Below are 144179 nucleotides of genomic sequence, written 5' to 3' on the forward strand. Positions count from 1 at the left end.
CTGTGATTTTTTTGGTTCAGAGATCTCACAGCGCCAACTCATCTGCAACTTAAAAGTCTTAGAGAGTTGTCTGAGACATTGAAAGGTAAAGGGACTTGCCTAGGGTCATATGACTATTGTGTGTCTGAGATAGAACTGGAATCTAGGTCTTCCTGACTCCAAAACTGGCCCTCTGGCTATTACCTCATGCCTGTTCTCAGGAGGCAGACAGCATCTAGTAGGGTTGAAAGATCCACAAAATCTCTATTCTGAATCTCCTTCTCTTTTTTGCTCAGTTGGTGATCTTATCAGTTTCCCCAGATTCAATTATCATTTCTATGCTTGTTGTTGTATTTGTCCTTCGTTTTTGAAGACCGTGACATCAGAAAAATGATGACATGACTTGCACTTGATTTTGTTTTGAGTGAGGGAGGGCTGTGCAGGTCACCAGCCTCACTTCTCCTCCAGAGCCATCTGAATCCAGCGACCAGATATTCATCAGGATGACTGGAGACAACCCAGGATGCAATGGGAGACCTTAATCTTTTTCAGCTAAGTCCTATTCAGGGACTCACTTAGAGTGAGGTAACACTCATTCAGTGGCCTCTTTAAGAAGTAGTCAGGGAATGGACTCTTTAATTAGCAAAAGAAAAAAATATAACTAATTCAAGCTTGGAGGGAAAGAGCAACAGTTACTATTAATAATCAGTCTTAAGCCAGGAGGGTCCAGAAAACAGCCATTAAGTGGAGTTTGGGCAGAAACCTATTGTTGTGCAATGTATGAGCTTCAGAGTACGCTGGGTTTAAGGTTTTGGCAAAGACCAGAAAGAAAGAAAGAAAGGAAGGAAGGAAGGAAGGAAGGAAGGAAGGAAGGAAGGAAGGAAGGAAGAAAGAAATCTAGCCAGTAAACCCCAAGTTAATTGGGCATCCTCTGGCCATCCAAATTTACCTTCCTTTGGAGAGGAGAAGGAAGGGGAGGGGGAGACAAGGGAGAGGATGAGCTGAGTTACCCAGCTAGCTGGGTCCCCATTCAGGCAGCTCACATACAACTCACAGGTTGTGTTCATCGTTCGTTTTTGAAGAAGACCGTACCATCAGAAAAATGATGATATGAGTTGCACTTTGTTTTGAGTGAGAGAGGGCTGTGCAAGGTCACCAGCCTCATCATTTCTATGCAGATGATTGTCAGATCTATGTATTCAGCCATCTCCCCTAGTTTCCAGTCCCATATCAACAACCATGTTATGGACATGTCTGTCCATAACGTATGTCTGATAAGCATCTCAAATATGTTCAAAATAGAACGCATTTTTTCCCCCAAAATATTTCCTAGTTCTTAATTTTCATATTACTGTTGAGGGAATCACCCTCCTAATCTCTCCAGCTAGCAACTTTGGTATCCTACTTGACTCATCTCCAATCTGTTGCCAAACCTTCATAACATCTCTTGCATATATCTTCTTCTCTCGGCTCCTATGGATATAATGCTTGTTCAGGCCCTCATTAGTTCTCACTTGGACTATAGCAATAGCCTCCTGATTGTAGTACCTGCTTCAAGTCTCTCCTCAACCAATCTATTCTTCATCGTCAAGGGGAGTTTTCTAAAGTGCAGATCTGATCATGTTATACTCCCTCAGCCCTGTAAGTTCTAGTAACTTCATGATCCCATTTGGGGTTTTCTTGGCAAAGATATTGGAATGGTCCAGTTCATTTTACAGATGAGGAAACTGAGGCAAACAAGGTTGAGTGACTTGACTCACACAGCTAGTAAGTTTCTGAGGCTGGATTTGAACTCATGAAGATGAGTTTTTCTGATTCAAATCCCAACACTCTATCTACTATGTCACCTAGCTGCCCCATGATCCACTTAACACTAGACTATTTGAAGTTCCTCAGATGTGGCATTCTTTCTCCTATCTCTGTGTCCCTCAAGCCTAAAATGAAGGATTTGCCTCCTCAGTTGCTTGTTTTCATTTTCCTAGCTTCTACCAAGACTTGGCTCAAATTTGCCCATCTGCAGGCCTTTCTTGGTTCTCTCTGCCCCTCTGTTAGTTCCTTCCCTTTCCATTTTGCCTTCTGCCTACTTTATGTATCATATATACCTAAGCATTTCTATTTTGTCTCCCCCATTAGAATGTCTTCTCCCTGAGGGCCAGGACTATTTTTGCCTTTGTATAGCCAGAGTTTAGCACAGTGCCTGACATATAATACATGCTTACTAAATGACTGTTGATGTAGTAACTGAAAAAATTCAGGTTAAAAAAAAAAACCACAACAACCCCACACACTTGAAAAAGGAGATACAGTTGACAAACCTTTAAAACTTAGCTAGAAACAAGCCAAATAACATTTCTTTGTTTGTGCACATTTACTTTTGAACACGATGCACAGAAAATTAAAAAAAAGAAACACAAAATTATTATTTATTTATTTTTGACATTCTTCAAAAAAATTTTTTGGGTTCCAAATTCTTTCCCTCTCTCCAGTCTTCCTCTTCAGTCCTGAAGGCAAGCAATATGATATCAACTATACATATGAAATCCATATAAAAATTTCAAATGATTTCTATGGTACGTAAAAGTTGAAAGGAGGAGAAGCATATTCTTTGAACCCTGGAGAGTGATTACCATAAACCAAATTTATAGCTAGGTTCTCTGCGTCCTGCTTTGGTAGATTTAATAGAATTCCAATCCTCAGTGGTATGCATTTCTGGAAAACCAAATCCCAAATGCAGAAATACAAATCTGATGTATTCCAACTAGGAGAATTTCTGACATGAAAGAAAAAAGCACATACTGTTATACTACTTTTTCCTATGACAGATGGCCAGGAAGTAATAGTGTCATTTGAGGAAAGCAACATATGATTTTTGATTGGCAAAGCAAAAAACTCCAAATTGTGGGAGTATAGAATCAGAAATGGAAGGGACCTCAGACACCATCTAGTCCAATCCCTTCATGGCTGAAGAAACTGAGGCAGGTCATGATAGGGTATATACCTCTAATCCCTACTAACAGGGAAGATGAGGCTGGTCAATCACTTGAGATTGGAAATTCTGAGTTACAGTAGGTCTAAGCTGATTGACTATCTGATCTAAGTCAGGTACCCATATGGTGAGCCCTTAGGAATTAAGAGAGGGCCAGGCTGCCTAATGGATAAACTGGCCCAGGTCAGAAATGGAACAAGTCAAACCTTCCATGCTGAACAATAGTAGGATTGGGCCTATCAGTGACTGACGGCACAGATCAACTGTGGCAGAGAAGCTAAGGGAGGGAAGAGAGTGTAGGTGATGCTTCAGGTCATGTAGGTAAGTATTGGAGGTAGGATTTATCCCCATCTGACTCTTTCCATTATACCATCCTACCTCCTAGTGCCATGAGTACTTGAAAATTTTCTCAAACTGCAAAGAGAGAAGAATATTCAGATCTTCTATGGTACAGGAGAAAGGAAGTTGAATATGCTATGAGAGAACTTTGGATCAAATACTGATTCTATCACTGTAGAACTGCAGGCAAGTCACCTTTTCTTGTTTGGCCTTAGTTTCCTTACCTGTAAAAAGGGCTTGTACTACATAACCTCTGAGATCCTTTCCTGCACTAAACACATGAGACTTGCAATATTTGTGTCTGGCAAATAGTAGGTGCTTTATAAATGTTGGTTGATTTTTTTTTTCTTTATTTGGTCTTTTTTCAAATTACAAGGATTTATAAAATGATTTGCCCCTCCCACTATTACTCACCCCTCATGAGGAAAATTTAAAAAGTCCTTCAGTGCACATCACCTCATTTTCATATCACTCTTACTGCCTCCTAGCTGGTCTCTGATTCCAGGCCTTTCCCTGTCTAATCAAGATTGATTTATACTTACGTAAATCATAAAATTTCCTTTGTGTTTCATACTTAGGATGTGCCAGAATTAAAACAACAATGTATTTTATTGTCATTGTAGGAAAGCGTACTTTCTTTTATAAAGTGGTAAGTGGCTAATATCAACTATTCTGTGGACTCATTAAAATAATTATTGACACAGAAAAAGCCTACTATTTAGTAGTTCTCAGTAATATTTAGAGTTAGTCATGTAGCAACATTTGTTTAATATACACTATGTGCTTAGCATTGTACAAAAAATTGTCAGTGATCAGGGAAATAGATGATAGTTCCTAAAATCAAGGGGCTTACAATCTAATCTGGATGGGAAGAAAATGCATGAAAAAGGCCCAAAATTTGCAAAGTAAAAGTAAAAAAATTATGTAAGTAAATAATATAGAAATTAATATAATAAATATATTACTTGATATAAATATAAAAAATAATATTAATAAAATATAAAAAATGAAGCTTCAGTAGTTTAGTTAGGCCTTCTTTCAAGTTAATCTGAATGATAAAGAAATTAAATAGCATTAAACCATCACTGGCAAGCAGAGGTCCTTGGGGGTTGGCTTTAATGAATACAGATAATCAACAGAGTATTTTGCCTGGATCCCTTCTTTGCCCAACCCATATTCTAAGTTGTAGAATTTAGTGTATACTCTTCTCTCAAACCACATTCTATCTGTCTTGTAGAATGCAATGTACCCTTTACCTCACTGAATATATAAATGTGTACATATCTGTATACATATATTCCTTTCAGTAGGATACAGGTTAAAGAGGACCTGGACTGTGCCATTTTCATCTTTTCATTTCTAGTGAACAAAGTACCCTGAAAATATTAGACTGGTTCTTGATAAATATTGAATAGAACATTTATGCAATATTTGTATGGAAAAGTTTTAAAAATACTATGGTAAGTAAGTTCAATAAATTTCTTCTCCTCTATGGACTCTGGTTACACTGTTTACTTATTTAATAAATTCTTTTGTTGTACAGTGGAAAAAAATGCCAGATATGGAGTCAGACAACTTGGATTCTCTAAGACTCAGTTTCCTCATTTGCAAAATTAGTAAGATGAACGAGGTGATCTCAGAGGTCCATTTCTGCTCTAAATCTTTGGAATGATGCAGCTTTTAATTAGTCCTGACAAGATCCCAGATGAAAAGTGGCTGATCCGAGTTGAGTAGAGGTAATAATGAAATCCTTAGGGAAAATTATGGTCTTCTGAAGGAGGAAAGAAAAGGAGATTTACAGAGAAAAGGAAGCAGGATATTCTATGGTCATGCATGACAGCAAACATCTTTTTAAATGTAGTGCAGGCTCTGGGTTCACTCCCTCAACCCCTATTTATGCTGGAAGATTGGGTCTCTAGAAGGTGGCTGGCTACTTTCTCCCTCAGTATCCTAGGAGTAACTCTAAGGGTCTTGATTTTTTCCTAATATTATCAGTTATAAACTCCCATCCAGTGTGCCCAATGCTATTTGACCAGTTAACATCTCCCCAATTTATCTTAATTTAACCTCACTTAGCTTTTATAAAGACATATTTATAGGAAAAGGTATAGTAAGAACAGTAACAGCTCCCCCCAAATCTAGGATGTACTCTTTCACAAGTATATATAGAGTCCCTGAGAAAACAGGCTTAAGCTTTGGTAAAAGAGATAACTCACAGGTCTTTGTTGGATAGAAATCCTGTTCTCTTTGGACGGAGTCCTGGGGAATGCGTAGTCCTCTGCTGGACACTAAGGGTAGGGGCCTTTACAGAGTCCTGAAGCTGTCTTTCAGGCATGGATTTGGCCTGTCCTTGGCATCCTCCCGAGGCTGATGCTTTTGTTAGTAACTGGGGAGAATCTTAGAACTTGATTATTGCCAGTGTCAAGTCCAAGTCATCTGGACCTTCCAAAGTCTGCAAGTCAAGGAGGGGGAGGGGAGGAAATAGAGATGACTTTCTCCCCTCAAATTATTCTTTCTCAAGCGCTTGTTTGGAAGTGCTCCACAATTGGTCTGGTCTACTACGAAATCCCGATTCCAAACTGGCTTGTGTTTTTATCCAAGCCCCGCAGGATGTGACTGACTCTCTCAAATAACCATAAGGTATTTCCCACCTGATATAATTTGTGTTTATCCAGTGGCTCAAACATATTTAATTCCTTTAGTTGATTTTTCACATGTAGTTTATGCCATTGATTGATGGATCCAGTAGAGATGCTTAAGCCTTTTTTTTTGTACCTGGCTCATACTTCTAATAGAGGCAGCTAGATGTTGCTTTGGATAGAGTAGCAGACCTGGAGTTAGGGAAATCTCAGACACTTACTAGCTGCATGACCCTGGGCAAATCACTTAACCTCTATTTGCCTGAGTTTCTCATCTACAAAGTGGGAACACATTGGAGAAGGAAATGGCAAACCACTCTAGTATCTTTGTCAACAAAATCCCCTGAGACAAAGTCCTTGGGATCACATAGAGTCTGATACAACTGAACAACAACATACCTTTCATTGATTAACTCAATTCCAAAGTTCTATAATTATTGAGGTAGAGGTATATAACACTCTTTTTACTCAAGCCTTAATAAGAAAACAGCTTGCTGCCTTAAAAAAAACAGCTTTGTCAATGAAGTCATTTATTAAATTTACAAATATGCTAGCTTATCTGGCAGGATGAAAACAGGAACAGAATGTCATAATTTGCATATATAACAAATCTCTGTCCTTTATTTATGGGAGCCTAGGAAGAGTACGTTTCAAGCTTTTCCTTGTTATAGTCTACTGCTGTGGAAGCCCACAGAGGACAAAGGAGCTCAAAGTCTATCCTCTGAGTAAAATTAGGAACCATTTTGGCAAACCAGGATAAAGATGAGAAGTGTGGGAGAGTAATAATTCTCCTGAGGTTTCTTTAAAGTACAGCTTTCTATTAGAAACAGAGGGAAAAAAGAATAGGATTCACAGATGGTATTGGAGTAACAGAGTTCCATGTAGTGAATAAAGTACTTTCTGGGTAGGAAGACCTGTGTTCAAGTCTTGCCATTAATACATACTGGCTATGCAATTCTGGGCAAGTCTAGGTGCTCTAGGCAACTCTGACTCCAGGCTATAGAGAAGGTGCCAACCTGCTTTGATAGTGAGAGTTTCCTCACTAGAGAGTTCTCTCTATAAGTAAAATCAGAGGTTCAGTTCTTATCCTTATTGGAGCAGAAGACACTGATGTACTAAGGAATCCAGGTAGATAAACTTGGGAGAAAAAGGAAAACAGGCAACTGGAATGAGGGAATAAGTTTCAAGTCATGAGAAAAAAGGCAGTGCTCCTACTGAAGAGGGTGTGTCATATGCTAGTGGGGAGAATGGAGGAGATGGGCTGTTGTGAATTCTTGCCAGACTGGGTGGGAAGTGTGGAGATATCTCCTGACTCATTGGCAGGATGCTGAATCTCTTTGAGATCTATCTTGTGGGAACAAAATGTCAGTAGCAAGTACAGTTTGACAAGGGCAAAATCAGCTTTCTGGAGCAGCTTGAGAAAAACCCGACTCAGTTGGTGTCTGAATGATGGAGAGAGCAGGGCAGGGCAAGATCAAGAAACAGCACGGGATTCAAAAAGAACAGATCAAAGTCCCCTCAGCTCATGTAACCAATGACAAGGATAATCCCCTAGTCCTTTTCTGGAGGCCACAGGGGGACGAGTATTAGGTGGCACAAAGTATTCACCATTAATTCAATAAATATTTGTTGGGTGCTAGCATGAGTAAGATACTGTGTATGTGGATATAGAGATGATTAGTGAGGGGACATGTGCATTTATAAGTCTAACAGCACAACAGATTTGGCCTGGTATTTATTTTTGAATATACTTACTTCGGTATATATTATCTCTGCTGATAGAATGTGCCTTGAAGGCAGTGACTGTTTCATTTCTGACTTTGTTTCCCTAACACCTAGCATAATGCCTACTAGAGTAGAAGTATAAATCTATCACTTCATTGGTAGAGGGAATTCCTGATGAGGAAATTCTTTCTATGAATGTAGATCAATAATTATTCTGCAATTAATCGACACTGAGAGTATGAGTGAATTACCCTGTGCCACACATCCAATATGTTTTAGAGGCTGATCTTGAACTCTGTCTTCCTAACTCAGCCTATCTGTCAATCTTCCATGTCACATTTGCCGCTTACACCTGGCACATAGTAGGTACTTCATACATTCTCGATAATTGATTGATTATACATTTAAACAAAGGGCTACAGGAGTTAGAAGGAGGAGTATTTACCTCTATCTGGGTATGTGGGAATCAGAAAAGCTTCAAGGAGGAGCTAACCTTTGGGTCTTGAAGGATTTTAACAGATAGAGGAGGCTGTGCAGATTTGAAAAATCCTCTTAATATTCCTGCAGGTGTTGTTTTATGTGTCTCTGGCCACTGTACCTTTGGGGACTTCAGTCAGTCAGGTACTTGTGTTTCTCAGTATTCATTTTTCCCTGAAGGTGATTCAGGGGTAAGTCCTGGACTGTTTAGAAAACAAGACACAAACTACATACATCTTCTTCCCATCGCTGACCTGAACTCCATCCTTTAGTTCCTTAGGTCCTGATAGATGAGATTTTGTCTTATTTTGTCAGGGGCCTGAAATTCTGTTCTGGCCAGAAACTTGGAAGTTCTCCCCCTTGCAGACTAATATTTTGTGGCAGTAAATTAGACTATCTTTTGTCTTAATTCTTGTCTAGCCCTTAGTCATTGAATGGGCATTGCCTCAGACAAGCTGAGGCCTGAAAAAGGCCTTAATTTAGAAGCATCATGGTCATCCAGTGTATCCTGGGCCATAGCCAGTCATCTTGACTCTTGTCTTGCCACTGGACTTCAATGACTGTGCAGGAGAGAGTGAGACTGATGACTTTGCACATGCACAAGTCAAGGCATCCCTTTATGATATTTTTGGTTCTCTTTAAGGACAAAGGACAAGCAACAACAACAGTGATGGGTGGCTACATGAAACATACCAAGGATCCAGCCTCTACATTCTCTAGTTTATTTTCTTTTTTTCCCATATAAATTTTTGTATAAATTATAAATTTTATGTAAATTATGAATTTTTTCACATAAATTTATTTATTTTCAGTTTTCAACATTTACTTCCACAAAATTTTGAATTTCAAATTTTCTCCCCATCTCCCCCCTACTCCCACCCCAGGACAGTGTATATTCTCATTACCCTTTTCTCCAATCTTCCCTCTCTTCTATCAACCCCTTCCCACCTTATCCCCTTCCCTTCTATTTTTCTGTAGGTTAAGATAGATTTCTATACCTCATTGTCTATACATCTTATTTCCTAGTTACAAGTGAAAACAACCTCTAACATTCATTTTTAAAGCTGTGAGTTCCACATTCTGTCCCTTTACCCCACCCACCCTCATTGATAAGGCAAGCAATTCGATAAAGGTTATACATGTGTGGTCATGCAAAACACCTCTATAACAATGATGTTGTGAAAGACTAACTATATTTTCCTCTATTCTGTCCCACTCTCCATTTATTCAGTTCCCTTCTTTGACCTGTCCCTCTACCAAAGTGTTTGCTTTCAATTATCCCTTTCCCCAATGTGCTGCCCCTTTTATTATCCCCTCTCTCTTATTCTCATCCCTCTGTTTTTCTGTAGGGTAAGATAAACTTCCATACGCAATTGAGTGTGTATGTTATACTCTTCTGAAGCCAAATCTGATGAAAGCTTGAAGGCTCACTTATTCCCTCTCACTTTTCCCTTCTTCCCCTTCATTGTAACAACTTTTTCTTGACTCTTTTATGTGAGATGATTTACTATGTTCTATCTTTACTTTTGTCTTTCTCCTAGTACATTCCTCTCAGCTCTTAATTTTCTTTTTCAGACATCATCCCTTCACATTCAGCTCACCCAATACCCCCCCCCCATATACCCTCCAACTATCCTAATGAGAAAAGTCTCATTACTTGCAAATATCATCTTTCCATGTAGGAATGTAAACAGTTCAACTTTAATAAGTCCCTTATGGTTTCTTGTTCCTGTTTATCTTTTGATGCTTCTCTTGATTATTGTTTTTGAAAGTCAAATTTTCTATTCAGCTCTGGTCTTTTCAACAGAATGCTTAGAAGTCCTCTATTTTATTGAAGTTCCATTTTTTTTCCCACTGAAATATTACACTCAATTTTCCTGAGTAGGTGATTCTTGGTTTTAATCCAATCTCCTTTGACCCTTGGAATAGCATATTCCAAGCCCTCCAAGCCCTTAGTGTAGAAGCTGCTAAATCCTGTGTTATCCTGATTTTGTTTCCACAGTACTTGAATTGTTTCTTTCTGGCTTCTTATAATATTTTCTCCTTGACCTGGGAACTCTGGAATTAGGCTACAATATTGCTAGGAGTTTTCCTTTTGAGATCTCTTTCAGGATGTGATTGGTGAATTCTTTCCATTTCTATTTTACCCTATGATTCTACTATATTAGGGCAGTTTTCCTTGATAATTTCTTGAAAGATGATATCTAGGCTCTTTTTTTTGATTATAGCTTTCAGGTAGCCCAATAATTTTACAATTATTTCTCCTGGATTTATTTTCCAGGTCAATTGTTTTTCCAATGAGGTATTTCACATTGTCTTCTATTTTTTCATTCTTTTGGTTTTGTTTTATAATTTCTTGATATCTCATAAAGTCATTGGCTTCCATTTGCTCTGTTCAAAATGTTAAAGAATTATTTTCTTCAGTGAGCTTTTGGACCATTTTTTTTCCATTTGGCCTATTCTGCTTTTTAAAACAGTCTTCTCCTCATTGGCTTTTTGGACCTCTTTTGCCATTTGGGTTAGTCTAATTTTAAAGCTGTTATTTTCTTCAGCATTTATTTTGGGTTTCCTTTAGCAGGCTGTTGACTCATTTTTCATGATTTTCCTGCATCACTCTCATTTCTCTTCCCAATTTTTCCTCTACTTCTCTTACTTGATTTTTGAAATCTTTTTTGAGCTCTTCCATGGTCTGAAACCAATTCATATTTTTCTTAGAGACTTTGCATGCAGAAGCTTTGGCTTTATTGTATTCCGGCTGTATGTTTTGATCTTCCTCTTCACCAATGATGTAAGAAAATACCTCTTCATCAAGAAAGTAAGAATTTAGAGTCTATTTTTTCCCATTTGCTCATTTTCCCAGCCCCTTACTTGACTTTTGAGCTTTGTTAAGTGAAGGGTAGCAGTCTCTGCTTCAGCAGTGGCTGCAGCTGCCCTAGGGCCAGACCAGGGCTGGGGCCCACACTCCCCTTTCAACCAGGTGAGAGTTCCTTCTCACTGACCTTTGAAGCTGTCTTTAGCATTTATGGGTTGAGAAATCCACAGCAGCCACCTGTGATTCAGTCCCTTAAGGTATGCTCCCACCAGTGTGGCCCACACAGAACTGTGCTTGGCTCCCAGCCTGGTGTGATAGAACCTTCCCATTAACCTTCCAGATTGTTTTGGCCTGGAAATTTGCCTCAGTCTGTCATTTGCGACTTTTGCTGCTCTAGAATTTGTTTATAGTCATTTTTTTACTGGTTTTTTTGAGGAGTTTGGGGGAAGAGCTGTAGCAGGTCTCTGCTTCTACTCCACCATCTTGGCTCCACCCCACCCCTTCCCCCCCATTTCATTTTTTTTGAAATGTTTTCATACCAGTTTTCTTGTAAAATTCTTCAACCTTAACCAAAAATTTCAATCATAGTTTACATGAAATCCCTTGGTTATAATTGAATGGTACCTCCCTCAACCCAGTAAAATTCAGATAGCAAACATGTGTCATTGCCATCCTTCTGGGTCTTTCAGAGGAGTAGGACTGGGTAATTTTTTATCTTGTCACAGCTGAGCATCTACACAGAATAATGTTAGCCTTTGTCTAATGACAGTTTTTCAAGATTTAAAAAAAGTTTATCCCTTCTCTGCTTCATCTGTAACTTTCCAAGTCCTACCACTATTTATCAGTCAATCAACAAATACTTATGGAATGACCCCTAGAGGTACTGTATGCTGTCAGTCATCTTTACATGACTTCAGGGTCTATGTAACAGATCCTTTACCACAAGGCAAAATGAATTTTGCTGTCGTACCAAACTTTTCTGCCCTTTTCTTTTTTAAATTAGAAAAATTTATTTTTAATTATGGGATAAAGCATTTCCATAACATAATACAATAAAAAGATGATTGTACATGAAACTGCAAATCTACAATACACAATTTGCTACTCCTTTTAATTGTGCAACAAAATTATCATGCAATTTTTTTTCTTTTTCCCCCTACCCTAGAGGTAGCTACCATTAAACACAAATAGGTACACACGTACACACATATTTATGTAAAATTATTTTATGCATACTTCTATGCATCAGTTCTTTCTCTGGATATAGGCAGCATCTTTCTTCACATGTTCTTTATAGTTAATTTGGGTGTTTATAGTAGACGAAATAGGTTATTTTGTTTTCAATATAATATTGCTATTACTGTACACAATGTTCTCTTGGTTCCGCTCATTTCATTCTGCATTATTTTGTGCAAATCTTTCCATGTTTTTCTAAAATCACTGAACTCTTCATTTTTTATAGCACAGTAGTATTCCATCACAATTGTATACCACAATTTTTTCAGCCATTCCCCAACTGATTGACATCTCTGCAATTTCCAGTTCTTTGCCACCACTAAGAGAGCTGCTATAAACGCTTTCCTTTTCTGCTAATCAATCATCTTTGGAAATAGACTTAGTAGTGGTATTGCTAGATCAAAGGGTATAGGAGTTTAATAATTCTTTGGATGTAATTCCAGATTGCTCTTCAAAATGGTTAAATCAAGAAGAAATTATCTCAGATAGGCTATTTTGATTATTTGTAAAAAAAATCACCTCAGATATTGTCTTTAGAAAGTGGGCCATGTATTTTGCTTAGCAGGTTTTCAAATACCAATGACAATAATGAACTATTTTCAACAAGAAATGTACTTAATAAATGTTTGATAAATGTACATGTTAAGTTTGAACTGCCAGTGAGATATATATGATGAAATATGTGGGAGGTAGCTGGAGTTACAGAAATGAAGTTTGAGGGGAGAGGGCTGGGCATGAAACCATAGCTCAGCAAATAGGCTAGACCTGATTCAGTCTAGTTTTTCAGATTCAGTTAACACAATAGTTGACAGTTAATTTAGTCATGGTTCAGGTAGACATAGTCCTCCTTGACTCTTTACCAGAATGTTTTTAGTCAGCTGGTGTTTTAGGTTGGTTGTGTATGGTAACTCATATGGCATTAGGACATCTACCTAATCTGTGGGGCACTGACTCTTTTTGGACTGACCCTATTATGCTTTAGGTGACCAGGAACTTCTGGACCAATAAAATCTCAGGATAAGGTCAGTGCCTTTTGGTGGGTGGGAGGAAAAGTAACCTAGCTTATGTGGCATGAACTTAGGGAGAAAACAGCTAGGATACGTGGTAGGGCTTTAATAGATGTTGCTCCTCCCACACAGCCATTTATAAAAAAGATGATGGCTACAGTAATTTGATTACACAAGAAGAAATTGGAAATATAAGGAGAGAAAAAGAGAGAACCAAGACTATGATCTTAGAGAATGCTTGCATTTGGCATCACAACGAAGAGCAACCCCCAAAGAGTCAGAGGAGAAAGAATCAGAGAGTAGGAAAAATAAGAGAATATAGTATCATGAAAGTCATATATCCAAGAAGTAAAAGATGCCCCAAAATACCAAGCACAATCATAAGGTCAAGGATAAGAAGACTGAGAAAAAGCTTTGATTGGATTTGGCCAATAGAAAACCATTGCTGACCTTTGAGAGAGCAATATTAGTAAAGTAGTGTCCAGATTATGAGGTAAAGAGAAAATGGATGGTGGTGAGGAAATGGGAACAGTGAGAAGTTTGAAGAACTTCTGAAGAAAAACTGAGAAGTTTGTTATTGAAAGGAAGGAAAGAGATGATATGGAAATTTTATGGGTACCAGGACTGGGACAATGGGTACCAGGCAATGGGATGATAAAATTAAAGAGACAGCTACAAGAACTGCTGAACAATCGTGTAGGCTCATTTGATCTCAGGTAGTATGAAAATTATTGGGGACTCACTCAGCAGGGTTTTGTATCTTTCTTCAGAAACAATGAAAGCTAGAGGGAAGGAAGTATATGATTCCAGTAACCATTGTAATAGGTAAAACCAGAGGTCAAGAAGGAAAGGGATTCTGAGATAGTAGTTAGGGTGTCATTAAAGTATTTGATTTTAGAGCCCGGGCTGGATAGGGAGGCAAATGAAACCAGAGGAAGACTGGTATAGATAGACTGGTTCAGAGTCTTGAAGTCACACAGAAGGTTAAAAGCAATCTTAGTAGAACCAAGATAGTAGGAAAGGTTGTGCTTAGAGGTAGAAGATAATTTAAGATGTTGAAATCTTGGCAGTGGATGTCCAAAGGATGTTTGTACTCATGTATTACCAAAGTGCAGTGGAAGTGAAGATTTTTGGAGTTGAGAAGGTCAGGGAACCTTGAGGCCAAAGGCATTAGATGGGTCTTCATTGTGGATATTGAAGTAACTAAGGATTATGGTAGGGGATGATATCAAGAGGACAGCCATGAATTATTTGTTAAAGTTATTGAAGAAAGTGGGATTGTGTCCTGGAGGTTGGTAAATGAAAATGAAGGTGTAAAGAGTGTACTATATAAGGATATATTTAACCTGGATTTAGAAAGAAGATGAGTTCCATTTGGGGCATAATGGGGGAAAGGAAAAGGAGGGAATAATCATTTATTAATTGTCTGTCACGTGCCAGGCATTGTGTTAAGTGCTTTACAAATAGTATTTAATTTGATCCTCAAAATGACCCTATGAAATAATATTTTTCCCATTTTACAACTGAGGAAACTAAGGCAGACAGAGATTAAGTTACTTGTCCAGGGCCACATAGCTAGCAAGTATCTGAGACTGAATTTGAACTCAGGTCTTCCTGACTTCAATCCCAGTGTTTTATCCATTGAGCCACCTCATTGGCCAATGGCTAATAGGTAAGCAGGAAAGAGTGGAATGAGTGTGGAGGGAGGTAGAATTAAGCCAATAAACTGTTTCAGTGGTCATATAGGCTCAAAGGTTCATAGATTTAGTGCTGAAACTAATCTTAAAGGTCATCTAATCCAATCTCTCATTTTATAGATGGAGAAGCTGAGGCCCGGACACAAGTGGTAAGTGGCAGAGTGGGGATTGGAACTCAGAGCCTCTGACTTCAAATTCAGTACTCTTTCCATTGCTCCATACTGCCTCTAGTCTTTATTAATCATTAATTAGTGTGTGGACAGCTTTCATTTTTGAGGAAGAATGAACTCAGAGTTTTGCACAAAGTTTATAGGCTAATCTAGATTTAGTCATGAAAAATCTACTACCCAGCCTCAATGCAATAGTTTATTCTTTTTAATAGCTCCTTCTTTTTCCTCTGTTCACCTCCCTTAACACACACATACACACAGATATATATACATACATATGTACACATGCTCACATACATTGACATACAGGCATTTTTTGACTACTAAGAAAACACGGCTAAAACTAAGTATATCTTCCATGCAGTGATGCAGGTGTGATTGTTCATGATGAACAGTTAGGATGCTGGGCACAAAAATCCTTTAGTCTATCACAGTTTACTCCTTTTCTAGAAAAAGAGCACCTTTCCTTTTCATAGATTTTACCTTTCTTGATTATCAAAAGCAGTTCCAATTCTCTTACCTTTAGCTGCAAATTCTCCCCCCATCCCTGCCCTCCCCATACACACATTGGATGTTAAAAGAAAGAACACATTCTTTTTGAGTCCTTTTGACTGTTTCTTGAGACAGAGAACATTTGTCATACTGTGAATTCCTCCCCTCTACTTCTCTATTGGATATCAAAAGAAAGAACACACTCTTTTTGAGTTCTCTTGAGTGTTTCTTGAGATAGGGAACATTTCTTATAAAAAAAAGTCAAATAGTATTTCTGTTACAAATCTGGTGAAACAGACCCCACAAGTGTCTGTTCCCACTAAAACATGTAATACAGACTGACATTGATAAAGGGATTATAAGCACACAGAGCCTGAGGCTACAGGGAGCCAACAGGGACAAACTACAGGGAGAACAAACCCATATGGTGCCATATGGAAACTCAACACTGGAATCTCTGATCAGTGCTCTTCTTTGGCTCAGCACAGAATAAGCTGGATAGAAGACAGATCAAAGGTGGTGTCACAGTGGTAGCTCAGGGGCACCAAAGGAAACCTCCAGTTGGTCCATGGGCAATAAAAAAATCAGGGCCCATATAAGCTTCTTTCAGACACAGGTGATGGAAAGGAAGGAGAGATAAAGGAGAAAGGAAAAAACAACCAAATGGGAGGAATGTTTTAAGCAAGAATTGATCATTTTCCTTTCTGTATCTCGGTTTCATTCTCTGTAAAATGAAGATGTTGTCCTAGATAATCACCAAGGTCTCTTCCTGCCCTGTAATTCTCCTGTTCTAAGTGTCCCAACTGGGAGACTAGGGAACCTTACAAACAGTAACATAAATCTCACCAAGGAGAAGGAACCAAGGACAGTTACTGCTGGAGACCTGGGGCATTGTACAATAGAAACAAGAATTTATTAAGCACCACTGTGTTCATAATACTTTGTCAGAACCTGAGGGAGATGCAAAGTTTAGGTAAGACATCTCACCTTCAAGAGGTTACAATCATTCTAGTAGGGGTAAGACATGAACATAGCTATAATGTACAATATTGGTACTATGTGAAACCTGGAGATGAAGTGGGTGCAGTAGTAGGGAAAGGGTTAACTTAGTGGAAAAATATTGGAAAAAATAAACAAGACTTAAAAACCTAGAGGGCAGTGTTCCAGATGCACTAGGGTATATCCATCCTGAAGAGGATGAGGAGGTTTAGGAAACAAGCTGTCATGGAACAGCTAGTAATTTAATAGAACAATAAATACCTCACAGACAAATTTGAAACATGTATGATCTACTAAAGTGTCTGTGGCTAGGTGGCTCAGTGCGTTGAGCACCATGCATGGAGTTAGGAAGTCCTGAGTTCAAATCTGGCCTTAGACACTTACTAGCCACGTGACCCTGGGCAAGTCACCTCTGTTTTTTGGGGGCATCTAGGTGGCACAGTAAATACAGTGCTGTGCCTGAAGTCAGGAAGACTCATTTTCTTGAGTTAAAATCACATACTTATTAGCTGTGTGACCCTGGGCAAGTCACAAACCCTGTTTGTCTCAGTCCTTCATCTGTAAAATGAGCTGGAGAAAGAAATGGCAAACCACTGCAGTGCCATTGCCAAGAAAACCTCAAATGCAATCCAGAGTCAAACATGACTGAAATGACTGAACAACTATGATCTACTATTCTTAGCTAATTGGCAGGTTTCTTCCTTTGTTTTTGGAACTTTCATAGCTTGTCTATGCATGGATGAGACATGGTTCTTGCTAGATGTCTTGATCTGTGCAAAATGCATTGGTGAATAGTCATCCATACACTTTAGGATCAGAACATTCCCAGGGTAACCTTCTGTCTCTGTCTCTCTATTTCCCATATGCTCTCTCTCTCTTTCTCTCTTTGTTTCTCTGTCTCTCTGTCTCTCTGCCTCTCCCATCCCAAGCCCCCTCAATCTTGCTCTGTCACCTCCCCCAAATGTGGTGTAGTGGATAGAGAATTGACTTTAGAGTCAGGAAGCTCTGGGTTTAAATCTTCATTCTGACACATGTTGGTTGTGTGGCCCCCAGGGCAAGTCTCAGTCAAGTACTCCAGGAATCTCTCTAAGATTATCCTTTAATAAAACCTAGACTCCAACTGAAATCATGAATATTCCTTCATTTTTAGACCCGTACTGAGTGCCCAGCTATGGACTTCTTGGTGAGTTATATAGAACATTCTCAGTATACTCTGCCTCTTGCCAATCCTGAATGTGGGACTGGTCTTCTGGCCACGAATGATTGCAAACCTGGTATTGTGGTAAGGAAGAGTTTTCTAATTGGCTGAAGCAGGATTTGAGAGGGCATATAGAAGGTTAAAGTGGGTGACCTCATGCTGTTCTCTTCTCTGGAAGCTTTTGCTCCAGAAAGGATTGGCTAGCATTTGTCTATGAATACAGTGTCTTTGCTTCTGTTTTGTCTTCTATTTCCTGATCTTAGGTGATTCTTAGGTCACACTCAGGCCACTAGTGAGACCTGGAAACTTATCACAACCATCTGAAGTCCCACTGACAACTGGAGTCCTGGAGTCTCTGGCAGCAAAAGCCAAAAATGGTGGAGAGCCAGCTTAGCTAATAAAATGACCTGGCGCAGCAGTAGATTTAACCCATTAACCAAAACGCTATTCTGAAAGGAACTAGTCAGATCATTCCTAGAAGGAAACTTTGTGAGGATATCTAGAATGGAGAAGAGGATTCCCTGGGTCAAGTTGTACCTCTAGGCCATATGCATCATCTACATAAGTGACTCACTCACTACTTTGTGTTTTAGGTTTGAACTTACTCTCTCCAAGGACTAAATAGGTGAAGAGAGAAGAGTGTGCTTCTAGATTTTTTTGGGGGGCATATTTGTATAACTTTTGTCCTTGCTCTACTTTCTCAGTGAATATCCTTTTGTAAAAGTTGTAGCACAGAGTAAAAAGTACGAGAAGTAGTAAAAATATAGCAACTGGTGAATCAGTATTGAGGGGAGCACAGCATGTGGGAGCTCATTTTTAATAATGATCGAAGCCATAACCCCTCAGTTTTTATAGCCCAAAAATCCTGAGGGAAAGAGTAGTTAGCAATGATACAGTAGTAACTGGGGAGGGAGTGATGCATGAGGCAGAGGAACTCTTCTCTCAGCTTCTCCCAACTTCCTGCCATGCCCAGGGGAAATGCATGTAGCTCCCCATAAACTTTTGCCATAATGTTCTTGGGGGAGGGAAGAATTCCTCTCTTTGCATCATGCTACCTTTTAAAGGAAGGCCCTTGGGAAAAGCTGAAAAAGGGGAGGGACAGAAGAATAAAAGAATACAGGACTTATGGGCCACAGCATGGTCTTCCAATAAGAGTCTGATCCTCTGAGTCCCAACAAAAAATTGTCTGTCCTCTAATCAGGGTTCCAGGTGACTTGCCCCACAGATGCCTTCAAACAAATGGAGATCCCCTGTATCAGAATGATTGGGGAGCTAACTCATCAAATTGATCAGTTATTCCCTTGACCAACCCCTCTTTTACAGGCCATGACTATGCCTTTCCATGCCATTGCATTGCTTTATTAATGACACTAACAGACAATTGACAAGCCAAGTTGTTCAGCGTAGACAACCTTTTCAATAATTTAATTGAAGATGAAACAGTGATTAGGTGGATAAAAGAATTAGGGGAAATTTTTTCTCTAGAACTGAGGAAGTCTGAGCAAGTTTTTAAGCAGGCATGAGGAGTCAGAGATTGAATCTGAATAAGAAACAGGGAATGACTATTGGAGTAAGGTCCTAGAGAAGATAGGAGGATATGAGGTTACAAGCACAAGTAGGATTAGCCTTAAAAGAGTCAATAAAGTTAGAGTAGAAAGATTGTCCAGCAGTAGCAAGGCCAAGCTGAACTTCTGAAGGATGAAGAACATGAGTTCCCTGATGGCAAAGACCTTTTCATTTTTGTCAGAAAATGCAGCTGTACATATCTAATTCACAAAAAAATAAGTTACATCTCTGCAATAAATTAGAAAACACACCAGTGTTCTTTTCCTTCTTAGGGAAGAGTGAAAAAGCAACTTAGCAGTAGGTGTTTTAGAATCTGGACATTTCTCCATTGGAAGGTTTATTTCTTTAGGTTATATTAAAATATACATTTAAAAGGCAGAGGGATATAGAGGATAGAGTGCCTGCCTTAAAGTAAGGAAGACTCCATTTCAAAATCTGCCACTGTCATTAGTTGTGTAACTCTATGCAAGGCATTTAATCTCTGGTTTTCTCAGGCAACTCCATAGGATTTATCAAGTCATAGACAGGCTTCAATCTGATAGAGGGAATTCCTGTCATTGAGGAAATCACGGATCTATATAAAACTCCATTTTCATTCTTCCTATGACTGGCTCTGGCAAAACTATGAATGAGGTAGTTTATCCTTAATGTCCTTCAAACCCACCCCCACTCTTTTCAAGTTCTCATCTTTCCATCACTATCTCTCTGTCTCGGTCTCTATGTATGTCTCTCTGTCTCTGTTTCTGTGTCTGTGTCTCTGTTTCTCTCTCTCTGGCACTCCTATTTATTTTCTTTATTTAACAGGCCAATGACATCTTGCTTTTCTCCTCTGTCCGCTATCTGCCACAGTAGGTAGAGGAGTGTGATGGAAAGTACATTACATTTGTAGTCAAAGGAGCTGAATTAGAATTTCTTTCTGCCATTTATTAGCTGTGAAACTTTGAGTAAATTACTCCATTTCTTTGGCTTCAGCCTATTTAACTGATTAATAATGGGGTCGATCTCTAAGATAGGTCTTTACTTCCCTCTAAATCCTATCATCCTAGCAGCCTATAGGTTATACTAAAGCTGCCATCTATCTCATGCTCCGGACTTTATCCCTCTATGTCTTCCCTTCAAAACTGCATCTTGTTCCCTCAGGGATTTGACATATGCTAAATCATGCTTGCTGATAATATTTCATAGTTGTTAATGATAGGCCTTGGGATGGGGAGGTGGGGTAAGAAGAGGAATGCTTGTTTTGAAATGCATTAAAGGAACTCCTTTCTTGAATACACTCCTGAATCCAGGAGAATTAGAAGTGATGTTTTGCAATTTACAATTATGAGACAAAAGAAATAAAACACAGTGGATTCTTAGAATTTGTTTTACCATATGAAAAAAATTTAATTGAACTATAAACTGTTACGTGGGGGACCAAAAGTAAAACCTAAGCTTCCTCAGCATCTCACCTATAGGAGAGGTCATAATGTTTTTCTTGAAGTTGTCTCATCCCAAAGTAGTTCAATTTTTTAGTTGATGTAACATAATTCTGAGTTCTTTTGACATCTGAAAGCCAGAAGGTGTGAGGTTTAGCTCCTAAGAAAAATCTCTTGAGAGAATGGATCATAGTAGTCTAAATTTAGAACTGAAAAAAGATTTCAGAAGCCATCTACTCCAACCCCTTCATTTTACATATGAGGAGACTGAACCAAAGAGAGTCTGAGTGACTTGTTCAAGGTCACATAGGGAACTGCAAAAGAAATGGGATTTGGACCCATAGTTTCTGTCTCCAAATGCAGTGCTTTGTTATATCATACTGCCTTAAAAGCCATGCTAACTTTTTGCACAAAACAATGATTAGAACTGGTTTATCAGTTCTAGATAGAAAGCTTTGCCATTGCTGGTAATTGAGAAAGATGCTGTGAGCATCTTGTAACTGGTGCCACAGACAAACAGAAAACTGAACAAGTATTAGAAGATGTTGTATTGTGTGGAAGCCCTTTAACCTCTTGTCTCTGCTGCCTATCCCACAGGGTGCAAAGGATCATATATCTCGAGTTGGAAGGGACCTTAGAGGTCATTTAGTTCAACCTCTTCATTTTACAGATGGAAGAACTGAGGCTCAAAGAAATGAAGTGACTTGCCCATAGTTACAAAGGGAATGTCAAAGTGTCAGAGGGAGTGTTAAGGGAGGATTAGCACCTTTGGTGTGAGGGTTTGCTGAACCCTTTTCAAGGCTGCTCATCAACCTTTGGTGTACAACCATTCACTCAACTCTGACTTGTAGCTCTGTCATGCCCATGGAATATTCAAAATGCCTACAGCGGCCAGGGATATCCTGGTACAATTATGAATCATGAAATACAACAGATTCTCCCCATGGAATACAGCACCAAAACATTTATTCAGACACCAGAAAGCCAAATCCATCATAGCAACAAAAATCTATATACAATAACAGTGCAGAGAGCACCACCATCCCCAAGCCTTCCCCCTGCTAGGGTTCCCACAAGCCAGCTCCCTTAAACAAATCACAAGCAGGCTCTCTTAAACTAAGTCACAAACAAACTCTTACTCACACTAACCAGCTGCCTGCTTGCCTGCATCCTTCCTAGCTCTGACTAGATTCTGATCAATTTCCTCTCAGTACCACCTCTTCCTGTTCCATCCTTCCTGCTCCACCCTTTCAGCAAACTCCTCCCATCATAGGCTTCATGTGACTGGAACTCAGGTGACTTAGGCTTCCATGTGACTTAAGCAGGTCCCATGGGCCTATTAATAAATGGGAAAGATCTTCCCATTTAAATTACCATTACAGGCTCCAAGAAACTGTAGCATGTACAGTGGCAGAAGGGGATAAACAAGGTTGAGGGTAGCTGACAGGCCTCAAACACATCAGTTAGCTAGGGTAATATATACCCCAAGCATGTGAAAACTTCCAATGCAATGGGTGGATGAGAATAATTTGTTCCAATAGCCATGAAGGCAGTGGAAGAAGATGCTATGGAGCACTTGGAGCTTGAGCAGCCATTGAAGACTGCAAGGTCATCCACTGCATCCTGGGCCATTGTTAATTGTCTTGACTTTTGTCTTGCCACTGAATTTCAATTACTCAGGAAGACAGAGTGAGGCTGATGTCTTTGTGCAACTCTGCCTCTCTTAAATCCAGTTCACAGAGAGGTCAAGATATCACCCATGATTTCACTGGTCCTCTTCGAAAACAAAGGACAAACAACAACAATGACAAAGGGTCAAAGGATTTGAAGACAAATTTTATAACTCTGGAGCCAGTTCACTTTCCACTTTGGTTGTTATGAAACAAGTGATTTGTAAACTTCGAAGTGTATAAACATGTCATTAGATACAGTTTTTGTTAACAAAGTATAAATTATATAGTTGGAATTAAAAAGTTACATATATACATACACATACATATGTGTATATATGTACATATATAACACTATATAGTTACATATATACACATACATATGTGTATATATGTACATATATAACACTATATAGTTACATATATACACATACATATGTGTATATATGTACATATATAACACTATATAGTTACATATATACACATACATATGTGTATATATGTACATATATAACACTATATAGTTACATATATACACATACATATGTGTATATATGTACATATATAACACTATATAGTTACATACAAACTCTATAGCTATATAGTTTCCCCTGTCTGATAGGTAGGTAGGTAGGCAGGAGATGGGATTCTCTCAGATATATAGCTCACATGCTACAGTTCTAGATTAGGGCCTCCTTGCCAAAGTTACTTAATTTTCTTCTATTCCTCACAAAAGCATTGTAGGATCTTGTTGATTTCAAATTTCAAGAAAGATCTTGTCACCAGTTCCAAGTTGCAATACGGTTACTGCAAAACTTGCAAAAATTTCTTCCCAAACTACCTTGTATTTAACTACAATGTATCTCTCTCTGCGTGTAGATATATAGTTATTAACTTTATAGTTAGGTTTCTGTATATATATATATACATATATAATTTATATATTTATGTGTATTTATCTCTCCCATTAGAATACAAACTCATTGGAAGTTGTGATTATTTCATTCTTTGCATTTAGATATCTAGCCCTTAAGACCGTGCCTGAACCATACTAGGCACTTAAATACTTTTTATTTGATTTCTTCTCTGACAAATAGGAGTACTGTCTTCTTGTTCTGTTTTCATTTTATTTCTGTTTTTGAGGAAATGTATAAGAAGTATGAATTGCAGGGCTAGTGAAACAGTATGGCAGAAAGGATCACAAAGTTAGGTTGAAATGGGGAGCCAGGACCAGAGGACTATGTTGAGAGATGCTGGAGGACTGAGTTTCAGGAAAAGGGAACCAGAAGAATCATGGAGGGAAGAAGTGATAGAGAGGAACATCTCTCAGCATCCTTTGCTAGAGTTCTACCCAGAGCAACACAATAAATGACTGAAAATACAGGAGTCTGTAGGATAAATACTCACCACTCTGGATTCTGCTCTAATGTGAGTGCTATTGGCTTCCCTTCACCTGAAAATAAACCTATCTGTACTTTGAGTTTATAAGTCTGTGTACCTATAATGGAAGTTGGTTACAACCATAGAGAGCTGTTAGGAACTGAAGTTCTCAGATAACCTGGGTGGGGTCAATAACCTAGAGAATTGAGAAGTCCCTCAAAATGTACTTAGACCCTTCATTTCAGATGGGATGCTCTATTACAAGGTTTTAACATAGATGTGATAGACACTCTGAAGGGCTAAGGTTTACAAGATTCTGACCTAAGACTGGAGAAAACCTGGGGTGGTATGTTAGTTCCTATGTGCATAGCTGAAATAGTTTCAATCAGGTTTCATCTCTTACTAAGGTCTAGTCAACAAACATTTATTAAGTATGTACTACGTGCAGACACTGTGTCATTAATCTCATCTATGCCTTTATAAATGGCTTTGTCATAGTGAAATCCCATTATAAGTCACCACTGCAGGAAGCTTCTTGGGAGACTGTAAAGGACTTTTCCTAATTTATCAAGCTTACACTGTCAGATCTGGAAACCTCAGATTTTATGAGCTTTGAGTTTCTCAGAAGAACTTGTTAAAATTTCAGCTTTAACATCTTTAAATTTATTTTTAAATGGAGAGAAAAGAACAAGAAGACCAGATAAACAGGACAGCCTTTGAAGTTATAGGTTGATATTACTGTATACTTAAGAAGAAAGGTAAGCTATACATAATAGATTTGCAGTTTTATGTACAATCTTTTCTCCCTTCTACTATGGATATGCAGATATCAATTCTATTTGGTGTCTGTTGAGTTCAGAATAGATATGAAAATTTAAAAAAAGCTTCAGCTTAGGATGTTGCATTTGCTTAAGGAAACATATTGGGCTTAGACCGTGGCAGAGTAGGACATTCACAACCTTTCTGTGCATATTTTTCTTCATTTATAAAATGTATTAATACTTGCTCAACCCACTTCATAGTATTGTCAAGATAATGGATGTAAATGCATTTTGATATGCCTTAAGCAGTATATGGTATTAAGATTATTTATTAAAACTTTAAATAACTTATAATTAATTTCAGACCATAAATATCCTTATTGATTATCGTGTGGATATTGTTTATGTCCATGATACACAGCAGTGCTATTCTTTTTTATTTAAAAAACTATTACTATTTTTTTGACACAACTAATACCTTCCTAAAACCTCCATTCCTTATTTTCCTAGAAAATGGATATCAATTGTTAACATACCTCCGTCTGATATGGAATAATGCACACTGAAGGATAAAGTTCTGCTGGCTGGAACAGAATTCTTTGGCTAGTCAGTGTCCCCAGACTGAAGAGGTACTGAATGAGTTTAAAGGGAAAGCATTGTATTTTTCCCCTGGCTCTGGAAAAGAACATAACGTGAAACAGAACAGAGAGGTGAGGATACAGGGTTCCTCATTAACATTTGAATTTGAGCGGGCAATGAGAAGGGAGAAGAAAGCAGGCGGCTCTAGTCATCAAGGCTGATGTTAGAGCCACCCAGACAGAATGTGAAGACATTGAGTAACGGAAAGTCACACCCTCTGGAAACAACTGAAAGGAAAAGTTAGGAAAGAATGGCTTCACTCACAGTGGGGTGCTAGCTAAGAGGGACACAAGAAATGCACCCTTTAACTCTGACAGCGTGATGCTGATCCTTAAATGTATTTTAGTGCCTCCCTCTGTTGACTTTACATCATTGCAGTCTTTGTGTATGTTATTCTTTTGGTTCTGCCTTCTTCGCTCTGAATCTCTTTACAGACAAAATTCCCCAAGTTTCTCTGCATCCTTTATGATCATCATTAATTCACAGAGCAGTGCTGTGCCATTTACATGCCTCTTCCAGTATTTATTCACACCCTTTCCAATTGTTAAATGTGTTGTCCATAACATTTATTTGTGTTTCCAGTACTGTGGTTTCTCTTCTCAGTTGTCTTTCTCTTTTTAAATTTATTTTTATTTTCGTTATTTTTTCCTACTCAGGATTACATTTTAATTGTTTTTCTTTTTTATTTTCATTTATATTTTTTGTTTTTATATCATCTACATTTCCCAGTGTCTTCCTCTGTCTTCCAAGACAGCCATCTCTTATAACAAAAAATTAAAAAAGGAAAAAAATCAGGTCAACGAAACCATCCAATACATCAAAAAAGTCTAAGGTTATATGTAATATCCCATGCTTATTGCCTTCCACCTCTGCAAAGAAGCAGGAGAAGAAACTTTTTCATAACTCTTCCTCCCGGTCATTTGGTTACTATAATTGTCAGTCATTATGATTTGCTCTTTCCATTTACATTGCTCTGTTTATTGTATGTATTGTTTTTCTGTTTCTGCTTACTTCACTTGGAATTAGTTCATATAAGTCTTTGAATGTTCATATCCTATTTATCATTTCTTAGACACAGTAGTATTCCATTTCATAATTTACTCATTCCACAATTGTTGAGGGTGTTGTCCTTTTACATTTGTATTTATACTACTATAGTGTCTTTCCCCCCTGTTTTCTCTTTTATCCCTTTGACTTCATTCTTTTTTCTCTTCTAACTCAAGCTAGTATATTATGATATATTTTCATTGTTATTCTCACTCTGTTTTAGGTAGAAGAGGCAAAAAAACTATTTTTGTTTGAAATATATTATTTTTCTGAGCTTTTATTTTTATTTTTTTGTTGCTGCATATAGTACTCCAGATCTCAACAAAATCTTGGTATTTACTATTTCTGATGGTTGTGTATTTTTTCACATTCATTAAAAGCCATGGGTTATTAAACCATATATCTTAGGGCGACACTATTCTTTATTCTTGGGGGAGTGTAATAGCACATTCTACTGTTAATACCATTCTTGATATAATTTATTTCCTTTTTTGAGACTCCCTTGTGTGTGGGGGCCTCTAGGATCAGAGGAAGTCCCCACAAGGGCCCCTGAACCACCCATCACAGCTCTGGAAGACATTTGGGACAATTTTGCACACTTGAGCGTGACCTTCTGGTGCTAGCTTATAACCTGAAACTTTCAACTTCTCTTCTTGGATCTGTATCTTGGCTTTGTCAGTTTGGACTCTCTTTCCTTTGGTGTGATTGAGTTTTCAGTTACAGATTCCAGGATTCTGTATTTGCCTGAGCTCCACTTCCACATCTGATAACCAGTTCCTGCTGCTCCAAAATCCTAAAAGGTTGAAGAACTATCAATAAACCATGTCTTACCAACCTCATACTTCATTATCTTTGATATTGTCAATTTCCTGCCAGTTTTTTTGACTCTAGTAGCCTCTCAGGTCCCAGGTTCATTTAAATCTGATTCAATTCAATTGAACTCAATCCATCAAACTTTTATTAAGTACCTCATATTCTTAAGCCACATAGTAGTTTAGTGCAGTGGATAGAGAACCGACCTTGAAGTCTGCAGAACCTGGGTTCAAATTCTGCCTCTGACATGTACTAGCTATGTCGCCATTGCCAAATTATGTAACCTTCAGTCCTCCGATTGCAACTTCTGCTGCCTCAGACAACTTCTAAGACTCTAAGTTGCAACTGAAGTTGCACCTCTAAGTTGCATCAATGGAAGTGTTACATTAGTCTTCTTATACTGAAGGAAATGAGATGTCCTATGGACATTATGTGTGGGGGCCAAAAGAAATGTCCACATAAACTCTGAAGCACCCTCATTCCAACTCACTCTGATGAGTTTCTGTTTATTTTCAAATTTTATTATTGTTTTTATTTATTGTTATAAAATAGACTATTAACCTTGCATACATATCCTTTCAGCAACAGATTTTGTTACTCTGCATTTTTTAGCAGATGATACTTTTCAGACATAAAAATGTCGTTCATTCCCCCCATTTTTATATGGTTCTTTGTTACTCAAAGAGTGGTGATTAATATTTGTTATTAATTTGTTAATAGTTTGGCATCCTTGTTCTGTTGTAATTATATTATCTATCCTATTTGTTCTTTTCATTAAGAAGCCCTGCTTTTTCCTTTTGTTGTTAGATTTTTATCTTTGTATAGCCTAATAAATGAATAATATTGTGTGATATTTCTTGTATGTGGTAATATTATACAAATTTATCACTTTTAAATAACTGGATCAAAGTTGTTATAGTCTTCTAATAAATATCTATTATTGGCTTAGAATTGATTTTGAGCCCTTTTATCCACTTATAGATTTTGTTATTAAGTTATAATATATATATATACATGCATTGGAAGGTAGGTGGCACAGCAGATAGCGTGCCAGGCCCAGAGTCAGGAAGACTAATTTTCCTGAGTTCAAATATGGCATCAGACACATATTAGCTGCGTGACCCTGGGCAAGTCACTTAGTCCTCTTTGATTCAGTTTCCTCATCTATAAAATGAGCTGGAGAAGGAAATGGCAAACCACTCGAGTAGCTTTGCCAAGAAAACTCCAAATGGGGTCATGAAGAGTCATACGTGACTGAAATGACTGAACAACAACAAAATGTACATGCACATACGTATATCTGCATATATACAGATACACACACACACACACACACACTGTTCTCAAAGTCATGGTACAAATTTTAAGCTTTTAATAACAGAAAACCACAGTAAGACTTTTGGTACATTATCAATATATTTTATCCAGACTAGCAATTTAATCCTCTCTGTAGGTCCATTGATACAGAGCAGGAACTCAAACTTAAAAGTCTTAAGGAGTTTCCTTGAGCACTGAGAAGTTAATTGGCTTACTCATGGTAATATGGCTTGCATGTGTAAGTGAAAGGATTAGAATTGAGATGTTTTTGAACCTGAGGTCAGCTCTATCTGTTAAGACATATTACCTCTCATTTCAGTAAATAATAGATGTCAAATACTCAGATACAACATGAGGAATACTTTTATTTTAGTTTTTAACGATTTCACAGACATTGAATCTACACTATCCATTGAGAAACATTTTTTTTTTTTAACAAATGTCTTGATTTGGGAGGGATATAAACAGTTACCTAGTCCATTCTATCTGAATACATTCAATGAAGAGAATCCACTATCTCTGCATTCTGCTTTTGAAAAGCTTTAATTATTAGGAATTTTATTTTTCTGACAACACCCAAGTTTTCTTTTTAGTTTTCACCCTTTGTTCTTGGTTCTTCATTTGTAGCTGAAAAGAACAAATCTAATCCTTTCCTCATGACACACTTATAAATACTTGAACATAGTTTATCATATTTTCTCTATTTTTCCAGGCTGAACATCCAACAGTTCCATCCACCCATCTTCATATGATATAGATCGAAGTTTGCTTTCTGCTACACATTGCCCAGTTTACATCTTAAATTCTGGTATCCAGAACTGAACACAATACTCCAGATGTGGTCCAACCAGGGAAGATCACATAAGGATGATGGCCACCTTAGTCCGTATGGCTGTGCTGCTCTCAGTTCAGTCCTAGGTTGTATTTTTCACTGCCATGTCACTGTGTTGCTTCCTACTGAGTTTTCAGTCCTCTAAAACCCTCAGCTCTCTTTGTAGACAAACTATTCTCTACCCATGTATCCTCTATTTTGTATTTAAAAGTGTCAGATTTTTTAAACCCAAATTTGTTCCTACTTACTTTTATTTTGATAGAACTAACCCAATGTTCTATTTGGCTTATCAAGCTCTTTTTGGATTCTGTCTCTCTCATCTGTGAATCTGACAGGCATGCCACTTATGCCTTTTTCCAAGTCACTGATAAAAATGTTAAATAGCACAGAGCCAGGCATAGATCCCAGAGGTACTCCCCTGGAAACTTGCCACTCAACCAGTTCCACACCCATATAATTGGGTTATTAGCTAGTCCACAATTCTATCTTTTCCACAAGAATAGTTTGATAAACTTCATCAAATGATTTGATAAAATCAAGTATATGTTATCTACATCTAGAGGTGTCAAACTCAGGCTGCAAAACTCCTAAGAGATTACTAAGTGTTGGCTAGAGACTGGAGAGCATAGGGGCAGAGGCACATTGTTGCTCATGTCTCAGAGATGGAAGGGACTTCAGCCACCAACTGGTCAAATCCACACCTTAAAAAGAATCCCATCTACAATTAACCTGACAGAACATCATCCAACCTTTGCTTGAAATTCCCTAGTGAGTGGGAAAGTAGGATCATTCAAGACAACCCATTCCACTTTTCAACAGCTATAATTGTTAGGAAGATTTCTTCTTACATTGATGCAACAGATAGAATATTGGACTTGAAGTCAGGAAGACCCGAATTAAATTTCTCTCTCAGACAATTACTAGGTGTATGAACCTGGGGCTGTGTGACCCTGGGCAAGCCACTTGACCTTGGTCTGCCTCAGTTTGAGGATCTATAAAATGGGAATACTATTACCTACCTTTCAGGGTGCTTGTGAGGATGGAATGAGATAATACATATAAAATTGTGTACAACCTTTAAAGGGCTATATAAATACTAGTTATTATTAAGCCTAATCTTTTCCTGCAACAGGCATTTGTCAGAATTCACATGCCAAGATCGCCCCTCTCTTTACCCTCCTCATCTTTTAAACAAAACTATTTGGAGATACTTTGTTTTCCAAAGCTAATACCCAAAAAGCAAGCTGTGTCCTGAGCTTGGCATAACAACAATCCTTTGTACTCACCCTCTGGGTGAACTGTACTGGAACTAAATCATAGAACTGATGGTTCCTGAGCTTGGGCAAGCACCCACAAGCTCAGACATAAAGCCCTTGCTATATTTGAATGGACTTTTTATCACTGAGCAACCTTGCCTCACAGTTGCTATTATGCCTCACCATTGTTGCTATACCACACTGTTTGATTCTTTGTCTAGTCACAACTATATATAATAATATATAATATAATATAACAATAATAAATAAAAATAATAATCAAGGTTTAGCTTCACTGCATTGGCTCTCCTCCTAAAGGAGGCCCCTGCACTTGTGTCTAATTTCTCTCCTCCAATGGAGTAAGGAATGCTTTTGCTTATCACCACTGTTACCTGTTTGGTTTTATTTTATTTTATTTTGGTTTTCAGATGTTGTTTGACAGTTGGGGTGTTCCCTCTGTGAACTCTTTGATATTTTTCAGAGTTAATAGCAGTTGCTTAACCTCTATGACTCTTTGGTCATTTATTTTCAGGTCATAATGCATTTAGAAAGTGAGCTTCTTGAAGGGAAGGAAGTTTCAGTTTTGTCTTTGTAATCTTACTTCTAAGCTCAATTCCAGGAATATCATATATGCTTTAAAAAATTCTTGCTGAGTAAATGAGTGAATGAATGAACAGATCAATGAACTGCTCCTAATTTTTCTCCCTGAGATCAATCAGAATAAAGAGGGAGAAGAGAAAAAAACAAAACAGAATAATGGATATATTGAAATGAAAATACATGTAATGTGAACTTCCCACCTCTATAAAGGAGTGGGATGGGTGTCTCCTCATAGCTCTCCTTTGGAGACATGTTTGTTTTTTGCAGTCTCTCAATATTTGCTTTTGTTTTGTGGTTGTTGTTTCTGTTTACATTGTTATAGTCATCGTCGTTATCATGGTTCTGCTTACTTTACGCTGCTTAAGTTCATATAAATCTTTCCATGTTTTTCTGTATTCATCGTATCCCTAATTTCTTATAGTTCAGTAATATTCTATTATATTTACACAGCACAATTTGTTTTAGCCATTTCCCAATTGATGGGTATCTATTTTGCTTCCAATGCTTTGCTTTCACAAAAAGTGCTGCTATAAATAATTTGATATCTATGGGGACTTTTTTGGAGCATAAGTCATGGACTCAATAACCTCACTATTCTCTTCCTCCAGTATTAATCAGTTTTTTAAAAAAAATTATCCAGATACCTCTCCAGTCTCTAGTTTCTCTTCTTGGGCCAACAACATGTTATCTTATTTTAATCTAGAGGCAGCCCATCACCTGATATATTCTCCCTTTTCTCTAGGTTTATGCATAGTTACAACCTGGACATTCTCACTGAAGAGTCATTAAGGGCTGGTCACAGTACACTCAATTGAATTGAGACTTTGCTGTTCAGAGTTCATTGACCAAGGTGTTAGTCTAGGTGTAACTACAATGTATTATTGATACATTGGATAGGGCTGTATGTGTGTCTGTATGCATAAGCATGTGGGGTATATGGCAGTGTTTCCCTCTGCTGTAAGACTTGCCAAACCCTTTTCAGGACTGTTTATCTACCTTTGGTGTCCACCTCTCACCCAATTCTCACTTGTAGCTCCAAGCTTCTATATAGCATGTTCAATAGCCACAGGCTGGTAAACCATCTTGGCAGATCTGACAAACCAGGTTGAAGGCAACTGACAGGTCTCAAATGTGTTGGTGAACGAGGGGGTTATCTACCCCAAATATGTGAAGAATGGTGGAATGGGTAGATAAGAACAATTTGTTCCAGTGGCCATGAAGGCAGCTGAAGGAATTGTGGAGCACTTAGAATTCTGTCAGATGTGGAGGACTCCAACGTCATCTACTACATTTCTGATATCAACAGTCATCTTGGGTTTTGTCCTTCCACTGTACTTCGGATGGCTCTGGAAGAGATGGTAAGGCTGCTGATTTTGTGCAACTCTGCCTCACTTAAATCCAGTTCACCCATGAGTCAAGACATCACCTGTAAAAATAAGGGGCAAACAACATGTGTGCATTTATGTATGCATGCATGTGTATGTGTCTTGAAGTTTTGCCTCTGTATCCTTAACTGGTAAATGAGAGGACTGGATTAGAGGACTTTGGAGGTCCCTTATAACTTTTAATCTATAATTCCATGACTAGAGGGAATCTGAGGTCCCTTTTGGCCATAAATCTGTGATCCTGAGCTCAGACTGGAGATTAGGATCCTACTCAAAGTCATACAACTATTAAGTGACAGGATTAGGATTTGAGTTAAGCTACCTGAGACCAAGCTTGACTTATACATTATTTAGGGTGACTAATAACAGTTATTAAACAACATACTAAAAAAAAAAATCCAAAGAATGTCTTGTAAGGAAAAAGAAACATATTCTAGAGAAGATAGGCCTTAAGTAAGCCAAGCCTTGGTAGGAGCCTTTTAGAATTTCAAGAAAATAAGAAGATCCAGTCAAGCAGGCTAAATTTGAAAGAGCCATGTCTCCAAAAGTTACTTTTATAGAAATAGCATTTGCTTTAGTAATGATTTGCTTTGCAACATTTTTGTTACAGATCAGACATTTTAAATGGCAGCTAATAATTGGGCTAATCATTTGGAGCCTCTGCTTTGATTTGTTATCTTTCATATCCTTAATTAGTGATGCTTCAGAAAAGAAGGTACTTGTAGCCAGATGGCTAAGACAGAAGCTTTAAAATACAAACCTGCTTGGAGATCTTGTCAGACTACCACAACATGGTGAGAAGAAAAAATAAAACAACAAACAAACCCCAAGTATCACTTCTCACTTTTAGTTTGAATCCCACAGTAGTTTTGACTGATTCATCTGTCAGCCTGGAAAATTTCTGGATTGTTTTAATCTCTTTAATCTCTTGTGGTATACCTGGATACCAAACTCTTTCCAAGATTCCTGAGTTATATGAGAGAAGGTATACCCCATGGTAATTCCTGATGTTTTAATAGTGAATCTTTCCAATGGACAACTTCTGCTTTCAAAAGAAGAGAGGCCTAGTAGTCAACATTTTTTCCTATGACTATTGATAGCTTTGATTTCTTTTTATTATGAAAACTGTCTTAGAGATCATCTTGTTTAACTTCTTTGCTTTATCAATGAGTAAACTGACTTCCAGAAAAGTATAGTGATTTGCTGAAGGCAAGTATCAGAGCTATAATTCAAACTCAGGGTTTCCCCAGGACAAATCCTGTCCTCTTTCCATTATAGCAGGCTGCCTGAGGTCTCTATTGTATACTTGGACTATGGTTTGGACGATAGGATAGTGCCTTCAGGGGTTCTACAGTGAGGGTCTAGGTTTTTACCATAGGATCCTAGGAGCTGGTGGGCCACAATATAGCTAAAAACAGAATTTTCTTCCTGGGCCTTAATAAATTGATGTAGTGAGATAAGTAAGGAGAATGAAGTCAAACTAATAGCAGAATACTATCAGTGTTCTAATGAGGTTGGAGAGAAGTCCCTTGGTAATGGCTAAAAGGAAAGTTTCAAGGGCTTGACCATTAGAGCTTTAGAAATGAGAACAGAAGTCTCAGATCTAGTCCTTTGAAATAAGTTCCTAATAGAGTGATCTCCATTTTAACCACAGCTCTGGATAATAAAGCTATCTCCATATCTCGGCAGAGAGATTCAAGAACTAAGGCTTTGCTTTTCTTTCTAGAGAACGGTCCAATACAACCTATACTTTCTGCAGCCTCTGTCCACACAACAATTTTTTGTAGTGAAAAAAAAAAAAACCCAAAACAAAACAAAACCAGATTCTGTGCTATTTGTGGGCACTTTTCAACTGTAAATTCACTTGAAAGTTAAACTGCAGGAGGCCACTGAGCTTTGCAACATTTTTATTTGACTTTCAATAATTCCTTCCATTTTTCCTTACTCCTCCCCCTTCAGACACTCAAACACTTGACAGAGAAAAAAAAAAACCCAAAAAACACTACTACTAGATTCTCAAACCACCCACAAAGTCAAAATAACACCATACACTTCAAAAAACCTAGGAGCTTAGAGGAGGAAAAGAGACAAGTTGATGGTTTTTCAGAAATCCTTTTTATTTCACCTATTTTTGTTTTTTTCACCTGTGTGAGTGATAAAGTTGGGTATATTTTCTGTTTATTTCCTAACCCCTGAAGATTAGAATGTTATTTTAAAAAATCTGTGTACTCACTGAGGTGCAGGATGGGAAAGATGTGGCTAGATTGCAGTTTTCATGAAAATTACTAATGGATTTTAGTTGATTGCAACTTCAAAATGACTCAACAATGTTTCCTAAGGAGTTAATATGATTTAGGCTGCTGTAACAGAAACAATTACCAGGTGGCACTAGAGAGCAAGGCAGGCTAAGAATCAGTTACTCTCTGCAGCAAAGGAAAAACATAAAAACATAAAAAAGGCTGGATGACTACTTCTGAGGGATGTTGTAGGAAGAGATTTATGCAACAAGTAGGAGTGGGACTAAATGGTCTTATAGGACCTTTCCAACTCTGAGGCTCAACTCTAGATTTCAACAAACAGAAAAAATGAGTCTGAGCTTCTTAAAATTTGGCCCATGTATCATTCAATGATTCAAAATTAAAGTTAAGAAGTGGGTAAGTAGTCACATGAAGAAGGTTATCTTTAGCTCAAAAAGTAAGATTACAAGATTGGACTAATCAAAAGAAAGTGCAGCTATTCAAATTGGAGAGAAGGTATATGTAGAGAAGTCAGGGTTTTTAATTTCTCTCTGGGTCTTAGTTCCTGCAGTTAGCTGCATTTAGGGGACATGGTTGCTATATAATGAGACTGAAAGTCAGCCCCCAATGGGAGCAATGTATACTTTTCTTTAGATGCATATACGAGGTTTGATTTGGGGACTCAGTTTTAGGCTGCCTTTCTAAAGGGAGTATTCCTTTAACAGTCCTAGCTTAGGGGGTTGCTTATATTTGCATCTGTATACCCTTCGTTCAGTTATATATTTGCCATTCCCAGAATGTCAGCTGGGGTGCTTTGGGTAGATTTGTCCATTTTCCCCAATTTTGGATAATTTGCTGTTGATTTTGAGGATGCTCAAGCATTGTCTTTTAAAGTGCCTCCCCAGTATCTTATACTAAAGAGTTTTCTTGGAATCCATATGACACAATCCTGTAGCAATCTAGAAATGAAGTCTTTCCTGAGGATCCAGTCTACCATTCCTGCTGGATCTAAAGATTTCACTCATTCTCAAAATCATGGTTGTAGATTTTAGCAAACAAATATTTTACACAATTTTCATGTTATCACATGTCTTAGTTTATGTAAAGGACTGCCTCAACCCAAAAGAAAATTTGAAAATGAAAAACGTGAGAATGGTAAAAAATAAAAAAAGAGAAAATTAGTGAGCTTCTGCTTTTTATCCTAAATAAGTTGCTGGAACATAAGGGGATGTCCTAAAAGGAATTAGGGGCCAGGAACCAACTGTAGTTATATCCTGACTCTTACATAAGAAACCCCTGTAATATACAGGATTCACAACCTTTTGTTTGTGTGTGTGTGTGTGTGTGCCATAAACTCTTTTGACAATTTGGTGAATTCCTTCAATCATGCTTTTGATTGCATAAAATCAGATAAATAGGATATTGAAATACAACCATCAAAATATTTTAAAAATAGTTCTTGGATCACAAGTTAAGAATACTTGCTCTAATGGGTACTTGGAATAATAGAGAACCCTCTTTTCCTCCCCTGATGGATCCTTAAAACACATAGGGCATTCTAACTGGAGTTTTGGACAAAAATTTTAATGAGTCCCTGAAACACAAAATTCATCTGATGAACTCCTGAATCACATGGAACATTTGACCCTTGCTGGGTCAAATAAGCTATCTAATAAAGTTATTCAGCTCAGAAAAACTCCCAAAGAGGGTGGGGGCTCCCTAAAAGTGTATGCCTTTGGAGTTAATTACTCAAGAGTTTCCAGGTCCTTAGGAAAACTTTATCTTATGGTTCAGTTGTTTTCAGTCATGTCAAACTCTGTGATTCCATTTAGATTTTTCTTGGCAAAGATACTGGAGTGGTTCTGCATTTCCTTCTCCAGCTCATTTTATAGATGAGGACCTGAGGCCAAAAGGATTAAGTGACTTGCCCAGGCTCACACAATTATCTGAAGCCAGATTTGAACCCATGATATTAAATTCAATGAGAACTGTTGGATCCCAGTCTTCTTATTTACAAAAACACTAAGCCAGGAACAATATATCCTTGTTATTATCTAATTAGAGAAGTCATAGTGATAGATAGAAGAGAGGTTCTTGCTTTTTTTCTTTGTTTAGTATATCCAGTCGTGCTAGATTATATTGTATCAACCTAAATTGTTTGTCACAAAGTTTCTTGTAATGCTTGTCATTTTCTTTTTTAAAAATTAATTTTTTTCTTCTTTTTTCTATTATATAACTAATTTATTTTCAGTTTTCAACATTCACTTCCACAAGATTTTGAATTCCAAATTTTCTCCCCATCTCCCCCCCACACTCCAGGACAGTGTGCACCCCAACCACTCCTTCCCTCAGTCTCCCCTCCCTTTTATTAACCGCCTTCTCCCATTCTCCTCCCCTCTGTTTTCCTGTAGGGCAAGATAGATTTCTATATCCCTTGTCTGTACATCTTATTTCTCATTTGCATGCCAAAACAATTTTTAACATTCATTTTTAAATCTTTGAGTTCCACATTCTCTCCCTTCCTCCCTCTCCACCCATCCTCATTGAGAAAATGAGCAATTTCATATAGGACATACATGTGCAGCCATGCAAAACACTTCCATAACAGTCATGTTCTGAAAGACTAACCACATATCCCTCTATTCTGTCCTGCCCTCCATTTATTCCATTCTCTCCCTTGACCTGTCCCCCCACAGTAGTGTTTGCTTTTGATTACCCCTTCCTCTTTGCCTTCCTGCAGGGTAAGACAGATTTTTTATGAGGAAATGACGTTGTAAATTTCTATATGAATATAATTTATGATTAATATTGTTATTGTCATGGAATATATAGTCAAAAACAGTTAACGCTAGTTTAAGGCAGTAAAATTGGTTTGAACTAGTGGTAAGAAATATAAACCAGTTAAGAACTAGGAAAAAAATTTCAAGTCACTTCAAGTTAATTAAGACTAGTTCGCTAAATGGCAAATCTTGGTAAAACAGTAAAATCTTGTCCAGGCCAGGTATTCAAATGCTCAAATGAATCAGCAAGCTCATTAATGTGGCCGTGTTCTCCAATAATGCCAGTGTCTGCTGAACCATGCTGCCTATTGTCTATGAGTCTTGTCAATTTCTTTCTACAAATTAGGCACAGGGGGTCCACCCAATGTACTAGGTGTCTTTTCATTTTCTCTAGACATAATTTTTTTTTACTTCATTAATTTATTTTTACTTTTCAGCATTCACTTCCTCAAAATTTTGAGTTCCAAATTTTCTTTCCATCTCTCCCCTTCCCAACCCCAAGACAGTGTGCATTCTGATTACCTCTTCCTCCAATCTTCCCTCCCTTCTATCACCTCACCCCACACCTTCTCTTATTCCCTTCCCTTCTATTTTCCTGTTTCTCTTGACATTATAATAATACTAGAAGAACACACAGGTATTCTACGGTTATCTCTCATTCTCTTAACATGGCCAGTTTACCTTCACTCCTACCATTAAGAAAACAAGAAAAACAAAATTCATTATATAGATAGTCTAGAAAAACAAATTCCCACTTTAGCCATGTTCAAAAAAATGCTTTAATCTGTACTGTGAGTTCTTATCTTTATATATGGAAGTGAATAGCACTGTGGGTACTCTTACACTGCCACCACGTAATAATGTTAGTTGATTGCTGTTTGACTGATTGACACCCTTGATTGAAAGCTATGGGATAATACAAGATTCCGTTGGGTTTATTGTTTTTCATCATAAAAATAGTCTCTTGATATGGAGGAGCAAAATGTTGCCTTAAAGATCCCTTCTAACAAAGTGTCTAGTATGCATACATGAAAATTATGCAAGATTCCTTAAACTCTAGAAACAACAGAGATACACTTGTTTAGTCAATTCCAAATCTATATAACTGTATTATCATTTAGTCTTCATCTCCCCAGATTCTTTAGGAACCCTGTCAAAAAAAGGAAATAAGATTTCTCATAGGATTGTATATTTAGAGAAGCAAGGGATAGACCATGGGGGCCTTCTAGTTTAACCACTTCCTTTGACAGATGAGGAAGATTAAATGACTTGCCCAAGGTCATAGAGGTAGTAAGCATAAGTGGCAGAATTTGAACCCAGCTCTTTTGACCCCAAAGCCATCATTCTTTCCAAGGTCTCATGCCATTGTTTGGCTTTGAATCATGGAATGTTGATGGAATCTCTGAAAAGTTAAAGATGAGTATCATCTATAGGGCAAAGGGAAAGCATGTAGTGGGTGTGAACAGGCTGTAACATATATAAACAAGGACTTACGAAGGAGAACCAGAGTAAAGGATGTCATCAGAGGAATGTATGAATCAAGAAGAAGGGATTGGCTCTATGGCAAGAGTGAGGGGTAATAATGAATATCCTGTTTGTCCACTGGCATCCTTTTACAATCAAAAGAATCCACGGAAGACCCTGAACACCTTGGATAGATCCCTTGTACTGAATTTATGGAAGAACATGGATCAGAGTTATCTAGGTTGGACAGGCATGGCTGTGATCTGCATCATTGCCGGGAATGCTCTTGTTGATTCATTCAAATATGTGAGTCCATGCCAGAACACAAACAAATTCCCTTCTGGGAGAGGGATGGGAAATGACAATTTCATCCCTGTTTTAATAAATCCTAAAATATCAAGTTAAGCCTTTATTCAAATAAGTTTGCCTTATAGGCAAAAACACATTCAAATATAACCCCTTTAAGATATACTCCTCATCAATAAATAACATTAACGCTCTTTAGCAATGCAAATGAGTTTTGACATTAGTGGAAACAGTTTCAATGTGTTGATAAACTGCAACTTAATTAACAAGCTGCTATAACCAAGTCATAATTCATGAAAAAAAATAATGGCAATATCTATTTACATCATTCCAATTTATACATCAGATCAAAATGTACTTGCCTAGACTTTTCTATGAAAGTGTTGCAGTTATATAAAACTTGTTGATGGCATCCTCCTTATGGAAATAAAAATATTCTAAATGGATAGTTGGAAATTCTAATTCTAAAAAGTGAGGCAATCTTGCTAAATTTGGAATATTTAAATGTCAACATGTTGTAAATCCTCTTATAATATCTCCTCCACCTCACTTTCTTTGCCTATTGACATTTTAGTCATCCTTCAAGGCCTAGTTCAAATACTTATTAAACTTCCTTCTCTTTTCTTCCAAACAAAAAAGGATCTTTGTTTCTCTCTCATGATAGTTAGTGTATGCTTTTCTTATGGTACTTATATTCTGCCTTGTATTAAAGTCATTGAAGTACATGAAACATTCTCTGCTAGCCTTCAAAGTCTTTGAGGACAGAGACCATGTGTTTATTCATCTGTGTTCCTCCCTTAACACCTAGCACAGTGTCTCCACCATAATAGCTGACAGATTTGTTGAATGAATGTAATTGAAAGAAATATAAATTTTTAAAAATATTTTATAAGCTCAGTTGAGATATACCCTCTTTCTCCAAATTATCTCATATTTACTTTACATTTATTCTATATGCATGAGTATGTGTGTGTATGTGTGTGTATGTGTGTGTGTGTGTGTGTGTGTACATGTGTAGTCTATATTGATTATGTTTTCCTGGTGGCTACCCAAAGTGATATTCCCAAGTTCTCAAGTTTTGAAAGGCAGGTCAATGATTTAGATTGAGGACAGTTTTGTTCTCACACAGAATCACTCAGACTCTCAAAGGGCCCTCAGGGGTCATCTGGTTCAATTTTTACCTGAAATTTGTCTCTATATCCTTCTGAAAAGATTTGTGTTAGAGGAGATCTGCAAGGTCATATGGTCCTGAAAGATGAAAACCTCAAAACATGAATCCCCTCTACAATATCTTCCATAATTGTGAAGTTAGCATTTGTTTTGAGCATTTTCATCAACTTAGAACTCTCTTTCACTAGACCTGAGTTCTCACTCTGGCTCTGGCATTCACTTGCTGTGTGACCATTTGCCAGTAATGGACTCTGCGTTTCAGGCCCCTTACTTGTAAGTTGAGGATAATGACATTTGTACGAGGTTTCTGAGAAGGAATATAATGTCTGGCACATAGTAAGAACTCAATAACTGCTATTGCTATCTATCTATCTGTCTTTCTATTATCTATTTCTCTCTAGCTCTATCTTAAGTGCAATATAAATGTAAGAGGTAGTAGAAGGCATTATTATTATAAAGCAGTAGCTAGGTGGTACAGGGGAAACAGAGCTGGACCTGGAGTCAGGAAAATCTGAATTCACATCCAGCCTGTCACTTCCTTGCTATGTGATCATGGGTAATTCACTAAATTTTGTTTGTCCTAGTTCTCATATCTATAAAATGGGGAAATAGTGACATCTATCTCTTAGGGTTGTTGTGAGGATAAAATATTTGTAGAGCTCTTTGTGAACAATGAAGTGCTATATAAATGTTAGCTGTCATCATTATCATCACAATTATTGTTTGGTTTGGACTGTTATTTCTTTGGTGTGGGGGCTCCACGTAGGGAAACTTCTTCCCTTGATGATGTCAATATTGCCTGTAGCTTATAGCCTATGAGAATTCACATGGACACAGATAGGTTATGTGACTTAACTCATGGTCACACTGCTAGTGTGTGTCAGAGACATACTTGGACTTGGGCCCAGGTCCTTCTGCCTCCAATGCGGACCCTTTATTTATTATGGCATCTTACCTCTCAAGTAGCTATTATTACTATTTTTATGAAGAAGACCAATTCTTACATTTCCTGAACCTGTAATTGGCTTCCCTGTTAGAATTCACCCCTTGGTTCATATTCTATATATCTTGTTTACCAAATTATTTCAGAAAAAATATTATTTACAAATAAATGTAGGGAAATAAAGAAGTTTGGAAAACCACTCTGTCATCTTCTTTCAATGCCCCCATAAACTTCCTTTCCCCAGGGCTCTGCTAAGCACTGACAAATCCAATAAACGCGTTTTTTCCTTCCCCCTTTCTCTGTTTTTCAGTTTCTAAAAATACCCATACTGTAGTAGCTGCAGCAATCATAAATAAAAACACAATAACAAGTCAGCTGATGCTCAGAACAAAAGAATTCTTGCCCAATACTTGAATCTTTGTTAACCCTGGCATTGTTTTTATGTTGTCAGATCAGGTGGTGGGGTGGGAGGCTCTGAGGAGATAGGAAAGTTTCAATAAGATGTTATGTTTCCTATTCAGTTCATGTTCTCCCCATGAGCCACCTTTGTTATTAAAGAACTTGATTTCTAATCCTATCTCTCAGTTCTAATCTCTATTTTACCTACATGTGTGACTAACTGCAAATCATTTAATTTCTCTGGGTCCCATTTCCCTCTTCTATAAGAGAGGGTCAGACGAGACGGTTTTAAAAGTCTCATCTGCCTCTTGATGTATGTGCAATATAGTTTGCTTTATTTTCTTTTCCATAAAATGAGACTGGGGCAGGTAGGCCTTAGATCCTTGCCAACTGTGTGACCCTGGGTAAGTCACTTAACTCTGTCTTCCTCAATTCCACATTGGTAAAATGAGCTGGAGAAGAAATGGCAAATCTCCCCAGTATCTTTGCCAAGAAACCCCCAAATGGGATCACAAAGAGTAAGGCACAACTGGAATGACTAAACAACAGCAAAATATGACTAATAACAGTACCGACCTCTTAGGGTTGTTGTGAACATCAAATGAAAATATATTTAAAGTCTTTACAAATTTTAAAGTGCTATATGAATGTTAGTTATGATGATAATGAGGAAGAGAAAAAGGAAGAGGAGGATAGTTTGGTGGGTCTCTCCTTAGGATATGTGCTGTAGACTACTTGTTCTTATTCCCTACTGGCAATCTGTCAGGCCAAAAAATTGGAGGATAGGGTTTTTTTTCACCTTACTCTAAAGGTTATCAAGATGAAAGATGCTATGTAATTGATACAAATGTGAAGTCATATACTTATGGTTTAAAAGATAAAAAGAAAATAAAACTCAAGCAGAGAATGGAAGAGATCTGGCTGAACAGAAGACTTGGGGTTTTGGGTCAGCATCATAGCTCAGCAAGTACAAAAGCCAACACCATCTGATTTCCATTAATGAAAACAGAGTGTTCTGAACAAGGGTAGTAGTAGCCCTTACTCAGGCTTCTCTCTCTTGGTCAGACTACACCTGGATCATTGAGTTCAGTTCCAAGTGCCATATCTGAAGAGGGAAATTGACAATCTGGAGTATGTTCAGAGGAAGGCACTAGAAATCATACAATTTGAGGAACAGATGGATGAACCAGGAATGTTTTCCTGGAGAGTAGGGATAGTTTCATTGTTTTTGTCTTTGTGCCTCTAGCATTAAAACAGTGACTAGTATATAGATAGTGCCAGCACAATGCTTATTGATTTATCTGACAGAAGAAAAGTTTTAGTAGGGAAGAGGAAGGCATATTGTTATAGAAGAAAGAGCATTGGATTTAGAATCCAAAGACCACAGTTCAAGTTCCAGCTTTGTTATTGACTCACTACATGACTTTGAGCATCTAGTCAAAGGGAATCAGTTAAGCACAAGGGAAAACTTCTTTTTCTCTGAGTTGGCCATGGTGGTTCACTGATCAGAATTTGCTCCTACTGCCTTTTTACTTAGGCTACCAGGAAGCTAACTTAGTGTTTAGAGCCTTAATCTCCTTGGCCAATGAAATCTTTTCCAAAATCAGTGATGAAGGCTGGAAGAGGGGTGGGGTACAGGAACTCCAAGACTGGAATTCCCTGCATGGGCCAGCTGGAGAAGAATTCTTAGACTCAAGCATTGTTGAGGTCAAGGTAAAGATTTAATATGCTTTTCAGCGGGCAAGAGTTGTTAGGGTACCTGCAACCTTAGAGGGGTACAGGTTAAGTTTATATAGGCTATTCTATAGGAGACATGTGCCAAATATACTAACTAGGTGTTTTGGGGTGGGATTAGGGAGTGTTTAGTTCTTAAAGGAACATGCACTTTTGGTATCTATTGTGCAGGTATTTTACCCAGAGTTCATCATGAAACAGCCCAAAGTGGGGCTACGTGAAGGTTTGATTTTAGGCCTGAAACGTCACTAAGTCAACTAGCAGTCAGAACTAACTCAGGAATAACAGACTGCTCTCATCAATGTCTTGTTAGACAAGATAAATTTAAAGGAGTATACATGTGTCTAAGACTAGGATACATATGATTGGTCAATGAGCAGTAAATGTCATTATGACCCAGTGCACAGCCAGTTCAGCCAATACACAGCTGGTTCAGACTAATAAGTTCTATAGGTGCAGCTGGCTACTGTATCAGGAAAGGAGATAACGATTGTTGCTGGGGCAGACTGTGTCCTTGGACTGGGGAGAAACTTTTGAGAGTATGGAGAAATGTGATTTTTAAAGAGAAATGTGATTTTAGAACTGGGGTCAAAGCACATGCACCCAAGCACCCATCACTAGGAGTCTTTGAACACAAGGAGAATAAAACTGTCACTGCTTATCTTTTGGGGCTATTGACAGGATTAAATGAGACAATGCATATATTATGAGAATTATACCCTAAACTATGCATAGTATATGCCCTTTTCATGCCCCCTAACTCTAGGTATTGTTCAGTGGAGTCCAACTCTTTGTGAACACATTTGGGATTTTCTTGGCAGAGATATGAGTCGTTTGCTATTTCCTTCTCCAGCTCATTTTATAGAGGAGGAACTGAGGCAAACATAGTTAAGTGACTTGCTTAGAGTCACACAGCTAGCAAGTGTCTGAGGCCAGATTTGAACTCAGGAAGATGAGTCTTTCTAACTCCAGGCCTGACACTCTAACCATTGTGCCACCTCCCTACCCAACTCTAGGTATATGATACTATAAAGTTTTGTCCTGGAGCTTCTGCTATTCTTTTGTCATACTCTCTCAGTGACTGCATTGGCTCCTATGTATTATTTGTAATCTCCTTGCTGAATACTCTGAAATCTGTATTTCTATTGTTAGTTTCTCTCCTGAACTACATAGTCATATCACCAACTACTTATGAGACATTTTGAACATAATGTACCATAGACATGACAAACTTAATATAACTAAAATTGAACTCACTTATTTTTCCAACTCTAAGCACACTCTTCTGGCAAACATTTCCATGACCACCAAGGGCACCACCATTTTTGGCCATCCAGATTCACAAACTTGGTGTTATCAATGACTCCTCATTCTTATTAATTTCATTTCTTTTGTCCACTCAGTTGCTCAGTTATTATATACTATACTTTTACAATATTCCCTCTTTCATCTTCTCCTTTCCACTTACACAGCCACTACTGGTAGTTCAGGCCCCCATCATCTCTCACCATAACTATTGTAACAATCTCTTAATTGGAAACCCTGTCACAAGTCTGTACCTACTCTAATCCATTATTTTCAAAAATTATAAAGTATAATAAAGAAGGATTCATATCAGGAATGCAGGGATGGTTTAACATAAGGAAAACCATTAATACAATTGATTACATCAATAACAAAAATAAAAAAATGTGATTCTATTAACAGATGCAGAAAAAGCTTTTTGTTAAAGTTCACACTCATTTCTACTAAAACACTTGAAAGTATTGATATAAATGAATTTTTCCTTAATTCGATAAAAGACATTCATCTAAAATATCAGGAAGCATTATTTGTAATGGAGATAAACTCAAAGCCTCTTCAGTAAGATCAGGTATGAAACAAGGATACCCAATATTATCAATATTATTCACTACTGTATTGGAAATTCTAAGAGAAACAAGAGAAGAAAAAGAAATAGAAGGAATCAGAATAGGGAATGAGGTAATAGAACCATATTTTTTTGTAGATGATATGATGATATAGTTTGAAAATCCCAAAGACTCAACTAAAACATTTGTTAAAACAGTTCATAATTTTAGCAAAGTAACAAAGTACATCTTCATAAGTCATCAGCATTCCTATATATCACCAACAAAACTCTGCAAGAAGAGATAGTAAAAGATACCTCATTTACAAAAACTAGACAATATAAAATACCTGGGAGTACACTTGCTAAAATGAACCCAGGAACTATTATAAATTGTATATTATAAGAAATTATAAAAATCTTTTTATCAGATAAAAATAAAATAAATACATAAAAATCAGACTGAAATAATTGGAGAAATATTATTTGTTCATGAGTAGGTGGGGCCAATGTAATAAAAATAACAATTTTACCCAAAGTAACATATATATTCAATGTCATCCCAATTAGATGACCCAAAAACTGTTTTACTGAATTAGAAAAATGTTAACAATTCATTTGAAGAACCAAAAGTCAAGAATATCAAAAGAAACAATGAAAAAAGTAAGGGAAGGAGATATAGCAGTACCAGGTCTTAAATTATATTGTAAAATAGTAATTATTAACACTCTCTACTGGCAAAGAAATAGAAAGGTAGATCAATGGAATAGAGTAGACATACAATTTATAGCAGCAAATAAACATAATAAGCTTGTATTTGGCAAGTATAAAGACTTAGGGGCATAAGAATTCATAATTTGGTAAAAAAAATTGTTGAGAAAACTGGAAAGCAGTATGGCAGAAACTGGCACAGACTAATATTTTACAATCATTTATCAAGATAAGGTCAAAATAGATACATGACCTAGAAATAAAGAGAGATATTACAAGAAAATGAGAAGAACATGGACCATATTACTTATCGGGGCAAAGTTAGGTGTAAAATGGATAATTTAATTACATTAAATTAAAAAGTTTTTGTACAACTAAAACAAATGTAGCCAAGATCAGAAGGAAAATAGAAAACTGGGAAAAAATTTTTATAGACAGTTTCTCAGATATATAAAGAACTTTGTCAAATCTAGAAGAATATGAGTCATTCCACAATTGATAAAAGACCAAAGGATATGGACAGGTAATTTTCCAATGAAGAAATCAAAACAATGTACAGTCATATAAAAATGATCTAAGTAAGTATTGATTAGAGAAATGCAAATTGAACATCCTTGAAGTATCATTTTATGTCTACCAGATTGGCTAAAATGATTGAAACGGAAGGTGACAAATTGGAAGGCATGTGAAAAAATTGGTACGCTAATTCATTGTTGGTGGAATTGTGAACTAATCCAAACATTTTTTAGAGCAATCTGGAATTATACTCAAAAGATATTAAATTTTAACCCAGAAATACCACTACTAGGTCTATTTCCAAAGATGATTAGGGAAAAAGGAAAATAACCTGTATGTTCTAAAATGTTTATAACAGCTCTCTTTGTAGTGGCAAAGAACTGAAAATCGCAGGAATGCCAATCAATTGGAGAATGGCTAAACAAGTTGTAGTATATGATTGAGATGGAATATTACAGTACTATAAAAAAGGATGAACTCAATGATCTTAGAAAAACTTGGAAAGATGCACAAAATAATGAAGAGTGAAATGAGCACAACACTGTATACAATACTAGCAATATTGTTTTAAGAATAACTTTGAGTGAATAAGTTATTTTGACTGTTATAAATACTCAAACTAAGTATAAAAGATGTGGAGAAAGATGCTATCTGCATCCAGAGGAAGAAATGTTACAAAGAAGTATGTATAGAACAATTTTACATACACACACACACTATATATATATATATATATATCATATAATATATATGTGTGTATATATTTGTATATGTTTGTGTCTACTTGTAGCCACCTCTAGGGTAGGGGGGAGGAAGAAAAGAAATTTACATAACTTTGTTGTATATTTAAAAGGAATAGCAAGTTGTACAAAACAGATTTTCAGTTTCAAGTGCAGCCATCTTTTTAAAAATTGTACTTTGTTATAGAAATGCTTGTTTTATTCCTTAAATTAAAAATAAAATAAATTGAATAAAAAATTAAATTGTATCATTTGATGAACAAGCATTTCTTTTCTTTTCTTTTCCACCTCACCCCACAAGAAAGAAAAACAAAGCCTTTGAAATAAATATGCATGGTCAAGCAAAGTAAGTTCCCAGGTTGACTGTCTCCAGAGATGTTTATTTAATTTTGTGTATTGAATCAGACAATAGGAGGAATTTTCATCTTTAGTCCTCTAGAATTGTGATTGGTTATTGCATGATAAGGGTTCTTAAGTTATTAAAGTTGATTATGTTTTACAATGTTTTTGTTGTATAAATTGTTCTTCCGGATTCCTGCTTTACACTGAGGCCAGATTTTCTTAAAGCTCAAATGTTACTGTCCTACTCAGTAAACTCTAATTACTCACTATTACCTCCAGAATAAAAATATAAATTCTTATGTTTGACACTTCATGTCTTTTATAACTTGACTCCAACCTGTCTTTTTAACCCTGTTGTACATTGCTTTCTTCCATATAGAGTATGGTCCAACAAAATTGACCTTCGTTTTCCTTTTCCATGGTATGCCATCTCCTACCTGTTTGCCTTTTTGCTGGCTGTTCCATAAGCCTTGAATGCATTTTATTTTCACTTCTGTATTTCATAATCATTAGTTTCCTTTAAGACTCAGCTCAAACCCCACCTTTTACTTGAGGCTGCTCCTGATCCCTCCAGCTGCCATCCTTTCAAAATTACCTTGCATCTATTTTGTATAAAGCTTATATAAACACATATTGTCTTCCCTGGCTACACTATACATCACTTGTGGGAAGGGACCATTTTCATTCTTGTCTTTATACCCTAGGACCTACATTGTCATGTAGTAGACACTTCTTAAATGCAAGCAGCGAGAAAGAAGGAATTTTGAAATAGAGGGATCAAAATCCAAATCGCGTAAGATTTAGCAGCCATCACTATAAAGAGTAGAGATTATGGTACAAGATATTCCAGATGGCAAAAAAGGAGTTACAGCCAAGAACAATTTACCAGAAAAATTGAGCAAAATCCTACAAGAAGAAAAAGAACCTTCACTGAAACAGAATTTTCAAACATTTCTGATGAAAAAAAATAGAGCTGAAGAGGACCTTTAAAATACAAATATGGGAGTCATGAGAAAAGTAAAAAGGTAAAAAAAAATAGGTACACAATCAGAAAGAACTTTATAAGAATGAACCACTTCTACTCTAATGGGGAGGAGATGTTTAAAGATTTTCTTTACAATCCTAATGTCACAAGAAGTTATACAGGTACTCAACTGAGAAAGATGACCAAAAAAAATAGTTCTGTTATGTTTTGAAGAAGCTGTAAGAAAAAAATGGTAATGGTAGGAAGGAGAAAGCACTTTGGTAGAAAGTGCAAGAAAAGATGGGGCAACTTGTTAACATGTACTTGGGGTACAAAAATAAAACAAATGTGGAGGGAATGAGAATGACTTGAACTTCACTATCATCCACACTGGTCAAAAAAGGTCAGAGCATACACATACACACAGAGTTTGGTGTAGGAATACACTAAACTCAACAGGAATACAGATAGGAAGAGGGAAAGGGGAAAGGGAAGCAAAAGAGAGTTAGTACATTTAGGGAGGGATTAGTTATAAGCAAAACACATTCTAAACTTAGAGAGGTGATAATGAAGAGCAAGTCAAAAGGAAAATAAGAAAAGACAACAATTTGAGTTAAACAAGGAGCAAGGAGCATCAAGGGGAAAAAAGATATATGGGAATAATATAAAAAATTAATTACCATAATCATGATTGTGAATAGGATAAACTTACACATAAAACAAAAGTGGTTAGCAAAATGTATTAGAAAGCAAAGTCCAGTAACAGGTTGTTCAATAGAAATACACTTAAAATATAAAGATTCACCCAGAGTTAAAATATGAGTAGGAGAAAAATATGTTATGCAACAGCAGAACACAAAAAAGCAAGAGTAGCAATTGTGATTTTAGATAATGCAATAGCACAAATAAACTTGTTTAAAAAGAGATTAAGGAGGAAAGTTACATCTTGCTGAAAGATAACATAAACAATGAATTAATTTCAATACTTATCATATAAGTACTGAGTAGCATAGTTTCTAAGTACTTAAAGAAAAAATGAAATTAATTACAAAGAGAAGGAGATAGTAAAAATATAACAGTGAGAGACTTCAATTTATTCCAAGCTGTCTTAGCTAAAAATAACCAAAAAAAAAAAAAAAAAAAAAAAAAAGCAAAGAAGTTAAGGAATTGAATAGAATCTTAGAGATTTTTTGATATAACAGAACTTGGGCCTTTATATAATGGAAGTAGAAAGGAGTATACTTATTTCTCAGCTGTGTATGGAATCTAAAAAAATAGGTTATTTCTTAGGACATAAAAACCTCACAAACAAATGAAGACAAGTAGCGATATTATAATAATTAAAGGAGTGGTCAAAAATTATTAAAATTCATTTGGATATTTAAAAATTGATGGGCCAAAGAACAAGACACAGAAATGATAGAGAATTTCCAAAAATATAATGGCAGCAGAGGCATAATATACCAGAACACTGGGGATGTAGTCAGAGAAGTTCCTGGTAAAGCTTTTGTATCTAAACACTCTTACTAACAAAAATGATCAATGAACTTGTAATACATCTAAATCCCTAGAAAACCAACACATTTAAACAAACTCAATTAAAAATCAAAATAGAAATGCTGAAAATTAACTGAGATGAACAAAATTGAAAAAAGTCCATTAAATTAATAATAAAACTAGAAGTTAGAAAGTTTTTTTTTTTAAAAAACAATAAAATAGAGAAACTATTGCCTAATTTGGTTGAAGAGGAGAATCAACTAATCAGTATAAAATGAAAAAAAGAATTTGCAACAAATGAAGAAGCAAATGATATTGTTAAAAATATTTTGCCCAATTCTATACCTGTAAAGCTAACAATTTAAGTTATGTAAATAAATATCTATAGAAACACAGAATGCTCAAAATAACAGAACAAGAAACAGAGAATATAAATAACCCTATTTCAGAGGAAGAAATTGAATAAGTTAAAAATGAACTTCCAAGAAAAAGAATTTCCAGGATCAGATGGATTCACAAGTGAATTCTATCAAATATTAAAGGGACAATTAATACCAATATTATGTAAACATTTGGAAAAATAGGAAAATAAGCGATTTTACCTTGTTTGATGCAGATATGACCTTGATACATAAGCCAGGGAAAGTTAAAACTGAAAAAAAAATATTGACCAATATCTCTAATGAACATTGGCAATATTAACAAAGAAGATAAAGTAATAGATCACAAAAATTATACATTATGACCAGATTGCATTGTAGTGCTAGCTTGATATTAGGCAAACTTTAAAATTAATTAACCATGTTAATAATGAAATAAGCAAAAACAGCATGACATGGAAAGACATGTGAACTGATGAAAGAAATGATAGTAATAGAAATATAATATAATATGATAGATATAATATATCATATCATATGGTATCATATCACATCATATCATAGCATACTGTATAATATTTTTAAATTAGGGGTCCTCTGGGTATGTAGGCTTCCATATGACAAACACAACAACCAAAGTCTGACAACATAATAAACCTTCCATAGTGTAGGCCTTCTCTCTCCCTCTTCCTATGATGAAAGGCCCATTCTCCTTGGCACTTGTGTTTTCTTAGGCAGTACACGTAAGAAAAATTAATCAAGTGGGGCTTTCCTGGATCCCAAAATAGTAAGAGTGGTTTCCAGGGTTGGTTCCATGGCCTTGCTGACATTAATTCATAGAGGGCATCTGCATACCATATGAAAAGGTCAAAACTTCACCCATATTGAGGTAGGGTCCTATCCGTCCTTCCAAAAGTGTCTTATTGGACACAGTAACATTTCTATCACTTATTAGACTGTTTTTGGCCGGCGTCAGATCAGCATTCTGAATAAGAAGGTGAGTCCAGGATACCGTCAGGTGGGACGTGTTAACAACAATTAGACTCAGACTCACAGCTCTGCATTGCTCAAGGAAAACTGTCATTGTCACAGTCCTTTTAGAGCTCAGAGAAAAGATAGTAATCCATAACATGATGTTGTCTCCAAGCCAGTCCAGCATATCTCCTGGAAGGATGCAGCTGTATTCATGGGACTTTTTCTTTGCCCTTGATCAGAACCAGCACTTAGTAGAACCCAGCTTGTCCTGCCGTGGTTTTGTGCTGGCAAATATGAGGCAATTTATATCTTTTTCTTTTCAGAGACCTTCCTTGAACCGCTGCTGTTCAAGGAAAAATTACATAGACATTATACAAAAGACTATTATCTGTGGCTAGTTGATCTGGTTATAATGAAAGGTTTTGCTCCCCCCACAACAGCAGTACAAGGACACGATGGCTTCATTTTGACTTACTGATGAAGCAGAGCGTTCCTTAGGAAATTATTGATAATTCTGTTGCTGCAGATAGGCAGGCTGTATTGGTAAGGAAAACAAAATGGGATCTCTTTGATTTTCTTTTAATCAGAAAGATGACCTAAGTTAGGTTCCAGCTCTTTCACTTACTATGTGAGTTCCAGCAAGTTACTCTCTGTCTTGGGCCTCCTCTTTAAAATGAGGGGGTTAGACTAGATTGTCTCCAAACTTTTGTGGTTCTGTAAAGTATTCACTAAGTCAGTCAATAAGCATTTATTATGTGCCTGCTATGTAGTAGGCACTGTGCTAAGTGTTGGAGATATAAAAAGAGGGAATGGATAATCTCTACAGATTTCACTTTCTTTAATATAAAACCATTTTTTGGGGGGATTAGGATCTTCCCTTCAGCATGGAAGTGTCCAAATTAGTGTCATTAATCATTCATTCATTCACTCATTCACCAATTGGTCTCAAAGAGTGAACTTTTACCTAAGAAGCCAGGTTGTATGTTGTAGCAAACATAATGAACACTCCTTTAATTCCAGTTCCAAGTTTCCTGTTTATTTCAGCAAATTTGATCTCACTTTCTTTTCTGAACTAGTATTTATGTAGATCTTTAAATGATGGGGAGAAATTCAACAAGTAAAAAAAGGAGGAGGATGTTCCAGGCATAGGAAAAAAATATGAGTTCAGTAGATGGGGTGGAGAGAGAGAAGTTTTTCACTTTTGTTAGTGTGGAGTACAGGGATGTGATAGGAAAGATAGAGTGGCATCATGTCAGGAAGGGGTTAAATTTTTGAACAGAGGAATAAGATGATCAGATCTATCCTTTAGGATCACCCAACTCCAACTTAATTTGGTGGGCTGGGTTCCCAGAGTTCAGCTGACTAACTCTCCTCTCAGAATCCTAGGATGTCAACCTGAGTGACTGGGTGTTTTCTGGTACTATTGATTAAGAACTAGTGTGCTTCCCAAGATAATTCAATCAGTAGATATCTCTTGGGTATCAATTAACTAATTAACATCAACTAACTTTTACAAAAGGATATTTACTGAGAAGGTTTATATTCTCCTGGACTGCTCTGCAGCCTTTGATACAATTGATACTGTTGATTGCTTTCTCCTCCTTGATAATCTCTTCTTCCTAGGTTTTTAGGACACCATTTTCTCTGGGTTCCCCTTCTGCCTATCTCACCGCATCTCTGTCTCCTTTGCTGGCTTCTCCGGATTATACCATCTACCTATAGGTGTTCCTTAGGATTCGGTTTTGAGCCTTCTCTTTTCCTTCTATACTATTTCTCTTGATGATTTTATTAGCTCCCATGGATTTAATTATTATTTTTATGCTGATGAATCTCAGATCTACCTTTCTTGCCCCAATCTTTCTGCTGACTTCCATTCTTGCATCTCCAACTGCCTTTTAGATGTCTTGAACTGGATGTCTAGTAGAAATCTGAAACTCAATATGATCAAACAGAACTCACTATCTTTCCTCCTAAACTCTCTCATCCTCCTACTTGCCTATTGCTACAGAGAACAACACCATCTTCCCAGTCCCTCAGGTTCTAAACCTAGGAGTTATTCTGGATTCCTCAATATCTCTTACTCTCTCTCTCTCTCTCCCCCTTCCCCCAATCCAAATTGTTGCCAAGACCTGTTGGTTTCACCTTTGCAATGTCTCTCAAATATACGCTCTTCTCTCCTCTAATACTGCTGCCACTCTGGTGCAGATTCTCATCGCCTCATGCCTGGATACTACAATAGCCTGCTGCTGGGTCTGCCTGCCCGTTCTCCCCTTTCCAGTCCATTCTCTGATCAGCCACTAAAGTAATTTCCTAAAATGCAGGGCTAATTCTATCAGGTGGACCTTTGATCCAGTGACACTGACCCCCTGGCTGTTCCAAGAGCAAGATACTCCATCTGTTGGCTCTGGGCATTCTTTCTATCTGTCCCCCATGCCTGGAGTGCTCTCCCTCCTCCATTCTAGCTACTGACCTGCCTGGCTTATTTTGAGTCCCAACTAAAGTCCCATCTTCTACAGGAAGCCTTCCTCAACTCCCTTAGTTCTGGTGCTTTCCCTCTGTTAAGTATTTCCCATTTATCTTGTATATAGCTTGCTTTGCACGTACTTGTTTTCTTCTTGTCTTTTTCCTCTTTTTGTATTCCCAGCACTTAGCATAGCATTGGACATGTAGTGGACACTTAATACATGGTGATGAATTGACTAAGGACTAAGGCACCATGGCTTCCTCCCTGAATTTAGGGATGTCTTTCCCACATGTACATACAGAACCCAGGATACGGTGAAGTTGTTCTTAGAGTGTGTCTTGGCGAAGACGTAACTTGAAGCCTCTGGAAACTCTTTTCTCTTTTTGTGGAATCTCATGAAGTTCCTCTAAGGTGTGTATAGTTTCCTTTGGGCCCTGAGGATTGGGGTACTTGAATAATTCTGAAATTACATTTCTCTTTGTATATATAGTTTATCTTCTTTCATCTCCTTGTTGGATGTATTATTTATGTCTCTTCTGGTTTCTCTGATGACATGAGGGAGGGAGAAGAAGGGAGGTGCCCTCTGAGCTCACTCTCCCTTTTATCTCCTTGCTACCCTTTGGTAGAGGTGTAAAGGATTTGCCTTTTCAAAGCATTCTCCAAAGTCTGACTCTCAGAACAGTTACTGGAATCTCCTATTATATATCTACCAGAGGTATGTCTAATTCTTTCACTCCAGTCTCAATACCTCATCTGATTTTGTCCAATGGCTCAAAATATTTCACTACTTCCAAATTGGTAAAGGACTTTTTCTACATCTAGTTTATGCCTTGATTGATTTTTTTATCTAATAAGGATGTCTAAGGATTGTTCATACCTATTTTATAGCTTTTATTGAGGCTGTAACTCAAGAAAAGGGGTGTTTTTACCTGATAAAGGTATCAGGATCTATAGCATCTTATTGGTTACCTTAATTAGGATAATGGGGTTGATTGAATGGGGTTGAATCAAGAAGTCAGGCCTTCTGTGATTGGAAGGGGGGTGGAGCTTCTCTTACATATGCATAAAAAGATTGTTTTTTTTTAGTGATAGAAAGGATAGATTGGATGGAGGAGAGAACAAAAGTATGAAGACCCATTAAGTTGTAATGTAGTTCGGTCTTGATGGTATGTGTTGTGTGCATCTTACCAATGATTTCAGAGTGATGAGAAGAAAAAAAACTATAAATAATTGAGTGTAAACCTCATTGATTTTCAATTTCCATGGCAATGAAATGTTGATACAGTATAATTAGCAGTTAATACTTGTGGACAGTGAATGTGGGACACCTTTTAAAGTGAAATGCATTTTGGTATTGTTTGCTTTAAAAAAGGACTGATATAAAAGTGATCATGCCACTTCCTTAACTTAAAAGATATATTCAGTGTTTAGGTGACATCCTCATCTATCCTTTCTTCAACTCTGGCCTTTGGACAAAGAATTTAGCCAGGAGTGATCTCATGGCAAGAGAGAGACTAATTTTCTTTCCCTTAACAGCTGGATTAACTCCACAAAGCAGATTTGGAAAATTCCCAATATTTAAGCTCCAAAACAGTTTACAGAAACAGCAGATTACTGCTTGCTTTCTACCTGTTTTAAGCCAGGTGAAAGCTGGCTCCAAAAGCAAGTTCAGGATCTATAAAGATTACATCAGTGAGGCAGGTTACTCAGTTAAAAAAGACCATTTACTAAATACAAATACTCAGCAAGGATATACAAACAAACACTCAACAAGGAAATACATTGACAGGTGGAGTTTTCCAGGTCCCTACCCACCTGGATACACTCAGGTTGATAGCAACAACAGCCTGCATGGGAATAAACAGTCTGTCAGTTCTGAAGAACTGCATTCCCCTCTCTTGACACTGGTTTCTTTAGAATTCATAAAAAAGTAAGTCTTTGGGTGTTTAGCCTATTACTGTTTTGAGTATCATGATGAAGGGCTAGGTATGTGTAAGGACACAAGATTTGTAGAAGGGGCAGCCTATCTTGCCAGATACACCAATTATAATGTCAAATGAGAGTTGATCTGTTCTGCCTTGAAATGTCAATTGTGGAAATGCTAAAATACTGAGATCAAGATGAAAGAGGAGCCCATGCCAACTTGGTACTAAATATGTATAGATTTAAGGGCTTGTTAGGTTAATTGGGTTGATTGGGTTGTTTAAGGGAGTTTACTCAGGAGATCCAGTCCTTGGTGGCAGGAAGAGAGATGGTACAATGGATCACTGTGCCAACCCCAGACCAGATCAGATATCATATAGAAATAGAACAAAGAAGGCATCTTGCCAGGATGGTACAGGGTCATGTGCAAGTTTTCCCATGGAATGGCTGGAGCTTCTTTTGCTGTTTACATTTACTCAAAGTAGTTTACATTCTTTGTGAGACTCCAGGTCATGTTCCTAGACTCTAGGCACCACTGCACAGAATGTACTTTAAATCACTAATATTGTGGTTCCTGGTTAGCCCCTTAGGGCTCAAGGTCTGTGCAGAATGAGCAGCACTTAAGACACTCCTAATTTTCAAAAAAAGGAAGGTATTGCAGTGCACATAAACAAAATAGGTTAAAGACTACATTTCTCAGGATATCAAGGATCAGAGTGGAAATGCTGATTGGGAGAACACTGTTTCTCATGAGGTTATATGTCTCCATCATTTGGGTTGATTGTGTCAGGAGGATTGGGATAATGAGACTTCTGAGAAGATGGAGGAATGATAGATTATTGTTACATTTATGACCACATAAGGGCAACGGAAGCATCTAGGATGGCAGGAGCTCTCATGAGGACTCCCAGAGCAAGAAAATGAAACGATCTGGAAAAGTTAGTTGTGAGGCTTATTGGGAACAGCGTGGAACACTTGGGATAAGCAGGACTGGGAGCTATATTGGTTATAGCAATGATGAGGGAATAGGGAGACTGAGGTCTTCAGCCTTGAGACTTGTACAATCAGATGGCTAAGATTTTGCTTATAACTTCCATGAGTTCTCACATAGTTTGAATTTTAATCTACTATGGGGATGTTATACTCATTCAGGAACGTGTACTGGTTGGATAAATGATAATGATTGATGAAGTATTAATTAAACATTTAACTATGTGCTGGAAACAATGTTAAACCTTGGAGGTATAAAAATATAAGGAAACAAGACACTTCCTGCCATAAAGGATCTTATATTCTGATGAGGAAAAACAACACATAAAGTGCAACTAAAAAGTGGGCATTGGGCAGCGAGGTGGCATAGTGGATAGAGTGCTGCGCCTGAAGTCAGGAAGGCTCATCCTCCTGGGTTCAAATCTGGCCTCAGAGACTTACTGGCTGTGTGACCTTGGGCAAGTCATTTAATCCTGTTTGCCTCAGTTCCTCATCTATAAAATGAACTGGAGAAGGAAATGGTAAACCACTCCAAAGTCTTTGCCAAGAAAACCCTAAATGGGCTCACTTAGAGTTGGATACAACTGAAAAAGAGGGTAGTGGTGGTACAAATGTGATGGCATGGTTTAGAAACAAGTGAGAAGTGAAACAGAGGCCTGGCTCTAGGCAAGAAAAGGGCAAAGCTCCCCTTTCAGAGCCTAGGGTGATTCCAGGAGAACAAGGAGGATGAGAATGATTAGTTTGAGTACAGGTAGCATAGTTTGAAAATTGTTGGGCAAGTTTTCTGCTGCTTTCCTATTTATTTCTATTCTCCTTCAAAGTTTTACCATTCAAAGGTTGTGCCTTGCCTGGAGCTATTATCATGGTGAGCAACCAGATATGAGATAACTTTAGAAGTTTACAGTTTTCTTGCCTCATAAAGGTAAGATTTGAAAATCCCATGATTTGAAACTAAATATATGAAGGTTTTGAGGAATCCTAGAAGATTCTCATAGAAGCTCATAGTGTAGTCCATTCTCCAATCAACTCTGTACACTCATGGACTCTCAGAATGAAATTCTGAAGACATTCATGAGGATGTAAAAGGGGCTGCCTAAAGAGATTGATACAGATATGTGGGGAATGCCAACAAACTCAGATTTTTAAAGAATATATATATAATTATATATATATATATATATATATATATATATGTATATACAGAGAGAGAGAGAGAGAGAGAGAGAGAGAGGGAGAGGGAGGGAGGGAGGGAGAAGGGCAGGTAGATGTCACAATGGATAGAGTGTTGGACCTGAAGTCAGGAAGACTCATCTTCTTGAGCTCAAATCTGGCCTCAGACACTTACTAGCTATGTGACCCTGGGCAAGTCTCTGAGCACTGTTTGCCTCAGTTTCCTCTCATTTGTAAAATGAGCTAGAGAAGGAAATGGAAAACCACTCTGGAACCTTTGCCAAGAAAACCCCAAATGGGGTCATAAAGAGGCAGACACAACTGAAATGACTAAACAACAACAAATAGAAGATGAAAGCAGGTGTAGGAAACAGATAGCATAGAAAATACCACTACTAGACTAATACTCCAAAGAGATCAAAGAAAAAGGAAAAGATCCTACCTGTACATATATATCTGTAGCAATTCTTTTTATGATGGCAAAACAACCAGGAGACTAAGGGAGTGCCCATCAGTTGGGAAATGGATGAACAATTTATAGTATATGAAGGCAATAGAATACTATTGTGCTATAAGGAGTGAAGACAGTTTCAGAGAGACCTGGGAAGACTTGCAAGAACCAATGCAGAGTGAACTGAGCAGAACCAGTAGAACAATTTATACTACAACGTCAATATGGTAAAAATGAACAAGAAGACTTAGCACCTTAGATCAATGCAATGATTAGCCATAATTACAGGGGACTGATGAAGAGTACTGCCTTGCTTGTGACAGAGGGATGGTAGGCTAAGGCAGAATGAGAAACACATTCTGTAGACGTGATCAATGTGTGAATTTGTTTTGCTTGACTGTGTTTATATGATACAAAGATTCTGTATATTTTCTTTCTTTTTGTTTTTCAACAAACTGAGGCATACAGGGTTAAGTAACTTGTCCAGAGTCACACAGTTAGTAAATGTGCGAGGCCAGATTTGAACTCAGTGGAGGGAGAAAAATGTAAATACTTTATTTTTGAAAAAATGAACATTTATTTTAATAATAAAATTGGGTTGGATTAAATCACCTGTTAGACCCCTTTTGGCTCTATATCTATGATCCTATGATTGATGGATAACCTGAACTGTCCTATTTCTCCACTCATGCTCCAAGGATGTTTAGTATTAGAGAAAATAATGAGATGGGGCCTTTTTCACACATTATGAATTTATGTGAAATAACCATAGCTGGGCCTGCTGGTAGCTTCTCAATACCTGTTCTTTTCTATCTCTTTATTCATTTTTATCTCACTTTCCACTCACTGTGACTGTTTCAAATAATTTCTCTCCTCACTGTCCACCCTACTTAATTGAATACAATGACATTCTATAATCTTGTCTACACTGGATTTTTGCTTCCTCATTATCAACTTTTACCTTAATTTGATGCAACTGGGATTTAACCTCCACTGCTGTCAAAATTTCTTTTTCTGAGGCCACCACTGATCTCCTAATTGCTAAACGTAATGGCCTTTTCTCACTTCTCCTCCACTTTGGCATTTCTACAGCTTTTGGCTCTCTCCCTTTTGCATATTTGACCTTTTCTTTGCTGTTGTTTGACTGTTCTACATGCCTAAAAACCTACTCAGGTCTCTTTTCAATCCTAAAAGAACTTTTCTTCCCTTTGACCTTTCAAGTCCCTCTAGTTACTATTATATTTTTCTCTTTTTCTCCATTACTAAACTTCTAAAAAATGTTGCAACCCCCTTCTACTAGATACTCACTTTCCTCTAAGCTTTGAAGATGTAGCACTATCCTGGTTCCCTTCTTATGGTTTTAATTGTTCTTATCTTATCTTCTTTGTTGGCTCCTCAAGCGTAAATTTAATTCTATTAAATTGAGGAAACATTCATTTAGCATCTGCTACTTTCAAGACACTGTATTAAGTCCTTTATAACCTCCTATCTTCACTTTTCCAGTCTTAACACCTTACTTTTCTCCCCTTAGTCTGAAATGCAGTGACATTGGTGTCCTTGTTGTTCCTTGCATAAAACACTAAATCTCCTGACTCCAGACATTTGCTCTGGCTGTGGACCATTGTAATGGTAATTTAGATGGGAAGATCTTTCCCATTCATTAATAGGTCTATGTGACCTGCCCAGGTTACATGGAAGCCTGAGTCACATGAGTCTGTGAAGGGAAGAGTTTGCTGAAGGGGTGGAGCAGGAAGGGTGGAACTGGAAGAGGCACAGCTGAGAGGAAGTTGGTCAGAGCAGTCAGAACTGAGGGAGAGAGAGGAGGCAGACAGCTAGGCTCCTGAGTATCTGTGGGAAGGTCTTAGCATGGGAAAGGTTTAGGAATGGTGTTGTTGTCTGCATTGCCATTGTGTATAGATTTTTGTTATAATGATGGATTTGGCTTTCTGGTATCTGAATAAATGTTTTGGTTCTGTCTTCCATGTGGATTCTGTTGTATTTCATGATTCAGAATTGCCCTGGCATATCATGGCTGCTATATGTGCTGTGAATATTGCATTGGCACTACACCTATGCCTGGTATGTTCACCTCCATTATCTTTGCCTTCTAGCTTCCCTGGTTTCCTTCAAGTCCCAGCTAAAGTTCTACCTTCTATATTAAGCCTTTTCCTGATTTCCCTCAATTCTAGTGTCTTCCCTTTGTTGATCATCTCCAATTCAGGGGTGTATGGAATGTGCAGGGAAGATTAACACCTTTGGTGTGAGGGTTTGCCAATACTTTTCAGAGCTGTTCATCTTCTTTTGGTGTCTCCCTCTCACCCAACTGTCATCTGTGGTGCCAAGAAGCTATAGCAGGTACAGTGGCCACACCCTGGTAAAACCATCTTGGCAGATGGGCTAAATCAGGTTGAGGGTAACCTATGGGATTCAAATCCATCAACGAATTAGAGGAAAGTCTACCCCAAGCACGTAAAGACTTTCCCCAACACAACAGGCAAATGAGACCAATTTGTTCCAATGGCCATGAAGGTGGCTGAAGCAGGCATTTTGACTTGGTCAGACATTAAAGATGCAAAGATCATCCTCTGCATCCCAGCCATCACTAGTTATCTCTACTTTTGTTCTGCCACTGGACTTTGATGACTTATGAAGAGAGACAACTTTATGCAGCAATGTCTCACTTAAATCCAATTTGTGCGCAAGTCAAGACATCACCCCATGATGTCATGGATCCTTTTTGAAAATGACAGATGAACAACATCTTGAATTTGTACTGTGTACCACTTATTTGTCCATGGTAGTTTTCAGGTTGTCCCATATTGTACTGGAAGCTTCTTATAAGCAGGAACTATATTTTACCTGTACTTGTATCCCTAGTGCTTAGCACAGTTCTTGGCACATCCTTTTTTCTTTCAATTGCTTTTCAGTCAGTCCAACTCTTTGTAACCGCATTTGGTATTTTCTCAGCAAAGATGTTAAAGTGGGTTGCCATTTCCTTCTCCAGCTCATTTGACAGATGAGGAAGTTGAGGCAAACAGGGTTAAGTGATTTGCCCAACTAGTAAATGTCTGAGGCCAGATTTGAACTCAGAAAGATTAGTCTTCCTGACTCCAGGCCCAGTACTATCTCCCCTGTGCTACCATGTTGCCCTGCTTGGTACATAGTAGATGATTAATAATGATTAATAAATTTTCATTGACTGACAGTGTTGGAGATATAAAACCCAAACCAAAATTTTCTTGCCCTCAGGGAATTTATGTTCTGCTGGGAGCATATAATACATACAAAGACAAGTAAATGCAAGATAATTTCAGAAAAGACTGAAACCTAACAAATAGGAGAGATCAGGAAAGGCTTAATTTAGTTTTTCTCCCCCCACTCCCAACTTAATAGTAGTATATTTTTTCCCTGTGATGTATAAAGTTAGTTTTTAACATTCGCTTTCATAAGATTTTGAGTTTAAAATTTTTTTTATCTTTCCTTTCCTCCTGGCTCTCCCTCCCCAAGATGGAAAGTAATCTGACTCAGGTTATATATCTATGATCACATTAAACATATTTCCACATTAGTCATGTTGTGAAAGAAGTATAAGAACAAAAGGGAAAAACTACAAGAAAGGAAAAACAAAAAGTGAAAATGGTGTGCTTTAATCTGCATTCAAACTCCATAGTTTAGGGGTGGGCTGTCTATGACCTTGAGGCCACATGTGGTCTCTAGATCCTTGAATGCAGCCTTTTGACTGAGTCCAAATTTTATAGAGCAAATCCTTTCCTTAAGGGGATTTATTCTGTGCAGTTTGGATTCAGTCAAAAGGTCACACTTGAGGACCTAGAGGGCTACATGTGGTCTTGAGGCCATAGGCTCCCCACCCCTGCCACAGTTCTTTCTATGCATGTGGATAGCATTTTCTATCATGCGTCTTTTGGAATTGTCTTAGGTCATTGTCTTGCTGAGAAGATCTAAGTCTATCATGGTTGATCATCGCACAATGTTGCTGTTACTGTGTACAATGTTCTGCTTCTGCTCACTTCACTCAGCATCAGTTCATGAAAGGCTTTATGTAGGAAGTGGCAACTAAGCTGAGTTTGAAGGAAGATAAGAATTCTAAAAAGCAGAGGAATTCTCTTCATAATCCTCAGTAGATGTTTTCCAAGTATTCCCTGTGTAGTCACCCCTCTGTGCTTTTCCCAACTTTCCCTCTTACTTTCAGATTGAATCGCCAAAGACTGAATGCTACCTAGAGTTTTAGAGTTAGCTCTGTTCTACTACCTTTTCACAATTACAGTTCAAAAGCTGATATGCATTCCATTAATGGTCTGTCAGTAGACTCAATGAGCTCCTATTAAAGGCATTTACTCAAATGCCATAGCAAAAACAGTAGTTAGAAAACATTCTTTCCATAAACCTGGATCACACTCTCTCATAAATGTATGGAAAAAATGGACTCAGAATAGGTGTTCAGTGGTAGAGAGGTGTACATATAGAATATATGACTGTTAAAGGAGAAGGAACTAAGCATTAATACAACATTTACTATGAGCCAGTACTGCGTTAAGTGCTCTTACAAATGTTATTTTTGTACTTGGAACTCTTTGCAGATTCCTCATGCTGGGCTCTCAGGATTTATTCTTTACCATAGATGGTTTTTTTGTTTGCCAGGGATCACACTCCTTGAAGCTATTTCCTCCCTTAGGTGACTTTCTCTGTATTTATGCCTCTCTGGAAAGTGTTGTTGCTCTTGCTGGATGCGATACATCTTATTGGTCCCCTAGCTGTGATGCCATTGTTAATGTGGTAGAAAGGGGCTTCCTTCTGGTATAACAGGAAGAGGGGCCTCTTCCATAATGGCCCTAAACTTTTCAATTCTCAAACTTTTCCAAGGTCCTGACATTTAAAGCTTCCAGAGATATAGTTAAGCTGCTTGCTCAGCCAGTCCCACTGTTTCCCTCTTGATCCAATTAAAGAAGCACTTCTCCTAAAGGCAACAGGGCATAAATGGATCTTGTTTATAAACTAAAAGCTCATCAGACATGAACAGATTCTGGACTACATCAATTGAAATGTGTGTGTGAAATTCTCTTCCTTACATTTTGTGCCCTCCCTTTCTTTCTCCCTTCCTTTCTTCTTTCCTCCTTTCTCTTTTCCTTCTTTTCTGCTTCCTTTCACCTCTTCTCTCTCTTTTTCATCTTCTTTTTCTCTTATCCTTTGCTTTTCTCTCTTCTCTTCTCTCCTCTCTCTCCAATTTTAGGCCATGACTTTATTTATTTAGAATTGTATAAAAAAACAATACAAGAGATTATAATCAGGGAGGACATATTGATATCAGTTATAATAATTGATAGTGGAGAGAAGAAATGAGAGCCATAAAAGACAAGCAGAATTATAAAAGCACAGCAGCCTACTGTCATTTAATGTAGGGACAACTAGTCTTATATAGTTCAGTAATCCCTAAACATTACTGTTTAAGTACGCTGTACAACAACTGAGATCAAAATAATATTACTATACATACATAATATTCATGATGATCATCAAGCATCACAGAAAAGGTTAAATTATGTTTTATATACTCTATTAAGACTCTAATGAATATTAGAAATGCTTCTATCAAGGACAATCAAATTTTTAAAAAATCAGTGCTTAAAAGGAAAAACACTACTTTTCTGGTGTTTTTCTTATAGAATACCTCATCACCATCACCACAACCACCCCTAGCAACGACAACTTCCCAGCCATTTTCTTGTCATTTGCTCCGCTGCTGTACTTACTCTCAGAGTCCTCCATGTCCTGGAAGCCTCAACTCTTTCAATTCAGTAGTTGCCCCAACATCCTAGTAGGTGAATACCTCACATAATATACTATTTCTAGGCTGAATCCAGCCATGTTTCATCTTCCTCCCTGGTCATTTTCTGGCCCAGCTGCCTTGTGACATGTATGCTCCTTGTCCTTATCCCCAAATCCTAACTTTGCATTCCAATTCTAGAGCCATAATCAAATAAATACTATTATTGTTACTGAAAAGAGTCTGTCGATATATTTCCCCATGGCTACATTCACCATTTTTGTAAGTTTCCAAATCAAAATAACTCTTCCCCAGATACCACTTTGCTAAGTGTGTTGTCTTAGAATAATTTACTTAAATAATAACTCCTCAAAAGCAGGGACTGTCATTTTTGTTTTTGCATTTGTGCTTGGAACATAGTAAGTCCTTGATAAATAATTCCCCCTCATTCATTCATTCATTCATTCATTCACTCATTCATTCATAATGCTTTCACACTGTTTGAGTCTGACCATTCTACCCATTTTTAATCCATCTAATTATACTATCATCTAACCCACATCTCTCTACTTATTCTATAAGAATTGACTGAGGTAACTTTATCAAATGTTTGGTTAAAATCTATTCAATTACTAGAATCCTAGACCTTGTCTGAGTTAACACCTAAGTGTTGAAAATCGATGTCTTTTTATTTACCAGTCCTTTGAACTATCCTTTGCATAACAAATGTCAAATTATCAAACAGATTTCTAACTTGTTTTCAAAACAAAATTATATTGAATCCCCCAAGTATTTTTTTTCCTACAAGAGAACTCCATTTAACAAATGCTAAAGGGTATTATTATAATTTATTTTTCTTGCAGGGCTTTTTAAAGTAATTCCTAGGGTAACAGAGAAGAAGAAATAGAATTTCTAAACCATGTATCTGGCTCTAGTAGAAATTTGATAATTATCCCCAAAGTTCTATTAATTCATATTTATGAGCAAAAGCAGATAGTTTAGGGAATATTAGATAGGTTAAAAATAATAGAATCCTTAGATGTTTAATTATGAATTATAAAGTTATCTGTAGTAGAATATCTGCTTTGGAGGTAGATACATGCATCTTCTGTGCAATAGGTATTTAATTCTTCTGATCTCCTCTGAACTGTAACTATATAATGAAGATAATAAAATTTGAGTGCAGGTAATCCTCTGTACAAAAGCCCAATATTCTAATGTTTAAGAAAATAAAAGGGAATTGAGGATAATTACATCTCCTGGAAGTCACATGTATACCTCAATAATCCAATGCAATCACAATCACATTCATGTGGGTATTCTTTCCAGTGGGGCAGATTTCAACCTATCTATAACATCTTATTCTGTACAACTATTGTCCTTGTTCTTCATATAGGATCTATGTAATTCCCTAAAATGAATTTTGCAAGAGAAAAATAAAAGGGAAGGAAAAAGGAATTTTTTAGGGAAGAGGGGAATGGAATTTATTCTCTAATATGATCTTGGTACATGAGATGAAGACTGGATTGTGTTCATCCTTCATTGATGAAGAAGACCATGCCATCAGAGAAATGATGACATTGGCATCCCAGCTTCAGAATGTAGTAGGCTTAAGGTTTTGGGAAAGGAAAATACAGGAAAGGAATGGAAGGGAAGGGAAGGGAAAGGAAAGGAAAGGAAACTGGTCAGTAAAATCCAAGTCAACTGAGCACCTTTTGGCCATCCAAATTTACCTTCCTTTGGAGAGGAGAAGGAAGGGAAGAGGGGAGACAGAGAGGAAAGGAGGAGCTGAATTACTCCCCATTCAGCTAGCTGCATCTACTCACAGGATTGTGTTCATCCTTCACCCTGCCATCAGAGAAATGTTGACATAACTTGCACTTGACTTTGTTTTGAGTGAGGGAGGGCTGTGCAGGTCACCAGCCACCCCTCCCCTCCCCTCCCCTCCCCTCTCCTTTCCTTCCCTTCCTGCATTTGTCTTTACCAAAATCTTAAACCTACTGCCACTGTGAAGCTGGGATGTCAATGGGCCCCTGCCTGAGGGCTCTTCTGGGCCCTTCTAGTTTTAGAGTGATTATCAGTACTAACTGTTGCTGTTTCCCTCCCAACCTGATGTCTTTTTCTTGACTTTATAAAAGGGGCCACACCCTCGTTACTTCTTAAACAGTCCTATTCAATGAAAAGGCGTTACCTCACCCTAAGTGAGTACCTGCAAAGACCTTGGCCTAAAGGGCCCAAGGTCTCCCAGTGCATCCTGGGTCATCTCCAGTCATCCTGATGAATATCTGGTCCCTGGATTCAGAGATGAAGACTATACAAATGTGGAGGGAGGATTAGGACAAGTGGGCTACACGTAAACTTTACTTTCATCTGAGTTAGACAAAAGAAAGTTCAATGACATATACATATACTCAAAGAGTTTGTACATAAATACAAAAGAATTCCTTAACAAGGAATAAAGTGAGGACAAGAAGGGAGGGATCAAGAGGAAGTGTAGATTCCAAAGAAGGAATGATCAAAACCAAAACAAACTCCATCTTTAAAGGTAGAATTTTTGTGCAAGGAGAAAAAAGGAGATAAATAAAGGTAAAAGCCTGTGACTAGGGACTGAATGAGGGGAGGAGACATGGAGTAACACAATAGAAGAAGATTATTTCAAATTCATTGCTAGTGTTGAACACATTCCCCTCACAACAACCGCTTCTTTCTAAAGAAGGGGTGGACAACAAAGAGAAAGAATTTATCAAAAAATGCTAAAAAATTACAAAATTTAGTTAGGAGGGAAACACAATTAATAATCAAAATTATTAATGTTAATGGAATGAACTCACCCATTAAGTGCTCGAGAGTGTTAGAATGGGTTAGAAAACAGAATTCAATAATAAGCTGCTTATAAGAAATATATATGACCCAAAGATGCACACAGACCTAAAATACAGGCTATAACAAAAAATCTATTATGTTTCAGCTGAACAGCAACAGCACCAGGAGTAACAATGATCTCAGTAAAGGCAACAATGAAAACAAGACTGGATTAAAAGAAATAAATGGAAACCACATTATGTTTAAAGGTAAAATAGATAATGATAAATATCAAGACATAAACAATAACTTCAGTAAAATAGTAGAATATTGAATAAATCTGCACAGATCATTAACCTTCCTATAAACTGCCAACAAGACTCGGAAGAGATGGAAAGAGAAATTCCCTTCATAATATTTACAGAATGTACAAAATATTCAGGTGTCCCCATATTCACCCACCTGCCCACAGAAAGCATGTGGATTCAACTCCACACTCTTATAGAACTAGAGACAGATCCCAATAAATGGAGAGAAATTAATTGTTTATGGTTGGGTTGTGCTAATATAATAAAAATGACAATACTACGTATATTAATTTACTTATCCAGTGTCATACCAATAAAACTGCCTAAAGAATTACTTTATAGAGTTAGAAAAGGAAATACCAAAATTTATCTGAAGGAAGAAAAGGTCAGTATTCTCAAGGAAAATAATGAGAATAAAGGGGGAAGGAAGTGGGCCTAATAACACTAGATTAAAAATTATACTATAAAGCAGTAAGCAGCAAAACTATTTGGTATTCATTAAAAAATAGTAATGCATTTGATCTATGGATTAGATTAGTTACATAGCCTATAGAACATAGTAGTATAGTGTAGTGAAGTGTTTGATAAACCCAAAGACCCTTCCAGGAAAAAAATAGAAAGTAATTTGGCAAAAACTAGGTTTAGACAAAAATCTCATGTTATGTGACGCAATAAGTTGCATTTGAAAAAACATATGTATATATAGAAGAAAATTCAGAAGGAAGCACAAAGATAGCTTTCAAAGTAATTTGAATACCTTATGTATGATTAAAAAAATTAGGTTGTACATAATAGGAGTTTGTATTTTCACACACAATACTCCTTTTCTATCCCACTTTGTACACAGAAATGTTCTTTTCTGCTTTTGTTAAATTTAGAATAAAAAAATAAAATTGAAGTGCTGAAAAAAGATATGGCATCTAGAATTGAACACTATTTAAAGTGTGGTTTGACTAGTACAACAAACATATGTATAATTATATAGATTTAATTTTCCTACTGCTTCAGGATATTCAATATAATAATTTAATCCAAAAAGCTTTTATTAAGCACTTACTATGTTCATTGCACTCTGTTGGAAGAGAAACAAATATCAGGTAAGACGGGGTACTTCTCTCATGGAGTTTACATCTGAGGACACAGTAAATAATTATAGTAGAAATAAGACATGATAATTACTTATGAAGGGTGCATGCAAAAAAGTGGAAAAGATTATTGTTAGCTGAGATCATTGAAGGACTTATGAATTGTACCAAAAAAGACTGATAGGGTTTAATCATCAGTTGGCTCACACTCCTGCCTCATCCTAGAAATATATTTACTTAAATGTATTCACTTAAAATCCTCATCAATCAAACAAAGAAAACCATTTATTAAGGTCATATTCTGTACCAAGCACCATTCTAATTGTTGGAGACACAAAGACAAGAATGAAATAGGGACCTTTCTTAAGGTTCTTATCTTATTCTAATGAACTAGAGATTGTTTTTATAAATCCTGCTGTCTAACCAATTTCAGCTGATATTTTGAACCTAAATCTATCCCTATTGAAGATTATATTCTTTACATGTTTTAGTCTGTTGATATAATTTAAAACCTTGATTTTAACCCTTTCTAACTTTCACAAGTTTGCTTTCTCTGTTTTTGGTTAAGTACTTACCATGAAACTGACCAGAAATTGCAGTCTGTGGGCCAGGCAGGAAAGCAGAATTGGTGGAACTTGAGGTTCCAAATGAGGAAAGGGACAAGTTGTGGGAATCAGAGAATGGGAAAATTTCTTACTAAAAGCACTAGTTCAGGGCTAGTAACCTGAAGATGGGGAGGTGGCCAGTCTCTCTTTTGTTCCCTATTATTAAGATTGCTGTACGATAAGCTTACAGGGTTGCTGAAAGAATAGATAGAAAAATTTCCCTTAGAACTGAGCTAACCTTTTCTGATACAGAATTTTTTATATCCTTGCAGATCTGGGATTAATATTTGGGTAAAGATGAGCCATAGATAGGGAAAAATACACAACTGTGTCTGGAAGAGAGGAATAGAAATAAGGAGCCAGGAAATTATTGAGAACATAATCTAGAGAATGGCAGTTCAATCAGTTGTGATTCTGACAGGGCTATCAAGATAACATTTCAATAAGACTTACATGAACTTACACAGAGTTAAGTGAGCAGATCCAGGAGAATAGTGTACACAGTAACAGCAATTTTATATCACGAACTATGAATGACTTAATTAATCTCAGCAATACAAAGATCCAAGACTACATATCTAAAGGAGTTGTGATGAAAAATGCTATCAACCTCTAGAGAAGGAACTGATGGTTTCTGAATACAGATTGAAGCATGTTATCTCTCTCTCTTCCTCCCTCCCTTCCTTAACTCTTCTTTCCTTTCTTCTTTTTTATTTCAAATTTTCTTCTACAAAATGATTAATATGGGAAGGTTTTACATGATAGCACATGTATAACCTATATCAGATTGCTTACTCTCTGTGAGGTAAGGAGGGGTAGAATTTGGAACTAAAAAAAAGGCCCAACAAATGTTAAAAATTGTTTTTACATGTAATTAGTGAAAAATAAAATATTATTTAAAAAGACTGCATCACAAAAAATGTTGAACACCTTGCCAAAAAAAGAGATAGCATTTCACTAATTTAGCTACAGTGGTACTCCAGGTCCATCTTCTCATCAGTAGAAGCTATCCTTCTGGTTCACTCTCAGTCAAGAAACCATGTCCTGGAGGACTTGACCCTTTTAGCTCTGAAGATTCTACCCTGGGGTCCGTGATTTTTCTTTGGTAAGTGCCTCATTAGGGCCACTTTAGGTAGCCTCCCCTACACTGCACTTTATTGTCCTATTCCCCATCTCCCTAGCCACATGACTACCCTTCACATCTCCCCTCCTTTAGTTATGGAACTATAATCAAATTAATACTGCCCCTGCTACTAGTATCTATCTGTCAATCTACTTGCCACTCACAATTCCAAATTAAAATACCCTTGCCTGGTCACCAGTCCCCCATGTATGTCATAGCCTTCATTATAATGTAAGTTTATCTTGTATATGGCTTGCTTTGTAGGTATTTGTTTGTAGCTTCCCTCCCCCATTAGATTGTAAGCTCCTTTATGGCAGGGTCTATCTTTTGTCTCTTTTTGTGCCCAGCACTTAGAACGGTGCCGAGCACAAAGTAGTCACTTCAGTGTTTATTCGTTGATTGATTGAAGTTCTTTTAGAACAGTGATTATTTTTGCTTTAGTATTTTGTATTTCTAATGCCTAGACCAGTGCTTTTCACATGGTAAGTACTTAATAAATCATTTTTCCATTTATTCATTTAAGAATTTCATGGGAGATTTTTTGTCAAATGTGATGCTGAAATCAAGATACACTTCATCAACAGCATTCTCCTTATCTACCTACCAGTCTAATAATCCTAACCAAAAGGAAATGAACTTAGTTTTGTTACACTTGGTTCAAAATGAACCTGTTCAGGCTCCCACCCATCTGTCACGTTCCTCCTCTTCTCTGGTCTTATCAGCCCAGTTCAGCCCGCAAGGGGATCTTCCCTGTCTGATCTCATTATAATCATGGTCAATATTACTTATTTGGCAATAAACCACTTTTTGCCTTGGACCACTTGTATTGTTGCCTTTATGATTTTTGTAGTATTACTTAACATTTTGTGCCAGTTAATAACTTCTTTTAAATAAATTATTTTTAATTTTCACTTCTAAATTTTCTTCCTTTTCCACTTCCTCATCTATTGGGATGGCAAGAAAAACAATATCAATTACAAATATATATATAGTCATACATAACAAAGTCCTGCATTAATTAGGTTCAGAAAAAGAAAGAAAAGAAAATATGCTTGTCTGTCCTCTGAGTCCGTTGACTGTCTATCTGAAGGTTAATATCTTCTTGAAGTCAGGGACGGTGTCTTAAATTTCTTGGTAACTACCACAGATTTTAGGAAAGCATCTTCTCCATATACAATAAATATTTATTGATTGATATCTTGACCCTTTCCGGCTTCCCTTTCCACAAATTTAGTTATTCAGAATTACTTCTATCAGAGTTAAAGAAGCAACTCAATTCATTTTCATTTAATTAGATTCAACAAATATTTATTATGCACTTACTCTATGCAAAACACAGGATATAAAGATGAAAAGAAAATAATTCTTGCTTATAGAGAATTTACATTCTACTTCAGGAATATAATGTGTTTACAGAAAAGTAAATGCAAAGTCATTCATGGGGGAAAGAGAACATTAATGGCTCTGAAGGGGGAGGAGTTAGGGAGAGAAACAAAGAAGGTGCAGAATGGGCATTTTTTAGATATGGCGAATGGGGAAATTTTTCTTGCTTGGCCATACATGTGAGCAACAGGACTTCCATTTTTCTTTTACTCTTGATTGAGGAAATTAGTGGGGAGACAGGAGGGGGATTTTTGCTGATTGAAAAAGAAATATAATTAAAAATTATAATCATGAAACATGATACAAATTTGATATATTTAAATAGATGACAATAACTGCAAAATGAAACAAGCTGTTATTACTAACTGTGATGTGTTGGGGAATCACCTTATGTTTCTGAGCTTGTTTTCTCACCTTTAAAAAGAAGGGTTTGGACTGGTTGGTCTCTATGGTCCCTTCCAGCCAGAAATCCTGTGATGCTAATCTTTTAGCTTCCTTGGACCCTCTGAAATGTGGGAGATTAGGCTTTTGAAAACTGTGCCAATAATTTCCAAATTTAATTTTAGTCAAAACGATTAGTCACAGGATCTTTAAAAACTAATTTGCCTCTGCTTTTTTTGACCTCACATTAAAAAAAAGATGTTGCTTGTGAAGCTGGAGTTCACTAATGATAAACAGAGAAAGAATCATAAAGGCTTTAAAAATTAATCTTCAATATCCTACTAGGTGAGATTGTTATCAACAAAAATTTAAAAACAAGTTTTTCATTTAAAGTGGACATATCTTTTTCTTGGTGCTTTTTATTTTGTGCCACTGAATAACCAGGAAGTGATTATGGTCAATAATTTAGATTTGACCCATAATTTCATTGGTGTGTTGGTCTGGGCAGGTTAACTCACTCTACCACTGCAGATTGGCACCTTTTCTGTAACTTACCATCTTAGAGAGCCGTCTTTGGCAATGAACAATATCAACTGATAACTATCCACTGTGACATGCTGTCCAACTGGTTGGTTTTATCCCAGGATGAATGTCATAAAAAGGTCCATTGCTGAATATGTACTGTTTTTCCAGTTGTTGAATTGTATCTGATTCTTGATGATCCCTTGGACCATAGCACATGGGGCTCTTCCACCACCTATTAGAGCCTGTGTGTTCATTGTTTTCATGACATTTTCTATCCCTCTCATCGTTTGACATGCCCTTTTCCTTTTGCCTTCAATCTTTCCCAACATCAGAGTCTTTCCCAGTGAATCCCATCTTCTTATTATGTGGCCAGATTATTTAAGCTTCAGCTTCAGTATTTGTCTTTCCAGTGAATAGACTGAATATATACTAGATTTTATATATTAGTATGGAATGGCGTGAAGAGAACTGTCCTCAGAGACAAGAAGACCTGGCTTTGAATTTTGCCTCTGTCATTTACTGGTTTTTTGGCTCTGGAAAGTCACTTAACTTCTTAGTGTTCTAGTGTCAAACTTGGGCCTGACCCAGATGAAAATGTAATTGGGAAATGTTTAACAAAATAAATACAAATATAATACATATTGATAATGAAAATTTGTGGTTTTCTAACTGCAGGAATTCCTAATTATTTGAATTTGGTACCACTGATCTAGACAACACTCTAAAAATATAGGATGTTTCCAAAGTCTAGTGTAGTCACTAATTACCTGGGAATAATTACACTATCTCCGTCGGCAATTATTGCCATATTGGAAAACTTGTTTCTCAAATCAGGAGAGAGAGAGAGAGAGAGAGAGAGAGAGAGAAAGAGAGAGAAAGAAAGAGAGAGTGCAACTTCCCAATTTATTTATTTATTTTTGTTCTTAACATTCATTTCCACAAGACTTTGAGTTCCAAATTTTCTCCCCATCTCTCCCTTCCTTCCACCACAAAATGTCATGCATTGTGATTACCCCTTCCTCCAATCTACCCTCCCTTCTATCACACTTCACCCTTCCCTTATCCCCATCTTCTCTCTTTTCTTATAGGGCAAGATAGATTTCTATACCCCATTACCTGTAATTCTTGTTTCCTAGTTACATGCAAAAAACAATTCTCAACATTCTTTCCTAAAACCTTGAGTTCTAACTTCTCTCTCTCCCTTCCTCCCCACTCATCCCCACTGAGAAGGCAAGCAATTCAATATAGGCTATATATGTGTAGTTTTGCTAAAGACTTCCGTAATAGTCATGTTGTGAAAGACCCAGGTAATTACAAAGAATAGCAAACAGACAAATTAGAGGAACAAAGAACATCTTTACTACACAGAAACCCTGCTTACTTTTCAAGCCGATATTCTACTTAAGTTTTTTTTAGATACAGACATGTTTTAGACACAATTAGAGATCGAAGTGGGACCAAACCTACTATTTCATTGATATAAAGAATGTTCAGATGAGGCCACTTCCTCTAACAATGCAGATCAGCACCTTTACTGTAACTTATACAGGATATTCCAAAAGTCTTAGGGAGAATTTAAACTTTAAAAGCTTAAATCTGCATTTTTCTTTAGCCTTTGACATAACAATAGCTTTGCAGGGTATATACCTTATTTATAGAGAAACTAACCTGGCTTTAGGTTTCTTTAAATAAAACCCCTGAGCTTTGAGCTTATTTTTGCTGCCCCTGACTTGGGTACCAATAAAAATTGCCTAGCGTATTTTCTTCTTCTTGACAACAAAATTTCAATAGTTGTTCTTATAGAGCTGTTTTCTCTCCCCTTATTCTTCCATCTTCACCTTTTATAAGACAACAATAGAACTCTACCCAGATGAACAGGCGTTCTTTTTAGTCTCTAGATTGGATGGAAGATGACATGTTATAAGGGTTAAGAGAAGAAAATGAATATCTTCTGGATACATAAGTTGACAAGTTTCAAAGCAAACCATTACTTTTCTTGTTCGATAAAGTTGAGAGGAAAAAGGGAAGGCACTCAGGCGTGGATACTATTTAGAATGATGGCTTTAGGTCTGAGAAAATGAACAGGTATCCTTCAAAACAAGTGGGGGATGCTGCAGGATTCCAGCTAAATGGGCCATGCCTTACTCACTTTTCTGTCAAGGGACTTTTGTTATTTAATTAAAACCCAAGCAGATGAGACTGTATTATGAAAGCCTTGAGGAAAAGCCTCCATTCTTTTGTAAAGATAACTCTCTTATTCCTGTCTCCTGTGTGACAGCATTTCACAAAATCATCCATCAAATTCTGTTGACAAAGTGTTACATTTGTTTTTTTCTATCAAGTTTATCCACCTTGACTATTCTCTTGCCATGAGCCATATTGTTTTTCCTAGACTTCAGTAAGTATGGGTTCTTCAAGCTATGTTTTTGATTTTTGTGGCAGGTGTCAGATAAGAGTACATGGGATTAGGAACCCAAAGATCTGGGGTAGAATCCTGCCTCTGTCACTGGTGACCTCAGGCAATTCAAATGATACCTCATTGCCTCAGTTTCCTCAACTGAAACAAAAGGTCCCTTCCATCTTTAGATCTATGATCCTATAGTTCCAGACCTCGAGTTAGGGCCTGTTTGGGAGCTCAGTGAAAGCAGTTGGGAGGCCTAACTCTTTTGGGAACCAGTATTTCTTCTTCTTCCTGCTTCTACTAGAGAAAAGTGAGCTACTATATTATATCTCCCTTATTCAGAATTTTAAAAGTCACCCATTTCCATGTTTTTATCCAACTGATATGCTAATTCTGAGTTGAATCTGATGTTTCATTTTAAATACTTTATGCTCACATATTATATCATTCACTGTAAAATCCTATCCATTAGGGTCAATGTAACATTACAAACTAAGTTTGCACAAATAGAAGAAAATTTCTATGTCTTTTGATATTGTATCTAATAATCAGTTAACTAAAAGTTAGATTCTCAAAGTAGTTACTACGTCAGCATTCTTTAAACCTCACCACTAGATGGGTACATATGATAAAGTCATACATTTAATATTTTAAATTCATGAAATCAATCTAAAATTCCACAGATATCACCCTGAAAGTTGTGAAAAGTCATCCAAAAATATATTTATTCTCTCAGAATTCTTATCTTCTTTCAAATTACAGCTCAGGTGGTACCTTCTACATGAACTCCCCTAGAAAATCCTGATGAATATCTGGTCACTGGATTCAAATAGTTCTGAAGGAGAATTGAGGCTGCTGACCTGAACAGCTCTCCCTCACTCAAAACAAAGTCAAGTGCAAGTCACGTCATTATTTCTCTGATAGCATGGTCTTCTTTGGCAATGAAGGACTAACACACACACTCTAATCTGGTAATTATCTAAGACTATACATTGCAGAGAATGTGCTGACCCGCATTGGTAGAGGAATTTGGGTGCTCCCTAAATTAATGAAATCAGAGGTCAAGTCCCTCTCCCAGGCTTCATGTTGGTTTATCTGTGTACATGTTTTATTCCCTCTAAAGAATGTAAGCTACTTGAGGACAGGATTAATTTTGGTTTTATCTTTTTATAACTCAACACTGAGCAGAATGCCTTCTTCTCCTTAGTAAATATTTAATGAATACTCAAGGAATTGAATTTTTAGGATAATTTTCCTAGCGAAAGATAACAATCTATTTTACCTTATCTTCACAAGGGAACATACTTGATATAATGGAAAGAAACTGCATCCCATTGCAGATCCTTATTACCTATGTGATCTTCTATGTAACTTACCTGCTTCTCAAGTTTCATCATTTGTAAACTGTGGCAATAGCACTCCTGGGATCTCTCCCCGATCAGCCTCTATGATTTTATGGTCTTTTAGGGACAGTAGCAAATCACATTCTCTTAGATACCTTCCTGGATCATAGAATTAGAGATATGGCTCTGGAAATTATCTTTGAGATGATTTCCTCATAGGATTCTGAATCTAGAGCTGGAAGGAACTGAGATGTCATTTGTCCAACACCTTCATTTTTTAGATAATTGAGACCCAGAGATTTTATGTAATTTGTCTTCGTTTATACTTATAATAAGTGGTAAACCCCAGATTTGAGCCTGGGTCTTTTGGTACCAAATAATGCTGGTCTTTATAAGTTACTGTGGTTGTAAAACGTTAATTGTATAGGAACTAAACATGGTGATGAGTCTCTGGTTTTAGTGAGTCTGGTTCTCAGACAACAGATGAGCAGACTGTCCCTGGAATTTTACCTGAAGCCTTTCCAGCTTGGTAGAGCCTGCCAGGCCTTGTGCTTCTCTGGCATAGCATAGAAAATACTATACAGGGTTATTTCCACCCAGTAATGAGGTATCAAAAGAAGACTTCATGGGAATATAATAAAAGGAAGCTAATCACATTCATTCTGGTTGTTTGATACAATTTTTTTCCTGATCAAAATTTCAGAAGAGAAAAATTGATTCTTACATTTTTTATTTCTATGATTTCTTTAGAGAGAGGAAACACTGCCTTCTAGAAACAAATGATGATTATACAACTTGTCAGTCTTTTCAGCAGTAAATGTGTATGGAGATGCTGAGAGAAGAGGAAGAGTTTGAAAAGGCAGGAAAATTTTATCTGCTGTCTTTTGGCCAAATAATTTTTTCCCAGTTTATTTATTTATTTTTGTTTTCAACATTCATTTTCACAAGATTTTGAGTTTCAAATTTTCTCCCCATTTCTCCCCTCCCCCCACCACAAAACACCATGCATTCTGATTACCCCTTCCCCCGATCTACTCTCCCTTCTATCACACTCCACCCTTCCCTTATCCCCAGCTTCTCTCTTTTCTTGTAGGGCAAGATAGATGTCTATACCCCATTTCCTATAATTCTTATTTCCTAGTTACATGCAAAAACAATTCTCAACATTCTTTCCTAAAACCTTGAGTTCCAACTTCTCTCCCTTCCTCCCTCCCCACCCATCCCCACTGAGAAGGCAAGCAATTCAATATAGGCTATATATATGTGTAGTTTTGCTAAAGACTTCCATAATAGTCATGTTGTGAAAGACTAACTATATGTCCCTCCATCCTATCCTGCACCCCCCATTTATTCTATTCTCTTTTTTGACCTTATCCTTCTCCAAACATGTTTACTTCTAATTACCCCCCTCCTCTCATTTGACCTCCCTTCTATCCTCCCCCCCACACTTCACTTATCCCTTTCTCCCCTACTTTCCTGTAGTGTTAGATAGATATTCATACCAAATTGAGTGTGCATGCTATTTCCTCCTTAAGCCAAATGTGATGAAAGTAAGCTTCACTTTTTCCCTCTCACTTCTCCTTTTCCCCCTCCATTGAAAAAGCTTTTTCTTGACTTTTTTTTATGAGAGATAATTTGCCCCATTTTCTTTCTCCCTTTCTCCTCCCATTATATTCCTCTCTCACCCTTTAATTTTATTTTTTTAGATTTCATCCCTTCCTATTCAACTCACTCTGTGCCCTCTGTTTATATGTACACACACACACACACACACACACACACACACACACACACACACACACACACACACACACATATATATATATATATGAATAATCCTTCCAGCTACCCAAATACTGAGAGAAGTTTCAAGAGTTACAAAAATTATCTTTCCATGTAGGAATGTAAACAGTTCAACTTTAGTAAGTCCCTTATGATTTCTCTTTCCTGTTTACCTTTTCACGTTTCTCTTGATTCTTGTGTTTGAAAGTCAAATTTTCCATTCAGTTTTAGTCTTGGGCTGAAAATCTCTTTCACTCTGTTGTTTTGTGGCTTCTGTTGCTCTAGAATTTCTGGCCAAATCATTTACAATCAATCAATCAATCAATGAACCAACAAATACTTTTAAAATATTTATTATTCCTCAGATACTGTGGTAGATGTTGGGAACATAAATATTAAATTAAACCATTCTTGCCCCCAAGAAGCTTACACTCTACTAGAGAGAGACAATATGTCTACAGAGAAGTAAATAAAGTATGTGTACAAAATGAATACATTGTTATCTTCAGTTGAAGGTTGCATTTGAATTAAACCTTGCTTGGAACTAGGGATACCAAAGGGTGATTAGGGGAAGGAAAGAATTCCAAGTGTGGGGATGACCTGAGCAAAAGCATGAATTCGCTTTGCTGGAATGTAGTGTATATGAAGGGGAACAATAATTAGTCATCCTAGAAAACAGGTTGAAATCATATTGTGAAAGGCTTCGAGTGAAAAAAAAGTTTGTATTTTGTTGTAAAGGTAATGATAAACCACAAAATTCTTGAGCACTAATGTGTGGGAATTCTCAGAATCCTATTTCCCTCTTTTAGTAAGGGACCATTTTAACTATTTTAAGTAGTTTTTAAAAAAAAAGACCAGTTTCTCGATCTCATCCAAGCTGAAAGTACAGTCATTACTTATAGGCCAGGTCCCACTCAGATTAGCATGGGAGCTTTGACCTTCTCCATTTTTAACCTCATCTGGTCACTCCTCCTTAGGTCTCTACCTTTGCCTTCCTCAAGGCTGAATTTAGTGAAGACACCTGGTCAGTTTAGCCCATTGAAGTTCAATACTCTCAAGCTTAAGAGATCCTGGCCTCAGCTTCCTCAGGAGTTGGAATTATGCCAGCATATAAAAACCAAGCCAAACCAAACCAAAAATATACAACTTCCAGTCACTCAGGTTCAAACTTAGGTGCCGTGAGCCATTTTTCACTCTCAGTCCACATCTATAGCCAAACCTTATAATTTCTTTTGGGGGTATCTTCATTTTAGTTTTATCACCACCACCCTGGTTCAGGACCTCATCTCCTCTTACCTGGACTATTTGCAGTAGTTTCTTAAGTGGTTTCCTTGCCTCAAGTCCTCTCCACTCCAATCTAGCCCCTACACAGCTGCCAAAGTAGTTTTCCTTAATTTCAGGTCTGACCATGTTTTCTCTAGTCAATAAACTTTAGTGGTTTACTCTTATCTCTGTGATCAAATAAAATAAAACCTTGGTTTACAAATTTAATTTGTTCCAAGATTCTGTTCATCGTGCAATTTGTTCATATTGCAAAATGATTTTTCCTATAGGAAATCATGTAAAGTCAGTTGATCAGTACCACACCCCCCAAAATATTCATATAAAAATAATTATTTATAATTTTAAGTAAGTTTTCTGTCCCTAATGCACCTGCAATACAATAGCAATGATTACTACACACTATGAACCAAAAATAAAATAAATTAACATGCACTTTACTTTTGAGAAGAGTTGTAGCTGGTGTGAAGGAGATGAGAGGGAAGAGGAGGAAAAAGGCTTATTGCTTGGAAGGAGAATCTCCTTCTATGAGAACATCAGGGATTTCAATATCAGGAGTGTTCTCTCTTATGCTAATTTCACTAAAAGTGAACACTTCTGCTTTCACTTATTTTTTGTTTTTTTACCATCACTTTCATGTTTTGACTCACTGATTTTTTCCCTTTATGTTTGCTTCTGACTAGGAATCTACCTAATGACATTTGTTTTTGATATTTTTTCAGTGTCATGGAAATGTGACATTGAATTATCTTTAAAAATATTCGTGACTATTATTGCTACAGCCTTATTTGGATGACGTTTTTCAACAAAATTTCGTTGTTTGTACTGTGAATTTTTGTTCATCCTGCAAGACAAATTTTGTGAAAAAATTTTCCTCATCCAGTGAAGCATACGTAAAACAGGTTACTCATAAACCAAAATTCTACCGTATATACTCTTCTGGCATTTAAAATTTCATAACCTGGCCCCTTCCTACCTTTCCAGTATTCTTATGCATTATTCCTCTCTGTGTTCTTTAAAGTCTATCTCAACTTTACTATTTATTCTTTGTATACATTCATTTTCATTTTCTATGCATTTGCTAGGTTTCTTCCTCATGCCTAGAATGATCTCCCTCCTCACCACTGCCTTTGGAATTCCTGGTTTCCTTTTAGACTCAGATCATAAGAAACTTTGTATAGCAAACCTTTTCTGGTCCCCTTTTCTACTGGTGACTTTTCAAAGTTACCTGGTGCCTAATTTGCCTATGTTTAATATATATTTGAATATATATTATCTCTCTCTGTAGAAGGTGGGTTCCTTGAAGGCAAGAAATTATAACATTGATATTAGAAAAGAGGGTGATTTTAGTGGTGGAAATCATGAATTCTATTTTGGATGTGTTGAGTTTCAGGTATCTATGAACTTCCATGCGGCCATGTAAAATAGGCAGCTGGTCATGCAGTATTGTAGCTCAGGTGAGTGTTGAGGGTTGGATATATTGATCTGGGAGTTACCTGCATAGAAATGATAGTTGAATCCATGGAAGCAGATGACATCACAGAGAATAGTAGAGAGAGAGAATAAGAGGGGGGCCTGAGACAGAATCATAGGAACATACTCACAAAACAGGGGTGGAGTATGAATTATGAAATTGTAAAGGAGATTAACAATAGCTTGAACAGATATGAAAATAATCATGACAAAATGATGTCCTAAAAACCAGGACAGCAGGGAGAATGTCTTCTCCAGGGAGGAAACTATCCAGGAAGAGTGATAATCTACTAATGTTAAATGCCACAAAGAGGTCAAGAATGCCACTTAGAAAAAAGCCATTGGATTAGCCATAAATGGATCAGTGGTGACCTCAGAACAAAGTGTCTTGAGTAATAGGAATGGAAGCTAGACTGCAAGGGTTAAAAATGAATGGGGGGGTTAGTAATTGGAGAGAATCAGTATAGAAGGCTTCTTCTTAGTGTTTGATTATAAAGGAAAGGATGATAAGAGTACAGTAGCTTGAGAGGATAGTAGGAACAAATGACTTTTTTTTTTAAGGATGAATGAAATTGGAACATGTTGATAAGCAATAAGGAAGGAGAAAATGGATAAGGAGAGGGTAAAAATTAGATGAAAGAGAGGATGATTGAAGGGACAAGATCATAGAGTAGATTAGAGGTGATGAGTTCAAGAGATTGGCATAGAGAAGGACCAGTATATTTTCTGAGACTGGTACAGAGGAAGAAAGGATGGGGGTCATGCTGAGGGAGAACATTTGTGCTTGAAAGTAAACTAATGGTAATGTGACACCATCTTCAACCTTCCCTTCTCTCCAAGTTATGACAGAATATTCATTGGTCTCAGCGAATTTTTCAATGGGGCCATCTCCCTCCCTTTGCATTTCCCTCTTAACGCCTTTTAATTAAATCCCATTTCTCTGAGCTTTTAACACATGTTGGTACATTTGGAAAGAACTATCAAGGAAAGATACATGCATTTAATTTTTTGTTCTGTATCTTTTATAGAAGCCATAGACCTGACAGGAAAAAGCTGTGAAGGAAATTATTCAAAACCAGAAGTAGCTGGAGTTAGACTGTCTAGTCACTAACCAACCCATGTTATTATTTGCAAAATTAATTGGGCAACAAAGAGATGTGGCTGGCTGGATTTTTTTTGTCTTCTACTTAAGAAGACATACAGCTATTCCAGGTCCAGGCGGGGTCAGGACTTGTTCTGATGAGAAAACAGTTACAAAAGAAGAACAAAGCCAAGACTGAGAACTTGCTCAGTGATGGGCAGTGGGAGGGATTAATGGTTTGATATTGGCTTCAGTATCCCAAGGTCAATGCTATGTTCATCTGTATATGAAAAATCATGGCTCTAACTCCATTGAATTTTCTGAATTATAAACTGCATGATTGCGATTGAATGATTTTCCTTGGTTGTGCCTCTTCTAGCCTCAATGTTGCCACTGCATCTAATAAGCAAGAAGCTGTATTCTCTTCTGCCTGAAAGCCTCATGCTTCCAGATGGTGGAGCTAAGAGCTTATGTTTTCCTCTCACTTATTTCAATTCTAAAGGGGAAGAAAATGGTTAGGATGAATTCACAATCATTAAGGCAAAATACATATGGCTCAAGATGGTGATCAATGAGTGACTAGCACACCTATGGAATAATGCCAATTACACTGCGCATGGGGGGAATGATAGACATTTTGGACAGCCTCCATGCAGAGCAGGACGTCATGTAGAACCTTGCTGGAAAGCGTGTGCTCTAGTGATGTACTATTACAAATTAGATTTTCAAGGAGATGCTATGTGGCGTGCTAGTCTGCCCAGCTGGCAACGTTTTCTTTGATGTGCAGATAGGTCATTGTAAGGTGGCATATAGAGCTGGTGACTAGAGTAACCGTAAAGAGGAATGCCATGTATGTGGTAGTGATGGTGCAAAGGGTTCTGTGTTCTTGGGTGGTGGTGGGGAGGGTAGGTTGTATATGTTAGTGTGTATGTTAGTAGAGGAGTTTGGATATTTATCTGGGAGAAGAGAAAGCTTTGTGTGTATGTTGGGTTCATAGTAACTGGGAAGAAAGTGTTAGTTGTGACAGAGAAAGTTACATATGTTTTAATGGCTGGGGAATCTTAGAATCCTAGATCTAGAGCTGAAATAATAATAATAATAATGATAATAATAGCTGGCATTTATATCATGCTTTAAGGCTTGCAAAGCACTTTACAAATATTATCTCGTTAGAACCCTGGGACAAAGGTCCTATTAATACTTCCATTTTAGAGATGAGGAAACTGAGATGAATAGAAGTTAAGTGATTTGCCTAGGGTCATACAAGCTAGTAAGTCAGAAGCTGGATTTGAACTCAGATCTTCCCCACTCCAGGTCTAGTACTCTATTCACCATATCACCTAACTGAAAGGTACCTCAGAGGCTATTTAATACAACCACTTCATTTAACAGATGAGGAGTGATTTGTTCAAAGTCACACATGTAATAAGTAACAGAGGAGATGTGATGACTTTGGAGCCAGGGTTTCTTCTGGACTACATTGTTTTTCAGGAGAAAGGCTGTGTGTGTTAGTGGGAGTGGGAAAGTCTCTCTCTCTCTCTCTCTCTCTCTCTTTCTCTCTCTCTCTCTCTCTTTCTCTCTCATTCTCTGCCTGTCTGTCTCTGTCTCTTTCTCTCTGTCTCTCTTTGTTTCTGTTTCTCTCTTTCTCTCTCTGTCTCTCTCAGTCTGTTTCTCTCTCATTCTCTGCCTGTCTGTCTGTCTCTGTCTCTTTCTCTCTGTCTCTGTCTCTGTCTCTGTCTCTGTCTCTCCCCCTCTCTCTCTCTCTGTTGGAGAAGGCTAGGGCTGTATGACTTTGGTGTGGGGTGTACATTAGGGCATGCTGAGAAAGGCTGAAGGTATGTAGGTATATGTGTGTGAAGAATGGTGATGGTGAGGAAGGTTGTGGATATTGGTACTACTTTACACCATCTCAATATGCTTCACATGCCCAGGCAATCCACTTAGAGCTCTTCTCAATTTAGCTGCAATGTTGTACCCATCTGGCAATCACACTGTGGACAGCTGCTGCTTGAGAAAAGCTGCCTCTCCATTCTGAGAGCAACCTGACCTATAGGAGAGAGTCCTGTGGAGAATAGAAGGGGAAGGTAGGTAGGCAATCCAGGTCAACCTGTCTCTCCTCCCTGCCCAAGTGGGTGCTTGGTAGTCCTACCACAGATAATAGAATTTCAGAAAGAAAAGAAACTTCAGTGTCTATTTAGTCCAGCTCATGTCCAAGCAAGAATCCCCTCTGAAGATTTCTAATGAGATTTAGCCATTGTTTGAAGACCTCTACCTAGGAGGGACAGTGGATAGTGTGAAACCTGTAGTAATGAAGACCTGAGTTCAAGTCCAGTTTCAGATACTAGCTTGACTAGTATGACCGTGGTCAAGTCACTAACATTCTGTTTACCTCAGTTTCCTCAACTGTACAATGGGGATAATAATAACACCTACCTCCCAGAATCAAGTGAGCTAATATTTGTAAAATGCTTAGAACTGGGCCTGGGACATAGTAAGTGCTTAATAAGTATGTTCCCTTCTCCTGTAAGGAGAAGCCAACCATACCCTGAGGTAGCCTATCCCACTTTTGGAAGTTTTGTACTATTAGAAAGTTTTTCTTTAAATTAGCCCTAAATTTGCCTTGCTCTTAGATCTGGGAAGCCATAGAACAAATGTACTGTTATTTCCATATGACAGCTGTTCAAATGCTAAAAGAGTCACAATATCTCAATTAGTCTTGTCTTTTCCAGGTGAAATATCCCCAGTTCCTTCAGCTAATCTTCCAGGTCCTTCATCACCCTCATGGTCCTCTTCTGGACATTTTCAAGTTTATTAATGACTTTCCTAAATGTGCCCAGCAGTAAACGCATTCCAGAGTTAGACTTTTGACATTGTCAATACAATGGGCAGACTAGGTTTATTATCATAAACATGAAAATGGGTCAACTTGGCTGATTCAATCCTGTAGGAGCATCTGGGGATAGCACCAATGGTTCTTGGTTTATTGCATAATAGAATTGTAGCATTGGAATGGACTTTGGTGCTCATTTGGTTCAATCTGTACCTGAAGGTGGTATAATTTTTGTCTTCCCAGAAAGAGTAAAACTATTTCATGGCAGGAACCATGCTTTATGCTACCTTTGTATTTTCCATGTACTGGCACACAACAGGTACAATAATTAATTTTAACCAGTATTTATTAAGCACCTACTATGCCCATATACTTTTTTAGGCATTAGAGTTCCAAAGACAAAAATAAAAATATTTCATGCTCACAAAGTTTTTTACTGGGAGAAAATACTATGTTTACAAACAAGTAAATAAAAGTATGAATGTTAGGGAAAAGGGGAAACATGAATGTTTGGGGGCGATCAGGAAAGATCTCATCTACTAGATAGGGTTGGAATTGAACCTTGAAAGGAGCTAGGGATTTCAGCAGGCAGAGATGAGGAGGCAAAGCATTGAGAACATGGAGGACAATGCAGGTAAAGGCATGAAGATGAGATATTGGATGCTGAATTTAGAGTATAGCAGGTAGGTCAGTTTGGCCAGAATATATGGTGTATGAAGGGCAGTCATATAAAAGAAGCCTGGAGAAAGTATTTGGAGCCAAATTGTGAAGGGCTTTAAATCCAAAGCAGAAAAGCAACAATAGAGACCCACTAAAGCTTCTTAAACAGGAGCACTTAAAGGTTTATAAAGCAGTTTTTACACATTTTATCATTTATCCTTAAAACTTTGTGAGATAGGTGCTATTATTATGTCTATTTTACAGGCAAGGAAACTGAGTCTGAGAGAGGTTAAATTTACCCAGGGTCACAACAGCAAGTAAGTGGCTGAGTAAGAATTTGAATTTAGAATTTTTGATTCTAAATACAGTCCTCTATACACTGTGTTATTTTTTCCAAGGGATTTCAAATTCTTTCCCAGTTATTTGGAGCTTTACAAAATGATAATACTGTCTTCCTTACCTGCTTCTTTTCTTCTGTTTCTATATAGCTGTTTTGATCTCTTCCTTTATTAATATATTGTTTTCTGAAAATGCTCAGGGGACAACTACTTACCCTGAAAATAGGAAGGGGCTGGATAATATTTGAACCTTCTTGAATTGTGACGATGAACTGGTTGCCTGACCACTCAATCACTTGGTCTCATGGGCAGACTTTAATTAGACCTGCGGAGGAGTGTAACAACAGTTCCAGTCTCTTAAGACAGATCCTTTTAGAACTGTACTTCTTCATTATCTACCAATGATTTTTTTTGGATGTTAAGAATGTGAGAATGTTGATCTCAAGACCCATATTAATAAACAGCATGTCATCCTCCTCCACTTCTCCTAACTTATGGACATTTAAAGAAGACTGAAGCTTACCTAACTCAGAAAAATCCAGGCATGTTGATATTATGCAGAGTTGTATGTATAAAATTAAGTGTCAGGAAAAAGAAAAGATAATTCCTTAATTTTTTCCCCCAAAACAGCTTACCTGTCACAGAATCACAGAATTTTATAGTTGGAAGAGATCTCAGTGTAGCTGAATGTAGCTCAATCAATGCCTAAAAAAGATTCCTATTACAATATAGCGGACAGAAAGGAGGTGCAAGTAGATAGAGCTCTGAGCTGGGGATCAGGAAGACTCATTTTTATGAGTTCAAATATGGTCTCAAACACAAACTGTGTGACCCTGGGCAAGTCACTTAACCCTGTTTGCCTCAATTTCCTTATCTGTAAAAAGAGCTGAAGAAGGAAATGGTAAACCACTCCAGTATCTTTGCCAAGAAAACCCCAAATGGAGTCACAGAGAGTCTGACATGAATGAAATAACTGAGTAACAAAACAACATTACAACAAAGAAGTGACAACCCTGTTTCTTCTGCAAATTTCCAATGACGTGGACTGCACTAATTCACATGGCATCCACTCTACTATTTCCAGGTATCCAGACAAGAAAGTTTGGTGAAGATTGGTATAATACCTATTATTTTTTTTAAAAAAATATTGTTTTTGTCAGAAAAAATTTACCTTTCCTCCTCTCCCCCCATCACTGAGAACAAAGGAAATACAAAATCCCTGTTATAAACATTTGGTCAAACAAATATTCAAATTGGCTACGTCCAAAGAAAAGCTTACCTCATTCTGCACTCTGAGACTTTCAACCCCTTTATCAGAAGGGGGCAGGTAGCATGTTCAATCGTTAGTCCTCTGGAATCCTGGTTGGTCATTATGGTGGTCATAATCCCTAATTCTTTCAAAGTTGTTTGTCATTATTATATTATTGTCATCATATAAGTTGTTCTCTATTCTGTTCCCTTCACTTTGCATCAGTTCATATTGATCTTTCCAGGTTTCTTTGAAGTCATTTCATTCATCATTTCTTTCAGCACAATAGTATTCCACCACATTTATATAGCATAACTTGCTCATCCCTTCAGCAATTGCTGGGTTTCTCAGATTCCCATTCTTCGTCCCCTTGAGAAAGAGCTATAAATATTTTTATACATCCTTAGTTAGAATATATTTTGTTTAGGATGTACCTCTCCTGTAATCTATCCTGTCAATCTAATTTCCTCTTCTCTCCTTTCCCTTTGATTTTCCTGTTCAATAAATTATATTTCCGTACCCAACTGTATGCATGCATGTGTGTATACTTGAGAGAGAGGTTCAAGTATCAACTGTTACCGCCACCTGTTTTCCTTGTTTGGATATGGGTATATATATTTGCACATTCTTTATGATATCTACTTGCACATGATTATAAGACACTTTCCCCCGTCTTTTTATCCTGTACCCTCAGGGAATTCCTCTTGTCTTCTCTATTCTTTTCCCAAGATCATCAAGAAACAACAAAGCTATATCAAGACCTTGTCTAACTAGACTTTGTGTCCCCAATTTTTGATTGCGTTTGATACATGTGTCATTTTACCATATTTGAATATGAGCAGTTTATCCTTGTTTAGTCTTTGTGATTGTTTATTCATATTTAACCTTTTAATGTTTCTCTTAACTCCTATGTTTGTACTTCAAAATTTCTACACTGTTCTGGCATTTTTTAAAATTTAGGAATGCTTAGAAGTCTTTTATTTCATTAACAATTTCATTTTTTTCACCTGCAGGGTTTTACTCAGTTTTTTTCTAAATAAGTTAATCTTGGCTATAAATGAAGAAGGATATATCCTTCTGGAAAATTGTGTTGTAAGCTCCCAGCTCCTTTATAGCGCTAATTGCGAAACTCCGTGATTCTAACTGCGACTTTTTGGTACTTGAATTCTTTCTTTCTGACTGCTTGTAGTATTTTTTCTTTGACCTGGAAACTCTGGGTTTTAGCGATGATATTTCTGGGAGTTTTTGTATTCAGGTAATCCAATGATTCTTAATTTTTTTCTTTAATCTGTTCTCCAGGTCATTTGTTTTTGCTATATCTTAGATTTTCTTCGATTTTTAAGTTTTTTGACTTTATTTTAATATTTCTTGTAGCCTCATAGAGTCATATGGTACATTCTAATTTTCAGGCAGGTTGTTTCTTGGGGAAGATTTTATATTTTTTGTGCCAAGTTGCTAATTCTCGTTTGAAATCTTTCTTCCATAGTTCTCATTTCTTTTCCAATTTTTCCTTTAACACTTCTATTTAATTTGTAAAAACATATTAAGCTCTTTGAAGAGAAAAACTCTTGAATCATCCCCCCAGGAATTTTAATTGAATTAGTAACCCCAGTTATGATTGTCTTGGAGGCTTTGTCTCTAGGTGTTTTGGAACGATTTTCTCCTTCTGGGTTTATAGCTTGGGCCCCCCTGTCATGATAACATGTTTTTATGGTGTAAGGGATTCTTCTTTTATTTGTTTACTCTTTCAGCTTCCTTCATGACTTTGGACTTGATGTTGGGGCTGGGCCCTGCAAAGGTCTAACGGGAAGGTTTAGCTGGTTGTGTTCCTGCTTTCTTGGGGGTTTGGAGTATTTTGTTATTCCAGGATATTGAGAACAGCTCAGGCTGGAATTAACAAAGCTTTAGTGCTCCCGAAGTGGTCTGTTCCAGGGCAAAGTTTAATTTCTCAGGGTCCCTGGTCTTAGTTCTGCAGGTCCCGTTTGACCAACAAAAGGTTAGTACGGTATTCAGCCATTATCAACCAGCTAGGAAACTCTGATGCTTCAACATGAAAGAGCTTCTCTTTGGTCTAGAATTCCTGCCCATGTCATCACTCCTTAGGCTGCAGATGAAGGTTGAAGATGAAACTGAGTCCCTGCTCTGCTCATTGGGTTGCAGCCATGCCTCTCCAGCTTGCATCTGTGACCCATAACTGGGTAGAGGGAGACAGAAACATACCAGGTATGTTTTAGGAAAGAGATGGGCCCTACTATGGCCCTAGGACTTCCTCTTACTCTAACTTATGTAGCCCTTCTCTAGGCACTGGAATGTTCCATAAAATCATGCTCCTGGCCAGTTCCCATTTCCAGTGTCTGCAAATCTCTCTGTCTCCCTGTGCTGAACTGGGATAGAAAAGTGACTCACTGAGACTTTTTCTTGGATTTTCCCTATCAGGATTTGTTTGGTGTGTTTTCTAGAAGTGTTAGGAGTTTTGTGGAGGAACTTGCGGTACTATTCAACAACAACACATGCATCCACTAGTTTCTTTAACACAGCTTATAAGTTTCTATGACTTACTAATGCAGGGAATGTTTGGTGAGGGTTGTGAACAAACATTTACCACATGTGTATTCTTTGGGGCTAGAGTGATCTCAGGTAAAGAAAACTGTAAAAATATAGTGTGTATTTAGCCTACATGTCCGTTAGGGTGGCAGATTCATTGATCAAATATGAATTTTTTATTTTCCTTTGACTTAGAAGTCTTCTCCTTTAAATCTCTTAGCTATATGGAGCTTCTGTTGAACTTAAAAAAAAGTATTACATATTATAAACTCTGCAACTTACAGTCTTAGAGTTGACTGTGGCATAGAGGTTAAGTGATTTAGCCAGGGTCAAACAGCATGTTAGAAGTGGAACCTGAATAGGGGTCTTTCTGACTCCCAGATTGACTTTCTGTTCAACATATCATGATGTCTCTCAAGGTAGATAGTACAAGTATAATAGTACCATGTGAGAGATGAGGAAACTGAGGCTCAGAGTGGTTAACTTGCTCAAGTTCACTGAACTAATTAAGTGTCAAAGGTGGGACTTCAGCCCAATTCTCTTGACTTCCAGTGTAATGCTCCCTCCACTAGAAACCTGCTGCTTCTCCAAGCACCTTCCCCATGAAGGGAAACCTTGCATTACTGGGAGACCAGGAGCAAGTACCAAAAATGTTATGTTGTCTCAATGGCTTTGTATTAAAGACAGCAAACTTCTCAAAGCATACAATACATGAAAGCTCCTAAGAATCAAGGATAAGAATGGTATACACAAACTTTTGCCATGTTTGTATGCTTCAGGAAGAGGGAAACTGAAGGTTAAGGAAACTATAAAAGTGTGGTAGATATTTAGCCCATACATCCATTAACCAAATACGACTTCTTATTTTCTTTTGACTTAAGAATTATTTCCATCAAATCTTTTAGCTGATGGTTCTCAATCTTTCTGGTCTCATGAAACCTTTATACTTTTAAAAGTTAATTAGGATCCCAAAGAGCCTTTGTTTACGTAGGATATATTTGCTATATTAGACATCAACACTGATAAAATTAAAAAAAACTTTTATTCATTAAAATAACAATAATAAATCCACTATATGTTAACATAAATAAGTACATATTTTTAATATAAAAATAATTGTATTTTCCAAGCAAAAAAGTGAGAGAGAAAACTGGCATTGTTTTACATATTTTTTGCAAATCTCTTTCATGTCTGGCTTAATATAAGAAAACTAGATTCTCATATCTGCTTCTACATTCAGTTTGTTGCAATATGTTGTTTTGGTTGAAGTACCTGAAGAAAAATCTGGTCTCACAGATATATGTAGATGGAAAAAGGATGAATATTTTAAGCAAATAATATCTTAGTATTGAAAATAGTTTTGGTCTTGAGAACCCTTGAAAGTGTTCCAGACTGTCATGGGTCCATGGACCACATTTGGAGAACTGCTGCTTTTAGGTATTGAGAGCTGACCTAGAATATAAAAAGAGAATTTTATTTATTCTAAGCTACTAATTTTCTAACAATAGTTCATTGCCTCTTTGGATGCAATTTAAAACTTAGGCTGGCTATTCCATAGATGTTCATGATCCTCTGTGGACGCTGTCACTCACCTCCCCTCTTCCCCCATCCCCAGCCGATTTGTGCTCAAGTAACACTCAGTAAACATCACAGATCTCAGGATTTTGAGTTAGGGAACCTCAGAGATAACCTAATCCACATCTTCTTCTATAGATGAGGAAATTGAACCTCAGGAAGATGAAGTGAATTGACAAAGGTCACACAAGTAGAACATGTCAGAACCAGAATTTGAATACTATAGTTTTCTAAGCACAGTGTGGAAGGGATGGTTCAGTCTGAGCTGGGACTCATATCTTTCTTTTCTATCTCCAGTGACTTGGGCAGCTGATGACTGGGATTGCTGCTGAAAGATGGGTGGTGAGCGAGGAGCGTGTGTGGGGGACCACATAGGCTTTTTAGATATAAACAGTCCTACTATGTAGACTATGTAGAATTAGAGAAGGAGCATTTGGGTTGCCTGGTCAGTTTAATAAACCATAACTCTGATTTTTGAAAAGGATAGAGATAAGTAGATAAAGTATTCATTCATCAGTTTTGTGATTTATTTTATGCCAAGTTCTGTGCTAAGTGTTGAATGTTAAGTCCAAGTGAGGTAGGAACTTACATTCCAATGAAGGAAGACAGCACACTAAAAGGGAACTAGAAGGAGAGATTTTTTACAGATGGTCAGGACATGATGTGGGTATTTGCTCCTGGACAAGATAAAGGAAAAATTTAGGTAGGAAGTTCATGGGAGGTTTTGATTACCTTCTTTCTCTGAAAGTAGAGTCTGTGCCAGAGACTTTGTGTGCAACAGTAATATGGTATGAGGATCTGCCGTGAATAACTTAGCTATTCTCAGCAATACAATAATCCAAGACAATTCTGTAGGATTTATGATGAGAGGTTCTGTCCATCTCCAGAGAAAGAGCTGGCAGAGGCTGAATGAAGATCAAAGATACTTTTTCTTCACTTTTCTTGTTTTTTTTTTTTATGGTCTGTGTTTTCTTTCACAGCATGACACATAGAAATGTGTTTTGCATGACTACACATTTATAACATATCAAATTGCTTGCCTTCTCAATGAGGGAGAAGGTGAGGGAGGAAGAGATCTTGGAACTCAGAATTTGAAAAAAATAATGTTAATATTGTTTTTATATGTAATTGGGAAAATATTAAATTAAAAAAGAAGCACTTTGTGTTCATCGTTACATTAGAACCTTTCAACAAACCCATGAGGTAGATACTATAGTTATTATCACTTCCTCCATTTTACAAATGGGAAAACTGATGATTGGTGAGATTAAATGATATGCCCATAGTCACGCAGCTCGTAAGTGTCATAGATAGAATCTGAACCCAGTTCTTCCAAATTCCAAGGGAACTACCGTCAACTTTATCACACTGAGGTGCTCTGTATGCCTGTAGAGACTGGTGAGAACGGTAAGACAAAGAGGCTATGCCTTTCATATGGAGGAACAAAAAATCAAGGGTCTCAAAGATACTGGTGAAAAAGAGTCAGAAGGAAGAGGGGTTTATTATTGATGTTTTTCAATTGCTTTTTAGTTGTATACAACTCTTTGTGATCCCATTTGGGGTTTTCTTGGCAAAAATGCTGGAGTAGTTTACCATTTTCTTTTCCACTTCATTTTATAGATATAAAAAACTGAGGCAAACAGGATTAAGTGACTTGCCCAGCATTACAAAACTAGTAAGTGTCTGAGGATGGATTTGAACTCAGGAAGATGTCTTCTGACTCTGCGTCTCACACTTATCCATTGTGCCACCTAACTGCTTTGATAATTTTTTTTAATCAGTATCAGATATCAAACTATACTCCAATGCAATAATCTTATTAGGTATTGGTTTTAAAAAAAAAGACCAATTGGGGAACAGATTAGGTACACAATATACACAGCATCATAGTGTTTGATAAACCCAAAGATCCAAGTTACTGGGGTAGGGAATCACTGTTTGGCAAAAAATTGCTGGGAAAACTGGAAAGCAATCTGGCAGAAAATTAGGTTTAGACAACTAGCACATAGCATATACCAAGATAAGCTTCAAATGGATACAGGACTTAGATATAAAAAGTCACTTTCTAAACAAATTGAAGTAGCAAGGAAGTAACTACATTTTATATCTATCTGTGGGGAAGAATTTATGATTAAATAAATGATAGGATCACACAAGATAGAATAGGCAAAAATTTTGGTTACATAAAATAATTTTTTTTCCTGCACAAAGAAGCCTGATGTAGCAAAAATTAGAAGGGAAACGGGTAACTAGGGGAAAATTTAAGTTTCTTTGATAAAGGCTTCATATAAAAGATATACAAGGAACTAATTCAAATTTATAAGAGCCATTTGCCAATTGATAAATAGTAAAAGGATACGAACAAGCAATTTTCAAAGGAAGAACTACAAATTAACAACAATAATGTGAGAAAGTCCATATTGTCCATGGGATCACAAAGAATTGGAATAGCCTCAGAGCTGTGCTTTAGAGGAATTACCCTAAAAACTATGTGGAGAACGGATTGCTGCAGAGGAGACTTGAGAAAGGGAGGTCAATTAGAAAGCTACTGAAATAGATGAGAGGAGAAGAGGGCCATAACAATAATAATGGTTGACATTTATATAGTACATATTACGTGCGAGGCATTATGCTAAGCACTTTACAATTTATATCTCATTTGAGTCTCATAACAACTCTGAGAGGTAGGTGCTATTATTATTCTTATTTTTTGGATGAGAAAACTGATGCAAATAGAGGTAAGTGATTACTCCAGGTTCACGCTGCTAGTGCACTAGTAAGGTTGGATTTAAACCAAGGTTTTCTTAACTCCATACCAAACCCTCTACCTGCTGTGCCATCTAGTTGCCCCAAGAACTAGGGTGGTGGTTATGTGAGGGAAGAGAACAGGTCATATACCAGAGATGTGGTGGTGGAAGAAATGATAATATTTGGCAACTTATTAGATGAGTGAGAATGAGGAGAGGAGGATCATACTATGGTTGTGAATGTGAGTGATTGGGGGGTGGTGGTGGTACCCTCTACAACAAAAAAGAAATTTAGAATGGGATGGGTTTTGGGAAAAGAGAAAAATAATAGTTTCTGGATTGGATATGTTGATTGGAGATATCTATAGGACATCTAGTTGGAAATGTCTAATAGTGTGTAGTACTAGAGTTCAGATTGTGCGACATGGGAAACACTGACACAGGATCACCTAGCATGACATGCCCACATCAGAGAAAGTGCTATGCTCTGTAAGCAAGGCAGAATTGCAGTAGTTCAAAAGAAATGTGAGATGTATAAATTTAGAGACATTTACATTCCAAATGTTCATATGGACCCAACCTGTGGGAGAGTTTTCTGAGCTTGTCTTGGTCTGATCAACCACAGCCAGACACTCTGCACCTTGACTCCAATGTAATGATGAGAATGAAGAACAAGCAATCAACCAGCCAAGTAGAGTTCAGAGAAGATACTGGGGATGGATATATAAATCTGAGAATAATCAGCATTCAGATGACAGTTGAACCCATGGGAGCTGAGAGGTCATTAAGTGAGATAGTAGAGAGAAAAGAGATCCCAGAACAGATCCCTGGGAGATTCTCATGTTGATGGTGACATTGATGAAGATACAGCAAAAAAACTAGAAAAGAGTCATTAGACAAATAAGAGGTGAACCAAGAGAGAGCAGTGTCATGAAAACCAGAGAGGAGAAAGTATTTTGAAAGAGATAATCATTAGTATCAAAGGATATAGGACTTGATACTTAGATTAAGAAAAAGTCATTGAGATGGCTCTGGAGAAGAAAGTGAGGTTGGTGACCTTGCAGAGCCCTTCCTCACTCAAATCAAAGTCAACTGCAAGTCATGTCATCATCTTGGTGTCATGATCCTCTTTGAGAACGAAGGACAAACACAACAACAAGAAAAATTCATTAGATTTGTCAGTGAAAAGATTGTTGGTTACTGTATAGAGGAGTATCAGTTGAATGATGAGGCCAAAAGTCAGATTGCAGAAGGTTTAGAAGAGAGTGAGAGAGGACAAAATGGAAGCACCTACCAGACAGCTTTTTAACATTTTTCTAAGAAAGAGATCAGAGGTATAGGATGATAACTAGAAGAGAAGGTAGGATCCACTGAGGTTTTTTTTTTAAATATTGGGGAGACCGCCATGTTTTCAGGCACCAGGGAAGGAACTAATAGATAAGGAAAGAAAGATTAGAGAGTGGGAATGATAGTGGTTACAATCTGCTGGAGAAAATAGAATGGCATGGGATCAAGGTTGCATGTGGAGAAGTTGACTTTAGTAAGGGAATGGACAGCCTCATCATCAGATATTGAAGTGAAAGAAGAGATATTGGGGGATGATTTCAGAACTGTGAGAAGGGGTGAATGGATCAAGAAGTAGTTCTCAACATTTTCAGTATTTTTGGACCTCCTGTCTCATATTTCACTAAAGGAACTCCTTGCCATAACTATCTCAACTTTACACAAGAGCTCTCATATTAAGAGTTGAGATAGTTGGGGCAGGAGGTATCTTGAGAAGTTTGAGGAGAAAACAGAAAGTTTAAAAGAACCACTATAGGGAGTGGAAATGATTAGGGAGGTGTAGGATTGGCTTGTTACATTGAATGCCCAGTCTCGATCAGATAGTATAAATTGATAGTGCACCCAATCAACACAGTTTTGTAATTTCCTCTAGCTCTATTCAGCAGTACACAAGTAGGAACGAAAGTGGCTAGCTCCTTTTTCATGTGACAGTCCTTCAAATACTTGAAGACAGGTTATCATATCCTTACTGAGTATCTTCTTCCTTAAGCTAAACAGGTTCATTTCTTTCAATCAATAAATGTAAAGTTTTTCACTTGGGGCCTATGCCTCAAGTTCTTAGGTTCTTTCTTCCCATAAAGCTGAGGGATCACTGAGCAGAGATGAGACTTTCTGAAATGTTCCGTGTCTAAATGATGTGTTTTCTTTCCTCCCATGATGATTGACAATGCTCAAAAAAACCTGTCTTTTGTTTTTTTTTTCTCCCTAAAATCAGGTAAAACACAGGTTTGTGAGAAATTTTAAAAATGATGAAAGCAATCAAACAGATAAGGCTAATATAAAATTTAACTCACTGCATTGATTAACATTTAAATTAATGCAATAAAGACAGATCAATATGAGGTCTGGAGAGCTAATGCAATTAAATCAGCAAACATTTATTAGCATTTCACAGGCTGGGGATGAAATGGAGAGTACATTGCTTAAGAACTGTGAAAAGCACAGAAAAGCAAATAGATATAATTTAGGCCTTAGCTGAATACTGAGAGACAAATGACGTTAAGGTGTCTTTTACCTAGCAAGGTGCCAAGATTTTATTATGTGGAAAGTCCTATTTCTGACTCTAAAATGATCTCCTGCTCTGAAAAATAAAAACTTAAAAGGATAAGAAGCAGTGAAGTTAGCGAAAAGAGCTTTGGAGAGGGAAATAACACAAAAAGACATTAGAATTCATGCTAATAGCATGACTAACCTTAATTACAGAAGAATGGTGATGAAACACCTTTTTCTTCTTGATAAGGAAGTTGTGAACTACACATGTGGAATACTGTATATACAATCTGATATGGTTGATATGTTGCCATGTTCAGCTTAACTGTTTTTGTCATATGGGAGAAGGGGCTATGAAGAGTAATAGTGTCATTGGAAAATCAGAAAACGTCAATAAAATTATAAATAAAGCAAAAAGCATTGGACCATGAGTTGGTACTTGGGTTTTAGTCCCAGATTTCCGCTTCCTGACTGTGTGACTCTAGATAAGTTATTTGAAGGCTCTGTGCCTCAGTTTGTTTAGGTCAGGGGTCCCACTGAATAGACTGGGATCCCATAGAGGAGTATCAGTTGAACGATGAGGCCAAAAGTCAGATTGCAGAAGGTTTAAAAGAGAGTGAGAGAAGAGAAAATGGAAGCACCTAGCAGACAGCTTTTTAACATTTTTCTAAGAAAACGAGCATAACTTCATCTCACAGCTTTATCTGGTAGGTCACTAAACTAGCTGCTTCCACTTTCCCAGACTCCCAACCCTGGAACGGGGGTAAAAGGTGCCTTCCCATCTTTTACTGGGATTCCTAGAAGGTAGATAAACATAGTCAGGAGTAGGGTCCTTCCCCCACTCCACTGAAGTATTTCTCCATCAACAGCTCCCTCCAGAAAGTGCCAGAAATATCTAGACTTTGAGGAAATAAAAAGCTCCTTCCTCCATACTTCTTTCTTTAATTATCTTGTGTAATCTATTTGTGTGATGTTATACACCCCTCTGCTGCTCAGTAGAATGTAAGGTCTTTAAGGGCAAAGAGTATTTTTTTTTTTTTGTCTTTGTATTTCCATTGGCCAAATGTTTAAAAATTCTTACTGAATTGGACTGATGGTCTCTTATGATCTTTTTTAGTTCTTAAAGTCTGATGTGTTGTTCAGTTATTTCAGTCTTGCCTGACTCTTTAAGAATTGGATAAACCCCATTTGGGGGTTTCTTGGCAGAGATACTGGAGTGGCTTTCCATTTCCTTCTCCAGCTCATTTTACAGAAGGAAACTGAGGCAAACAGGGTTAAGTGACCTGCCCAGGATCACATAGCAAACGTGTCTGAGGCTGGATTTGAACTCAAGTCTTTCTAACTCCAGGCCCAGTGATCTATTCATTGCACTACCTAGCTTCTCTGTTAAGCTTTGGGTATGTTCATTTTTTAAAACATGTTTCAGAAGCTGGGTATTGTTCTCAATCAGCAATGTTTAATCCTAAAGACAGACACTCGAACTGAACATTGGCTTAAGAAAAATGTGGGGCTTCCAGAACAGCTATTTTAGGTAATATGTGGGAAGCCAGCTCTTGTGGCTCTTGAGAACTGATAGTTAAATTTTTTAATGTGTACATTTGCACTTCAGAAACTGACAAGTCTACAAATCAATCCTGAGTTATTATTTTGTTAATTGTCAGACTTAAGAAAATGGCAGAGAAAATATTAATGCACATATTAATATTAATATAAAATGCAGATTAAACTTGAGTGAATTTTGCCTTTTCTTTTGGAAGAATTGGTTGTTAAACATTTACCAGCACAACCCTGGTCCACATCTACTTAAAATGATAGTTTGGAGAACATAATTACTCCAAATCAGAGTCACTTGATGAAATAGCATGGTAAAAAGCATTTCAATAAAACATTTCTCTCTCACCTTTAAGCCTATAACATACTCTCCCATCAATATAGATCCCATCATCAGTGGGGAACATGAGCACGCATAAGTGTCATGAATTAGGGGACCTTCTGTGTGGGAAGGCAACTCATGTCTCTGATGCTGCAAGGCCAGTGATATCATCTGGTGATGTCACTAGTCTGCTCTCATCGGGCTCCCTGTTCGGTGTTTTATTAGATTCTGATGGTCTTGTGGTCACAGCTGGTCCCATAGTCTTCTCAGTAATTGTATGATGGTAGCCATAGTGGGAACATGACATGACTTTACAGAAGAATGCAAATGGCAAAAGAAGTTCCAACTATCTCATGGGAACACTTGCACATGAATCTAGGCCATCCCTAGCAATATATCTTCTTTGTTCTGTTTCTGTATAATACCTGGCCTGACCTACAGTTGATACGTGGATCCACCATTCTGTCTTCCTGCTACTGAGGACTGGGTCTTGTGAGTAAACTCTTTTAAAGAACTCAATTAATCCAATTAATCCTGATAAATCCACACTTATACAATCAAGTTGGCATGGGCCACTCTTTCTTTGGTATTTCAGTATTCTCTTGGAGGTTGTCCCTGCAACTGGCATATCAGGGCAGGAGAGAGCAGCCCCCTTATATTTGGCCGTACCCTTGATATAGCTGGCAGAATCATTTGCCCCTCCTTACAGTGGTATTCTTACAGTGTTTGAACCATGGTGACTGCTCTGAAGGTGGTCATTTCTCAGCTTACCTTGTAGTCTCCTGGGCATGTTTCTCTGCTGATCCACAGACTCAGCTAAGTGTTGCTCTGGTAGCTATAGGGCATATAGTTTCTGCTGAGCTTTGCTACTTGAGAATATCTTATTGACTCGTCTCTTTCATGTGGCTCCGATCATCTTATGATGGCTAGAACTCCATCCTGACGAAGGCAGGCCACTAGTATTCTACAGTCAAAGCCACTACACCCAGCTAATGCAGTCTCCTGGAGAAGCAGAGTATCTCCAAGTGGAGTCAGTCTTTCCTCTTCGATCAGATCCAGGCATGCTGCTATAGATAATAATTTCACTTATGGTTAGATACCTCCAAGCTCCCCTCCAGTGTGCAAACAGATATGAATCAGAAAAAAAGGTTTTCAAGCTCAGGAGGCAAAGTCAGTGTTTTCTACCCACCTAACCTTCATTTCTGTCTCTATTATGCATATCTGTCAGCAGCAAACCATAATTTCTTTGATGATCTATTTTGAGTCTCTCTACATGCAGATATATTGACATTTAGTTCTTTACACATTAATGTTTGACTCAAGTCTTACATCACTGCTTTATATCCTCATGGATGGTATCTTGGGTCCTCAGAAACCATGTCAATAGAACCCTATCCCTGACACCTTCTTCCAAATGGGAAAGAATTCAAATGGAAGTGCAGTTATGCACTGTATATATGTCATCTGAACACTGTCCTGGCTAAATGTGGAGAGAGGCTCATTACCAAAGGATCTGCCTTAAGGTGATTTGTTTTGGTTCCATAGTAGCTCATTAAATCTTTGATACAAATTTGTGTTATGATTTACATCTGTAGAAGTCTCTAGAGAGAAATGATTGATGGAGATGAGAGATAGATAAAGCAATTAGTAAGCAATTGAGCTATGTGCCACGCACAGTGCTAAGTGCTAGGGATACATATCTAAGCAAATAAGATAGTTCTGGTCTCAAGGAACTTATATTCTAATGAGGGAAAACAAGACATAAGAGGTAGAAGTTATTCTAACTATTAAGAAAGAGTAGGAGAATTACTCAGGGAAGGAAGGACTCTTTGGGGATTGTTGTAAGGCTATAAGAAAGTTCCCCTAACAGATGTTCCATGTAATTTTAAAGAGGAGACATCATGGGGAAAACAGAGCACCCTTATTCTGCAATCACAATCCAAATAAAACTGAAACCCGTGTAGAAGTACCCAGGCAGTCAATAATGACATTTTTTATTGACACGGTTCTTTCAGACTCTAGACTTCCAGTTGCTTGGCAAACAAAAACATCCCTAGGAGGCAAATATTATTTTCTAGATTTTATGGACTAGAAACTGATGTGGAAGGAGATTAACTGCTTTGATCAATGTCACAGAACAATGCCTTGTCCTCTGAGAGGGAAATAAGTCACAGACTTCCTGACTACCCATTCAGTGCCTTCACTGACCCCAATATTCACATCCTTTTGACCAGTGATTCTCAACCTTTTTGTATCATGGACCTTTGGAATTCTGATGAAGACTTTGGATTCTTTCTTAAAGTCATGTTTTTAAGTGCATGAAATAAAATAAAAGGGGTTACAAAGGAAATAAAATACAGTTGTCACTATATATGTATACATATGTATATGCACTACATACATAGATGTGTGTATATATGTACATATATACATAGGTGTACACACACACTTCAGGTTAAAAGCTCTTGCTTAGACTTTGCTGCAAAACCCCCCCAAGAGGCATAATTTAAAATTCATAGAAAAGATTTTGCAATTAGTAGTTTCTTATTGTGTCATCTCAAGATTTTCTCATTTCTGATCATGTTTGAGTCCCCAGAAAAATCTTGGGGAACAAAATCACACAGAATAAATAGTCATCAGGAGTGTGTGGTCAAAGAGACTTTGTTTTTTATCAATTAAATTGTGCTTCTGACCTGTAGTGCATCAAGCAGAAGAGAGAATTGCAAAGGTTGCCCCTTGAGAAGCTTGCTGGTAAAGGAGTAATTAGGAGGCAGCCCTTCCAGCTGTGCAGCAGTGAATGAAATAATTATATCTTGTTTGGAATAAATCTGCTTATAACGACATTGCTTCTTGCTTCAGGCAGGCTTAGCATCACATGAAGAGTAGATGTGTTTCTCATAAGGAAAGCACGGGACACAGGAGGATGCTACCTGAATGTAAGTGGCAGAGAAGAGAGCTTTAAAAGAATAAGGAACAAAAAGGCCCAGATAAACTGAACCATGGGGAGGAAATTAAAGTCAGGTAAAGGAAAAACATACATTAATGCTGCTTGTGGACTGAAGGAAAGCTCCCTGGCTTTTGTTCCCTTTGCCTCTGGATCCCATTTAAGCCAGAAGTACATACCTTTAGTTTCTCATCTGAGCTCCAGAAATCTGGGTTATCAAAAGTGTTCTGTGAATTCTGGAAGAAAAGAAAGGAAATATGGGTTGACTGGAGAAGGCTGGATGAGAGTTTATGCTGCAAGGGAGGAAGTGATGTCAAACTTATTGGAAAGTGTTTTAATGATTCCCCAGCCCTCTTTTTTGAAGAACACAATAGGGGAAGGGTCTCCTGTTCACTCCTGTGTATTTACATAGAATTTCTAACCAGCCAGTTATTCCTGCTAGGACAAACTACCATTTCCCATATTGCAAGTGCAGAAGAAGAAAACTCCCAGAAGTGCCTGCACACTCAACGACAAGACATCAGAAATATAATTTTTCTTGGCCCCAAGAGCAGCCAAGACAGGAGAGAAAGAAATGATTATACAGGAACCTGAATAAAATAGTTTTCATTGAGGCTTTCATCTAATAACTGTGGACCTAATTGAAGGGTAATTTGGTGAGGTGGAGGTCTGCTGTGAAGAGGGTCTGAAAAGTGAGGGGAAGCTTTGATGCCTCAGGGAATCCTTTGATGCTTCTCAATATATTGAGAAAAAAGGGATGACATTTATGAAATAAATTCCTTCCTTAGTTCCCTATTTGAAATTTCATATCTGCTAGAGACCTACTTCCCCATAATTCCCTCCACTAATTTTCCACCTCTAGCAAATAAACACTGCAGGAAAGGTTGGGACTCTTTATCACCCACTAAATTCTCTATCTTTTTTACATCAAAGGTGATATAGGGAAAAAGGAACAGAAAGTCAGTGTCATCGGTGAAGCTCTCTCCTGCCTCCTATAATGTGTAGGACATAAACTCAATGATTTTTTTTACTTCATGTCCTACTATTTAGGACAAGATTTAGCCCAAACCTCCATTTTATAGCTGAGGAAACTGAAGCAGAAATATCTTATCTAAGGTTACTCAGGTCATTAATAGTGGAGGGAAGATTCAAACCCAGGTCTTCTGATACTGCACTTATTTCAATATCAATGTACATTGTCATAATATGGGTAAATTTTGGTGTTCCACAATATTTTCAGGATTCAAGATACAATGAGATATGACTTGAGGAAATTATTTCATCCTCTTTTCGAACTAATATGTGAGGTATCTAGGTGGCACAGTGGGTTGAGTGCTGAGCCTGGAGTGAGGCTAGACATAGATTTAAATCTCTTGAACACTTACTAGCTGTGTGGTGTTGCATAAGTTAACCTGTCTCAGTTTCTTCATCTGTAAAATACTGGAGTTAACCTCTATGGTCTATAGCTACGGTGCTATATATGACCGCTAAGGTCTATATCTGTGGTTCCTAGATATTATTCTCTATGGAAATAGAATATGGAAATAGAAAATAGAATATAGAAATATAGAATAGAATATTTTCTATGGAAACTTATTGGAGTAACATTGAGAACTGGGCTCTAGTTTTGCTTCTGTTCTAAATTCCTGTGTGACCTTGAGTAGGTTGCTTGATCTCTCTGGGTCTCAGCTTTGTCATTAGTATAATGGATCAAATAATCTCTAAGGTCTTTTTTTGCTTAAGCATTCTATGAGTCTATAATAAATATTTGAACAGCTTACTGAAGTGAGATTTTGTTCATTTTCTTTTTTAGTCTAAATCTGGGGAACTTTGTAATTAATCCTTTCAAGAAAGTAGGATCCAAAATGTAGATGGCCATGGAACCAATATTGTTGACCAAGCCATATACCTTCCTGTCTGAAAGATTACTCAGAGTCCTCTTCAAGAAATCCTTCCCCAGCCCCATAAGAGATAAACCTGGTTTAGGTTGGTAATGATTGTGGAAAGCATGCATTAGTGTTTAAATGACATGCAGTAGAAGAGACAGTGCAATGTAGTGGGGAGAGGCCTAGCCACAGAGTCTGAAAGACCTGGGTTCAAGTCTTGTTTCTGACACATTAGCTGTGTGACCCGGGCAAGTTACTTAAACTCTCGTGGCCCACACAACTGTCTGACAGTAATTCGCGAAGCAGATATAGACAGAGAGAGGTTCCCTACCAGAGACTCCCTACACTAGTGAAATCTCAGGTTCAGACCAAAACAGTATTGATTTTCCTTGGATTTGACAATGTATTCCAGGAGTTCTAACATTCCCCCTCCCCTTCTCCCCCCCCCATTTATACTTAGAGATCTTTATTGCATCCCTGTGGAAAGATCTGATGGGTTCTCATTTGGTCCAATCAAGTGTCTACAATTGAATCAAAAAGACAGTTATAAAGAGGGATGCTAACTAGGTTGAGTGAATATCCTCTGAAATGGTTAATGAAAGGTTTTGCTCCCAGGCAGCTGCTCTATTTTAGAGCAGTAAAGTTGGTCTAAGCCTCATTCATTTATTTACCACTGTGTTTTCTTAAAGTAGCCTCCTACCCAAAGCTGACCACAGTACCCAAGGGCGTGTAATTCCTTAATGATCCTTCTCAGGACAGGAAGTATTTATACTAGTTTTTGTTTTGTTATCTTCTCCCCACCCCAGCCTTATCATCATGATTTTATTTCTTGATGAAAGTGTTTTGGATTCTTCCCCTTGATTTATTTTAACGAACAACAATAAACTACCTAAAGACATTAATTCCTGACTTTTTTAAAATCGACACCTTCTTGTTTATTTGATGTCACCGTATTCCCCCAACCCTCTCCACTCCCAAGTTATTTGTGTTACATGCATATTTTTAATTATTTTTAATTAGTGTGAATTAAAATTAATATCATTTTGAGAATTTTTGTGGCATCCCTGGAGATTGTTGGCTTTACCCTGGAGTATCCGCAAGATGAGGTTGGCAATTAGTATTATAGAGCAAACTCAATCCCTGGATTTGTCCAATTAATAATTAATAGCTAACATTTATATAGAGTGTTAAGGTTTGTAGGGGGCTTTATGTATACTGTCCTATATACATTACATATGATCCTCACAACAACTTTGTAAGGTAGGTGCTATTATAATCTTCATTTTACAGATGAAGACGCTGAGACTGACAGAGGTTAAGTGACTTGCCCAGGGTCACACAGCCAGTAGGTATCTAAGGCATGATTCTAACCCAGTTTTTTCTGGTTCCAAGTCCAATAGTCTATCTACTATACTTCTGATCTCTTCTTTTTTTCTGTTTGAAGAAACCATTTACTTCTCCCCATCTTAGAGTTCACTTGTGAATGTTTTCTAGTTATTCTGATATCATATATATACATTATATATGTATGTATGCATGCCCCCATACTTATTGTCTATTGGTCATTAGTTTCATCTACTCCAAGTATGAAAAGCATAGTTATGAGAAGCCCCTCCCCCATCCTTATAAAAGCTTTATGATCACGTTCCTATCTCTAACCTCATAAGCCTCCCAGGCAACAAAACAATCTCTCCACTTTGGGATCTCTTGGGAACTCACTGATCTTTATAGCATAGTTTTTAGAAGAGCTGGTGGCATATGTTGTTATTTTTCCTAGTACATGGCAGGAACATTAAGGCAAGCCTTCTGTGGAAAATCAGATGTCAAAATGTCACAGGCTTCAGGAGCATCTATACATCCCATTTTGCAGCACATTCACTTCGTTTCTACTACTATGAAATGCACAGCAAAACTTGACTCCATTTTCTCAGGTGTTTGTAACATTCATTGAGTATTAACAGTTGATAGGACTATCACATTCAGTAAAAAGGTACTTTCAACTTTCAGATGATTTCATACTCATTAAAATCCATAAAATCCATCAACTCTAAAAAGAAAATGATAACATTTCAGCATCTCTTTAAAGTAAAATGAACTTTAATGCCCTATCACCAAAGATGAGCTGAGAAATGAGATCTTGCTCTCTCTTTCCTTTCCCCTTTTCTGGGAAATTTATCAATTCAATTCAACAAGGATTTATTAGCTAGAGACTGGCAGGAAGAAAATAATTCCTGACCTCAAAGAATATACATTCGACTAAAAGTAAATTGTACTTAAATATTTATTGAGAATTTCCTCCGTGAAAAGCAAGGTCCTCTGTTAGGCTGGAAGATGACTGCCGTGGGAATGTCTCAGGTGGGGCAAAGAAGCACCATTCTGCATTAGAAATGAAAAAAACTTTTTCCCTACAAAGTAGTCTACCATTCAGTAGAAAAAGAGCACAATATCCTTCCCCTTCTCTTTACCCCATGCCACTAGGCTGACATGTTTATTAATTAGTCCTTTCAGAGCCCTGTTCAGCTCCAATACTAGAAATATAATTATCACATCTACAGGTGATTAAATTTCATCGAGACTTAGGGGTTGAAGGGAATCCAACTGCTGGGTAATAATTAGTCCAATAATTATATAGTCAATAATATTAAATTGTGCTGCAGGTCCCCTTCATTCTTGGTTATGTGCCAATCAGCCATAAAGTACCACTGAAAAACATCCTACAAAGAGATTTTGTGACAGGAGTCAGGGATCAAAGTTTCTCTTTTCTTGGTGAGTTTTGTGCTATAGGCAATAAATAGCTCACATTTATGTAACACTTTTCAGCTTTTCATTCACAACACAGACATACTCTCATGTTCTGTGTCTGTTCATAGGATAGACAAAGCATGAATTTGCAATCAGAAGACCTGGTTCTGCTACTTGCTCTGTGTGTAGCTTAATCTCTTTGGGCCTTAGTTTCCTCATCTATAAAATGAAGGAGTTGGACTCGATGACCTCTACCATCTCTTCCAGTTCTAAATTTATGATTCTCTGACTCTTTTCCCAGCTTCCTCCTACCTCCCTCAGGTGTTCTCTGTCTTGCGGAAGACTGTTGAGGAATCACAAGAGTATCTCCTTTATGCCAGGGTTTTATCTTCATGATCTTGGAACGCTAAGTTGCGTGATGAGATTTGTCACTAAGACCTAGCGTACACAGCATTTTGCTGCTCCACCATAGGCTAGGTGGCTACTTTCATATTACTGATTCCAATTACTCTCTGAGGCATACCTTACTCCAAACTCTCCAGTGATGCATATTGGTTGTCCTTTGTGCTCAAAGAGGACCAAAATGACATCACTTGTTGAAGTCAGGGTATAGTATGTTTGACTGATCAGAGTCCTACGAACTCAGAAGGCTCTACCACAGGCTCTACCACAGTTCATATGAACAGTTGGAGTGGATATGTCTCTAAATTTGTGCATCTCACATTTCTTTTTGAGCTACTGCAATTTTGCTTCACTCACAGAGCACAGCGTCTTCTTTGTTGCAGACATACCATGCTGGATGGTCCTATGCCGGTGTCTCCCATGTCTCACGATTGATTCTAAAGTTCTTCAGAGAAACCTTGAGATTGTCCTTGTATCACTTCTTCTGACCTCCATGTAAGCACTTGCATTGTGTGAGTTCTCTGTAAAATAGTTATTTAGGCAAACGTATGTTTGGCATTCAGACTAAGTAGCCATCCCAGTGGAATTGCACTCCCTGAAGAGTTTGAATGATTGGTAGTTCAGTTCAAGAAAGGACCTCAGTGTCCAGTACCTTTTCTTGCCAGGTAATTTTCAGAATCTTTCTAAGACAATTTTAATGGAAGTGATTCAGTTTCTGGATAAGGCACTGGTAGACTGTTCAGGTTTCACAGGCATGCAACAATGAGTTTAGTATAATGGCTCTGTAGACCCTAAGCTTGGTAGGCAGCCTAATATCCCCTCTCCCACATCTTCCTTCAGAGCCTTCCAAACACTAAGCTAGCTCTGACGATGTATGTGTCAACTTCATCATCTATGTGTATATGACTGGAAAGCATACTGCCAAAGTAAGTGAACTTCTTATCCACAGCATTCAAAATGGTGCAGTGCTATCTGGTGGAGAACCTCTGTTTTCTTGATGTTAATTATCAACTCAGAAATTAGCACTAGTGGCAGAGAATTAATCTATACTCTGTTACATCTCATTCTCAGAGGACACATTGAGTACACAATTATCTGTGAACAAAAAGTCATGCACCAACTCTCCCTTCATTTTAGTCTTAGCTTCTAACCTTTCCAAGCTAAGTAACTTACTGTCAGTGTAGTATCTGACCTTGAGGCCATTTTTGTCCTGATTGAAGGTATCTGACAACATTGCTGAAAACATCATGCTAAAAAGCATGGGAGCAAGTAGACAGTCCTGCTTCACTCCGTTGGTGACTGGGAAAGTGCAAGAGCTTTGTCCATTCAAACATGTCATCATGAAACTGATGTGCAATACAGATGAACTTCTCCAGGCAACCAAATTTTGCCATGATCTTCCAGTGATATGTGTATAGAAGCCCCAAATACCTGAGGATCCATACTGGAAAATACTCCAACAAATATACATGGTAATTCATACCAACTGTCTCTTTACTACACCCAGTCATTTTAATTAATCAGTCTATGACAACTGTAATTTTTATATTGTTTGATGTTATGGCTATAATTAGAGGATCCCAAGATGGAGTTACTTAGGCTAAGTGATCCTAATGCCCATAAAGCATATAGAAAAAGACAGACAGTTTCATATTTTTCCTCTGTTGTGACCTATTTTAACCTTGTCTGAAATAATTAATGTCAGAGCTTTGGATTATATAAAACTCCTGGCTGACTGCAGCAAGCTCTGAGCATCTCCCCTCTTTTGCCTCAGCTAGCCGGCTCAAGCCTTCTTCTAATTTCTGGTTTCAGGAAAAAAAAACCCCTCCCTCTACTGAGCCTCACCTAAGCTTGATATCAATAAGTGACCCACCCCCAACTTCTCTACCACATCTGGGTCCTATTCTAATGCTCTTTCCCACATCTGGCATCAATTAATTACCTATTGTCAACCACACCCAATTTTTAAGGGTATACAACTCCACTACTTTAATCCCAATTTTGAGAATATAATTTCTATGACTTCCCCTCAAACTTGCATGAGTTTCTCACATTTATGGCGATGAACTTCCACCTATATGGCTATATAGTGTGTGTAGCTGCTTTTCTTTCTTCCTTTTTTTCTTGCTTGGTGTGGTACATGATAATAAATCTCCTATTTGTACTGGCTTCCCAAGTACCAATTTCCTGTGAAAGCTCAGGTGTCTTTGCTTTAACCCAAACTGTATGGTCAAATAAAGCACAGTTGCTCTGCTTTTACACAGTTACTCAGATCAAACCATCATCGGCTGTTTTCTAAATATAGTCAAACTTCATTCTGTTCCTTATTACAAACACCTAGGACCTGGCCACTTCATTTGATCTTCCATGCTTCACCAATGACTAAGATCAAGAAAAGCTTTGGAAGGTTTCTTGTAGCCCTTAGGGTGAAGATGTTAATTGTCTACCTCTCTCTCTCTCTCTCTCTTAGCATTCAGCTCTTATTCAAGTTTATCATGTTGTTTAGTTTATTTTTTATTTTGTCATTTTTTTTAGCCATGTTTGACTTTTTGTGACCCCTTTTGGGGTTTTCTTGTCAGTGATACTGAAGTGGTTTGCCTCCAGTTCATTTTAGGGATGAGAAAATTGAGGCAAACAGGGTCAAGTGACTTGTACAGTGTCACATAGCTATTAAGTGTCTGAGGCCATATTTGAACTCAGCAAGATGAGCCTTCCTGACTTCAGGCCTGGCATTGTGCCACCTAGCACAAGTCTATCCCAGTATCCTGAAAGTTAGTAGTGCATCCCAAGTATTATTATCCCCATTTTATAGATGAGCAAACTGAGACTCAGAGATGTGAAATGACTTTCCCGAGGTCATAAAACTAGTAAAATGGAAACACTGTGACTTGAACTCAGGTCTTCTCACCCCAGTGGTCAGCTGTTTTGGTTGTGTCCAACTCTTTGTGACCCCATTTGAGGTTTTCTTGGCAAAGATACTGGAGTGGAGTGGTTTTCCAGTTCCTTGTCTGGCTCATTTTACAGATGAGGAAACTGAGGCAAACAGGGTCAAGTAACTTGTACAGGGTTACACAGCTAGTAAATGTCTGAAGTCAGATTTGAACACAGGTTTTCCTGACTCCAGGCCTGGTGCTCCATCTATTGCACCACCTAGCTGCCTTAACTGATATCCAAACCAATGTTCTTTCCATTAAATCACATTGTCTCTTTGATGGTAATATAATCTTGGTACGTGTGATTCTAGGAACAGATTAAAGATAAAGAAAATTATGTTGTTCTGTTGTGAAACCTTTGACTTTGATAGAAAAGGCTACTCTTACAGAGGAGCAGTGCCATTCATTCTGTGGCAGATGGTTGTAGTCGCTAGGACCCATGTGAGCTGGCCCTGAGACTGCATCATTGATGCTAATGGCTTTTCTCAGCCACCATCATCTTGGAGTAACCCATCCTCCATGGTGCTAAAAACTGATCCTCTGTGGCTTGCTCTCTGTCTCTCTTTCTTTTTCCTGTTTTTTTCCTGGAAAGAATCAAACTCATTGAAGGGCAAGTGAATGTTCTCTGGCCAAATACATGAGTTTCCTTCATTAAGCTTTTAGACTTGATCTAGCTACTAGAAATGAAAACTGTAGTTATTGCACATATTGAATGCTAGGGATATCTAGATATTGGCTAGATGGCAACCCAAGGGACAATTTACTGGTAATCCAAAGGATATGCTTATTTAACTTGCATAGCCCCAGAAGTAGAAATGTTAACTCCTCATTTTGGAGGTATAGTTAAGAAGTATGGTCAGCAGATTGTATTTTGCTGGATTTTTATTGAGAGCCATAGCCTAGGTTCCAATGGGGTCATAGAAGAACCATGGAACTATATAGAAGAACTTGGGAATCTAAGCTTTGGATAGTTCATATCTTTGCAACAACAAAATGGCCGTCCAACTACTATTTGAAGACCTCGAGTGACAGTGAACTTGCTGTCTTCTGAGGTAGCCCTTTCCACATTTAAACATCTCTAAGTGTTAAGAGGTACTTCCTCAAATTCATTAGGCATCTGCCTCCTTGTAGCTTCTACCCTTTAGTCTTAGCTGTCAACTCTGGAGTCAAAGTAGCAGAAGTCTAACCACTATTTTAAATGATATCTCTTCAAACATTTGAAGGTAGAGATCATATTTTTCACCATGGATTTTCTTCTCTATGATAATGTGTTGGAGGTGTAAGCTCAGTTTTCACATGGACAGTCTTGGGCAAGTAAAAGTGAGGACTTCTAAACCTCAGAGTTCTCACGAGGCCCCCCAGGGAATAGCTGGGGACTGAGGCGTGAAACATGGGCTATCTCATGTGTTTCCATCTCTTCTCAGTGGGAAACTTGCTGGGGAGAGCATCCCACCCTTGGGATTGGTCCATGGTCTGAGCACACCTGTTGTTAATTAGCTAGGAGCTGAGAGCACGCACGGTATTCACGTGCAAACTATGTGGTGGGAGAGCTTAAGTAGGGACAGGAAAGCCTGAAGGCCTTCTTCTGGATTCGGAGGCCCCTCTGGGGGCTCTTCTTGCTGCAGGGCCCTTAGAGGGAAGAGGGTCCCTCCCCTCTTCCACTCCCATCCTCTTGCTGTATGATCCTTGTCCCTTGGGAGGAGGAGGATTTCTCTCTCCTGGGGAAGAATTCACCCTGCATATGGATATGTAACTAAGACCCTGAATAAAGCCTAACCCTTGTTTGACTCTGGAAAGTCTCTTCTCTCAATACGTTTATCCAGCTGATCACCAAAGACCTGCAAGAGGTAAGAAGGCTCGGGTAGCTCATCGGCCTCTAGGCCGAACAATAATGATGATGCATTGACTTGAAGAAGAATTCCATGAGATGCACGGTGGTTGTAGTAGATAGAGAATTGGTCTCTGAATCAGAAATCAGTCAATCAACAAGCATTTATTAAGTGCCTACTACGTGCTAGGTCCATGAGATGAAAAGGAAGACTTGAGTTAATCCCATCTCTGACATAAAGTGTTCATGTGACCCTGGGAAAGTCCCTTAATCTCTCCATATCATCAGGCTATAAAGGATATAAGTTGCAAAGTGGGAGCTGACCTGCATTGATAGATGAAGTTTCCTTGATAAAATTCCCTGTAAATTATAAGTACAGTACAAAAACAATTCTATTAAAATTTCATATAGTCCTTTGAGATTTAGGAAATGAAGTAGAAAATACAAGCACTGTTATTCCCTAGTAGAGGCAGCTAGTGGTACAGTGGTGCACCTAGGAGACACAGTGAATAGACCACTGGGCTTGGAGTCGGGAAGACTCATCTTCATGAATTTAAATCTGGTCTCAGACACGTATTATCTGTGTGACCCTGAACAAGTCACTTAACCCTCTTTGTCTCAGTTTCCTCATCTATAAAATGAACTAGAGAAGGAAATGGCAAACCACTCCAGTATCTTTGCCAAGAAAATTCTAAATGTGGTCATGGAGCATTGGACACAACTAAAAACTGACTTAGCAAATGGCGCAGTAGATAGAGCACTGAGACTGGAAGCAGGAAGATCTAGGTTCAGTTCTGCCTGAAAATACATTCCACTAGCTGTAGGACCCTATGTAAGTCATTTAACCACTGTTTCTGTTGTCTTAACTGTAAAATGGGGCTAATAACTTACTTCAAAAGGCACCTAGCAGAATGCCTAGCACCTAGTAGGTCCTATATGGCTTATTCATTTCCCTTCTCATTTTACAGGTGATGATACTGGAGTTGTCATTTGCTCACATACAGTGCCTGAACATTTCTAATTTTATCAGGCCGTCACCCACCATATTGACCTTAAATATACGTTTTTGTAAATGTATGCTTTTGTCTTCCCTCTCTCAAACTGAGCTGAAGACTTTCTCCTTGGCTGGCCAGGGAGGTAAGACAAGACAGAAGGGGAAGAAAGAGAAAAATAATGGGATTTGAAGTAGAGCCAGTGCATTCACAAGGTGAGAAAGGATGCCATTAGATAGAAGTCTGATTAGGGCTGTTTCTCAATGTGCCAAAATTTGGATGGCATTGAAAAGGTTTGCAATCCTTCAGCACTGTAGAAACAAATGAGTTTGGCAATGACTTAGCCAGAGTAATTATTTAAAATAGGAAACTTCTCCCCTCAGGCTGCCCTCGTGTGTTCCTCTATGATCCACCCTCTTCTCTTCTGCTCCAGACAGCAACCTCCTCATTCTTAGATGTCCTGGGATCTGTCATGGGGGCCATCCCTCAACCAACCCTATTCATCTGAATTTATTCTGGGAATGTTCTGTGCTACTTGTTCTAGGCACTCAGAAATGCTAGTTCTAGCTCTTCTCTCGGGCAAATGAACTACATAAAGCCAAACGCAGGAATTTGTAGGTAAGATACTGTTTCTGGAGAGGAGGCATAATTAATGATGAATCTCCAAAATAACTCCAGCAATCAAACCCTCTCGAAATTTTCCTCTTCTCCATACTATAGAGACAACTCACCACAGCCCAAGTGCCCTTTTCCAAGTCTCTGCAGGGCCTTCTCTCATTTTCTAAAACATCTGTATGACATGGGGGTGTAAGAACAGTGTTGGACCACAGGTGGAAGGAAAGTTGAACATTCTCGCCTTTTTCTAAAAGGCACTGTGTTGATAAAAGAGAGCCTTGGTATACAGCATATAGTTCTAGGGTAAGACAGGCCCAGAAGGCCAACATTAAGAGAGAGGGGTAATTTCCCAGTAGTTGGAAATCTTTTAATGGTAGTTTAATGCAATTCTAATAGTCAGACCACATCCTGCCCCTGTATCCCAGGCAGCTGGGTATGAGTCAGAATAGTTTTGCCTCATTGGGTAAACTTGGCAGCTAATACTGAACAGTATGTGACTTCTCAGGAAGTGACTTCTCCTTCCTCCTTTATTTGTGTCATCTTGTTTTGTTCTTAATTTTATTTTGATTTGGCTATGCTGTAAAAGTCAAGGAAAGGTGTTAGTAAGAAGGGACATAATCTGTACTATAGATACATGCAAATAATCTATACATGACATATTTTTGCTGCCATATGAGACAAATGCCATTTACTGTCTTAAAAGGAAAGTAAATTCATCATTGGGGAGAAAGAATCACATAATGCATGCTCAAGACAAATAAATGCACATGTCTTGTGTTACCTATAGTTTTCAGTTGTTTACTTCTCTTCTTAGGTGCAGAGTTCCCAGTGTGTGTAAAGTGCTTCAAGAGCCTCAAGGAAGACATCGACTTTCCTTACTTCTCTCTCTTTTACCTTCTTTTCTCTTCCACTTTCTGTTTTTCTCTCTAATAAATGCAACTTAATAATTCTGATTTAACACATTTGTATTGTTTGGGGAGTCATTCCACTCCCTTTCTGATTATCCTTTGGTTGTAGGCTGCAGTTTAGATTTCTTGAGTGATTAAATTTCCCTCTTGTCAATTCTAGACAGTCTTCCCCAGCCAAACATGCTGGAGAGAGCTAGGAATAATTAAACATGCCCATTTGTTCTGCCAGAATCAAAACTAGCAGAAATTGATGTCTTAGCTACAAGGCAGGATTAAGGAAGAGCCCACTGAGAAAATGGGTGTTCTGATCTCAGAGCTCAAATTCACCTACTTCTTTTAGCCAGAGGTCTGCATATTAACTCCCCTTCCCCTAATTATATTTTCTTTGGTTCAGTGCTACTCTTGAGAACAGGGTGAGCAGACATACCTTAGAGTAGAATAAAGCCGTAGGGATTTTGGTTCTTTTTGGAGGCACTTAAATAAAAATAATAATAAACTTCAACAAAATAAATTATAAACTACTCATTAATATTAACAATGAAATTAATTTAACATTATTAATATATTTATAGTAACACATTAATTATTGTAAGCAATAATTAAATATTCTAAAATTATTGACTTGACAGTTAACATATTTGTTTCCAGGACAAATAATGAAAACTGCATATGAAACCATGATTTCACCATGTACAGCTTTTTTTTTTTTTGAAGGATATATCAAACCTAACACAGTAGAACCAATACTGCCCCTTTTGTCCATGTTCCCATCTGGAGTGTTTTTTTTTTTTTTTTGCACTTTTCTTTGCATCTTTTATGTGTTTCATTGATAATTCTTTTCTTTCTTTTAGCATCACTATCAGTACTCTTGTCTTCCCTCCATAACTGTCCTAATAAAAGTTGGCTGGTGTTTCTAATTAATTCTATAGGACCAGGTCAGAAGCAAAGAAGCAGGAACTAGATTGATTCCTAAACCGGTTGCCTCATCTTTGGTCTTGCTTCCACATCTGGAAAATGGAAATACACTTGCCATATTAGTCTAAGTAACTTTCAGAGTAAAATGCTGTCAATTTCAAAATACTTTCACTTTCCAGTAATCTGCTTAGCCTCCTTCTACTATCCCTGGGGGTAGCTTGCCGAGTCACTTGATGTTGGCAATTCCATGTTCACCAGAGCAATTGTTCATCCAACACTAGGGAGTTTTGGGAAAAAAGCCTAGTGACTTAATACTTCTGGTTTGCTTCAGCCCCAGGTGAGTGGCAGCTGCTAATCTTGTTAGTTTGAAGAAGGTGTGGTTAGTGTGAATTTATCCAGTTAAGAATCTTGGCTCAACTCCTCCCCCCACCTCCCACTATGGATAAATGTGGCGAAATGAAGTCTGTCACTTAAATGTGACTTGCCTATATATTTTCTTTATTCACCTAAGAAATAAAAGGGATAGAATCAATATGCTATGGGATAACCTTTAAGTGTCTGGGTATCTCTTTAAAATAAATTTAAAAAACACCTAGGTGGCTGAATTGGTAAAATAACACAATGTTTAATCCTAGAGGAAGGGCACTAGTATTTTTAAAAATTGCTTTAATCAGCCAAGATCGACTCTCCTACCTCAAGTCCCTCCCCCTGAGAACATAAGAAAAACAAAACCCATTAGAAACATTTATAATTAATCAAATATCTCTTTCAGAAAGTGGGTAGCATGCTTTATAATTAGTTCTGTGGAATCTTAGTTGATCATTATGCTGAGAAGGGTTCAGTACAGTGCCCATCAGTTGGGGAATGGGTAAACAAACTGTAGTTTATGATTATTGATGGATTATTATTATGCTATAGGAAATGACAAGCAGGACAGTTTCAGAAAAACCTGGAAAGATTTACATGAAGTGATGCAAAGTGAAATGAGCAGAACCAGGAAAATGTTGCACACAGTAACAGCAATATTGTATAATGAAGAACTGTGAATGACTTAGCTATTCTCAGCAATACTGTGATCCAAGACAATCTCAAAGGACTAATGACAAAGCATACTATCTGCCTTCAGAGAAAAAAACTGATGTTGTTTGAATACAGAATGAAGTGTGCTATTTTTCTTTTCCTTTTATTCATCTTCTTGTACAAAATGACTAATAGGAAATATTTTACATGACTGCACATGTATAATCTATATCTGATTGCTTATCATATCAAGGAGGGGGAGCGTAGAGAAGGAGAGAGGGATAGAATTTGGAACTCAAAACTTTTTTTTAAAATTTATTTATTTATTTGACATTCATTTTAACAAAATTTTGGGTTCTAAATTTTCTCCCCTTTTATCCCCTCCCCCCCCAAACACCAAGCTTTCTAATTGCCCCTATCACCAATCTGCTCTCTCTTCTATCATCCCTCTCTGCCCTTGTCTCTGTCTTCTCTTTTGTCCTGTAGGGCCAGATAGCTTTCTATACCCCTTTGCCTGTATTTCTTATTTCCTAGTGTGGAACTCAAAACTTTAAATAAAAACAAATGTTAAAAATTGTTTTAAGATGTAATATGGGAAAAATGAAATTATACATAAAAAAGAGTTCAATATAATTGTATTTCATCACATTTGTGTGCAATCAATCATTCCCCAGTTTATAGGCTTCCCTTCAGTTTCCTATCTTTGCCACCAGAAAAGTTATAAATATTTTTGTACATCCTTAGAGATTGTTTTGTTTAGGACTAATTCCTCCCTTAATCTACCTTACCTCTGATTTTTCCACTTATTCCTTTTCTCTCCAATTTTCCTGTTAAGTCAGATGTATTTCTGTGCCCCACTGTGTATGTACTCTTCCTTCTTTTGACCAGTTTGGATTTGAGTGAGTTGCAAATAATAGCTACTCCCTTCTAGCCTTTCCTCCTTGTTTGTATAGTGTCTACTTGTGTACCCTGATTATGTGAGATAGTTTCCTCTAACCTTCCTTTCCTTCCCTCCTTTCTCCCCCAGTGTATTTCTCTTTCCCTCTCTTTCTATTCCTAAGCTCCTCAAGATATAATAAAATCACTCCCAGGTAGAAGGTTTTCGTGTTAAGGCAACTAGAAAAATTTTCTTGCAGTAGGAAGAATTTTAACTGAGACCAGTAAAAAGCTAAGGAAGCCAGGAAGGGATGATGAGGAAGAAAAGCATTCTAGGCAGGTGGGATAGTCAGTGAAAATACTTGTGGTGGGGAGATAGAGTGTCATTTGAGAGGAACTGCAAGGGGGCTACCCTCATTGGATTGTAGAGTGTGGAGAGGAGTAAGGTATGAAAAGTCTTGGAAAGATAGGAAAGGGCCTTGTCATGAAGGGTTTTAAAAGCTAAATAGAGGATTTTTGATTTGATCTTAGAGACTATAGGGAGCCACAGGGAGTTTATTGAATGGGGGGAGGAGGAGCAATATTGTCATATTTGTGCTTTAGGAAGATCACTTTGATAGATGAGTAGATTTTAATGGGAATTTTTGATTTCCTTTAATTAATTTTTATTATTTGGGGTTCAGGGTCGTTTCTTTAGTATCATTTGGTTAACTGAAAGCCTGTCTTATGTTAATATTAACATCACCTGACCAAGAAATTCTGTCCCTTGGGATATAAAAATTTACTTACAGCCTTAAACATTCCTTGGATAAGATGCCAGAGGAAGAATCTTAATTGTCCCTGCCTCCTTGGTGACATGTAAATCTCCCCTCTCATTTAGCCTATTTGTGAACCCTCTAAATGTAGTTTAATCTGTAATCCGACTTAATTTATCCATGAAGCTTGTTTAACTAGGTTTGTTTATGTATGATATTATGACTTTGTTTAACTAAGCCTGTTCAACTTTTATGACACTGAAAAAACCTTGGAATTATGAATCTGTCATTTCTTTAACTTTTATCATTTGAGAGGAATGTACAAGATTGCAATGTGTAAAAAATGTTCTCTGATGTAATTTTGTCTATAAAAGGCCATATTAAAATCCTAATTTATGTTTGGATTTATTAATTTTTTGTTTGAGATCAGAAACTATGCTTAGGCATAATAAAACTTAGGTTTTGACCTCTGGGATTTCTGCATTGTGGTAGATCAATTTGGTAGTAGTTACCTACCACATGAGCTCAGAAAGGAGATATTTCTCTCATAGATGGAGGATGGACTAGAATGTAGAGAGAAATGTCTACTAGTTGAGAAAACCCCCCACAAATTTTCAACCCACCCTCCTCAAACCAAGTGCAAGTCATTTGTTTGATTTAACTGTAATTTTACATCATCTGCTTCATTGTATTCTTCTCCATTAGTGTAGACAACTGAAAATTGATTTTATACAAAATGTATCGAGAGTCTTTCCTTTTGCCATACCTACTTCTCTTTGTATTTTACTTCATAGAATTATAGATATGCATATTTGGAAGAAAGATCAGAATTATGCAAATATCATTAACCCTGTCTATGATATTCCCAGTAAGTAGTGAAAAAGTGATGGAAAATTCATTAATTCTCAAGGTGGTTTCATTCATTTTTGGACAATTTAAATTGTTAGAAAGATTTTCCTTGTATCAAACCAAGAAGTTGCCTCTATGTTCTAGAGGCCTTTAGGATCCAAGCAGAACCTAATTCTTCTTCCTATGACAGCCCTTTATATCTTATAAGATCATAACTCACCTAAATCTTCTCTTATCTGGGTTAAATACCTTAAATTTCTTCAACCAATTTTTGCTTGGCACGTTTTTAATTCCTGTTAACATTTCAGTTACCCTCTCCTGAACATGCCCAAGACTGTCAGAGTCTCAGCTGAAATGTGGCATGCAGAACTGAACATGATACTCCAGAGGTGGTCTGGACCCCATATTTCTATAATACAGCCTAAAATTGCATTAACTCTTTTTGGGTGCCATATCATACTATTAACTTGTATGGCATGCATAGTCCACTTAACTAACCCTCTATATCTTTTTCATACAAACTACTTTCTAGCAGGTACTTTTTTCAGTATCAGAAATCTGGATTATTTTATTTCTAGAGTAAAGCCTGAGCTATGTAAAATATCACACAATATTCTCAAGATCATTTAGCCTCAGGCTTCACAAATCTGTATTTGATTCCTTGAAGAGTGGATAAATGTTGGAGTGACCCAGAAGTATTAGGGAAGAGAGGAGAGAGAGGAAGAATTAGCGATAAAACAGAGAACTGAGCAAGATAGAGAATGCAGAGATTGAGAGAATACCCCAAATGAAGGATGGCCTAAAAATCAAGTGTGTTATTTGAAGACAGTCCAAGGATGCTAAAAGACCCGGTAACTGATACTGTTTGTTTTTGCTATTATTTGCTTCTTTAGTTAATTTAAAAACATGATTTCATGTTTATCTTTAAATTATATATATATATTCTTAATTTATATTTAGCCCTAATTTACTATATTTATCTTTTAGTTCCTTTTTCTTTATCTTTAGCATGCCCTTCTAACTTGTTAAGATATTGTCGGATCCCAACTCTATTATTCAATATATTCTAATCAGATTCATGTCATCTCCAAATCTGGTAACATTCCATCTCAGCCTTTATGATAGTCATTAATCAACATATTGAGTAGAACAGAGTCAAGGACAGAACCTTGCAGCACTTCACTAAAGGACCTTTTGCCAAGTTTATGTTGATTTATTGATCAGGTGTCTTTGGTTTTGGCCAGTCATTTAATTCTGAATCTATCTCATGTAACTATAATCCATCTCATATTTTTACATCTTGTCCACAAGAGTGTTGTGAAAGACTGATGATATCTAGACATACTGCAGTCTACAGGATTCCTTTAATTCACCAATCTAGGAAACCTGTGAAAAAAGGAATTGAATTGTTTTTAATGATCCTATTTATGGTGGGAGTCAAGTCTGGGAACATGGCCTATGACTCCAAGAGCAAATATAAGTAACAAAAGAAGTTCCAACTCTCCCATGGAAGAACATGGAATGTTATCCTGGGCCATCCCTGGCGCTACGACTTCTTTGTTCTGTTTCTATGTAATATCTGAACTGACCTGGGACTGGTGCAGGCATTCACTTTACTTTGTCTTGCTGCAGTCCAGAACTGACTTCTTGTGAGATAGCTTCCCCAGTGAACCCCAATAAAATCTACTAATAATCAAGCTGGCATGGGCCCCTCTTTGGTATTTCAGTATTCTCTCAGAGAGTCTGCCATCCTACAATTGGCATAATCAGGGCAAAGCAGATCTGCCATCTTATAACCTGTAACTTGAGAAAAAGAGAGAACATAGATGGGAAGGACAATGGGAAGATGGAAATTCATGGAACTTGTCTTAGGTAATGTAGCCAATATACTGCTTAGTAAAACCACTGGAGATAACTCAACACAAGACCACCCTAAAGAAAGTGAGTAGTTTGTTTTTTGGAACAATACTAATAACAAATAACATTTATAAAGCACCTACTATGTACCAGGCATTGTACTAAGTACTTTACAGAGATTATCTCATTTGGTGCTCTCAACAACACTATTATTCCCATTTTACAGATGAACAAAATGAGATAAACAGAAATTAAGTGACTTCTCTAGGGTCACATAAATAATAAGTGTCTGAAGCTGCATTTAAATTCAGATCTTCCTGACCCCAGGATATGACTGTCCTGAATGACAGTCCTATCCACTGAGGGACGTAGTGGTTTCTCTTGTACTCTATCCCCTCAACTTTCAGTGTCTCACTTTATATGTATCTCTATCTCTATCTCTGTCTCTATCTATCTATCATCTATCTATCTATCTATCTATCTATCTATCTATCTATCTATCTATCTATCTATCTATCTATCTATCTATCCATTCATCCATCCATCCATCTATCTATCTGGGTTTCCCCTATACTTCTTTCCTCTTATAAAGGCTCTCCTGATGTCCTAAAAAGGGTAAAAAAGGCACCTAGACTTAGGCTCATAAATCTAGAAAGGGACTTCAGAGGCCATTTATTTAAACACCCCCAATTTACAGATGAGGAGCCTGAGGCTCAGAGAAATTTTGACTTGCTCAAGGTCACAACATTGTGAGCATCAGAGGCAACATTTGAATCTAGATCATTTAGAGATTGTACCGTGCTTCCTCTGTAAAGAAAACACAGTCATTCTGGGTCTTTTCTTCTGCCTGTGGGTTACTGGTAGAATAGGTTTGAGGTAGCATGGTATGACACAAGTTTCAGTGAACATCAAATTCTATTAATCAGACCCACTTTTCCTGCAAAACTAAATTGGATTTTTACTCTCCAACAAGGCTGATTGATACGAGGATTTGAAAGCTCTACCAAAAGTGACTGACTCCAATCTGGAATCTAACTTGAATGATAAGTGGCCCTAGCCCCACTGTATTCTGACTGGATCTAAACAATATCAAAACCATCTATAACCCTTAGAAAAAATGCTTGGCATTCCTAATACATCACAGATTTTTCCTAGGATGCTGTGTGCTCTTTTATCTTAAATAGGCAATTTGCTGCATTTAGGGGGATATGGCTGATCACTAGTAGCAAATACCATTGCTGTCTTCTAAAAGGGGAAATACCATCACTCAAGCAGAATATAATGGCTTGATAGAAAATCCATTCCTCAGAATGCAGGCACAATCCTAGTTTTGTGGAGATAGAGCCCAGTTGAAAAAGAAAAACACCTGCCAGTTAGGGACAAATTATTCACTTTAGAGATGACACAGTGGTCATCAGAGAGCGGTTAGGAATAAATCCAGTAATATCTTCCTCCTACTTGCAAAGAATAGGTCAGCAGAGAACCTGCACTTGCTTAACAACGCTGATTCAATAGTAAAGACTTCTTACTGCCATGACCTCTGTTCTCTGACCTTGGACCACTAACCCACCATGACTTTCTCAGTCCCTCTGCAGCTACAAAACAGTGTAACAATTGGAATAAATTCTGTCGTAGTTTTTCAAAATGAGTTTTTGTTGCTATCAGTTGTTTTAAAATCATCTAAATTTTCCAATATATTCTTCTCACTTCCAGAGAACAATCCCTTTTAACAAAGAATAAAAAAGGAAAAAAAAATGTTAGTTAAAATTAACCAACAAAGCAAAAACTTCTGAAGCTATGTACAGTAGTCCCCACACATAGTCAGCAATATCTAGAAAGAAGGGTGGGAGAAGTTGGCTTCTCATATTTCTTTGTTGAGTATTTTTTAAACCTGTGGCTTAAAAAAAGTTTTACTGATGATTTTTTTTAAGCATCGTAATAATTTACAGCTATTCCTCTCCACTACCTTCATTACAATTTGAGCTATCTTGTGAGTGAAAAACAAGTAAGCAAAACCACCCAACAGAGTGACTGTCCCTTAAGCATCTTTGATAACATTGGAAGAGGACAAAACAAAGATCACACTTTTTAAGTAAAAGGAGTTCAGTCATTCATTGTGAGAGTGAGAGACAGTCCAAGTATTGCATTGGTGTCCTTGATATAGCAAATATCCAAATAAAGGTCTCCATTTTAGTGTATACTGGGTAGATCCTCTATGGAAAGAGAGAGATAAAAATTGAATTGAAGGAGAAGCTGTCTGTTGGTCAAAATATGCATTAGTGGAGAGCATATTCAACTGATGTGATTAGATAGGGAATTGTCCAAGTTATAAGTTCAGGATGAAGGGCATGAAAAACAGCAAAGTGCTATGTAAATGTGTACCATTGTGGGATTCTACAAGGTCCCTCTCAACAAAGGTACACATATACTTCTGGCAAGAGAGCTATGATATATGATGAACAGGAAAAGGATTGAGATATTGGTTCCAGGACATTAACATCATACTGAAAAGCATTGTGCTCTCTCTCTCTCTCTCTCTCTCTCTCTCTCTCTCTCTCTCTCTCTTTCTCTATACTCCCCCCCACCCCACACCCGTACGCATACATGCTGATATTTTTTATATGGAACTTAAGATGCATAGACAACTGGCACACTCCCTCTCTCTAAAGCACAATTACAATGTTGAGATGAGGAGAAAAAGATTAATGCATGACATTTTATTAAAATAGTTTCATGCTAGGTTAAGTTTAGTGAATATAAACATTATCCAATCTAAAGTAGCCATGAGAATTATGAAATGCACTGAAGCCTGAACATCTCTTAAAGAGGGGAATCATTTCCAAGATTTAAACCATGAAAGTACAGAAATATTAAATTCTTGTTGATGCTGTATTTTGACTTAGATAGATTTGACTAGGCAAAGATCTCTGATGACAAACCCCTGAGCAGACCTTGCAGAGATGGTAACCCATTTCTTTGTCCTCTAATTTGTCTTTGCTATGTTGATGAATCTTGGATCTCATTGATGGTATTTTTCCTCCAACTCTGTCTGTAATAATCCTTCAGCTTTCTTTCCCTATGTTAATCTTGTTCACGATCTCTAAAGGGACTCCCTTCCTCCCCCCTCCACCTGCCAAATCCAGCAAACATGTGGGATCTTCCCTTGTGTTCTCTTGATATTGCATGGTTATCAATGAAGCACATATCCTGTCCTTTGGTTATCTTCTGCTTTCACTATTTGATTTCCTGCCTCTTTTTCTGACTGTTTCTTTTTTAATGATATCTTTTATTTCACTTCACCTGAACAATTCTTTTTTAGTCATATGTTGCAGCCTATTTATACCTAACATGCTTCTCTCCATTGCTTTTTGGGTGATCTGCAACTTTCTTTGGAAAGTGTGATATTTCATATTTGTATCATGACCAGAAGTATATGAATATAAAAAGATGAGCCTTTGTTTTAGGGAGAAACTTGGAGTATTATTAAAAATGCTACACAATAAACACCACACTAAAGGCAATCTCACTGTCCCTCCTCTTTCTCCTATTCATTTCTAGGCTTAGTTTATTGAACATTCAAAGTGCCTATCCATACTATATGTACTGATGGACCCATTCTATGGGTTGTATATAACATCGTAATTGAGACAAGAGGTATTCTTCATCTACTTGGTTTTTCCTGCATAGATTGTCAGCTTAAACCTTCCTGAGTTATTATCATCTCAACTTAGGAGATTGCAATATTTCTAGGCTTGATGCAGCTAGCGCATTGTCATCTACAAACTGGAGAATCTGACAGACCTCACCACCTATAGGGAATCCCTCTTCTTTTTTGGACTCTGTACTGCATATCCTTTTTGGCAATGGTAAATACAAATTGGTGAACATACCTTTACCTATGTTGTGCTTCTCTTGATGCTAACAATCAGAGGACCATCACGTACAGCCTCTTTCCGTGAACTCTTGTATAACTTTATATACACATATATACACATAAATGTATATATATATGCACACACATACACATGTATGCATGTATCTATCTCTATAAACATATAGAGATAGATACCTCTATAAGCAGATGATTGCTGTCTATATATACATGCCTACACTATATATACATACATATATACATATGTATACATATCTCCTTGTTGGAGGCTAGACTTTAAGGAAGAATTTTGTTCCAATAACTCAAATCCTTTTAAAATTGACAATAAAAATAAGCACAGTGGGAAACTTGTACTTTTTGTGTCTTCTAGTCAGTAGTGTGGCTATAAAGATGTAGTCTTCTCTATGAAAGTCTTCTCATTTTCTTCTCATATTTTCATTAAGTATTCCCTTAATGTACTTGTATCTTATTCTGATAAAGATTTTGCATAAACAGGAAAGCAGGTATATGGGTAGGTAATTATTTAAGTTTTGTCAATTATTTTTCCAATAATTAGTAATTCCCCTCAAGCATTTGATATTCTCTTTTATTTAAGATTTCTTGAGAATCAAGACTTTGATTGCACCAGAGCCTTCTTTATGTCTTTTAGTATTTTGTAGATTTTGTGTAGTTTTCTTTCTATTATTGCCTTGCCCCTGCCCCATCTCTTGCAACATGCCCAATTATCTTTTCTATTAATTTATTTCCTTGAAGATATCTTTCATGCTGCTTCTTATGAGGAAGTCATTATTGCGAATATATAGTCACTTACTTATACTTACCATCAGTTTTTCTTTGATCTTTTGATTCACCTCAAATTTTTATTTTTCTGAGATGTTATATGATTCTTGGACATGTAGCATCATTATGGGAGTATTAGTATTGAAAATATTGGTGTTGGTAATGGAGAGAAGCTTGGGATCTTTAAAAATGTATATTTACCAAAACTAATCCAGTCCTCTTTCTTATTCCATTCTTAATACAATTTATTATTCATATATGTAGTATTTGTTCAAAATAGAGATCATGAGGTTGAATGAGCCACCTCTGAAGAATGCTGGGAATTCAGAGACTGGTATAAGTCAGCAGATAACATATCAAATTTCATTTTATAACCTCTGCATTCTTGGGTTTTTCTATGTGAATTACTAGACATCTGATCATCACCAAAAACTGAAGTATCCATTTTGAATAGTCAGAGATTTTCTTGAGGAGGCCCTTGGATGCTCTGGGGCTTAATATAACCAGAACAATGGCAGGAATAAGTATCTGAAGTGCCTGAAAATCCCACCATCTGTAGGGAAACCTCTTCCCTTTATCATGTGTTTACCTTATTATATTTTTCTATCACTAAGCAAAAACCAATTGGGTAGAAGCAAAATCAGGTTGTTCAATCAACAAACACTTATTAGATGCTTACTACATATCAGACACAGGCTAATCACCTAAGATATCAAGACAAAGAATGAAATAATTCTTACTTTCAAATACCTTACATCCTAAAGGGAGAAGCAATAAATACACATATCCATAGGTATATACAGAATAAAGAGAATAAATATGAAGTAGTTAAATTTATGGTAGATTTGGAGGGAGACTACCAGAGTTTTGGGGAGGGAATGAATCAGGTAAGACTTACGCAGGAGAGAAAAGTTGTGAAGGAAGGAAGTTGTGATTCTGCACACAATCCCTCTCTTCCTTCACAACTTTTCTCTCCTGCATTAGGCATGGAGGATGGCTAGAGCAAAGGCACCAGGATGGGTCATATGTGATGAAAAAAAGATTGAGCTGGTTTGCTTAAATAGCAGAGTGTGGGAAGAGGAGTAATATACAGTAAAGCAGGTTGTAAAGGAATTTAAAATTTAAATGGAGGGATTGATACTTTATCTTAGAGGCAAAAGGGAGCCACTAGAGTTTCATGATCAGGGGAAAAATATAGTCAGATCTGAACTTAAGGAAAATCACTTTGACAGTTGTTTAGAGGATAAACTGGAGTCAGCAGAGACTTGAAGGAGGGAGACCAATAAGGAAGTCATTGAAATACCCTAGGTGCTAGGACATAAAGACCTGCACTAAAGTAGCAGTTGTGTGTGAATAGGGAGAAAAGATTGGATTCAAGAGATGTGAGAATAAAATAAGGTAATATATGTAAAGTAATTTGTAATCCTTTACAAGTACAAACTACTATTATTAGTTGGCAAGGTCAGCTGAACAGTTATTATTTCTAACTTACAGAGGGCTTTCCTTTCCACTTGACAATCTTCAATACTGCATGGTCTATTAACTTTTGAAATCTCTGGAAATTCTATTATGTTTCCCTTTATTAGCAGATTAAATCAGATCCCTAGCAGTTGGCCTAAGGTTTGTGATATGTGTTCTCAGCATGACAAGCCACATACTAAGCACTGCATGAGACAGCTTTGTCTGAGTCCATTTGAGTAAGTGTTACTTTTTTATATCCACATGAAGCAAAAAACCTATTCCTTTATATTTAGTAGCAATAAATGAAATTAATGAGTCCTCCTTGTTCCTAAGTGAGCCATCTGTAATCTGTCACTAGACCTAGCTAGAAGGCTGTAATCAGGACTTTTGAACAAGTGTCTAATATTTTTATGGGGTAACTGTAGATAAATTCAGGCCATGAGATCGAATGAACAACCTCTGAAGGATGCTTGGGATTTAGAGAGAACAAAGCCCATAGTGGAGCTTTCTTCCTTCCGTTTGAGTGATAAATTGTTCTTTCATTTTCTGCCATGTAACTTTAAATGATGTTAGTGCGTCCCTGAAGCCAAATGGTATAGGAGCAGTTATTATAAATTAAATCATTAAAAGCAAACTAGTTATAGCACTGTAGTATTTGATAGGAAAATCAACTTGTGTAGTATATGAAATCAACTTTATCTTCTTCCAACACACACACATAAAGCACCCCTCACCCTCCACAATTCATGTACACACATTCTGCCATGTGTATGTTCTAAAAGAAGGGCATGCAATTTAATTTTCCCCTGTGGCTGTATATGACCCCAGGAATGGAGAAGGACTGAGTATACCTGTTATTAACTAATCAATTAAACATTATTGTGTCTGCTATAGGCACTTTTCTAAGGTTGATGATTCAAGGACAAAAATGAAATAGTACCTGCCCCAAAGAGCTTATATTCTATCAGGGAAATAACATGGATACAAACAAGTGCATGTAAGATATTCATTAAGAAAATATGAGATAATTCCAAGATGGAGGTGCAAGTAACTAGGGGGATGGGAATCAGGTAAGGACTCCTAGGAGGTTGTGGGCAGCAAGGTGGTACATTGGATGGAACACTTGGCTTTAAACCAGGAAGATTCAACTTCTTGAGTTCAAATCTAAACACAGACAATGATTAGCTGTGTGACCTTGGGAAAATCACTTAGATCTGTTTGCTTCAATTATTCGTAAACTGAGCTAGAGAAAGAAATGGCAAATCACTTTAGTATCTTTGCTAAGAAAACCCCCAAATGGGGTCATATATATGGAGTCATATATGACTGAACAACCACAACAGGAGGTTGTACTTGCTCTGACTTTTGAAGGGAGCTTGTTGTGTTTGTCCTTCATTCTCAAAGAGGACCATGACATCAGTATGATGACATGACTTGCAGTTGACTTTGATTTCAGTGAGGGAGGGTTGTGAAAGGTCACCAACCTCACTTTCTTCTCCTGAGCCATCTGGGTCTAGTGGCCTGATATTCATCAGGATAACTGGAGATGGCCCAGGATGCAATGTGAGACCCTGGCCCTTTCAGGATAAGGTCTTATAGTATTCTCACTTTGAGTGAGATACACCCATTCAATGAACAGGCTTCTTTAAGTAGTTGCTCAAGGGATGACCCCTTTAATAAAAAAAAAAAAAATCAAACTGGGAGGAGTCCCTCAGGGTTCCTGGGTAAAAGAGAAACAATTACTGTTTAGGATTTAAATCCACTCTGTACTAGGTGGGTGGGGACTTGTTGTCTAGTCTATGAGCTCCAGAGTGAATTGGGTCTGAGGCTTGGTCTTTGAGCAAGAAATGTAGCCAGTTAACCCAGCTTTTGGGCATGATGTGTACCTTCCCCTTGGTAGAACACCAGAGGAGAGGAGGAGGAGGAGGAGAGCTGCTACTAACTCACAGGTTGTATTTGTCCTTTGCTCTGGGAGAGGATCATGACATCAAAATGATGACATGACTTACAGTTGACTTTGATTTGAGTGAGTGAGGGCTGTGCAAGGTCATCAATATCACTTTCTTCTTCTGAGTCATCTGGGTCCAGTGGCCTGATATTCATTAGGACAACTGGAGATGACCCAGGAAGGGTTCTAAGATGGTGAGGTGAGGAAGGAGAGCATTGTAGGCATAAGAGATAGCTTGGGCGAAGGTATGGGGACAAGAGATGGGATACCATGTATGAGGAAAAGGAGGCCAATATGGCTGGATCATCTTGTACATGAAAGACAGTGGTACAAAATAATCCTAGAAAGGTAATTTGGAGCCAGGTTGTGCAAGGATTTAAATGCCAGGCAGAGGAGATTGATTTCCTTCTGACAGTCCTATTTTCCCTAAAAGTATCTAGGGAGATGAGCACAATTATTGGGCTGAGGAGTAAGATGGTTAGAATTGTGCTTTAGGAATATTAGTGGGAAAAAATATGTCTTAGTCAAACAGGAAGCTGAGAATTGAGCCCAGAAGTCAGAGAGATAGGAAGAGAGACAATATGCTGAAGAAGCTACAAGCAATAGGGGTCATCATTCTCAGGATTTCAGGATGGAAGTATTGACCTAGTTACAGGAGGAATGCCAGCTGCCCATTGAGAGATCAGTAACCAAATAAAAGGAAGCAATACAGATTATGTCTTTTACTGACAGTCTGTGCTATACTCAGTGTGGGAGTTAGCAGATATTTCTGATCCATTTTTTTGACCACAGCCTTCATCTATCTAACTTTTCTCTCATCATTTCAAAACACTAAGAAATATGCCAAAAGAAGAGCAATGAAATGAGGAGAGAGAAAAGAAATTTCTATAAATTATTACTACAGAAAAATGTTAAAATAGCAGAAACCATAATACTCTGTCTCTATTATTTCAATTTAGTTCAACTCAATTAATTTTCATTCAATTCAAGAGCTATTGAATGGAAAATTTGTGCAGAGCATTCGGAATGCAAAGACAAAAAAGAAATAAAAAACCCTGAAAATGAATATATCACATAAACAACAATGAAAAGGAGCATGATGTGTGCAGACAACATACAAGCAATGAGGAATAAAATATTTGAGCATGGAAATGTCTTATAGCAAAAGAAGATGAGCTGGTCACATGGAAAGAGTGAGGAATGACATGTGGGTAACCAGGGTGCTCCAGCTTGATGTCTGGTGAAAGATTTGATGAGGGTTGGATGGACCCCCTTTGTTGAATTTATGGGAGGACACGAACAAGAGTCTCGTAGGATAGTCAGGCATGGACCAAACATGTCATGAGTCCAAGGGGTTTCTGGCAGCCCTTTCCCATGTTACCTTGTACAACTTCACTGCAGCTTTGGTTCTGAACACAAAGCATATATACTTTGCACTGTGCATGTCCTCAGACCATGCAACACAACTGACTGCTGCCAAAATCTGAAAAGAGGTAACAAATGGAAAAAGTTTAAGAAGCCCTGGATACCACTGGAGGGAATATTCAAAGGATTTTTATAGGAGCTTGCCTTCAATGGGATATTCAAAGTGTAAGCATACTTATGTAAATGGATCTGTATTCTCATGGATGTGGGCATTTTCTTCATTGTAATTTTTAAACCGCTTATGTGTTCTACTCTTTATTCAATTTGTGTGAAATTATTTTTTATGTGTTTCAATAAGTTCACCATGGAGGACCCATACAATGTCCTAAAAGCCTTAGAAATACATATTTTGCAATATAATCTGGTATTTCCAACCCAATAAAGCAGTAGAAATGCTGGGGAAGAAAGAATGGAGGAAATACTCAGAACTCAAATACTCCAATGGATTTGTGATCTCATCAATTTGGATATCCCTCTAGTGGTATTGACCAAAACCTATCCATTCTTGCCCCTCCTGTGAGACTTGTTCAAGTCCTTCCATAAAGTGAATAAAGAGAGTCCAACCCCAAATGCTGGAGGCCTTCAAATTTTTCACCAGACATCAAGATGGAACACTCTGGTTATCCACATGTCATCCCTCACTCTTGCCATGCTCAAGTCTTTTATTCTTCATTGCTTATGTGTTGTCTGCACACAGCATGCTCCTTTCTATAACCCTCTGTGTGATATATTCATCTTCAGTTTTTATAAACTTACATTCCATATCTTGCCATCATATAACAACACTGGTGGATTATTGGAATTCAAAATACAGACCCTCATTTCTGGGAGACTCTTGAGGTCATTAAAGCAGCATTTTCAATTTTCTAAAAGCGATCTAGTATGCTTTCCTCCTCCTGTTTACTCTTGGGTCCAACTCATCATTCATTTTTACTGTGAGTCTTGGTTATGCATATTGATTGACAAGCTCTATAGGTCACCTATTTAAGTATGTGTCATAATTTGAGCCACTTACGTTATATTATCCTTATGTGTACATATTATGTCTCCCAAATAGAACACAGTCTCCTTGAGGATAGGAATTGTTTTGACTTTACATTCCTTCTGCCTATGGTATCTCACATATGGTAGGTACTTCGTGTTTGTTGAACTGAATTGCATAGGAAGACATGAGTCTGGTTGACGTTTGGGAAATTATGCTTTCTTTTGAATGATCCTAAATTACTGCTGCTACAAAAAGTCCAATCTTTAGCAACAAAATTCTGGGAATCTTAAGCTATGACCTGGGGCAGGTTTGAACTTCCTCTTCTGAGTTCTATATGTAAGTCACTAGGAGCAGCTGTAAACTTCTCTCTCCTCCCGTCTCTTTTCTTCAAGAAACCACTCTAAGCAAATTTGCATAACCTAGCCCAGCTGTCCCAGAGGACTATGGAAGGTAATAAGCATTACTAAGCATTTACTATAGGACAGGCATTGTGCTACATGTAGGTGATACAAATAACAGACAACTCCTAAAAGTTTAGAGCTAGGGAGTGGGGTGGATATTAGTTCCAGAGTCACATGAGGAAATTCTTTCTGTATTTTTCATTATGAAACTTAGTGGTTTAAAAAACATGAGAGAAAATATCAAGTACCTTCTGGGCATTTTGACCCCTAGAGAGTAGAAGAGTTTTAATACTGTTAAATGAGCCACTGGTATAATAATTACATTGGTCTGTTCTTTAAGAGATATAGATCACAGAGGGAATGAGGAACACTCTTCAGGAAATGGAGGGCAGTGGCAGAGGCTATCATAGTAGAGTCATAGGGGAGACTGAGGACGATTATTAAAGCCTGACCTCTTCTCTCCTTAAAGCTTTACCTAGGAAAGTACTTTGAGTTAAAGGAGCTGCATAAGTCCCTAGGTAGAGGAAATCAAGTTCCATTGGAATGGGGAATCTCTCAACTTTCTGTTGAACTTGATGTCCTTTACTGAGTAAATAAAATCTGATCTATGTTAGATGCCTTGTGAGTCTGGGTGTTTTATAAAGGGGAGCTGGTTGGCAAATGCTAGATACCAATTTTTGCACATCCTACCTGGGTTGAGGCAAACAAACAAGAAAAGTAAGAAGTCCTAGAGGTGTATCCTAGACCTTCATTGCCAGATTGTCAGCAAACCTCTGACACCAGGGTCATACCAGCCTGGTGATCCTATAACATTCTGACTAATAAAATAGTATGATCTCAGAAGATTGAAAGTGATAAATAACCCAGAGGATAAAATCAATACCATCCCTATTCTCTTGCCTTTCTGTGAAACTGGCAAAACAAAGATTTCATTGGCTTATAGAGTAGATCCATGGTAAACATAAGGACAATACATTCTTAGGGGTATGTAGGAACAGTGAGAACAATCCTGTTGTGAGAATGAAAGATGGCAAATACAAACCAAGTGCTACATTGGCCCCCTTCCTGTTCCTGGTCCCTTCCTGACACCTCCATAGTAATAATCTTCCCCTCCCAGTTTGATTTTTTTTTTTTTATTAAAGAGGCCATCCCTTGTGTAACTACTTAAGCCTATTCATTGAATGGGTGTATCTCACTCAAAATGAGAATGTGATAAGAACTTATCTTGAAAGGGCCAGGGTCTCACATTGCATCCTGGGTCATCTCCAGTTGTCCTGATGAATATCAGGCCACTGGACCCAGATAGCTCAGGAGAAGAAAGTGAGGTTAGTTGCACAGCCCTCCCTCCCTCAAGTCAAAGTCAACTTCAGGTTATGTCATCATCTTGATGTCATGGTCCTCTTTGAGAATGAAGGACAAACGTAACATCTAAAAAGAATCAAAGTACTGAGCAACTCCCTGTCCAGCGGGAGTGAGAGGGGGAAGGTAGAGTTGTGAGTATATGAGGGACACCTCTGAGTCTCTATGAGCTGAGAATCTTGATTATATGCTGGATGACTAGAAGATGAATTCAAAATAGAGTTTGTGAAAGTAGGAAGAATCACTGGCCCCAAGGAAGCAAATTGTCTGGAAATAAGGAGAGGGAGGGGAGAAGAGGGAGTAGTTATGGGAGCTGGAGGCATCAATACCACATTTTGACATGCTCAAGGTTCAGCCACTGGGATTCCTGATGATATTGTAGGAGGAGTATTGGCTACGCTCTCTGCTTTTTTTTCTTGATGGCCAGTAGCTTTGGTGTTGGTGTCACTGACATTCAAGATACCTGAATTTTTGTTCCAGTTGTGTGCCTCACTTTCCTCATCTGTAAAAAAGAGAAAATTGTAAGGATAAGTGAAATAATAGGTGATAATTTAGTGAAAGTAAAAGGACTATATGTCTGCAAAGCATTACTCTTTTTTCAAGACAGATTCTCATTGATATCTTTGTTTTTAAGACACCCAAATTTGCCCCTGTGTTCCTACCTGTCATGTTTGATAATAGATACTTTTTTGAAACTAAAAAATTCAGTAAAACTTATCCATACATAACAAATATCTGATAGTATATGCAAAGCCCCGCACCTGTGACCAACTTCTCCACTTTGTATTATTTATTTTTAAAAGAACAGACATAATTGCGATACCTATTTCTTTGCTCATAATCTTACATGATAAAAACAATTTCTTTTTTTCTTTTTCAACATATATGGCCAGCAGATTACAAAGGGTAAAAGAGAAAAATACGTTATGTGGATATGATGAATTTAGGGCATTTTGTTCCAAAGAGAACGAAACAATCTCTGTAAGGGAAAAGTGGCCCTGTCAGAAAAAAAAACCAGCTGTCTCCCTGAGGTCTTTAACTAGACTGTGTTTAGAACATTTTCTAAATCTTTTATATTTTGGCAAAGGAATCACCAGTTTCAGTTGAAAGATGGTGTTTTTAAAGAACCTAAAATTGTCAACAACACAAGACATAACTATGAAATAATGTCTGATTTTTTTAACCTAGTAGAACTTTCGCATCCAAATGAGTGTTACACTCTACAAAGTAGTCACTTGAGAGGCCATGTACTTATTTCAGCGATGTTGTAATTCTCTCAGCATTTTTGGGAATAGCTTTCAAGGCAGCCTATTCTTTTAAATGTCCTCTGAGAGGATGCTGTAGTCTTTATCTTTGGGTAATAGATAAATTGATAATAGAGGCAGGAGGATGTTCAGAGGAAGCTGTAGGAGCAGATAGGAGCCCATTTAGCTTGACCTGGGCCAACTCTCAACAGCCACCCAGCAACCTGATAAGCAGTAGATTTTCTCCTTCCTGTTACCTGTTGATCAACATAGACTAACTCATTGTTGTCTGCTTTCCCAGAAGCACAGTGATGGGACCTGACTTGGACAGTTGTCTAAGAATCTGACTCAAAAACTCACATAAAAGGTCAGTTAAGGAAGCTCTGTCTTATTCTTTCTTTCTCTTCCCTGCCCCCCTCCCTCTACATATATACCTCTTTTTATAAAACATGCACACATGTATACATGTATGTATATATATGTGTTGTGCATATATGCAGACATGTATACAGCATGCCATCTAACATGGATATACTTATGTAAACATATACTTATGCATTTATGTGTGTTTATACACACATGTGCCTCAATATATAGAGGCAGTTGGTGGCATTGGGACTAGAATCAGGAAAATCTGAGTTCAAATGTAGCCTCAGACACTTATTAGCTATGTGATTATGTGACCCTGGGCAAGTCACTTAGCCTGTGCCTCAGTTTCCTCATCTGTAAAATGAGGATTTTATAGCACCTACCTTACAGCCTTGTTGTAAGGGATCAAATGAGATGATATTTGTAAAAAACGAAAACACCTAGCACAGTATCTGGCACATAGCAGGTGTTCTACATAAATGCTAATTTCTCCCCCATCCTCCTGTACAAACTGCACAAGTCTCTTCCTTGGTGATTAAAAGAGCTCCCAATTTTTAATGACCTCTCACTCCTGGGAAATAAGGATTGGAGAACCAATGATGGTAATCTCATCGCTGACATTGTATAAGTTTTGAGTTGGAGATGATGAAAAATGTGGTTCTGTCTAAATCTACTTTGAAGGCTGCTTTGAGGATGTCCTTCCTCTTTGCTTTCACCTCTTTGCTGGGTAAGCTTGACTGGTAGCTGGTTTTCTTGACAATGGCTGATTAGCTATTGTAGCAAGTCTGTGCTTCTGGTGCCAAAAGAGAGTGCAAGATACCATAAGTAGTGGCAAAACTTCTTTTGAGGGAGGAATTGACTTTCAGAAAAATTCAACATAAATGGAAGAAAGTCTTGGGAAATAAGAGATTGAATCCATTGTAACACATACTCTGGGGTCTCTCGACCTTGGTCTGGGGCTCTAGAGAAAGGCCAATTATTTTCCTCTCAAGGTTATAGGGATAGTAATGGTATGAGGATGATGTTTTAATTCTATTGTTTATAAGACCCCATCAATGTGCTTTCCCTATTATCAGATGATATCAATTAACCAAACTTGATCAGCTTTTAGAAATGGATATTTATTAAGTGATATAATAAAAACAATTGGTAAAAATATCCTTCCACCTTCTGTCATAGTATGTGACACATTATTCTACAAGTATCTCTTGAGTCTAGAAGACCCATAGGATGTATATTAGCTTAGTGATTTCAGTTGATTCAATAGATTACCTTCTCACCGGATAAAAGTATCAGGGCTAGAATATATATTTTTTGCTACTGTAAGTGAGAGTGGGATGACTGGTTGACTTAATAGGCTCTCATCCTTAAAACATGTTAGGTAAAAAATGGCATGTATAAAATGTAAATCAAGCATTTTGACCATTTTTCTTGTACGATGAATACTTTAATAATAATTTATATAATAATATATTATAGTATATAATACATGTATATATATATATATAACTTAATAATAATAATAATTCTAAACTTGATTTCAGGAGAGTTCCAGAAATATTTTAAATAATGGCAACATGATTGGAAAAAGTTGTTAATGAAACTGTCTGATTTTCTCTACCAATTATCTGACTACCTTGTATCTTTTCATCAGAAACTTAAAAAAAAATTTTGAAGTTCTTACTTTTTAATCATTTTGCTTCCTATTTACTCTATCCATTTGAGCACCAAATTGTACTCTCCTTTATTAAAAAAAATGAATATAGTCAAGAAAAACAAATTAACACACTGGTCATATCTGAAAATGTGTGCCTAATTCTGCATTTGTAACCCATTACCTCTTTCCTGAGATGTGGGAAACATGCTTCACAATCATATTTTGAAGTCAAGATAGGTTACTATATTAGTCAGAGGTCAGAAATTATTCATTGTTTTTTCCTTTACATGATTACAATCATCATGTAAATTGTCCCACTGGTTCCTTTACTTAACTTTGTATAAGTTCATATGAATTTTCCCAAGTTTCTCTGAATTCTTAATATTCTTCATTTCTCTTGGCAAAATAAAATTCAGTAAAATTATATTCATGTACCACATTTTGGGCCAGTCATTCTTAAGCTGATGATCACCCATTTTCTTTCCAGTTCTTTGCTGTTACAAATAAGCTGCTATAAATTCTTTTGTTTGTGAGATCTTCCCTTTTTAAAAATATTTTTTATTTTTATAAATATATGCCTATATTTATTATATTTCTGGTAGTAATATTTCTGGGTCTATGTATACATATTTTTGACTTTGCATTTTAGGTCCCACTCCTTTATTCAAATTTAAAATTGTTTTAATTAATCTTTTCTTTGAATCCCTGGGATTCTCTATGAATATTATCATCTTGTATGCTAACAAATAATTTTGTCTTTCCTTTACCAATGCCCATTTCTTCAGTTTATTTGTCTTGTTTTATTGCTATACCTAGGATTTCTAGAACATTTCAAATGATAGTACCTAATAATATTGGAAAGAATTTTTCTTCTATTAGATATTGTTTTCTATATTAAGAAAAGTTAAGTTTTATTTGTTTTAAAAAACAACATTTTGATACAAATGGGTGATGTAGTTTAACAAAGACCCTTTGCATCTCCTTGACTTAATAATGTGATTTTATAATTTTTGTCATTAATATAATTTCTTAGGTATAAATTCAACGTAGTAACAGTGAATAATATTGTGGTTATATTTCTGTAACTCCTTTTGCTAATATTCCATTTGATATTTTTGCATCATAATTCATTAGATGAATAATTTTACATCATAATTTGTCTATAGCTTTCTTTCTTTGTTTCTCCTTTCCTTGACTTGGGTATCAGGATCATATTTATCTATTGGAAAGAACTTGCTAAGATGCCTTCTCTCTCATTGTGAATAATTTATGCACTTTTGGAGGTAATTGTTCTTTGATTGTTTGATAGAAAGGAATGGTATTCAGGCAAGGGTTTATTTTCTGTGGGAGTTCATATGTGACTTCCTTAATTTCTAAGACTGGGTTGTCTAAATTATATATTTCTTGTTCTGTTAATATGAATATGCAATATTTTTGTAAATGTCCATTCATTTTATTTAATTTTTCAGTTTTGTGGCCATTTACTGGGTCACAAATTTTATAAAAACATTTCCTTTTCATCTGGTGTGAATTTCTGTTTTTAATTGTTGACTCGAGTGATTTGGTTTTCTTCTTTCATTAGAAAAAAATTAAATTAGCTAATGGTTTATTTTCTTAGTTTTAAAAAAAAATCAATTTTAGTTTTGTTTAGTAGCAGGTTTATTTAAAAATTTTAAAATCTTTTATTTCATTTCCAGAATTTTTAACTGTATGTATTTTTGGGTTTTTTAGGTCTATTGCATGTCCTAGTTTTATTTTTTCATTCTTAATTAATTTCTCTTCTGTTAATGAAAGCGCTTATATATATGCATACATATGTACACATATACATATCTATATATTACATCTAACACTGTATTGTATCAAATTATGTTATATTGTATCATTTTACATTATATTATATTATGTTATGTTATGCTATGCTGTGCGTTCAACTCATTGTTGGAGACCATAGTTGCTCTGATTGGAAACCAGCCTGACAGTAACTGGATGCTACGCATTAATTATTTTGCCAAGGATGGCTGAGTAGTGGGCTTCTAATATACTCAATAGTCTTCTAGGTTGGCTACTTAGAAAGATAACATTAATTTGGAAGCTTAAACTCTTAGTTCTGTAAGAAATAGTGTAGTCATTTATATATTCACAAACAAACTTTGTATATTCACTTAGGCAAGTAGGTGGCATGGGACAGAGTGTTGGATATGGAGTCAAAAAGTGCAAATCCAGCCTTAGACACTTAGTAGCTGTGTGATCCTGGAAAAGTTACTAAGCCTCTCTCTTCCTCAGTTTTCTCATCTGTGAAGTGGAGAAAAATAACCCCTGCCTCCCAGAGTTGTTTTGAAGATTAAATGAGATACTTGCAAAGTGCTTTGCAAACCTTAACATGCTATATAAATAACAGCAATTATATTACCACAGGTGGGTGTAGCAACTCCCAAAAAGGATTACCTCAAGTTTCCCTGTATCAGCTCAGTTCATCAGTTTTTTTATTTGTAGCCCATGCACGGGCAAGCAAACAGAAAATAGCTATTTTTTTTCTCTCCAAAGATCTTATTGAGAAGAAATAACCACTTTTTAAATTTTATTTATTTTCAGTGTTCTACAATCACTTAGATTTTTCCCCCTTCCTCCCCTTCTTTCCCTCCTACCTCCCCCATCCCTTCCTGAGATGGCATACAGTTTTATATAGGTTCTACACATACATTACTATTAAATACATTTTTACCATAGTCATGTTGCATAGAAGAATTAAAATGAATGGAAGAAATCATGAAACAAACCAAAACATAATACAAAAGAAAATGATCTTTTACATTCTGTGATTGAATTTCATAGTTCTTTCTCTGGATGTAGAAGGCATTTTGCCTTAAAAGATCATTGGGAATTTTTAAAGTCCTTGCATTGCAATGAAGTTCTAAGTCTACCAGAAAAAATTCTCACACACTGTGGCTGTTGCTGTGTATAAAGTTCTCCTGGTTCTGCTCCTTTAGTTCAGCATCAGTTCATATAAGTCCTCTCTGAAGACCTCTCTGAAGTCTTCCTGTTCATCATTTCTTATAGCACAATAGTATTCCATTACATTCATATACCACAATTTATTCAGCCATTCCCCAATTGATGGGCATCCCCTTGATTTCCAGTTTTCGTCCACCACAAAGAGAGCTGCTCTAAATATTTTTGTACATGTGGACCCTTTCCCAAGAAATAACCGCTTTTAACTTTAGTTTTCATTAACAGGTGGTAAGAATAATATGAATCCTAACCCTGATTATTTCATATTCCCAAAATCTCCATCAATCTAATATTCAACCAATGATATCAAAAGTTATGGCTTTAGATCAGGACTTCCCAGCTTTGTTTGTTTCTTGAATTCTTTTTGATAACAACAACAAAAATATGTTGTAAAAGTCCAAGCTAGTTTAATGTACTACTTGGAATTAAGAAGATCTGAATTGAAATCTGGCCTCAGATACCATCTGTGTGAGTGACTCTGAGCAAGGAAGGAAGGAAACAAGTATTAAGTGCCTACTGTGTGCAAAACACTGTGCTAAATGCTTTACAAATATTATCTCATTTGATCCTCACAACAATGTTAGGAGGTAGGTATTATTATTATAATACTCATTTTATAGTTGAGGAAACTGAGGTAGACGGATTAGATGCCTTGCTCAGAGTCACACAGCTAGTGAGTATGTAAGACCTGTTTTTAACTCTGTTCTTCCTGACTTCACACCCATTACTCTATACACTGCACAACCTAGCTGCCTCAAGTTACTTATTATCTGTCTGTCTCTGTTTCCTCAATTGCAAAATGGATATGATAATTGCACTTCACAAAGTTACTGTGAGGATCAAATGAAGAAAAATTTGTAAAAGTGTTTAGCTCAGTTCCTGGCACATGTTGTTAAGCAGTTTCAGTTGTGTCCAACTCTCCATGACTCCATCTGGGCTTTTTTTGGCAATGATACTGGAGTGGTTTGCAATTTCCTTTTCCAGCTCATTTTACAGAGGAGAAAACTGAGGCAAATAGGCTTAAATGCCTTGCTCAGGGTCATATAACTAATAAGTCACTGAAGACAGATTTGAACTCATGAGAATGAATTAATGATTAAGATACCATTAAAGAATTTTTTGCTCAACCTTCTTGGAACATCACCATGAACCAGCAAGGGCATCAAGAATGACTAAATAGTAATTACTGCCTTAGAGGTTTCCAAAATGAACAGAAGAAGAGTTGAGAATGTTAGAGCAAGAACAATAGTCTTGAATATCAATAACAAGTCCCCCCCCATGTGCTGGAGAGCTAGAAATCTTTTTCCCAGTTGGAAGTGTGAGGGAAGTCAAAGTTCTTGCCATTATTCAGAGGAGTGTTCCTAGTCCAGGGCTATTCTTTGAGACATCCTGGCTCTTAAAAACCTTCCTCCCTGCCTACAATCTGGCTTCCCCTGCCAATTTCTTCCTATTGTTGATGCTCGACAGCTGACATTTATAAAAAAATACTCCCTTCTATACTTATTACTTCACTGTAACATCCTTCCTTTGCCTTTTTGTGTGTGTGTAACAGAGGAAAGATGTTGCAGGATCAGATAGAGGGATGTTTAGGGTTTACAATTTTATTCATGTCTTTGTGGGGGTGAGGGAGATCTCTCTAGCACTGATAATTTTATGGAAGGCAAGGAGGAAGATGCTTATCAGAGAGGTAAAGTTTTCCCTAGCCCAAAATTGTTCCACTCCTAGACCAATCATGCGGTCTGAAAGGACTGATGTTAGTGATACTTTCGTATAAAGATGCTACTACTTTTCATCCATTAACACCCAACATCATATATGTTCATTGTGTGTGTGTGTTTGTCCTTCATTGCCAAAGAAGACCAGGCCATCAGAGAAATGATGTCATGACACACTTGACTTTGTTTTGAGTGAGGGAAGGATGTGCAGGTCACCAGCCTCACTTCTCCTCCAGAGCCATCTGAATCCAGTGACCAGATATTCATCAGGATGACTGGAGATGACCCAAGATGAGGCAATTAGGGTTGAGTGACTTGCCCAAGGCTATGCAGCTAGTGAGTATCAAGTGTCTGAGGTGAGATTTGAACTCAGGTCCTCCTGGCTCCTGCATTGGTGCTCTATCCACTGCACCACCTATTTGCCCTGAAATATGTTCATTAGTTCCTTAATGAAAAGAAGGTTCCAAGGGAAAGGAAGTGAAGACAAGCACCTTTTGAGAAGTGGAGTGGAACCAGAGCTCAGAAAAATTTTGGAGAATGTTTCAGTGAAAAGAAGGAAATACTGAGGTAGTTTTCAATTATAGAAGACCCTGAGTAACCTTAGCAGAGGAGATGGAAAGAAAGCACAAAAAGAGTAGAAGTGGAGGCTAAAATACAGATGGAAAGATCCTAAAGACAGTTTTAGTCCAATCTCCCTCTGTTCTTTACTCATTTTTATTTCCCCTTAGCATCTAGCAAAACACTTTGTACATAGTACACATGCAATAAATATTTGTTGAATGAATGGTCTACTTCAAAATTTTGTTCCATTTTCAAGAACTCTCATTTGAGAGTGAGGAGAGGATGGAAGAAAAGGAGAGAGGGGAAGAGAAAAGAGAAGAAGAAAGAGGGAGGGAGAAGATGGGGAAATGAGACAGAGCTAGGGAGACAAAAACAGAGACAGACAAATTTAGAAACAGACAGAGATAGAGAAAAAGGGAGGGGGAGAGAAATTGGGAGAGAGGAAAAGAAATGGAAGAAGAAAAGCAGTGAGAATGGGGAGGGAAGAAGGAAGGGAAAGAATAAGACAAAGTCAAGAGAGGGAGAGAGAGCTGGAGAAAGGAAGAAAAACAGGGAGCGCAAATGAAGGAGAAATGAGGAGGGCAAGAGAGAGTGAAGGAAGGAAGGAAAAGACAGAGAAGGAGAGAAGAGTGGGGAGAGACAGAAAGGAGAAAGAGAGAGAGGGAATAGAGGAGATATAGAGAGGGGGAGAGAGAAGAAGAGAGAGAGGAAGGTGGAAGACAGAGAAAAACCACAAGAGATAGCCACAAATAGAATGAGAATATTAGAATTCCAAAGTAGTTAATAGGAGAATGAAACAAACCAAACTATTCCAGATGATTGCCATTAGGATTAATAGCTCACATTTACATCACACTTTACATAGCACTTTCTTCACATCAACCCTGTGAGAGAGGCATTAAAATTTTCATTATCTTACTGTTAACAGACTTAAAGTGATTGTGACTTGTTTTCCATTGTAGGCTAATAAGTAGCCAAATCTCTCAGCTTCAAAGACTAGTATTCTCCCGACAGACACTGGCAGGAGAGTTTCTCAGACAATTGAAAAAAAGTTGCTTAACCTTCTTCTGTAAGGATTAGTGCCCCATTTGATCAGAAATCCAAACTGTATCAGCTCTAGACTTGGACTGTGGATTGAAATAAATGTCTATGATTTATTTTCAGAACATGAAATCTTTCCAGTACCCTGACCAACCATTCATTGATTATGATCAGCTATAATAAGTTCCACATGTTTTGCATAAAAAGGAGCTGCTGGATTTGAACAGTTGTTCCCTCCTCCCCTTAACATCTGTTGCTCTGTTGGCTCTGTTTTATGTCATAAAAAAGCACCTTTCTTATTCTTCATCAGGTAAATACCTAATTTAATACTTAATAATACTTAAAGTTTCTTATGGGTCAAGAAGCAAAAGTTTTATTGATGGTTTCTGATAACTGTTTATTTTATATGTAGCTGCTTAATAACAACTCAAATTCTTATGTCATGCATTGGCAGAGGCACAGGAGTCTGAAGACCTCAGTTCTAATTCTAACTCTGCTACTAAAAAGCTATGTTACTGTATCACCAATGTGTTATTCACAGTGCCTACAGTGGCTACGAACATGCCAGCACAGTTCTGAATAGTGAAAGATGACAGACTCTCCACATAAAAGGCAGAAGAAAAACATTCATTCAAACACCAGCAAGTCGAGTCCCAATGCCAGAAAAACAAATCCATCATAGTAACAAAGAAGTCTACACACAATCACAATGCAGAGGCCAACACCAGCCCCAAGCCTTCCCTCTGCTAGGCTTCCCACAAATCAGCTCCCTTAAACAAATCACAAATAGGCTCCCTTAAACAAAATCACACTCACACCAGTTGCTGCCACAACTGCTTGCTTTCTCTGTCCTTCCCAACTCTGACCCACTTCCTCTCAGCTCTGCTCCAGCTCCACCTCTTCCTGTTCCACCCATTCAGCAAGCTTCTCCTACCACATGTGACAGGCTTCCATGTGATTGAAGTAGGTCATATGGGTCTATTAATGGGTGGGAAAGATCTTCAAATTAAGCAAAAAAATACATTAAAAATATAGTTACATTTTTAGGTAAAAGTTTTTTAGTTTTTCCTTCCTGGGTCTCAGTTTCCCCCTAAGTAAAAGAAGGAGGTTGAGCTAGATGACCTTTAAGGTTTCTTTGAGGTCCAGATCCTATGATCTACATTTAGTGTTTGATTGCTTAAAAAGAAGCTCTTTTTTTGGGTAACATTCCTACGAGGAAGGTGGTGCCTCTTCAGGTTTGTTTCCTTACCTGTTGTTCATTCTTGTTTTCAAAGAGGACCAATGACATCACAGGGCAGATGATTTCTTGACTTGGGCATGAATTGGATTTAAGTGAGGCAGAGTTGTGCAAAGTTGTCACCTTCACTCTCTCTTCCAGAATCATCAAAGTCCAGCAGCAAGACAAAAATCAGGATGATTGGTGATGGCCTGGGATGTAGTGGATGACCTTGGCATCTTCTATGTCTGATCAAGTTCTAAGTACTCCACAAAGCCTGGAATAAATGCCATTGGAACAAATTGTTCTCATCTGTCCATTCCACCAGTGAAAGTCTTCACATGCTTGGTGTAGACATCTCCTTAACTCACTGATGAGTCTGAGACCTGTTGGTTCCTCTCAATCTGGTTTAGCCCTTCTGCTGAGATGGTTTTACTGGGGTATCGCCAGTTGTCCTGACCTATGTGTTGCCACTGGACTCCAAGGACTCTGGAAGAGAGAGGTCAATGACTTTGCACAGCCCTGACTCACTTAATTCCAAATCACTTGCAAAATAAAGACATCACCCTCCTGAAGTCATTGATCCTAGAATGAAGGACGAACAATAATTTACTGGGGTATGGCTGCTGTGCATGCTACAGCTTCTTGGAGTGACAGATAAGAGTAGTCAAATCAATGGTCACCAAAGGTAGAGGAGCAGCCCTGAAAAAGGCTCAGCAAGGTCTCACTGCAGAGGTGCTCATCCTCTCTCAACACCCCATAAGCATCTGTAAGATAGGAATAAAGGTCATAGGTCAGGAGCTAAGAAGGATGTTTGAGCTCAGCTAGTTCAATCCCTTTATTTTATAGAGAAGGAAATCAAGTGTTTAGCATATTGCCTGGCACATAGTAAGGACTACTAAAATGTTAGCTATTATTGCTATTTTCTTGTTTCCCTGTCTAAACTAGACTGGAACTACAGTGGCTAGTTATAGGCCCCCCTATTCAACTGCCAATTGGCAGAGGAGCTTTGTCCTGTACCATTTCTGACCTTGGCTGGTTTGCCCCATTTTAGGCAACCTGACAGATACCTGCTCTTAGGGGCTCACCATATTTGTTCTGGATTTAATTCAGATACCTGATAAGGTTTTAGCCTACTGTAACTCCCAAGCTTGAGCAGTCTACCAGCCTTAGCCTCTCCAGTGCAAAGATTACAAGTATATGCCATCATACTCAGTTTAATAGTTATTTTTTTTCCTGAGGAAAGCTCTTTGCAAAACTCAAAGTCTCATATAAATGTGAGTTATTATGGTAGTAGACAGGCATGAGGTAGTAACGCACATGTGGATAAGGATGGTGGTGCTGTGGCTAAGTACACCACTGATAAGACTAGACTCTGTTGTCTTCTCATCTGAAACATCTGTCAGGCCCTGCAATCTTCTT

This window comes from Notamacropus eugenii, chromosome 2, assembly GCF_028372415.1.
Source record: "Notamacropus eugenii isolate mMacEug1 chromosome 2, mMacEug1.pri_v2, whole genome shotgun sequence".
Taxonomy (NCBI): domain Eukaryota; kingdom Metazoa; phylum Chordata; class Mammalia; order Diprotodontia; family Macropodidae; genus Notamacropus; species Notamacropus eugenii.